Source organism: Cheilinus undulatus, linkage group 21 (genome assembly GCF_018320785.1).
Source record: "Cheilinus undulatus linkage group 21, ASM1832078v1, whole genome shotgun sequence".
Classification (NCBI taxonomy): domain Eukaryota; kingdom Metazoa; phylum Chordata; class Actinopteri; order Labriformes; family Labridae; genus Cheilinus; species Cheilinus undulatus.
This window is the reverse complement of record NC_054885.1, coordinates 11534559-11654621: the sequence shown is the minus strand read 5'-3', so window position 1 is coordinate 11654621 and position 120063 is coordinate 11534559. Positions and strand designations below refer to the sequence as shown.

The 120063-nt window shown below is 39.0% G+C and overlaps 4 protein-coding genes across 9 annotated transcripts; 2 read left to right on the top strand and 2 right to left on the bottom strand.

The window, feature by feature from the left end:
• The first annotated feature begins 29452 nt into the window (after window positions 1-29452).
• Window positions 29453-32014, top strand: LOC121529564. Its single transcript, XM_041817502.1, has 5 exons — window positions 29453-29520; window positions 29615-29693; window positions 31225-31536; window positions 31832-31950; window positions 32009-32014. Exons 1-5 carry the CDS (start codon window positions 29518-29520, stop codon window positions 32012-32014), a joined length of 519 nt encoding a protein of 172 aa, XP_041673436.1. The 5' UTR covers window positions 29453-29517.
• A 9906-nt stretch (window positions 32015-41920) lies between these two features.
• Window positions 41921-45842, bottom strand: LOC121503826 (E3 ubiquitin-protein ligase RBBP6-like). Its single transcript, XM_041778387.1, has 3 exons — window positions 45682-45842; window positions 42726-42831; window positions 41921-42315 (listed from the first exon to the last, which is right to left on the bottom strand). The coding sequence occupies exons 1-3, from the start codon at window positions 45839-45841 to the stop codon at window positions 42282-42284; spliced, it is 300 nt and encodes a 99-aa protein (XP_041634321.1). The 5' UTR covers window position 45842; the 3' UTR covers window positions 41921-42281.
• A 3209-nt stretch (window positions 45843-49051) lies between these two features.
• Window positions 49052-56469, bottom strand: dexi (Dexi homolog (mouse)). Of its 2 annotated transcripts, XM_041777908.1 has the most exons (3): window positions 56359-56467; window positions 55564-56074; window positions 49052-53227 (listed from the first exon to the last, which is right to left on the bottom strand). In XM_041777908.1, the coding sequence occupies exon 2, from the start codon at window positions 55944-55946 to the stop codon at window positions 55677-55679; it is 270 nt and encodes an 89-aa protein (XP_041633842.1). In that variant the 5' UTR covers window positions 55947-56074; window positions 56359-56467; the 3' UTR covers window positions 49052-53227; window positions 55564-55676. The 2 variants fall into 2 exon arrangements, with proteins under 2 accessions (XP_041633842.1, XP_041633841.1); XM_041777907.1 differs by having other exon boundaries at window positions 55564-56469.
• A 671-nt stretch (window positions 56470-57140) lies between these two features.
• Window positions 57141-118760, top strand: clec16a (C-type lectin domain containing 16A). Of its 5 annotated transcripts, none has more exons than XM_041817231.1 (24): window positions 57145-57375; window positions 58664-58792; window positions 60868-61001; window positions 62029-62177; window positions 65840-65945; window positions 69694-69699; window positions 73725-73848; window positions 74136-74310; window positions 75018-75068; window positions 76854-76970; window positions 84643-84949; window positions 87497-87608; window positions 87697-87797; window positions 89032-89151; window positions 90767-90876; window positions 95503-95547; window positions 98796-98846; window positions 99989-100117; window positions 100510-100630; window positions 108903-109054; window positions 110584-110788; window positions 110941-111111; window positions 111390-111527; window positions 114269-118760. In XM_041817231.1, the coding sequence occupies exons 1-24, from the start codon at window positions 57302-57304 to the stop codon at window positions 114820-114822; spliced, it is 3381 nt and encodes a 1126-aa protein (XP_041673165.1). In that variant the 5' UTR covers window positions 57145-57301; the 3' UTR covers window positions 114823-118760. The 5 variants fall into 5 exon arrangements, with proteins under 5 accessions (XP_041673168.1, XP_041673165.1, XP_041673167.1 ...); XM_041817233.1 differs by having other exon boundaries at window positions 57146-57375; window positions 84643-84877; XM_041817234.1 differs by lacking the exon at window positions 111390-111527 and having other exon boundaries at window positions 57141-57375; window positions 84643-84877.
• Window positions 118761-120063: the final 1303 nt, after the last annotated feature.

Below are 120063 nucleotides of genomic sequence, written 5' to 3'. Positions count from 1 at the left end.
TATGTAGAATTTCCCATTGTTAATTAAAGAAAAAGACTACTCCTATGTGATGTACTTTTTAGTTGAGTACTTGACAGCAGGGGCATAGCCAGGGAGGGAAAAGGGTACTAATTACCCAGGCCCACAGTAGGGAGGGGCCCTTGAGGAGCCTGCAATGAAAAGTGTGTTTTTATCTACTTTTTCTTAGTAATTAGTGTCATAATTAAATCAAAAGTGACAAAATGAATCGTCAACAGACTGAAATGTGTGTCAAATAGAGTAAAATAAATACAGGGGGGGGCCTCCGCTCCTCTCTTAAAAATGTCCAAATGGTGTAGTCCAGCACTGCAAAATAATGAAAGTAGATTCAGTTTAAAATAGTAAAAATATTGCTCATAAATGGGGAAATAATGCAACATTCGTTGCTTGGCTAGCCAGTTACGGAGAGGGGGGCGGGGCTGTGTAATATTCTTCCTGGGAGCCCAAAATCCCTAGCTATGCCCCTGCTTGACTGGGCATGATAATCCTTGCCTTTGAAGCTCTGGATGCTACATCAAAAACTAACCTTGCAGAGCCAGTAGATTGGCCAGATTTCATGTCTGTCATAAGGTGGATCCATCTCGCTAAGCTTCAAACCAAAACACTTGTCCCCGGTCAGAAGATGAACGGACCAATCACCATCATTTAAGGAGAACAAGGCAGTAGCTGCAGGCGTGGTTTAATCGAACTGCAAGCCTGTAAACAATGGAAACCAGTGAAGAGATTAGCAGGAGTGGTTTAATCAGACCTGGACAACATTTCTTTTTTAGAAGAGGAGCAAACAACCACTGAAAGCTCTTCTTGGTGGAAGACATGTTTTTGTTGTTCTCCTGACTATAGCTTCAATGAAAGTTTAATCTACCAACAGGTTCCACTGATAGTGAACGACAGCAGCTAAGTCATAATTTTTGTTGCCTGATTGCCCCCCCCCTACAGGCCCTGACCCCACTGTCAAAGATATACATATATATGACCTTATAGGCACATCTTTAATCATCATTTATTTTCAAGTCACACAGGGGGTGGATTTGTTTACATCAGCTCTCGCAGACAGTAGGTTAATATTTACACCTTGCGTCCACATATGTATCATACTGATGTCTATGTAACTGTAAATATACCAATGATGCCTCATTGTTTCCAATGCAATAAAGTGCACTTTTTTTTAAAGATGGATTAGAGGCTGAGAAACTACCTGTAGCCACTGGGAAGAGGATGATATGGTCACCATTAATCAGCTTAGAATATGTGTTTACTGGAGTTACTGAGACCCACTGAACCCATTTTTAATCTTATCACCCCTTCTGCACTTTTCATCTAAACGTTTAAATGTATCTGACACTACCAAAATGGTCCTACAACACTTTATATCGACAGATAAATCCTCACATTTTTTCACACCAAAGTGGTTAATCTGACGGCATATCATATCAAGCTGATAAATACAAGTTGTCGTAGCCTGTCAGCTAGTTAGCAGCATGGTCAGCTAGCACACTTTCATATAATTTCTCCGAAACTTACTGCAAAAATTTTTCAGTATACTAGCGGCACATTCCTGACAAAAAGATGGGAGGAGTTTTGCAGGTAAGTAGGACATCATGGAGATTCCCATAGGAATGAATGGACTTCTGGTTCACTTACTTCCATAACCATACATATGTTAAACAAGGGGTTCTCTATTGATGCCATACTATTACTGTCCTCATCAGGTGTTTCATTTACTGCATAATGGTTCAGTGTCCCTGTGTGCCAGAGAGTATGTATGGTGATGGGCCAACAACACAATAAGGGGAGCATTAAAGCTGTTCCCTGTTGACTCATTTAAAAGCTCACATAGTTTTCATTTAACAAGGTCCAGTTGTTTTCCGGTTTTGTCATTTACTCCTCCATCATTGTCACAAATAGAATGCCTTCAACCGGGGCGTGACAACACTCCAGCTAGGATCCAACTTTGGTGGTAAATGGAACGTAGCAGAAGTCCCTGAATGATGACTTGTTGTAATATTTTGGGATTTTATAGAAAATCTGTACATGTTTATACATTCTCCATGGCACCAGTTTCGAACCAGAACACCCAGGAAGTCCTCTGAGAGGATTCAAGGACAGTTGGAGCAATGGTGTGGCATGCAAATTGAGACAGACACACAGACAGACATACCACCAATTATAGTAGTACGATTGGCAGCTTGTGACTTGCTGGCACCAGTTTCACCCAGACTACCTTGCTTTTTAATGATATCAAATGCAAATAGTCAAAAATGAGCTCGTTTTGACATTGTTGCATGTACAAACTTACAGAAATTTGTAAATTTTATAACATTCACAATTTGTCTATGGATCCAAGACTGATCCATCCACTGGCTAAAAATATTCAAAAACAACACGTTTATTTTTTACCTATGTTAGGACATGTTTTGGCTTGATCAGATACCTTGGAGTTTTCATTGTTTTTCAAATGAACACATGAACCAGTGTTTATCTCTTAGGCTTTGTGGTCTCATTCAGTGCAAATATGCTTAAATGCAGGTACATAACAGATGTCTCTGTGGAAAAAAATATGCATTTCAGCAATGTAGAAGATTAAAAACTCTAATTCAGTTAAGCTGTTAATAGAGATAGGTAAGGAGGAAAAAGAAGATAAAGACTGGGTAGGGAAAGAAAGAAAATGAGGAATAAATTGAGACAGTGGAGACTGTAAAAGTGGGGGTGGATTTGAATGATGTGGCTGTGCAGAGCAGAGAAGGTAGGGAGGAGCAGGACAGTAAGTGAGATGAATAGACGAAGAAAAAAGGAGAGAAAAAGATCAGGTGAAAGCTGCAGAGCTAGAGGAAGTTCCACAGACATCATGGTGCTATTAGACGGATGTCCTCCATCAATCTGCTCCGTCCACTGCTTCATAAACTCAATTAAACTGCAGGCCTCCTGAGGAAGAACACCCCATCACCATCTATCTATCTAAATCTCACACTCAATTCCTCCATCTCTGATCTGGCGGGAAATCTACCGGTTTGCTCCTCTAATTCTCCACCTTTTCCCTTTTCAACAGCGCAACCTGGTTCTGCTGTCAGAGGCAATATAACAGAGGAAATTAAAAATACTGTCTATAGATCTTCTTCTCTACAGCTTTTGTTTACCTCATCTATCTTGAGTCAAAGTAAAAATAGATCCGTGTTTATGCAGTGCTTATATTTCTTTCCAATATTTCATTCACCAGCAAAGAATGAATGTCATTTAAGGCCAAATTTTATCGTTTTTATCAAGAGACATCCATTTTTTATTACTGCGATGACAAGTCAAATACCGGTTGTTTTGAGGGCCAGAACAAAAGGGACATAAAGGGAAGAAAAATAGAGACAGGCACTCCGGACTACTTCATAAAACGACGGCAAGTCCCGATCAATACTCCTACTTTAAAGGGGGAAATGATAGTAGATGGAGAGGTGGGCGGCAGACAGCACATAAAACCTGATGGATAGATCGAGTCAAGACCTACTGCACCAAATTAATTAAACTTAAGGTAATTCATGGTGATTGGACACATCCATAATTACTCAGGCTTGACTGAGAGAGTGTGTGTATTTGTGTGTGCAATGATGGAGGTCTTATCACGTATACAGAGTAAGGGAGGTTTTATAATTAAATGTAGGGTGTGTTTATGTGTGAATTAACTTTTCAGGAGTAAAGAGCCTCCGTATCCATCAGTAAAGCAGTCAGTCAACAGGCAGCAGAGCAGCGTCTGTCTCTGATAAGATCGGGGAAAAAACACAATTAATCAGTGAATGTCAGCCACAAACGCTTCTATCCATAAATTAACTTTTACTTCTCTGTTGAGGCTTTGTCTTTGTGCTACTTAAGCACTATTTGGACTGCACAAAACTGGGTTTTTGCAACGTCAGCAATGTGATATTAAGAATGGAGATGTCTCTCATTCTGTCAAATTAGATTCCCCATTTAAGCACTATCTGGATAAAATTGTCAAATAGGTTTCAGTGGTATTGACAATTAAATTGTTGCTTTAATTAATGTTTGCATAAATGGACACAGCAAAATCTGTGTAGTCAAATTCACCCTGGCAGAGTTATCATGTCTATATGGGTTGATTTGACTTTTTTTGAAGAGTTGGTACCTTTACACCAATTAAGTATAATACCTGATTCTCTTTGGAGTAAAAAGTTGACTCTTCTTAACACTTACCAGTGTTATTTTAGCTCAACCTTTCTTTGTAGTGTTATATATTCGTTCTCTATGTCAGGGCTATTCAATTAATTTGAAATGGGGGCCACTTCCTGAAAAAGCTAGTGTTGTACTCAAGACCACACGATCCGAGACCAAGGCTGTTTGCGAATTCGCCTACTATATTAGCAGTGCGCAGCCTACTGATTTGCCCAAAATGTAGTATGCAGTATGTGAACAAATGCAAAAGTTGCAGTATAAAAATACCCGGATGACGTACTGATTCGGGAAAATTTCACAGTATGCATCGGACCAGTCTGCTTTGCCTACTGTTACCAACAATGCAAAGCGCCAGGTCAGAGTTCATAATAGCAGAGAGTGGCAGAACTTTCACTGGAGCAGCTGATGGTTACAAAAAGTGCCATTACTTTTTATCATTACCTTTTTAACATGTACTATAGCAAAATAAGTTGTAATAGGGTCACTGTTGTTTTTGTTTTGCCGTTACGGTTCGTAACGGCCGGAAAGGTGCTGTCTTTCACCGCACTATACATGCTAAGCTGAAAACAACAGCAATAAAAATCCCCAAAAAACTAATAAAAACCCCTCCCAGATTTTTTTTCCGTACGGAAATGGATGGAAAACACTGTAGCGTCGTTTAATACACAGTAACATCCAACTGGCAGTCATGCTGCATACTACTGTTGAATGCAGTAAGCAGTGCTCAATACATACTGCATACTGCGTTTGGCAGGAGTATGCAGTAGGCCAATTCAAAAAACAGCCAAAGACTTGCCAGAGATCAGAGTACACCAAGATCAAGACTTTTAGGGGGGTTGAAACCAAGTCCAAGACAAGACCAGGGCCATAAAAATCAATTTTTAAAAACCATGACAAGGTTGAACAGTTAAAGAGCATTCTCTCTTTAATTTTAGTTTTCTTTTTAAGAAATTTGACAGGAAAAACAAAGTGTCTGCAACTCTTTCAAAGCACAACATGCAAAATTCTCAAATCTTGACACATTTTTCCAACTAACTTCTTGCAAAAAATAAATCCTTGTATGTATTTAAAAACCACTGACAAATAAGTAATTATTTTAAATATCTGAAAATGAGGTGTTTATCTGATTTGTCAGGTGAATGAGAGCTAAAGTAAGTGTTCAGAGGTATTTCTGACTAGAAATAAGATGGGCTGATGTCTGAAGTTTTACAGGTGTAGCCATTTGTTGTTTTAGCAAGTGTTTCTCCTTATTATCACATTAATAAAGTCGGAAAATAGCAGATCAGTCCAAGACAAGGCCCAGTAAAATGTTCTTGAGTCTGCATCAGGACTTAGACATCTAAAATGTGGTGACCAGTCTCAAAACCAAGACCGTTCTCAAGTACTACAACACTGGAAAAAGCATCCATATGAAGGGCCTGAGAGATATAGTATGATGCCGTGAATGTATCCGCCTCTTTCCTTATATATATGTGTGTATATACTATGGCATGAGTGTTTCACATAACTGTGGAGGAATTTTGGCCCACTCTTCTTTGCAGAATTGTTTAAATCCAGCCACACTGGAGGATTTTCCAGCAGGTTTTTGGCTACCAGGCTGGTAGCCACATTAATGTACATTAATTCTTGTGTTCCAGCGTTGCCGACTCTGCTTTTTAGTTTGGTAAATTAAGTGCGCCCCCCCCAAGAGAAAAATTCACCAGCTGCCACTAGTACCAGCCGCATCCTCTTGCACTGCAAAACAGTGACAAAAACACAGAGGCTGTCAAATTTTTGATTGTGCATAAATTTGAAGCAACATTGATTTGTGGCCCATTTTTTACCAAAAGAAGTTGCTAAATTCCAGAGTTAAACTGTACCCATCTGCTGCAATGTAAAGCCTAGCAAGCCTTTTTCAGAGTATTTCTCCCTCACTACAAGAAATGTATTTATGAAAACCAAACATTAGCTTCTGTTTAGTACCTCCGTCTTATGAGATGACGTTATAATGGAACAGTCCTCTAAATACTGAAATACTGTAAGAACTCAGTTAAAAAGATCTATACTATAGGAATGGCCACTTTTTAAAATCGATATGAATATTTATGTGCAGAAATTCTACATACTAGCTCTTCAAAGGGCCACTATAAATGACCTTGGGGGCCTGATCTGGTCCTAGGGCCTCCAATTGAAAAACATTGCTGCACAGAAACTTGTTTAAAGTGAAAATGCCAAAGATCAAATGAAAGTGTCATTTGCTGCAATGACTTTAATATCATCAAATGATAACACGTTTGGGTGAATTCACAAATAAAGCCTAAATTACACTTCCCAATGAGCACTTTCTGTAATCACCACCAAGAACAATGCCCACTGTTAAACATGCAGTGTAAAGCCTCACTCCTTAAAGGGGAAACTACTGCTAAATTATCTTTTTTATAAGTGATTATGATTGAATACTTTACCTCCGTAACTACATTCTCGGTGAACTGCACCACTACACTCTCTCACCATTGTAAGAGCTGCAATTTTCCACTCAATTACCAACATTAATCTGCACCATGTGAAGCTTTAATGTTCCCTCTCGACGATAACTAACCTGTCTCCCACAGAGATTCATTCAAGCAGCTCTTTTCTGCTAGAGAGCCGAAGAATCGGCAGGACGAATGAATGCACGGCATCCAAATGCACGGAAACAAACAGGGCTTTGTGCTGAATGATACATTGATTTAAAACCAGAGCTACCCCATGAAGATCCTTCAGTCTGTTCTGGAGAGATCCTATTCTCAGGACGAAGATGATCATGAGGCCTACTGACCTCTGACCCTAAGTCAAACTGGACATCATTGCAAAGTTTGAAGATGATTCCTCTTGGGATATCACATTCACAAGAATGCTTATATGCATGCAGGTGGATGAGCAGAAACATAATTCCTCATGCCTCAGGTATCGCTGGCATGGAGGCGTAATGAAATCCCTTGGTGTTTGTGTGGGTTGTGGATCAAAGATGTAATCAGCGCTAATTGAATCTGAATGTACTTTGTTTTTCTCATTTTCATTGGCTGACACCTGGAAGAAAGAACCGTTGAATCCATACAGTAGCCTCAGCTGAACAGATAAAAAGATGCATTAAAAACATAAAAACACTGCACATCTGACACAAAAATACAGCTGAACAGAATCTCATGGGAAATTAGAAAACACAGCTAAAAGATCAATAACTGAAGGCTCTCCTGCCAATAAAAAAACAACTTCTACATTTCTTCTCCCACTTTCCATTAAAAGTTGTCTCTTTTATTTAGCGCTATGTCTGATTAGATTTACATTTAGATTTACAAAGCACCGCTGCTCTAATTCCTCATGCAGGTCCTTGTTTTTAATCAGCCACACTTGGCTCTACATTTGGCACCTGTGAGCAGCTGAATGAATTTTATTACACTTAGCAATGCAGTTAGTCAGCTGCCTCTCCCCCTGCCCCACCAAGCACAATTTTTCGATCCCATTCACTCGAGTTTAAATCAATTCAGTCCGACTGTCTTTGTGATTGCTGAATGAGGAACGGCGATGCCAACGCTCTGGAGCACATAATCAGCATTGTTTTAAAGACTAAATGAATCCCGTCACCTCCCGCGAGGGGGGATTAGAGATTGAAGATTGTAACCATGCAGAACACTCGAGCACTTAAGCTCTCCTGTGTTGAAAACTAAAAATAGCGTGGTATCATTCAAGTGCATTTTACATTATAATTAAAGGCACTGTTGACTGAAACAAATGGATTTACAGAAGTTAATAAGAACCGTAATCAAATTTACAGAGCACATGAACTGGCATCATTTCCCAGGGATGAGTATTTACAGTGTTCTCTCTGATATTCAAGCCTGATATACATTTATCACAGGTTTTCCACAGGATATGAGAAGTATTACAAGCATTTCATGCACTCAGAATACAACAGATGGTGCTGAAAGATGCACAGTTTTGTTTGACTACATCTTCCATAAATGCCTCTTACTAAACACCCCAAAATTAGCACCAAATCCTTGTTAAAATGCATCAAAATGCAGTAAATAATATGTTTCTGTGCAAAATTTCCTGTGGGATGACCATAAAATTTCATTTTTAGTATGATACTGGTCAAATCAGATGACACTGATAACTTTTTTGAAACCACAGTGCAAAAATTAAAAGCCCTAGGCTAGAAATATTTGCTAATTTCCTGATTTTACTTAGCAAAAGCTGTTGGGAAATTTCTCTAAACTGTCTAAATTGCACCAAAAAACAACATATACTGTGATTGTTTTTGTGCAATCTTTATTTTGAGGCAGCTTTTGGTTAAATATTCAATCGAACTGAAAAGTTGTGTTTTAATTGACATCAAGGGATGGATAGGAAAAAACTATAGGAGAGTGGCGAAGAAAAAGCCACTGTTGAAAACATATTAAATCTCGCCTAGAGTTCACTAAGAGGCATGAGGGAGACTCTGTGGTCAAGTTGAAGAAAGTCCTCTTGTCTGATGAGACCAAAATGGAGCTTTATGGCTAGCAGACAAGGCGCTATTGGTGGGCACCAAACACTGCACATCACCACAAACACACCAACCCCACTGTGAAACACAGTGGTGGCAGCATCATGCTGTAGGGATGCTTCTCAGTAGCTGGCCCTTGAAGGCTTGTAAAGGTAGAGGGTAAAATGAGTACAGCAAAATATTGGAAAATCCTGGAGGTTAATCTCATTCAGTCAAGGGAACTACAACTTGGTAGAAGATTTATTTTCCAGCAAGACAATGACCTGAAGTATACAGCAACAACAACACAGAAATGGTTTGAAGACAACAAGGATAAACAAGTCAAAGCCCAGACCTCAATCCATTAGAGAATTTGTGTCTGGACTTGAAAAGGGCTGTTCATGCCTGATCCCAAAGAGGAATGGAGTTAAATAGCAGTGTCTAGATGTGCAGGCCTGATTGAGACCTATCCACACAGATTCAGTCCTGGGATTGCAGCCAAAGATTCATCTACTAAATACTGACTTGAAAGGCATGACTATTTTTGCACTTATTTTATATTACATATTTTTATTTAGCATAGACTTACACTATGGCCTGACAGCATGCAGTTGTCAGATATTGCATCACATCATCAGCATCACATGAAAGTAAAAAATGTAATGCTTTTAATTGACCTGCCATTAAATGGCTGTTTTAACATAACAAGCACTTATATGGATTTAATTGATGCACAATTATATCCACTCTTGTCAGACACTCCTGGTGCCTTGTCATTTCCATATTTTCTTGTTTCTTGTCCATGCAAGAGAAATAGACAAGAACAGCAACAGGGAGATGGGAGGAAAAGTTGCATTGCTTTGTGTTCTAGCAAGCCTTCAGGACATTTTACTAGAATCAAATAATCAAACTGATTTTTTGCCAACCTTGGCTCTGTATATTAAGCACACACTGTCAGGGTGCACTATAGTGTCAGAGCTACTATAGAGCACTATTGTCAGATTATTGAGAAGGTTTCTTGTGTTGTTAATCATACACAGCTACAGTAATGACACAGTGCAAACAGTGCTGGAAATGAGAATAATAGAGCTCCTTTAAAGCCCAGTCAGAGTGGCTCATTGTTATTCTCTGCCTTTTTTTATATCTTATTTACTATCCTGTTTATGTCTATCACTGTCTGCCTCCTTGTGTGTGTTTGTGTGGGTGTGAGGATGTCTGTTGTTTTGGGGTCAGGTTGGGAGGATCCGACTGCTGCGTTGAGTTGAGTTTGGCTCCAATTAAAACAACAACACTTGACAGCTGCGGCGCACAGAGTCAGACACACTGCAGCTCAGCGCCCTGCATATACTCTCTATACTATTCTCTCTCTCTCTCTCTCTGATATAAGATCAGTCCTTTACGATCTTCACTGGGGAGTTAAATAACACAATATTTCACGTAGTATCTGCAAGGATGGATTTCAAGGCTGTTGGAAAGTAATTCTAATGTGATAATTAGCAACAGCAGATGAAAAAAAATGTCAGAATAATTAAATAAATATGCACGAGAAATGCATGAGAGGTGGAGTAAAAGTGCATCCAGATGGAGTGAGCAGAGAGTTGGATATATGCTGACTGTGTATATGTATGTATGTATGTATCCCACCCTTAGGGTCATCCTTTGTGTGTCGCTATCTTATTCTCTTTGTGCCCTCCTCCTCATTCACATCAACCGGCTTCTTGGGTTGCTTCATATCTTATGCTAGCTGTGCTGTCACTTAGATGCTCTCGACTTGTTTCAACCTCTCAGTGGGGTTCAAGGAGCGTCTTGTAGCTCTGCAAGTTTTTACTCATGTGTGATAAAATAATTGTGAAACAAAGGTCCAGTATCTTTTAACATGTTCAAAGTTGGAGTGACTTTATATTTTTGTTATCTTAAATCTCCTGAGGATTTTGAACTGGTTATGAAACAGACTGAAATCAGGAATGAGTCTGTCACATTTCTGTGGAGGAATTGTAGCCCACTCTTCTTTGTAGAGTTGTTTTAATTCAGCCACATTGAGGGTTTTCAAGTATGAACAGCCTGTTTAAGGTCATGTCACAGCGTCTCTAACAGATTCAAGTCTGGACTTTAACTAGGCCACTCCAAAACCTTCATTTTGTTGTTTTAAGCCATTCAGAGGTGGACTTGCTGCTGCATTTTAGATCATTGTCTTCCTGCAGAATCAAAGTGCACTTAAGCCTAAGGTCACAAACTGCTGGCCGAACAGTCTCCTTCAAGATTTTCTGGTAGAGATTAGACAATTATGGCAAGTCTTCCAGGACAACTTATACTACACGCCAGATGTAACGGGAACCATAAAAAAAAGTCAACTTTTGTCTCACCTGTTAACTGAATATTTTCCAAAAAGTTATGGGTTCTAGTAGGAATTGTGTTGCCTTGGATGCTGCCATCAAATCTGCATCTGTGAACGGTGACAGTGTGGAAGTTTAAGAGTAGTTTACCTGCCTTGGCAGTATAATCCATCAATCCACTGACTGCAAGGCTGAGATCAACCATGGACTTGAACTCATACATGGGATGATGGGTATGCTGAGCAGTAAAGTGTGGTGTCCCCGGTAGCATGTGAACGACAATCAGAGTCTTTTGGCCTTTGGTCCTCCTGGTATCATTTTGGGTATCATTGGCAAGACCATAGCTGAGTCTCACTTTTACTTTCATATGGCTTGGGTCTCTGGCTTGAATCTTTTCCTTGAGTCCTATTCCATCCCACCAGAGAACCATGGAGACACTGGACGAATCGAAGTGGAGGGCTGAAGCCAAAAGACAGATGATTAACGGCCCATGAGATGTCCTTCCCTCTGCAGTGAAGCGATGTCAGATTATGATGGCCGTGCCGGCTGATCATCAATCAGCTGTCAGGAGGCATAGACAGCTTATTGTGTCTGCATAAATTTGTGCCGTATTTATTCTAATCAAATATCTACATCAACAGTGGACTAAATTTGGACCGAGTTTCATTGACATCCACTGTGTAGCAGCGTCCAATCAGAGAGTGATATCCAACAAGGGGGCGTGTCTTTGAGTAAAAGAGTTCCAGAAAGCCTGCTCTTATGTGTCTCTGCTCATCGGACATCATATCTCAGTCCTTGGTCTACGGTCGTCTGTCTTCAGACTGGCTAGGGATCTTTAGGATGGTCCTTAAGATGGTGGATCAGAAACTACTTCCGGATCAACTGAAAACCAAGGACCGAGGACTGATAAACAAGCAACATGAGATCCACCTTATATGTCTACAGCTGACATGTCAGGAGGGCAGGGATGGTAAGGGTTTCCCGCTTGATACTGGAGCAGCAGCTGTGCTTTTGCAAGTACCTGGCACGCTTTCCCAGGCCTGATCCAGCTTACTACATGCTGGATGCCCAGGACCTAATGGGCTGGTCCTGATGACGAGGGCAGCCAGTGGCTGCTGGGGGACGGGTCAGCTGGGAGGACACCTGGAGGGATGGGGCATGGGCCCGGCAAAGGCTTGGGTGATGGCCATCAGACCTGATCAGCACAGGACCAAGGTTGGCACGGTGAAGTGCTGAACTGGCATAATGTTCCCCTACCTTGACCTGGGTTCTTTTGTGATCTGCAGTATCAGTCTTTGATGTGCACTTGGAGTCATTTTGGTAGGCAGGCCATTCCAGGGAAGGTTTAACCACTGTTTCAAGTTGTCCTCATTTGTGGATAATGACTCTCACACGCTGGAGTCCCAAAGCCCTTTCCAGGCCGATAGATGTCAGTGACTTGGTTTCAATGTCAGTGTCTCTGTTCTTATTTGAAGGATTTGGCTGTAAATGAATTATCTAATGAAGGATAGGGTTGTTATTCGTGGAAAATAATTCGAGTAATCTTAATTCAAAATCGTCCTAGGCTGAATGAATCCACCTGCAGCAACAAATCTTAATGTAGACAACCCAAGGTTCAGCAAAGTGTCAACTCTCTGACTTGCAGAGTAAGGAAAACATGTTTTGGCTGCAAAACAAAATGTTTTTTTAGTTTATGTTGGTTTTAAAACTTTTCGAGTAAGAAAACATTTTTCTTAAGCAGAGAAGTGATTTTTTTTTTTCCTTGTGTCAGAGCGGCTGTGAGATCATCACTCATTCATGACTGCTGGAGGTCTTTTGGAGACTCTTTGATTACATATTCTTTGGATAAAATGTTGTGTGGTTTACTCTGGCAGGAGGATTGGGGCTGGCTCAGGAAGAAAACATTTTAGAGGATCAGTTAAGACTGTTCCTCTAAAATAACTTTTCACATCTAGCCACAGATTTGGAGTAGAAAATGTCCTCTGCCTACATGAAAGTAATTCAGAAGTTAAAAATATGAGGACTATCCAAAGGGGACAGAGAAGTTATTTAACTTTACAACTTGATTTTTTTTTTTTTTTTGCATTGCATTGCCCACCACATCACTGACTTTCAAGAACTAAATATTCTCCCCTTTTAAAGTGACAGACCTGATTTAACGGCGGCCCAGCCAATTGATGCTAGATGTCTCACAATAAGTGAAATGGGGATCCCCTGAGTAAAGTAAATGTGTCTCACGTGATTGCACTATAAAGACACCTGTGTCTGGAAGGTCCATTCACTTGTTAATCAGTATTCATGGCTAGCATTACACCACGAAGACAAAAGAACACGCCAAGAAACTCGAATAAAATGTTATTAAATGTTTAAGAAGGCACATGGGCACAAAAAAATATCCACGGTACTGAACAACACCCTCAATTCAGTTAAATCCATCAAATAGAAGGAATATGACACGTGTAAATCTGCCTAGATCAGGCCATCCTCATGAACTGATGACAACAAGGAGACTAGTGAGAGAGGCCACCAAACAGAAAGTGGAAAGCTACTTCGGCTTCTGAAGGTAAAATTCCTACAGGGGAATAACGCAAAACTAGGCAGAGCTTAACAGCAAGATAGCCATGAAACTAGACATATTCAAGACCCATTCACGCATCAAAACAAGACATAAAACCAGTTATTTTTGTTGTGTTAGGATGATGTAAAACTCTTTAATACTTCTATCACCCACACATACAACAGAGGGCTTTCACTCGTATCTGTGGAAGTTTTATTTACTGCTCAGAGCTGGAGGTTTGTTTTTGTGATTGTCTAACAGTTTTGACAGTTTGGTATGAGAGAAATATTTATTGTTACTGAGACAGCCGCTCCTACTCAAAGTACCTCTTGCAGAGGGAAGAAGAGGAGCCTCTAACAACAGCTCACAAACAGCCAGAAATGAGATACAGAGGGTGCCAAATGTTTTTATTAGCTGCTTTTCACTTTCTTATGTTCATGGCAGAGATTGTTACTTTAATACATAACAACAGCGTCAGGCCAAAACTGGAGTGATGAAATCTGTGTTCTGCATTTCAGAGTTTATTGACTCCATTCTGAGTGAATTGGCTGTCAGTGTTGGAGTTATTTGACAGTCTTAATCATCAGTGTTAGTCCAACTCTATACAGAGTCAATTGATTTAGGATCTGCCCACTGCCATTTCAAATCCCATAGACATGTTTATTTTCTGCATCTTGTGCAGTGATCACTGTATGACTGCTTCTGATGTTAGACCCTTCTGCACCATGAGTGAAGTTATCTATTGAGTTTGCCACATCCCACCTATAGTCTGATGTTTTCCCAACATGCTCTTGGGCAGAGTGTTTAGATGTGTTTAATTGTTATATGTCGTGCAGTGATTACTGTATGATTGTTTTTGACTGCAGACACTTCTGCACCATGAGTGAAGTTATCCACTGAGTTTGCTACTTCCTAGTTATAGTCTTATGTTTTCCCATCATGCACTTTGGCAGAGTGTTTAGATGTGTTTAATTGCGGCACCATGAGTGAAGTTATCCACTGAGTTAGGAAGGGTGACCAATAGCCCTTGTTTATAAAGAAAAAAAATGAAAAGCATGAAAAATGGAGATATGAGGTTTTGGCCTAACGCCAGGGATATGACGTTTTTTCTATGTAGCTGTGGCATGTAAATCTGGGAGTATATAATTAACACAAGCAGATGTTTCCTTTGTAAACTATTGAAAAACAAAGATTCAAACAATTGCTACAAGCAGCTTTTTCAGCATCCCACAAATGCAATAGTTCACCTTAAAGCTTTATTCATGTATATCATAAGGAGGGTAATAAAAAAAGTCAATCATTACACTAATATAGGCAATGAGCCGGGATCATTATAGAGAAAACAGCCAAATTTATGTGAAATTAGACATTCAGCAGCTCCATATGGCTGAGACAGAATGATTCTTGTTCTTGTTACATTTGCAGCCAGCCAAATGAGGCTCTTTCTAATGAATTGTCAAATATTGGACTATTTCAGGCCACCCTTGTGGTAATATTTGCATGTCTACTCACCTAACATGCAGGTAGCACTCTGGGTGGAACATATTTGCACACAGTGCATCTCTGGTTGGTCTAGCAGGGTAAAAGAGAAAAGCAAAAACCATTGTAGATATTATTTATTTTTCCCCCATTTTGACGGTTTTCTCCAGGAGAACATTTGTAGGATGCTGGGAATCGTTTTCACTAGGACTGCCAGCTGGCTGGATTTCCCATCTTTTTCTAAAATGCCCCAGAATCTGTTGTGCTGGTATCTCTGTCCTGTCAGCAGTGTGTTAGTCCACCAGCTGCTCTCTAAGATTGTCTGTAAAGTGTCAGTTCAGGGAACAGCCTTAATGCATGCTATCATGGAGACAGTTGCACTAACGATGACAGAGATGGCAGCAAGATAATCGATTTACAATGTCCACCTAAAGATATTTAAGCATTATAAAGCATGTGGCCAACTATGGGGCCCACAGCACAGATATGTTTCATTACAGTGACTTCCTGTGAAACGGTGTAATAATGAATTTCTCACCAATAAAGAAATGGCCTGATTGTGTCATTTCCTGTTGCCAGGAGGGGCGCTACATCAAACAATGAAAATAATCTTCAGATACGCAGAGGGGCAGACCTTGACCCCGCATGTGAAATTTGAAGCAATCAGATGTTTTGTACGGGTGTTGCACATACTTCCTGTCAAAGTGGCGGGATTAAAAGCTCACCATTGCAAGTGAGACATCCTTTAGTGAAACATACCTGTGTTGAAGCCAATTATTAAGGTCTTTCTGCCAAAATCAGTGCTCAACAGGAGGAATGATCCATTTGTGCCACTTCCTGTTGCCAGTAGGCTGCACTATAATGAGAAACTTGCATGTGGGTGTGTACAGTGGGATGCCTTTGTCTTGCAAGAAAGAGCTGATGATCATAGAATATTGTATACTCAACTTACAATTGGTTAAAGTCATTTGAAACCATCAAAATTGCCTTATTTTGAAGTTGAGACGAAGCTGGTGGACTTCCTGTTGGGATTTGGGCACGGTTCTATAAGGCTTTTTTTGTAGGTCTTATGATAACCCATATGCAGCCCAAAAATCATAAATCTAGGCTGAATGGTCTGCAGGGGCTGAATATTTCAAAGGAAAATTCAACAAATCAGAGATGGAAATGTTCAATTGCCAGAAGTCTGGGCTCTAGTTACGGCCCTGCCCTGTGGTAAAAACCCACAGTCTGCACAACTTAAGATCTCCAGGTTATCTAGTATAAGCAAACAAAACTCTGGGGTCAAACGGCTAAAATCTGTCAGAATAGTTCGTTGAAATAGTAAACTTGTTAATTGCAGCCAAAAATACCAACAATTGACACTTAGCAGTTGATAGTGCACTTCCTGTACATTTCAGAGGATGGTCCCAAGAGACTTTTTTTTTTCATCTAATCATGATACATATGTGTCCCAATTTTCATGCATGTAGCTGTTACCCTGTTGCCTATCTCAAATGTGAAGCCCCCGTGGGGCACCTGCTTGATGGGCTTTCATGATTCAGCCAGATACTAACATTTCCACAGGGGGACAATTTTTTTGTAAAGTTTGGTGAGTTTTTGAGCATGTTGAAGCCCCCAAATTAGAAATTCGTTTGCTCAGGGCTACAAGCAGTACTGAATGGGTCCTTACACCTTTGGGCATGTCAAGATTAAGTGTATGTCAGTGTCATGGTTCAGCCACACTGCAGTGATGTGGATGTGACTAAGAAAGGTTAAACATCAATGAACTATCATGTCGTTTAAGTACTACATGAAGTGTGAGTACACATTCTAAATGTCACTCTACCCAACTGAATCATATCATTCAGGTCTTAACAGGTCTTACCAGTAGGTAGTGCTATGACAGATATTTAATGTTGGCATATGTTAGGAACAAGTACAATTTGACACAGTTTTTACCAAGTAGGTATAAAAAGCAACTTCTTATTGCATGGCAAGACAACAAACTTTGGGAAACTGCCAGAGCCACGTCCCTTCAGTTTTGAATATGAGCTGAATAACTTTTTTTCCCACAAGGTCTAGTGCCACACAAAATTTTACATCAGTTTGGATTCATTTTGTGGTGTAGTTAATCCAAGAATGAGGCCTGGAATGGTTAGATTTACCAAGTCTGTTTAACATAAACTCGAAAATGATGGACTTCCTGTTATTATGGGTTCAAGAGGACTTTTGCCTGCAAAATTTGATAATCCTAGGTTTAATGTGCCCTGGGGGCTGATTTTTGAAATACCATGTGGGTGCGGCACTGAGTCATTAAGCCACACCCACCAACAAAATCCATATGATTAACCTCAGTTTATGCCTCTGACAAAGTCCTGTTTCATGGCAAACAGATGACCTCAAAGCAACAATCACATATCAAATGAAGGCCTCCTTCCTCCATTAAAGCACTGGATAGTCTTTTAAGCCCCCCCCCCACACACACACACTGATACCCATTTGTATATGCAATGCTGAAACACTGCAGTGTTGGTGGCTTTTTTTTTCCTAGATAAAACTCTAACATTTCCTCAAATTGGAGAAACATGAGCATGGCAGACAGAAATGAACACCCAAACAGCTTTAAATGAGCCCTGTCCAACGTCCTCTGAGCTGGTGCCATCAAGTGGAAATGGTGAGAAATGCAAAATAATAAACCAGACCAGAAGTGCTGTTGGTGAGGAGCTAAATCTTCAAGGCTTGTTCTAATTTTAGAGAGCTGTATCGCTGTCTGAATCAAAATAATCCTCTCTGAGCCTAGACGACAGAAACTGTCCTGTTATGACGTTTAAAGTGCCTTGTTGGGATTGTGCTCACGGTATTTATTTGGACAAATGTAAAAAGATTTTAATAAGACCAATTTCAAATTTCAGTGAGTCCCGTAACGACCGTTTAACCCTTTAGCTGTGAGGTAGTTATAGTTCTTGCTCTTTTCTCTCCCTCTACACCTCCGTCTCTCCTTTCCATCCCTCATCCTCCTCTCCCTCTCTGTCTTACAGGTCCACAGGCGCCACATCAGGTCCCTGCAGACTCAGACACTAAGGCAATGTGACTACACGCTCCTCTAATGAGGGACAAAATGGATCGGCAGTCCCAATTCAACTGTAACACCGACTCTATACCTGATACGACGTTTTATCGATTTAGATGTGTGTGTACCAATATGTGTGACTGTGTGCAGACAGACACACACCAGTAATTTGCTGTTCACTGATTGCATGGTTACGATGATTTTTTATATTTTAACCTGAACTGAATATTTTCAAAGGAAAAGGGAATGAATTGACCTTTCCTCCCCATTTTTCCAACTGTGTTTGAATGTACAGCATAAACACCTGTCTGGTACTGTAATGGTTTTGAAACATGTTGAGAAATGACGCTTTTTCTTGCTTTAAAGCCCCTATGAGAAGTTTTAAGCTGTTTATAAAATTGAGTAAAAGCAAATAAGGACATTAGCATTAGATTCAGTGATTTTACGATGTTATTTTTAGTGCCTGAAACAGCTGCTGCAGGGTAGGTGTCAGACAAAGTGATTAACATCCAGCTACACAAACACTTTTTTTTTTTTTACATATTTCACAGGAAATACTCTAGAGGAGATGCATATGGCTTACAAAAAAGAAGGAAGAAGGAGATGCTCTGCAGATGAACTGAAGGTACTTTGTCCAAAGAGGGGAGCAAAGTGAACATAGGCCAATACTATTGGTGACAAAAACAATGCAAAATGATGCTATTAGATTCTATACCATGCTATGTAATACAATGTGATATCATATGATATAGCATGGTACAGTATGACAGGATACAATATAATTAAAAAAACAGTATGATACGATACAGTGCCAGGTTGTGCACTACATCAGGATACAATCAGATAAGAAACGATGCAATATAATACCATATACAGCTACAGAAAATACAAAAAGACCAAATCTAAAAGGGTAAAATATGTCCCCTTCAAAAGTAAAAAGTAGACTTTTTATATTGTCTCCTGGGTGTGGTTTTTATATATAAGCCATTTGCAGGCTTCTGCCAGAATTCCATCCCTGTTTTTTGCAGATGACGTGGTTCTGTTGGCCTCTTCAGCCGGAGACCTCCAGCAGGCACTGGGTCAGTTTGTGGCTGAGTACAATGCGGTTGGGATGAGGGCCAGCACCTTTAAGTCTGAGGCCATGGTTCTCTGCCAGAAAACGGTGGGTTGCTCCCTCCAAGTGGGGAGGGTGTCTTTTCCCCAAGTGAAGGAGTTCAAGTACCTCGGGGTCTTGTTCACAAGTGAGGGTGGAAAGGACTGTGGGATTGACAGGCGGATTGGTGCAGCATCTGCGGTATTGCAGACGTTGTACTGCACCATCGTTGTGAAGAGGGAGCTGAGGCAGAGGCAAAACTCTCAATTTACCGGCCACTCTTTGTTCCAACCCTCACCTATAGGCATGAACTCTAGGTAATGACCAAGAACCAGATGGTGGATTCAAGTGATTGAAGTGAGATTCCTAAGGGGGGCGGCTGGGCTCAGCCTTTGCGATAGGGTGAGGAGTTCAGACATCCAGAAGGATCTCGAAGTAGAGCAGTTGCTCCTTCAGATTGGAAGGAGCCAGTTGAGGTGGTTTGGGCATCTGATTTGGGTGCTTCCTGGTCATCCCCCTGTGGAGGTCTTCCGGGCATATCCAACTGGAAGGAGACCTCGGGGTAGAACCAGAACTCCCTAGAAGGATTATACATCTCATCTAGCCTGGGAAAGCCTTGGCATCCCCCAGGAGGAGTTGGAAAATGTTGCTGGGGAGAGAGATGTCTGGGTTTGCTTGCTTAGCCTGCTGCCTCCACGACCTAACCCTGGATAAGCGGAAGGACATGGATGGATGGAATAATGACATTATGCTATATGTGCCCATTAAGTAAGATAAGATGCAATTCAATATGATCGGAGTATGATATGATACATTTTCTGTACTGCTTATCCTGGAGGGGCTGGAGCCTATCCCAGCTCTAAATATGGTACAGTATGGTATGTTACAATACAACTGCCACTTAATATTTGATTTTCTTGTTGGAGAAACTGATTGAAGACTAAGGGGTATTGTTTATTGTTTTTTTTTTTTTTTTTTTATAAAAATCTATAAAAGCAAGCCATAATCACCATGTTAACAGAGAACCCCAAACCAATGAAAAAAATGAACATATTTGTATGTGATTCCCTGTTTACATGTAGACAACCCTTTGTTTTTAAAGTTTGTGAAACTTTTTTACATCACACAGCCCTGTCTTCCTACTTGTTTATAGGACAGAACAGAAATGCAGAGAAACAGAATAGTTGTCACTAACACACACAATACTGATGCAGACAGCTACACATGAACAAACTGGCGCACACACACTTATCATCCAGATGGGACAGCCCAAGGGCATTCCAGGAAACGTGAACACAAATGGTGACTGATGTGGCAGAAGGTCTCGAGGACAGGTCGCATGTCGCTCTATGTATTTATGCATCTATGTATTTATGCAAGGGCATGGCAGTTATCCTGGACCTGGCTTTGACATAGACATGAAGCACACAGCAGCTGTTGACCCGGGTTATTCCAAACGTTGACCCAGCCAGCTGGTTGGACCCCTCCCCAGCTGGGTGCCTGTGGACAGGCTTGACAAGTACATGGGGGGGACACAAAGGAAGGAGAAAGAGGTGGTCCAAAGGGAGGTATAAGCGTACAGTATCACTACACAATCAGAGGAGGCGTATATGACTCAGTAATTAATCATCTGTGCAGCAAAACAAGAAATGTGACAAAAAAAAAACAGTGAAGAGTTTGTTTGAATGCTTTTCCTGTGCATGAGCTCTATTTTAAAGTTATCTTTAAAGAACTCAATGGCGGACTCCATAATAGCTGCAAAGTCAGAGCCCATTATGACTGAAAAGCAAAGTGGATGATGGAAAATGATAGAGGTTAAAGAAAAAGGTCACCAAAGTCGTGGGAGGCAGCAAGGAGAGAAATTAGAGGAGGCTTAGAAGGCGGAGGAGGAGCAGCCGAGCAAAAAAAAAACTCCCTGGGTAATTAAAGATCCTGAGAAAGAACAAATCAGCCAGGAGAGATGAAATGGTAGGAAATAGGGGTGAAACAGGTGAGAAATTAATCAATGGAAATAGAGAAGATAGGCAACGGGGTAGAGCGAGGACAAGGATATGAGGAATGAACAAGTGATGGATAAGCTGAGGGAAAAGAGGAGGGGGAAGAAGAGACGAGAGAGCGGAAGGGTGCAAAGGAGGATATCCTCTTTTTGTCCACGGCTGCTACAGCGAGTTGACACTGATTCAAAGTGGCACCTACAGCAGAGATGAAACCATGTCTGAGCAAGCATGACTGGACAAGAATAATCATCACACTTACTGATGTGGCTCCCAACATTTAGCCCCACTCCTATGAGACTGGACTTAATTAAACGTGGAGACAAGTGTCCTCACAACCCAAGAAAGTTACTGTCCCCGCAAGAAATCTATATTTAAAGAGGTTGTTACAGCACCACATAAGCCTTCCTTCAAAAAATCTGCTCAGTTTGGTATTTTATTCTGATTTTATAGATAGATACTGCGACCAGTTGTTGCTTGAATTTTATTTGACTGAGTGTCAAAACAGATTTAAGAATCAAGACTGTGCCATTTAGGAGTATTTGAAGCGCAAAGTGTTTTCAAGCGTGTAGATTTGTAAATGAGATTAAGGGGATGTCTTCCAGGAAAGCGCCAGATGCTGAAAACATGTGACAACCTAGTTTTTTTAGATTCCTAAAACCACAACATGAGACTGTGCTACCATGCAGTGCACACATTAGTTATTCCTCTTTATAAGAAGCTGGGACAACATCCAAAAGAGGGAACATGTATCTCTTAATTATGTATATCAGTGCTAAATGAAACATTGAACAGTAGGGATGTTGTTCTCCCAGCACTTTTAACACTCACCTGTTAAAAGCCTCATACATTTCACTACCTTGGACAGAACTACAGTGTCAGTATACAATTTGAGAGTGACTGATAGTTGAGTGCCTGAATGAATTTGAGTTTGGTTCCATATGTATGTGAAAATAAGCAAAAGAAAGTGTACTTCTATCTGTGTGAAACAATATGGCACTGATCATCAACTGGCGGCCTGGGGGCCAAATCAGGCCCCCCAAAGCTTCCTTTCCAGCTCGCAGAAGGTCATTAAATTCAGAAAAGCAGGAAAGAAGATGTGGTTTAAAGAGCATCTTTTGGCTTTGGATGTCTGCAGCTGTTACCACCCCAATAATTAATATTGAAATAGTTTTAGAATGACTAACATTTGTTCTGTTTTTACAGAAATTCACTTGTCAGCCATTATCAGTAAATATTATCAAAATGTGTTAAAAATGGCAAAAATGGCCAGATAAAGTGGTGAAAAGGGGTTGGAGAGTGGTAAAAAAGGGCAATAAGTGTCCAAATGGGTTGTGGAGTTGCTCAAAGGGACAATACCTGCAGAAAAAGTGGTGAAAAAAGGTTAAAATGTAAGTGCAAACCATTAATTTTAAAAGGAAAAAGGGGCAAAAAGTATGGCAAAAATGGGTTAGAAGTGGCAAAAATGGTAGAAAAAAGTAATAAAAAGTGGCAAAAATAGAAGAAAAGTGGCAGAAAATGATAAAGGAGGGACACAAGACAAGTGGTTTAAAGGGGTTAACTAGTGGCAACAATTGGGTTAAAGAGGCAACAAAAAAAGGGCAAGAAGTATCAAAAATGTGTTCAAACTGGCAAAATGGCCAGATAAAGTGGTGAAAAGGGGTTAGAAAGTGGCAAAAATGGGTGATAAGCATCCAAATGGGTTGTGGAGTGGCAGAAAGGGACAATACCTGCAGGAAAAGTGAAGATAAGAGGTTAAAATGTGTCAAACCATTAGTATAAAAGGAAAAAGGGGCAAAAATGGACAAAAAGTGGCAAAAATGGATGAAGGAGGGATAAGACATGCGAGTAAAATGGTTTAAAGGAGTTAAAGAATGGTAAATATGAGGTGAAAGAAGCAAACAGTACCAAAAATGTGTTAAAAGTGGATAAATGGTGTAAAAATAACCAATGGCAAAGCAGTAAAAAGGCAGGAAAGTGGGTTAAAGAGTGATAAATATAGCAAAAAGTATCAAAAATGGGTTAAAAGTGGCGCAAAATGTTGCAGAAATGGCAGATTGAAGCAGTAAAGTAGTGTAAAGAGTGAAACAAGAGTTCATATTGGTGCTAAATCATAATTGTTGAGGGACCATTCTTTCCGGCTATTTCTGTGGGCATGCCTGTCTCCTTATACGGCATTATAGATAAGGATAGATCTCACTGGTAATGCCTACAGATGTCCTGCATTTTGAAAGAAAATACAAATACTAATAAAATAATATGTTAATCAGAACAATATATTGATTTAATTTTTCTTTATTTGGAAGTCTGGCCCCCAGAGACTGTGTCAAGACTAAATCTGGCCCTTATGCAAATGTACATGATGACCCTTGCAATATGGTAATATCCTGTGCAATACAACACAATGCAATACGATATGATATGGCACATCACAGAATGGTACAATAGGATAAGATATCCATGAGTGCTGATATTAAATCAGCACTCATGGAGTTCCTTTTTTCCAATTAAATTACTTGGTTGAAACTCACGGTTTTAAAAGTGTAAATAACTGCTTCTATGATCACATGTTCAGTAAAACAAAAACATTTCAGCTCTTCTATTCAAACTTTTTAGTCATTAATAAGAGGGGCTGTGCTGGAGATGAAACAGAGCCTATAGGAGAAGGCGGCGAGTCACCCCTGTGTGTCATGGGAGGATTCATCACTACAGCAGGGGGGTTACCGTGACTCACTGGGTTTTGTCACAAAGGTACTGCCGTGCTTACAACTTTGGCAAGCCTGACAGTACCCTTGTAGTCGGGGAGAAGGTTAACGTTTGTCAAATGTCACATGGAAACTCATAATTGTGCTACTAACCGAGCTGATTCAGCGACTCAGCCGCGGGGAGCGAGGACAGGCTAGGTCTGTCCACATTTATTATCCATTCTCTCATAGGAGGGGGGCCCATCTGAAGGCCAGGGAGCGAGTCTGCTTCACATCTGTCTGAGCTACACTTTCTGTGCACGGTGTGATATCAGCCATCTGGAAAAGTCATACCTTCATAATTAATACCACGGAGTTTAGTTGACATGATGGTAGCATAATTGCACAATTTGTACTTATTTTTTGGATAGTGAACCTGGGATTACTTTGGGGGCCCTTTGTTGAATGTTTATGCCAATAGCACTTCATTTCAAAGAAGCAAAGACTTCAACTGAAATTCCTGATGGTCTGTATGGATAAAAGCTATCAAAGTCAATGTTTTCTTCACAAAATAATGGTAACTACCCATTTTTAGTACTGAACATCCATCGCTGTCCTAATGATGCATCTGTAGTTATAAAGAGAGCAACACTGCCTCTCTGTGGATGCTCAAAAAACTGCAGTCAGACTACAATGAAGCACAAAAGTGATACTGCTGAATCAGATGCTAGATTCTAGTTCTTAAAATATGTATAAGTATTATAATTATTGATGAAAAGCACAGTTAATCAAGATTCATAAATAAAAACAACCAAAAAGGAGAAAAAATCGGTCTCATAGCTAAATCTTGAATACTTATATTATTAAAGATGAATAAATACTTCTATTTAAATAAATTAAGTATGTGAAATCATACACTGACCTTCTCAACCAGAAGTTTTTATGATGTATATACACAGTAATCCCAAATAATTTCTTTTTACCTCCGCCAAGGGGGTTATGTGATCTGCAGGGTTTGTTAGTTTGTTAGTTAGTTAGTTAGATTGTTTGTTAGCAACATAACTCAAAAAGTTGTGGACGGATTTTCATAAAATTTTCAGGAAATGTCAGAAATGGCTTAAGGAAGAACTGATTCGATTTTGGGACTGATCCGGATCACCGTCTGGATTCAGGAATTTTTTAAAGGATTCTGTATTATTGGGAGATAGGGCTAATGGTGGAGGTCTGCGCTGTTACCACTTTACACCAGGAGATGGCGGACATGAGTAACTTCAATCCCAGCAGCATTTGTGGGTGTGTTTCTATTCAAAGTTTTTGAGTTTTTAGAGTTTGAAAGACGCACGCCTGGTCGAGGAGATGAGTCGGAGCGTAACAGAGAGAAAGATAGCGAATTGTAGGAAGACTACTCACAATGCTGGGAGGAATAGAGAAATATTCACCCTCTTCCATGACTTCCATTCATCCAGTGAGACCATGGGTGAGACTGTCGGTGCATCTGTTGGCACCGGCAGGCAATGCTTCCGCCATGACAGTCCACCCTTAGTGAAGCCAATGCTTTGGCTCACCATGTTTCCACCCCACTAAGGAGGGAATAGTCGGCGAATGGGCACATGGGGATGGATCTAGGAATTTTATCAAGGATTCTTCACTATTGGGAGATAGGGCTAAAGGCAGAGCTCTGCATTCTCCTAGTGCTTTTCTAGTTAAATATAATAGTATTTGTTACACAAATGTATCAGTTGTAATCAGTGACACAATCTCTGCAATATAGCTGAATCACATGTTGCTTCACATGTGATTTGAAAGATGGTGGACTGAGCCATGTAGCAAATAAATAAACTTTGACTTGCAGCAACAAACTCAGTATGGTAACTTCACAACACAGAAACCCAGTCACTGGTCTTTGAACCAACTCTAGTGTTTGTGTAGGTGAAGTTACCATACTGGATATAAATGGACACAGCAAAGTAAATCAATAACGCATAAGCAGACAACAAGACAACAAAGGCAGTTTTAGACAACTGACCATATTTTTTTTCTGCAGCTATTTCTACCCAGATAAAAGCCTCTTACTTGTGATCAAGCTGTGGGATCAAAGCCTGATGTCCCACTAGATCCAGGAGTGAGCAGAGGTGAGTCCATTTATGTTTCTTCCATGGTTTGGGTGTACCTGGAAGGCCTTTGGCAGCAGGAATCAGCTTTAGGATGAGAGCAGGTCTTGTACTGTATTTCTGGCAGCAGGAGACGAGTTACGTGCCCTTCTTCAGATACCAGTGGGCTTTCAACAGCATTCGTGTACCATGACATGCCATAAACACCATGTGGATATGCTTGTGGCACAACCCAGCTCATGGGCAATGACAGAAAGACACTTATAAGTAACACACTCAAACTATTCAGGGGCTATCACACTTGTATTCCACTTTAGCCACTTGGCTCAGGGCTTTTTCCTCCGTTTCAAGTTGACCTTTATAAAAACCATTGCTGCGTTTTTTCCTATCATTAGTCTCCCTCCTGAGTCTTTCCAGATAGTTCTGGATTCTTCCTTATTTGCCAGATGTTCCAAAGAAGGTGGATTATCTTTAAGGAGCAGGCTTTCGAAATCTGTTGTTCATATCTTGCTTGTTAGGGCAATGTGTCAAAAATGTTAGCAGAGATTTTCTTTTGGCTTTGTATAAACGACCGCTCTAAATCATGGATGTAGTGTTTAGATTTTGGAGGTCAAAGTCATTTAGCCTCATGTTCATCCTTTTAATTTTTATCTCACCAAGGCTTTAATATATTTTTTTGGAATTTTGCACAGTAGGATTCTGACAGTAGGATTCTGTATGGAGGTCAGAGGTCACACATCAAGAAAATTTTGGCTTGTCGTCATTCCTTGCTTACTCAAGGACGAACTAAAAAGATCTTGAGTTTCTGGTTAGACATCAAGGTCATGGGGCCTCAGGTCCATCCCTGGCTTGTGAACCTGATATCTCAAGAACGCCATAAGGGCTTTTTCAAACTTCGCACTAATGTCCAATCTGGCTCAAGGATGGGCTGACAAGATAATGGATGTCAGCGGTCAAAGGTCAAGCTCACTGGGCCTCATGTTAATCCCTTGCTTATGAACGAATGTTGAGAACACTTTTTGGGATTGTCTTCACACTTTGAACAAATCTCCACTCTGATTCAAGCGTACTGATTAGACTATGAAGTTCAAGGGTCAGGATCACTGGGCCTCATGTCCATCACTTGCTCATGAACATGATATCATAAGTATGCTTTGAGTTACTTTCTTCAAACACCACACAAATGTCCACTCTGACTCAAAGATGATCTCATTGGTTTTTGAGGCCATAGGTCAAATGTTAAAGCTATCGTGCCTCATGATCAGTCCTCCCATGTGGGCAAGATATCCCAGCAAGGATGTTAAAGAAACTTTCTTCAAACTTTAGACGAATGTCCGCTTTGACTCAAGTTGGAACTGAATAGATTTTAGAGGTCAAACCTACAGCTTATCTGACCTCACCAACCCCACTGTTCCTACTGCCCCACCACTGTGCTTCCAGCAGACTTCAGAGGCACAAAACCTCCAGTCAGTTGTTGCTACTTTTACTTAATACTGAAGATTGAGCAACATAGTCAATTGTGTTCTGCCTGAAAACACTGGTATAAATTATTTTTTTTAATTTTTCATCATCAATCATTTTGAGACATTATTTCCTGAAAAGTGCAAGAGAATAAACATCACTGACTCATCTACTTATTTTGGCATTACTTTCACATTCAAGGCTAAACTGCTCACAGCCCAACAATTGAGCAATACAGTGGAAAAAAACTGCTCAGTTTTATCATCTATCCCTTGAATAAAAAAACAGAGTCTTGAAAAACAACAGCCAGGGGCTTGATGGTGCAGAAGATTTATTGGGCTAATGAATCAAAGTCAACTCAAACTCCATGCTGGTTCTTTGCCAAAGCTATTAAAGTCAGTCTGAAAATGTTTTCCTGGCTTTACCTCAACGCAAGGTTACCCCTTTTTTGGCATGAACAGCCACAGATTATTGCGTGAGTTTAAGTGAGTTTAGTAAGAAAGAAGTGAGAAACAAATTGGTGTATGAGACTGTGTGTACTGTAAGGAAGAGGAATGTGATATCTGAAATATCACACTGAAATAAGTATTCAGACCCTTTACTCAGCACTTGGTTGAAGCACCTCTGGCAATAGTTACAGCCTCAAGTCTTTTGAGTATGATTCAACAAGCTGTGCACACCAGGATTGGGGGATTTTCTGCCATTCATCTTTGAAAATCCTCCCAAGCTGTGTCAGGTTAGATGGGGACCGTTGGTGGACAACCATTTACAGCTCTCCAGAGATGTCCAATAGGGTTCAAGTCAGGACTCTGGCTGGGCCACTCTAGGACATGTCCCAAAGTTGTCCCAAAGCCACTTCCGTGTGGTCTTAGCTGAGTGCTGAGGGTCACTGTCATGTTGGAAGGCAAACGTTAGGACCAGTCTGAGGTCCTGAGCTCTGCAGAACAGGCTTTCATTGGGGATATGTCTTTACTTTGCTCCATTCAGTTTCCCTAAACCTTTACCAGTCTCACAGACCCTGCTGCTGAGAAACACCCCGACAGCATGATGCTGCCAACACCATGCTTCACTGTTAGTAATGGGCAGGTGATAAGCGGTGCCTGGTTTCCTTCAGATAATACATTCAGAACTGAGGCAAAACTGCTAAATCTTCGCGTCATCAGACCAGAGACTGTTTCTTACAGTCTGAGAGTCTTTCAGGTGCTTTTTGCAAACTTCAAGCAGGCTTTCGAGTGTCTTGCACTGCGAAGAGGCTTCTGTCTAGCCATAAAACCCAGATCGGTGTGTAAAACAGCTAAATCAAAGTGACCATCAGGTTCTTGATCCCCTCTCTTACTAAGGTTGGCTGGGTGGTCCTCTTGGAAGAGCTCTGGTTGTGCCAGACTTCTTTTAGAGAACTATGGAGGCTAATGTGCTTGTGTAAATCTTCAGTGCAGAAGAAATGGTTTCACTGAATTCCCAACAATCCTGTCTCTGAGTTCTGCAGGCAGGTCCTTTGACCTCACAGCTTGGTTTTTGCTCTGATACACATTGTCAGCGGTGAGGCCTTCTATAGAAAGGTGTGTGCCTCTCCAAATCACGTCGAATCAATTTGATGTACCACAGGTGGACTCCAATGAAAGAGTAGAAACATCTCAGCCACAATCAAGAGAAATTGGAGGAACCTGAGCTAAATTTCAAATGATTTTGCAAAGGATCTTAAGAATTATGTCTGTGTGATACTTCTGGTGTTTTTCAGAGAAAATGGAGCGTTTGAAATTTGGTATTGTTTTTATTTCTTTTGTATTGCATTATAAAAGCAAGTAAAACAAGGCGAGACTGAGATTGAATTGAATATTCGGACTGTGAATTAGATCTAATGAGGATAGAAGGAAGTGAAACTTTGTCCTGTTTCAGCAGACTCTTTCATTCCAGAGCATGTCTGCTCACGCCGCAGTGAAAACCAGGCTGCACATGATCTTGGGTTTCCTGTAAACTGACAGTCAGTTCACTCTCTTCCTCCTTCAGCCTCACACACATAACATAAAGTGGATATTAACTTATTCTAAAGCATTTACAGGCAATGACCAGGACATCAGCATGGTGAGTAAAGAAAAAAACCTTGTTATACCATGTTATAACTGTGAGATGAGGTTCAATGCGTTTCTCTAATGGAGCAAAATTGATCTCAATACAGATCAGAGTGATGGGATTCACTGAGCATGTGTCCGTTTGGGTTTCCATCATTTCGCTCACTTCAGCTGTCTTCATATCTGGTGAGGATTTTGGTTTTACATCTTTTTAAAGACGCACTTAGTGTATGGTTTACTGGTTTAAAGATTTATCCACCCTTACATGTTCCAAAGAGAAAACAGTCAAAAATGTTTGATTTGCTCAAATCAGTGGCCCTTGTTTTTCCTATCTTTAAGGCAATATTATGAAGTTCTGCATTTGTGGAAGACACTTTTTTCCTAAATGGTTGACGGTTAAACATCTAGATAAAATATGCTTTGTAAAGCTATGAGTGTTGAGGCACAGAATGCAAGATCTAAAAAAAAAAAAAAAAAAGAAAAAAAACAGTAAAAATGGAAGGAAAATGTGATAGAAAGTGTGGTTGCATGTCCTTTTGGGATTTCTAAAGCTTTGAGAAAAGTGAACCAACTCTTTGAAATAGACTGATTATATGTAGACTGCATGGTAATGTTTCTAACAACAATAATACAAATATAATATCAACTAGAACTAGAAAAGCACTCGGAGAGCACAGACCTCCGCCATTCGCCCTATTTCCCACTAGTGAAAATAGAATCCTTTAAAACGATCCCTGGATCCGTCCCCATGTTTTGTTCTAATTTTGGATTACAACTGGCTTAACTAGTAAACTATATGGAAGTTAAATTGATGCAAAATTTGATCTCCAAAATTTCAACCTGTTTCTCTTTATGTCAGAGAGTAGGTTTGTGCCAAGTTTGGCACAAATCCCTCATTGAATCCTTGAAATATTACCCCTTGTTTCTACATATGTATGGTTATGCAGGTAAGTTAACCAGAAGTCCTTTCATTCCTATGGGCATCTCCACATTGCCTGACCTGTCCCCGAAACTCCTCCCCTTTGTAAAATTTTCATCTGGAATGTGTCACAAATACTCTGAAAAAAATGAACTTTTGCGGTAGATTTCAGAGTGACTGTATGGCAGTGTGCTAGTTGACAAAGGCAACATCCACATGGAAACGGATCAACAAGGGATCAACATGAGGCCAAATGACCATGACTAGACCTCTCAACTCAAATCAGTCTGAATGTTTTTGCAAAGTCTGAAGAAAATACCTCAAGGGTTCTTGAATTGTACAACCAAGGTGAGGATATGATACTTAAAAACCTTATCTTTGACTCTGACCTGCAAAGTAAGTTCATCCTTGAATCAGAGTGGCAATCTGTTAAACTGTTCTTGAGGTATTGCATTCATAAGAATGGCCTAAATTCATGTATAAACAGACTAAAAAACCCTTGCATATTATGCCTCTGGTGCGGGCAGTTGCCAACATGGAGGTATTTTTGCTATTATTTCATTTAGCTTGACTAAAGAATCTGCTGGTATTTGGCAGGGGTGTGTCCAAGACATTAAGGATGTGCACTAACATGTCCAACTTTCTGTTTCTCTCTCTTTCTATTGTCTCTATTACTACTATAAGAAAAGTTACACTAGTAGTACACCTCTGCTAATGAAAACATACAAATCAAGTTGTCAGACATTAGGCTGTTTTCTTCTCTGTGTTTTACCAGTTCATCTCTCTCTGATCATGCAGGCCATGATGCTTTGACGCTGACCACTGATCCCCAGGTGGAGGCAAAATGTGGAGGCGATGTGAATCTGTCCTGTGTGGCCAGTTCTACAAACAAGATGGATATTAAATCATTTTCATGGCTTTCAAAAAATAATCCCGAGTGCAAATACATGAATGGCCGTCCTGAGCTTAAGGGTCGGTGTGAAAACACTCCCCAGAACACACTCACTCTGACTCTCACCAACGTGATGCCAAGAGACGGGGGAGAGTACCTCTGCAAGATAGCCTCCACCACTGGAGTGGCACGGTCCACAACTAATGTGACAGTTCAAGGTGAGTTTGTTTTTCTTTGACAAGTTTCGGTCCATACAGGAAATCATGGTGGTATTGTTTCATCCCCAGTTAATGTTTTGTACGATTCCAATTCTGCATTCTGTTTTTATTTACATTTTACACAGCACCCCAACTTTTTTGGAATTGGGTTTGTACATAAAAAAGACTTTAAAACATCCCAATCTCTATTGCAATTAGAAAAAAGACACAAAATGACACAAGAAGCTTAAATTTAAACCAGGACTACTATTTTGCCCCTATCTTCTGTTTTCTTTCTCACATTTTAATTCTTCAGACTGTCCTGGAAGTTCCAACTCCTCCATCAACAGCACTCAGGCTAAGTGTTGGTTCACTGGAGTTTACCCCATGGGCTCTGTCCACTGGTCCCAAGGAGACGTTAACTTAACAGGCTCTGCCAGAACGGAGATTAAGATGGATGAGTATCAAAGGTACAAAGTCTGGAGCACAATAGATGTAGAGCAAAAGAAGTTCAACCAGTCTTACCAGTGCTGCCTGTGGAGACCTTCATCCAGGGACACTCCATCCTGTCGAACACTGGAGCTGGCTTCGGCAGGACAAACAGCCAAACTGCAGTGGATCTGTGCAGTGATGGAAATCCTTCTGGTGACATTTATCGTGTACAGAGAAATTCACAGTTAGGATGTGTGCTTTTGTTGATTGTTTAATGTGGAAAAGACAAATCTGAGCCAAAAATCAAAGCAAGAAATGTCAGAAAAGGCATTTAAACAAGCTGAGGTGGCAGCTTATTTTTACATGCTTTGTCATTTTTATACTGGAGCCTAATGGCAGCTGTTTTCACTGAATAGACAAGAGTCCTTTGACCTTTTTCTAACAGCACTTTCTTATTTGAAAGCATGTGTTGACTCCTCCTTCACTAGATGACAGAACAGCATTTGTAGTCTCATACTTTCTAATGCAGAAGCTCATTATTATGACTTAGAGAAAATGAATGTACACAACAGACTAATTAGACACTGTACAGCTTTCCTGGCAAATGCTTTAAATAAAAACTATTCTGCTGTTGCATTTAGGATTTCTTCAAATCTCCTCATCCATGTTTTGTTTACAGTTTTATTCTAATTATGGCCTGGGAATGGATTTTTGAAGCACTCACTTTCAACTAGTGGCCAGAAGATGGCAGTCTTTCCATTCAAGAGAAATAAAAACTGACTTTACAGATATTCTGCATGATGTCATTATTTATAGGACATTTTTATTTAGTATTATCATTTTTCATACCTTATCATGAGCCCTAATGCTATTGGAAGCGCTAAACTCGTTCATGTGTATGTGAATCAGCAATTGGAGTTCGTATTTAAGGGGCAAATATGGCTTCTGGTTAATCAGATTTTAACATTGTTTCTCTTGATTCTATGGTAACACAAATTTAAAAAAAAAAATCATCCACATTAAAGCTCCTGTGAGGGGTTGTGAGCCGGTTATGTGACGCTGATATTTATGAGACTCCTTATAAGCTAGTTAACTTATTTTTGCCCATAGCACTGGTGCTAAAAAGGTTGATGGCCTTGTAGCAAAGAAAGCAAAAAACTTGTAGCACAATATATGAAATGTCTGTTACATCTCTGAAACTGTTTCATACCCTAGCGATATGTAAATAGGCTTTACAAAACCCTCTACATTACAACTTTTAATTCATTGCCACAACACACAATGGGCCTGTCTGCCACTAGATCTGCCCCAAGTCAGGATGAGAATGACAACCCGGTGAAGCAGAAAGGAGAGACTGATTTGTATAGTGGACCTTGAGATTGTGCAGATAGTAGCTCAGTCCTTTAAGGTCTGAACTATATCTGTATTGATATCAGTATCAGCTGAAATTAATTTGCAAGTATCTGCACGTGGTGCATTCCTAGTGAAAACTAAGTCTAGAACAGTACAATACAGCACAGGTGCCATGTTCTTGTGTGGGCCTTATTGCATTTTACTTCATAAACTTACTTGGCCAAGTAAAACTGGAACACAGGCTGCAGTTTGGACACCCCTGGTGAAAAACAAAGAAACAAAAAAAGTAATGTTACTTTGGGAAACAGGAAAATATTTGTGGCACAATTAGACATTCAATAAAAACTTTATTTAGTATAATTACACTGGGTCCTGGTTAATATCAACAATGTAATGTAAAAAAACAGATCTCTGACCTCTCAAATACATAGTAGCCTAATGGTAAGTTAATAAGGTTGCACAACTGTCACCATCTCTACTTTATCCCTCTCTCCATCATACATTGCTGTCCATCTGTTTCATATGCGACAACTATGTTAAACGCAGACGCCTGTAGAAGTTATTGTGGAGGCTGACCACTCTGTCATTCACCACTTGTAATCTGTGATGGGCTTGCCTAAACAAGGGGTCGGTCGAGTGGGATGTAGAGAGAAAAAAAGGCGCTGGAGGGGGGAATAATACAAACTGATACTCATATTTAACACTGTCTAGCCCACAGAGCTTTATAAAAACACTGAGGTTGTTGAGGAAGTGCTCCTAAATGTGATGCCTACCTGCATCATGCACGCCTTGAGATAGCCCCGTCTATCACCTGCAACAGTCGACATCCTCGCCATTGTGTCAGCTATGGCTGTTACACTAGCTGTGTAATTAACATTATCGCATAAGCTAAGCTTAGTTAGATTTTGCAGTGTGAGCTTTAGCAAATGGAGCTTCAGCTACATAAGCCATGTAGCATATGTAACTGCTTTGTGAGCTTAGCTTTTGCCACTTTAGCTATGTAGCTACATAGCAAACAGAGCTATGTACACTACATTCATGGAGGGCTTTTTTCCTGTGGACTGTGTGGACTTTACGAAATAGTCAGGTGTTTAACTTTAAACTTTTGGTATCCTAATCCTTACCATAACCATAAATGGAAGTTTGATACAATTTTATTTTGAAAGTTTAAGCATCAGTTTTTGTTCATTGAATTGAGTGACTGTGAGATTGTGTAAATGTGTGGTTGGCAAAACAATTGTATTTATTTTTTATTTAATTTTATCAAACCAGGAAACCATCATTGAGATCAGTAATCTCATTTACAAGTGTCCTGGCCAAGACAGGCAGCAGCACAATTAACACAGTTACAGACCTGAAATACAATGTTGAAAACACAGATCAAACCATAAAAAAATATAAAATCAAACACTGCCTGTGTTTCAAAACTGTCTCTAACAATAAACACTCTATTAAGCTAACATACAATGGCAAAGTGTAACTCAAAATATCACCTATAATAACTAAATATACATTCAGAATGGCAATGTAACTAGGACAAAGGAGAGCACATTTAAAATCAATTTTAAGGACACCTACCAACAACACAACTGCCTGTACATGTTCAAGTTTGAGCTAGCATGCTAATCGTGAATGCTAATCGCTAACAGACTAATCGCTGACCCGCTAACTGTGATTGCTTATCGCCAGGGCTTGGCATTAACCCGCCAACTAGCCAAATGTGGGTGGATTTCGGCCGTGGCGGCTGTGGCGTAGCAGCGTGACTCTAACTAGCCACGATGGCAGGTTGAATTTATCAGTGTCACAACTTATGCTTCACTCTGAAAGTGCTTGTCAGTTAGCCCTTATGATTTAGGCTTGTTACAGAGAGGCTGTTCGGCAGATAAAAGCTCAAATTTCCCTCCAAAATAACTGAAAAGTGGCTGGTCTCTTCATCCATTCGTGCGTATTTTACGCAGCGCCAATGCTGATGCTGTATGACACACACAAACATGACACTCACAGACATATACGGACACACACTCGCACTGACGTGTTGGTAATTTAGACTGAAGGCTTCTATCTGTTTAGGGAAAATGTTTCAGAATTTGCAGGATAAACTCAGACCTGAACTTTCTCCTTCTGCTTTATGGCTTCTCTCTGTCCATGTGCGTCAGCGCCATTTATGTGTGTGTGTGCGCACCAGCTGTGTGTCTCTGTCGCCCGTGCGAGCCAGGGCAGGCGGTGTGTCTAAACATTGTTTAATTAATACTCCATCTATATTCTTTGTTTGTTGAGGGTGATCTAAATGATAAAAACCTCCGCAAAGGTGCGCTACTTTAAATGTTGTTGAAACTTTTAAACATTTGTTCTTCATCTTGAAGAAATGTTTTACGTAGGTAAAGCCCATATTTAACATGTTGCCTGTTATGAATCCCCAGGTGAAATACCTCACAAAGCTGTCCAAGCTGGACTCCGACAAATGTAACCTTGTCCAGTGGCACAGTCACTTCCTGTATGAGGAATACATTTGTCTGGAGGTGAGCACCTGGAGAAAAGCCTGTATGATTTTATGAAGGAAAGAGAATTCCAACCTTTCCTTCTTAAAGAGATCCGTCCGATCATCCAGCAGGTATGTTTTACTACATTTCGTGGCATTCATGAACACTTAAATGAAAAAATCCTCTGCCTTGTTGACCTTTTCAGATCGCCAACGCACTGGATCACCTGAGCTCTGTTGGTGTGATCCATGCAGATTTGAAGCTGGAGAATGTGATGCTGGTGGATCAAACTCGAAGCCCCTACAAAGTCAAAGTCATTGACTTTCACCTGCCGACTGATGTGTCAGAGGCCAGTCCAGGCGCTTACATACAGAGTCGTCCATACAGGTGAGTAACCAGGACCTTATTTGATCTCTGTTTGGTGACTCACACCCTTGTCAGATTTATGAGTCAAATAATGGAGATGTCCTAGTACCTAATGTGGTTGTTTGCCCTCACAGAGCTCTAGAGATCAAGTCAGTAGACATTTGGTCCTTGGGCTGCATGGCTGCTGAAATGTACCTCGGCACTCTGCTATACCCCGCCAGTAATGAATATGACATGGTACGTGAGGTTTAATACATAATTTAGCTTCAGGCCTTATTCATATATGAACAAAGCTCCTGAAAACTTTCAGAAGAGTTTGACCCCTGGTAAATGTTCTATGTGAAGTCAGGGTAGACTGATGTGGGAACACAGCAGGAAATATTTAGGAAAATTCACCAGGAGCAGGTGGGACGGGGTGATGACTACACTCTTTAAATGTTGTTACACATCTGTACTGAACTAATCATAGTAGGAATATGTCTCTTATTAAAAATAAAGATTAGACATATTGTCATGGTAAATACTGCTGATAATGTTGATTAAATGAATTTAAGATTCTACATTTTAAGTCATTGATCTGGCCTCCTTGTGTAACTTGTTTTTGTGTTTTACCTTCAGATTCGGTTTATAGTGGAGACTCAAGGTCAGCCACCTGACAGCCTGCTCAATCAGGGACTCAAAACGACTCGTTTCTTCAACCGAGTCAACAACCCTGGCGGCAGCGTCTGGGAACTAAAGGTACCTACTATTTCACCACTATGCTGATTTTACAATAGCAATGCTCAAGGGGGCTATGGGGTAAGGGGTAACGGCCAGGGCCCCAGCCAAAAACTAAAGTTAATCCATAATAACCTTATTTTATTAGTCCATGTTTAACCTGAAAAGCCACTCTCATCAAAGCAACAAAGAATAAATTTTACTTATTCTATGGTACAATACTGCCTTTTTCAAAAATTTCTTTAAGCATAAGTACCCTTTTTTTGTAACGTTAACAATGAGGTGGGCACATTGACTAAACCATTTGGAAAGTAATCTCAAACTTCATAATTAAAACATGATGTGCATCAGTGTAAAGATGCCAGAGAGTAAAGTAGAAATAACTGAAAAAAATATGGGAAATATAATTAATATTTGCAAAATAAAGGCAAAATTTATTTAAAAAAAAAAAAAAAAAGTAGACAGTGGCAAAAAAAATGACAGAAATAAGTTGGGAAAGTGCAAGGGGTAATGCTGCAAATATGGGTTAAGAAAGTAAAAAAAAGTGACAAAATGGGTGGTCAAATTAGTGAAAAACAGTTAAAAAGTGGCAAAAATTGCATAATACAGCAAAATTTGTCTAAAGATGGTTAAAACAATGTTTGAAGTGGACAAAACTTGGCTTAAAGGTGTTTAAATGAGCAGTAAAACCATGAAAAGTGGTTAAAAAGTGGCAAAATGGTTTTAGAGTGGCATAAATAATTGAGCAAATATGGATTACAAATTTTTTAAAAATACTGAAAGTGGGTGACAAAAGTGGTAAAGGGGGTTAAAAAGCGGCAAAATTGTTTAATACAGCAAAAATTGACCTAAGTGAAATATTTGCCAGCTTTTAAAGCTAGCTGTGCTCTGAATGTTGAGGCTAACATGAACTGTCTGTTCAGACACAGGAGCAGTTCTTTGGGGAGACGGGCATCAAGCCACTGGATCTGAGGGTGGTCAAATTAACATCTCTGGATCAACTTCTGCATGTATGTACCACGTCATGTAAAACTGCATTTTAAAAAGACTGATTTTGGGTTTTATTCACTCTCTTTTGTTGAATTTATCCCTGACTTTTGCTGTTGTTTCTCCTCCATGTTTCAGATCCCACCTGTCTCTGACCAAGGACAGATTGAAAGTGCAGAGTTGATGGACGGACTGATGTTTGTTAATTTGCTCAAAGGGATGCTTCGGTTTGACCCTGCCTGGAGACTGACTCCATGTCAGATGCTGGAGTGTCCCTTCATCACCATGAGCAACATCGATCGCATGGCCAGTTCCAGTTCTTAGTGAGTCAAAACTCTGATTTTACAGCATGATGAGTTAGGGCCTGTGTCCATAGATGATGATTTTTGCATGGCAGTGCTTAAAAGCTCAGTTTTAGAGGGTTTTTATCAGTGCTTATTATTGCTTAGTTATGAAAGTTTACTTCTACTTATTTCACTAGTTCCTGTAAGGTCATTTTGAAATAACAGTTTTCGGAGTCAATAGAGAAAATAAGAAGGTAGATCATGACAAACCTACTTCCTCACATATGACACAATGGTGTGTGCAGCATGGTAAACTGAGTCCAACATTTCACTGATGACAAAGTAGCACGGGCATAAATAATAACAGTAATCAATCACTGAAAAACACTAAACAAAACACACGTTCTGATAAATTAATGTTTGTTGATTCATTGTTTTGCAGCGTTCAGTCTTGCTATGAGACCATGGCCATGTGTCAGAGCCACTTTGACTCTGACACTGGGGGGTCTCCCTCTGAGGATCACCCTTCACCACAGAGCCCTCGCACTCCTCCTGCTGATCAGTCGCACCACATCAGCCCCGCTCCCTGCACTTCCACACAGTGTTAGAAGGTCAGGGAGGAAAAGAAAAGCTGGTGTAGATGAGGACACTGTGGACTCTTCTTGTGCCCAGAAGATGTCAAAACTTGAGCACAGGTATGACGATCTACATCATGTCAGGATCATCTCTGAGTTTACAGAGTACAAGAAGTTGCTGGGTCAGTTTGTTTCTTGTTTTTGTTGCAGAATTTTTCAATCAGTAAACCTTTTTCTATTATTACAGTGAAAGTGCCAGCAAGGCTGACGCTGTTTTGACTGATACTCTGGGCGGTGACAGCCCTCCACAGCAGGTCAGCCCACGCCCCTCCCAGAGCAGCCAGACCCTATCCAGAACCAGACTGAAAAGAAAGCAGGTGGATGACGACATATCGGATCTGCACGAACAAACGCTGACGGCACAAAGAAATTATGTTCAACCCCTTTTCCTCCAATCAAAAGAACCAGAAGCTGACCTTGAAGCAGCGCCTCTCCCACAGCTGCAACGAGGAAAAGGCCTCTTCAGGATGAAGACTCTGACAGTGATGAGAGACCTTCTCCTGTAAATAGGAGGACCAGATTTTGGTGGTTCTTCTAGCTACAGTTTAAATAAAGAATTTGCCCCCTTTCTGATTCCTGAGTTTTTTACATATCTATTATGCTTAAATGCTTTGGATCATCAAACCAATTTTTATGTTTCACATCCCTGTGGAGGAATTTTGGCCCACTCTCCTTTTCAGAATTGTTTTAGTTTAGCCATACTGGAGGGTTTTTGAGCATGAACTGCTTGTTTAACCCTTAAAGACCTAAACTGGGGCATGCCTGACTCATCTGCATTCATGTTGTTTTTTAAAAGATCTGCTAGTAGTCAACATCAAGTGCCATACATCATTTTAATCAGGACAACTTAGACTTTCAAAGTAACTATTTTTTTGGTTCCAATTTTACATGTACTTGGTCTCAGAATGGATGAATTTATCAGAAATTTTGAAAAAGGCCTGTAGAGATTTTGTGCTTTTTCACTTTGAACTGGGACATAACCCAAGGAAGTTTGCTTTTTTTTTTTTTTGTTTAGAAAGTTGTAATTCGATGTTTTGGACTTATCTGATATTTCCTTAGAAAGTTAGAGCCATTTCTAATCATATAATTCTAGGCGTTTTTTTCTCTGAAAAGTAGGTGTTTTCCTTTAATTTGCTGACCATTGCTGTTATGGCTGAAAACCGATATTTACCAATATCAATATTGTTAAAAAAAAAAAAAATCTGAGATGATCAAATTTTGTACATACTGAAAATTATGCAAACTGAATTTTTGAATATTTTCCTTTATTTTCAAACTTGTTTTACTTCCAAATAAGGAGGTGACAGGGCCACCATAACACAAAAGTAACAAACAGTGTTACTTTACAGTAACTTTTGCAACTTGTAGCAAGTGTGTAACTAAATCAAAGTATAGTTTAACTCCCTCAACTCACAAAACTCTTGCAAGAAAGTTTAGATCATAAATCACAATAAGGATCATAAATCAAAATAATACCCTGACTAAGTTAACTTATCAAACTTGCCAGTATTCCTGGCAACCAGGCATTATTAAATTGCAAAACATGTTTTTATCTCAAGTCCACTCCGTTTAAACTCAAATCTGTGAAAAAGTTAAAATCAAAAAGATCAAAACATGGCCTGACTGCCAGTGTACATTTTCCAACTTACACTGTAGTTTTCAAGTAAATATTAAAGTAAATGGCCCAAGACCAAAACATTTTTCCTTTAGGCAAACACAAAAATCACTACATAAGTGCATATCAGTGCAAATCAATTTCAACTCCCATCTATAAAATTTCTAAATCAAAATATTAGAACAGTGACATAACTATAGCTCAAAAGACATGGTAGTCTTTGTACATGTCCTCACTGAAAGCAGCCACAATGTACTCAAAGTAAATGTCCCACACTAAACTGTGTTTCCACCTATCTCTGTATTTTGTAGTCTAGGCCTGCTTCATCAGCAAAGGCAAGTTTTTTTTTTTTGACTAAGAGAAGCATTTCTGCTTTCTCACACTGGATCCTGTTGCTCTTTTCATCAACAATATGTGATGCAGCAGAGAAGAGACATCCGCTGTCCACACTTGTACATGGAGCCGAAAGGTGCATTACCACCACCTACTATGTTTCCGTGTGGGCCAGAGTTCCGACACACAAACAAACTGTAACTAGACGGAAATAAACATTGGTTGTTAATATCGGCCCACTTGGCTGATGCCAATATGTTAAAAAAATACTGATACCAATATATCATGCATCCCTATTTGTAACACATGATTTATATGAGAACAGTACATCCCCTTAAATCAAATGCAGAGTTCTGAGTGCTACTTCCTCTTTGCAGCACGATTTTAAACTGCACTGAAGGAAAAAAAAATCCTGAGATCAAGTGCTGATTTGTTCAAACTGATCATTCCCAAGAGGTGATAGTAGGAATAAGAGTGTAGCTGTGAGAGGTGTGGGTACGTACTGCTCTGTCAGCTCCAAGGCCATCCTGTAGGTCAGGGGTCATCAACTACATTTGCACAGGGGCCAGATTTAGTCTTGACAGAGACTCTGGGGGCTGGACTTTCAAATGAACAAAAATGAAATAAAAATTTTGGTCTGATAAGCATATTATTGTATTAGTATTTGTATTTCTTTTCAAAACACAGGAATTTTTTAAGTATTACCAGTGAGATCTGTCTCTATCAACTATACTGCAGCAGGCCACAAAGAGACAGGCCAGCCCACAGAATTGTCTGGGCCCCTGAAAATCCCAAAGATCATTTTTGCCTCTTTTAAAACAACTTTTGCCACTTGTCGCCCATTTTGCCACTCTTAAACCCGTTTTTGCAACTTTCCTGCCAAATTCCTGTTCCTATGTGCCACTCTTTAATCCCTTTTCACTACTTTGCCAGGCTATTTTTGCTTTATTCCTGCCACTTTTAACCCACTTTTGATACTTTTTGCTCTTTTAAAAACAGTTTTTCCATTCTCTAAACATGTTTAAACCACTTTTCCTGCACATTTTATCTCCTTTGTGCCACTCTTATATCCATTTTTGCCACCTTTTAACCCCTTTTCATTACTTTCTTGCCCCATTTTTGCCACTAATAACTCTTTTTTATACCTTTTGCCCCTTTTTTCCTCATTTACCAATTTTTGCAGTATCTTAACCTCTTTCCTGCACATTTTTACCCTTTTTTGCCATTCCACAACCCATTTTGCTACTCTAACTCCTATTCATCACTTACTCTAGCAATTTTTGCAACATTTCTGCCAGTCTTAACCCATTTTTAAAAAGATATTCACTAATAATGGCTGATGAGTGAACTTCTGTAAAAACAGATCAAAATCAGATCATTCTAAAACTATTTCAATAGTATTTGTTTTTGGGATATACTTAACATCTGCAGACATGTGAAGCCAAAAGTTACTTCTAAAACCAGAACATCTTCTTTTCCTCCTTTTATGAATTTAATAATCTTCTGGGGGCCGGACAGGGAGCTTTGGCAGGCCTGATTTGGCCCTCTGGCCGCCAGTTGATGATCAACGCTTTGGGTGGTTGAAGTCTGCTGGCTCCCTGAAACAAAAAAGTATCAGTATGATTAGGAAAAAACTCATGAAATGGAAAGCAACACCATGCAAACATACAATGCCCCCAATAGACAGAAAAACACAAGCAGCAATCTTGGGTGATGATCACCTTGACTCTTAAACTAGTTTCAGCTTTTGGTATGCATTCATGGTCAAGTCATGGCCATGTGATGCCTCCCTTTATCAGTACATGTTCCTTTGCTTAAGGCATCTTTTGCTTAAGGCATCTTTCAACCATGCAATACTGTAATGACTGTTTTTAAGCAGTCTTAAACAGGCAGAATTGTAGCTCTTTCAAGCAGGGTGGAGACTTTTAATGATATGGATATTAACACTGATAACAGTGCAGGAGTTCAGCCATTTCACCACCCCCAAGGTAAAATAAAGAACATTTACTTTCCACAGGATCCAGGGGAAGGCCTAACTTTGGCTCCAATGCGGGGGATTCTGCGAACGATGACGGAGGAACCTCTGGGAATCAGGGCATCATCATCTTTGTACTCTTAGAGAAACAGAGAGTTGAAATAAGGTCACACAAAATGATTTATTTGAGTAAGGATATTATGAGACTCAGGCAAACATTAACTACCACGAGCAAATCTCTGGTTCTCCCATGTTTGGATAAGTTATACAACCTTTTCTGGCAGTGGGTGACATTTAAACAAAGACTGTAGCAAATATGATCTTATTTTAAGGATGTTCTTGAGGAGTCTATGGCTGAGAATGAGCTGCTCTTTAAAAAAAGCCTTCAAATTAAATCTATAGCTTTCTACCACAGCTAGGTAGCTAATAGGGCCTCAAAATTTAAAATGACCACAACAATAGCTGTCAAGTTGTTTTAACCATCCTAGACTGTGGACTGTAAAGCAAGTGTCGGATTCAGTCATTAATCATTTGACATTAAAAATAATATGAACAGAAAGAATCCCAGGAGACACATTAGCTGGCTTTCTTCTCTGGTCATCTTTCAAATACCAGAATAGCTCTCTTTGCACGGGTTGAAATACAAAATACTGAGCCCCTAGAGGGAAGTGCACTTATAAAAAGCTTCTAGTAGAAACCAGAAACTAACCCCAGCTCACCAGAGAGCTTCCCCTGCTCTTGAGGTTCTACGAGATAGAATGACAGAAACTCTCTGTTGCACACTCAATACTTCCTAGTTATCACAAGAAAATTTCCCACACACTGAAAAAACTTACTTGGGATCATAGGTATTGTTCTTGAGCTCACAGGATGGTCAATGACAAGTTGTAAGTGAAGTTAACTTTATGCAACATGTTGAAAAAATATACATAATGGTGTAGAAAACAATGTCTTTTAGGATATTATTTGCAGGGAAATCTTGGTACCATATGCTTGGAAAACTTGATATTATCTGGTCTGGAGGAAGATTTTACATTATTTGCTATGAAATCTTGGTACTATGAGCTTAGAAAACTTGATATTTGGAAGGAAAATTTTATATAATTAATTTGCTTAGAAATCTTGGTAATTTGTGCAAGGATATCTTGATATTATTTGGAAGGAAAACTTGACATCATTCCTTTAGAAATCTTGGTACTAGGTTCTAAAACTTACTATTGCTTGATATGTTGTTGTTTAGAAGAAATACCTGGTATTATCTGCTGTGAAATATTGGTACAATGTGATTGGAAAGCTGTATTAATTGGGAGGAAATCCTAGTATTATATGCTAAGAAATCTTGGTACTACGAAATGAAAAACTTAGTATCATTTAGAAAGAAAACTTGGTATTATAAGCCTCGAAATCTTGGTATTTTGTGCAAGTAAAACATGATCATATTTGAAATTTAAAATGTGGTATTATGGCTTAGAAATTGTTGTACCATGTGCTAGATAAACCTGATAGAACTAGATTATAAGCTATTTGAAAGGAAAAGCTGATATGATTTGCTTAGAAATCTGGCTACTATGTGCTTGGAAAACTTTATTATATTTGGAAGGAAAACTTGATATCATTAGCTTAGATATATTGGTAATTTAAGCAAAAAAAACTTCTATTATTTTAAAAGAAAAACTTTATGTTAATGGCTTAGAAATATTGCACTATGTGCTTGGAAAAACTTTGGAATGAAATCTTGGGATTATTTGCTAAGAAACCTTGATACTATATGGTTAGAAAACTTGATGTTACTTGATATTATTTTGAAGGTAATCTTAGTATTGTATGCTAAGAAATCTTGGTACTATGAGTGAGGAAATCTTAATAGTTCTTGATAATATCTGGAGGGAAAACTTGACTTTATTTGCTTAAAAATCTTGGTACTTAGTGATAGGAAATTTTGATATTACTTGGATGGAAAACAGTATTATAAGCTTAGTAATCTTTGTACTTGTAAAAGTAAAACTTGGTAATATTCTAAGGAAAACTTGGTATTATTAGCTTAGAAATTAATAGTGCTGTACCCTCAACTATTCTCTTTTATGTTGGCATCAGAAGCCCACAGATGTTTTAAAAATTCCCCCTTTATTTTAAGTTGAGACGGCACAGTGATAACTGTGGCAATCAGTTGATTTTTTTTTTTAAATATGTGTATCAGTGATTTGGTTCCCTCTGTGGTGCCATAGAACCATCTATGAAGGGGATCCTCTCTATGTCAGAATGGCTTATTTTGAGTTGATTAAAAAATAACACCTTTTTACATTCCAGTGATCACACAACAATTTAGAAAGACCTACTTATGGATATTATATTTCATTTTTACCCAGTTTGTCCAGTTAAAAAGCACTAGCCTAAATATTAAACACTGTACCTTTAATAACTTCTAATAATTATTTTTTTTAAAACTTTGGTTTCGTTTAAAAGATGGATTCCTGGTTCTGCTGTTTGAAGAAAAACGCCCTGCAGTATATATTTGAGTCACATTGGTTTCTAGATAGTTTATATTCGTACTGATTTATAATTATATTGAAAGGAATGACCACACCCATGGTCATATTTAAGCATATCATGTTTGACCCCTGTGTGTCACTCCTCCTTGTTATTTATGTTGTGTTTATTACAGTAAACCTTTCCAATCGAATATTCCTTCGCTATTTTTATCCCACCTCTCTGGTGGCACTGACAGGGCTGATCCTGCACCATCAGGCCGTCTGATTAAGAGCATGAGGCGTGAAAGCAACAGGAATGTGGCCCATTCATCAGAGCCTTTGTTACGGCTTGACTTTTCTGGACCCCCCTCACCTCACTTCACCTCCCCTCCCTAACGTTGATGTTGACGTAACATTTTTACCAGACAGCTGTCAAACCTGGACCACGTGCTTTCCTCTAAAGTTCAAAACTGCCATGATAAACACACATACATTATAAATACACACAACTGTGTCGTTACCTTGTTTGGTCTGTGCGTCCGTGACCTGTAGGTCAGAGAAGCGGAGCTTCTCCCTGTCCATGATGTAGCTCTTCAGGTCCATTAGCGTGATGTTCGGCCAGTCAAAAAGCGCTGTGTAGTTGTTGACTGCTGAGAAGAATTTATAATGAACATGAGTCATGCTGAAATGAGCAAAAACTCCTTCTGAGCCGCTAGAAAACCGACAGATGACAGTTTTTCTGCAGTTAAAGGAACCCCGTATCCTGCCAGTTGTAGGGTTAGGGTTAGGGAACTACGAACTACGAAGTTAGCAGCTAGCTGCCGTTAGCCTCTAGCGTCAGTTGAGTACCGCTAACAAGCTAGGTTGTTAATTAACAAAAGTCTGATGAAGTGGCTTTTAAAGGATGACTTTTCCCGGCGTCAACTGGAACAGTAACTATGGGACAAATTAAACGCTCTCAGTAAATTAAGATTTCAACTTTTATCCCTGCCTAAAGCTGCCTACAAGCCGAAGTTTTCGCTGACAGAAGCTTCCTGCTGTTTCAAAAGCAACGGCTCATAAACAAAAACGGTTTGATTTATGACAACGTGTTAGTGTTAAGCCTGTTTTATATGGCAAGCGGTGTTATCCTTTAAAAGCTAAGTTTGACTTACTGGAATTAACATTGTAGATATCTGGAATTCAATTTTGCCCAGTCAAAAAGAACATTTCAGACGTAGGCCACCGCTCAAAGGCTTCGCGCTGCAACACAAATTGCACATGCCTTTGCACATGTCCTGTGCCGCGTTTTGATCTCGGTGTCACTCCATGGGTTAGTGCTATTGCTTCACAGCAAGAAGGTTTCTGGTTCACTTCCTGGTCAGTGTTGAGTTTGCACGTTCTCTGGTTACTCCGGATTCCTCCCACCCCCAAAAACATGCTTGTTAGGTTAACTGGTGACTCTAAATTGCCCGTAGATATGATAGTGAGCATGCCTGGGTGTCTGTCACTATATGTCAGCAGCCAGTCCAGGGTATTATCTGCCTCTCGCCCAGTGACAGCTGGGATAGGCTTCAGCACCCTCACGATCCCAAACAGGATCATGGGTTAAATCCATCAGGATGATTGGTTAAATCATGTCTTTATAGTCCTTGCTTTGTGCACTGGGTCACAGTCATGTTGGAATAGAAAAGGGCATTCCCCAAACTGTTCCCACAAAGTTGGAGGCATTGCATTGCCCAAAACGTCTAGGTACACTGAAACATTAAGGTTGCCTTTCATGAGGCCTGGTCCAAACCCTGAAAAACAGCCCCATACTATTACCCAGAGGTGTGGACTCGAGTCATGTGACTTGGACTGGAGTCAGACTCAAGTCACAATTTTGATGACTTTGAACTCGACCTGACAATATCATCAAGGACTTGCAACTTGACTTGGACTTTGACATCAGTGACTCGGGACTTGACTCGGACTTTAGTCTGATGACTTGAGAATACTTGAGGTTTTCAGTGAGTGTGTTGAGTAAATGTGCCCCCATTCAAAGTATTCAACTAAGGCAGTGATACTCAACCCGCGGTTTTCGAGCCGCATGTGGCTCTTTGGTGACCAGCTGCGGCTCTTTTAAGGCTTACTTTTTTAAAAAATCCTCCCGAAATCCTCTATAAATATAAGTCCACACAAAGAAGACAAATTTTAACTTCCAAATTCAAATGAAAACTTGTATAGTATCACCGTTGGATGTGCGCTGGACAGAGGAACGTGCATTAAAGTAAGTCCGCTGGTGGCACGTCTCTTCATTAAGTTCATTCATAGAGGTGTGCTGTCTTGTGTTCAAACTGAAGCTTCTAATGCCCTCGTTTCAACACATTTCTTCAGTCACTCCCTGCCGATGCTCTCCCATACTCGTATTTGATGATGACTTTTACAATGTGCATCATCAGCAACGAGTCAAACACACACAGATCACATTTTGAAATAATAATATAATATATAATAATAATATAACTTGAGGTTAAGAACTGGTTATAACACCTTAAACCTAATGTTGACCAGTCAAACATGTTCACTTACAAACACACACAAACCCTAGCCACTCACACACCTATACATACACACACACTCACCACACAGACACACACACACACATTAGATGAGTTAAAATATCTGTACAGTGTCTTCAGAAGTTCATTTGTTGTTGCACCGCTTGGCACTGATTATATCCTGAATGCTATGTCAGCACTCTTTTTCTGTGTGATTAAGTTCTGTCACACTGGTCTTATTTATTTAAAAAAATAAAACAATTCAAAATGCATTCATTGTATTTGTCGAATTTAATAGATTGTTTCATTGTTAAAATGGTATTTTATTTGGTAAGCAGTGCTTATGACTTGTAAGGACTCAAAAATTTCAAGCCTATGACTTCGGACTTGACTTGTCTTTACTTGAGACTTGACTTGGACTTGTATGTCTTTACCTGAGACTTGACTCGAGACTTGGGATTAAAGACTTGAGACTTACTTGAGACTTGCAAAACAATGACTTTCTCCCACCTCTGCTATTACCCCTCCCCTCCTCCACCAAACTTCAGTTTGCACAATGCAGTCAGGCACATAACGTTCTCCCGAAAACTGCCAAACCCAGACTTTGCCACTCGCCTTAGCAGTCATTGACACGCTCTATAATTTTACATGGTCTTCTTCTTTGTGGCTGAGTTGCTGTTGTTCCTAAACGCTTCCATTTTGTAATGATATCTCTTACAGCTGACTGGTATATCCAGCAGGGATGAAATTTCACAAACTGTCTTATTGCAAAGGTGGCATCAATCACAGTACCATGCCTGAAGTCACTGAGCTCATCAGAACGACCCATTTAGTATCACAAATGACTAGCTGCTTTATTTTATACACCTGTGACAACAGGTCTGATTGAAACGCCTGAATTCAGTAATTTACAGGTGCGGCCAAATACTTTTGTCCAAATAGTGTATGTTTTGGAAGTTTCAATCATCATGCAATCATGACTGAAAGCTCTCATCATGATGTGTAGGGACTATATTATAACTTTTTTTTTTTTAGTGAACAGCTGATGCTATTATGTTCAACACTATGAATGGATTGAACTAAAAACAACCCCATGCCTTTTGCTACAACTTTTTTTAAGTGAGCAGGTAACTTTCATATCCTGTAGGTTTAAATACATTTGAAAACCAACAAATCTCAAACTGATGTGTTGATCTCTGTCTGGCATGAGAGCCCTCCATTGAGCTGCTCCTGCTGCCTGACTGCTGCACCGACACCCTCTTGTGGAGAAACAGTAAAAGGACTTCAAACAAGCATTTGCTAGTGCAACTTTGACACATAATAAATTGTCTTAATCTATTTCAACTGAATCAAGAACAAAGACCCAGAAGGCTTGAGTTTGATCAAAGTTTATTGGAAAATAAACCTCTGTTGCTATCTGTAGCTTACTGGAGCATGTCTGCAGAGAAGCAGGCGTGGAGGGATGACACAAGCACAGTTCAGCAATGACTCATCTGTCACAGTCCTCGTGAAGTCTCATTAGTTTGTTCTAAACTAAGAAGCTGAACAGAAAGTGTGAAATCATGCCTGGGAAATGGCAATAAAAGTCTTTTAATAAACTAAGATCCTTCCCTCAAAGCGCTACATTCTGCATTGATTTTCATACATGGGAAGAAACTTCAATACTGGAGTTACACATCAGATAGCACCCTTGGTTGTGTAATGACTATGACTCTGTGACAAAGTTTTATACCAATATGTTTATAATATTTCATGACTATTAGTATCCTGAGCTTTAAGTGCCAGCTGATCTAAATACTTTTTTTTAACAATTTATTCTGCCAAAAATAGAATTATTATAATAAACACTGATTTACAGGATCAAAACATTGCAAGTGTCACCAGATCTTATTGCTCACTGGCACCCTTGTTTCAAAAATAATAAAATTTGGTTATCAGCCATCATTGCAGTCATCATCTGTAAGTCCTTTCCCATGAACCTCCTCCAATATTCGTGTATTTTTTAATGATTATTTCTGACATCCCTTGCCTTTGAGCAGCAGGGTGGCCTTTTCTACTGATTTCTATGGTTGTGGACATTTATCTGACTATATTTGGTGTAAAACTATGGCAGAAAAAGGCAGATATTCCCTTCAAACTGACACCTGTATGAAAAGTTATCAAGCTGGCTGTGATGCTCAAATAACGAAGAGTCAGGCAATGCAAGTCTGGACTATCGCTTGTCTGAAAACATGCAAAAATATTCAGAATGTTTTTGTTTTTTTAATGTCTACAGCTTCGGCTATTTCATGGCTAAAATGCTCAGTGTGAATTCTGCTCTCAGACCTGGAGTATGTACAGTACTTTGAAAGCTAACAGATACAAAGTAGATGAAATCTCTGATATGAGGTGGTTTTCTTCAAATGGAATAATTGCTCTGCCTTGTTTCATTTACATAACTTCACATTGTTGATTCATATTCGTTATTGCTGTCAAGGGTAAACATTTCACAATGTGAAATCAGAATCAGTTAAAATGTAAACAAATTAAAGTTCTATAATATGGAAGCCCAAAGTGAGCATGCATCCAGACATGTGTTTCACTCAATTTTACGTTTGATAAATTAATTTTGTTGTTTTTCTTAGGGTCTATTACATAGCCTCAGAGTTTTAAAAGCACAAAACAAACATAGATAGGCTGATAGAGAGACATTGTAAACAGAGTCAACAGGACTACATCAGCTGTTCTTGTGTACAACTCACTGTGCACAAAAAGCAGATAGATAATGGCAAATGCTGAATACTGGCCCAATAATTGGCCAATCAACCCCTATAACTTAAGGGAGAATGGGGTTGGTTGTCACACTCATATCTCGCCACTAAATTTTGGTACGGAAAATTCCAGGATTGGTACTAAAGCTCACCTAAATATGTTCCTCTGGAGTAGGACAGCTGAACTTGAGATGAGAGGACTTTGTTTTTTTTTTGTTTGTTTGTTTTTCATGTCAAATTGAAAATATTCAGCTCCTCAGTATTTTGGGTTTATAACAGAACAGTTGTTACCCATAAATGTGTGAAGGGAAAGCTATACTTTAGATTGTTGTTAGCTTGCTAAGAAATTGTCAGACAGTTAGCCTTGATGCTAGCAAGAAAATCCAGTTGAGGATGGCTGTCACAGTCTCTTTGGGGTTGGTTGTCACAGCTGTTCAGGGGAAGGAATGGGAGAATTATTGGATTTGCTTACTTGGAGTGCACAGACCCTACATTTGCATCACTGTAACTCAGATAGTGACTGCGTTGCAAAGGCTATTATTGTTCTTTATGTTGCTCTAAGCTGATAGACAGGCATAAAGATGTTCCTGGTCATGTTCCTTGCTCATTTTGTGTTAAGATGCATTAATTTATGTTATTCTGTCAACTTGTCAATGCAATCAAAGTTTCAATATTAGCTTGGTCATCTTGCTTTCTTTTTAAGATTTTTCCCATTAAAATTACATTGTGACAAACAACACCATAGTATGTGACAACCATCCCTGTGATGGGGTTGGTTGTCACAATGTGTCACAGTGTCTTTGATAGTTAATTATCTCTTTGTGACAGTAAGTTGGAAAATGAGAGGGATACACATTTCAAGCCAACATCTTAAGCTTGAATTTAATGTAGGAATGACTATTGGATGATTTGATGATGAGCCATTCACACTAGAGTAAAAAGTGTGACAATCAATCCCGTTCTTCCCTACTCATTATCATCTGGATAACAGTAGTCATCCAGATGATGAGCAAGATTATTTCTAAGACCATCTCTGTAAAACCAAGAAAAATAGAAAATTTGCAGAGATTTAAAACTCATCCAAGTGTTGTCATCTCAGGCTTACATGAGTCAAATTTTAAGTAAAAAGCTGAAAAGTCCCCATTATCAGAAATCTGTGAGAATAAAATGTATAGACGCATGTCCTCTTGGGGCTTCCTCACATAAAACTAAACTGATTTAAAAACCAACAGCCAACTCATGCACTGAGTTTTGTTTTGTCATAATAACATAAAAAACATGCTATGCAACAAAAAGAAAATCAAGTTGAGTATTTTATGCAGTACATGAGGTTTCATTCTTTGAAACTAAACACTCATAAGTTTGACCCCTGTTCTGTCATAACTTGAAAGCTCCTGTGAGGTGTTATGAAGAAGACTGGAATAAATATTTATGCCTCTTTATGAGCTACAAAAGCAAACAAGAACAAAGTCTGATGTTTTTTAGGTGATTTTTTTTAATGCTTGAAACAGCTGCTGTTGCAATGTAGGTGTCAAAGTGATGAAACTTACAACAGAGACGCCTTATTTGGCGAAGATTCTCGGTCTGTTACACTTTGGCTGCTGAAATAAAACAGGATGAGTCTTTTTGTTGAAAGCAAGATGATTTCAAGACTAGTTTTAGGCCAGATTTGCACGGATAGGAGTAGTGTAACACCATTTGAGGCTTGTCGCAACTGATTATTGGTCCAAAAAGTCTCTAGAGCAATGGTTCTCAACTGGTGGGTGAGGACCAAAAGGTGGGTTGCAACGCCACTTTCAGTGGGTCTCGAATTGGTGCCTGGAAAATATTGCAGCAAAGTAGCAAGAATGTATAAAAATCCTAGGTTAACATGTTTCCATTTATTCTTATTTCACTCCATTTTGCAGAGAAATAGGTAAATTCTGGTGGTTTTCTCAAGAGTTTGACTTATTATTCTGCTATTTTAGATAGAAATATTATCAAGAAAGCCGATTTTAAATGTTTCCATAACAAAAATACCTCTCAGGAGCTTTAAGTGGAAAAAATTCAATTTGCATTAAATCCAGCTACAAAATGGCTAATCTCATATTTATTACTCTCCCTTACATAGTGTAATGCTTTCCCCTCTACATAAGATTGGAGCACAGTGGTCCTGATTCATTCGGTAAGTTGTAAAGTTTAAAGCTGTCCTGCATCATACAGCTTCACCGCCTGCGTCCAGTGTTGGTGTGAAGTCTTCACTAGTGCACCCAGAGTTCCCGACTGTACTCCTGAGAGTGTGTGCATCCCTGAAGCAGACAAAAACTACGGCTGGCCTTAAAGGATACATTTTTTAACTAGGCCTGCTTTGATGAGTTAGCCTGCAAAGTAGCTAAATATTCAGACAGCTTAAAAAGTGTGACATTACTTTCCTGCCAGCTCTTCTGAGATGTCACACTGCATAGGACATCGGTGTGAAGTTTTGAGTCACTTCTGTAATCTTCAGTGTGAATGCCAGTCACTTCAGCTGCACTGTGTCCAACCTGGCTGTAGTGCCCACAGCCTGAATCATGCCCTTCATTTACTGCAGCATTTGCTTGTCATCCACAGGAAACAGCTGTCTACTTCCACCTCTCCTCGCTTTTGTCTTTCATCATGTCTGATGTTGTCAAGCACGAGTCGCCAGAGTCGATTGCTTTTGGAAGACTGACAGACAGCTGATCCAGTGCTGAGTGCTCTTCCCACTGGACAGTCGCTTATCATCTGGCTGGTGGTGCTGAATCTCAGCCTCGTGCTACCTTTTTTTGAGGCGAGACAACCTAGAGAGGTGAGACAAGTTTAATAATACATGAAACCAAAACATTTCATAGGTCCAGCAAAATATCCTTACAAAGAAATTATGTAACCATACCTTGTCTTGCCAGAGAATTTAAAATTGATAGTATTTAAATCCATTGGACAAATATATGTTTCAACATTTTTTCAACCAGCAGAGGCTACTATCTGCTTTGGCTCAACATCAGTAGCTAAAGGATATTTTGCAATTTTACAGTCTGAATATTGAAATAAAGGAATCATATTTGTTCATAAATTGACTTCATGTTCATTTTCCCTAGAGGTCAACAGATACCTGGTTGATAACTGATTTTCAAATTAAGTTTTAATTTTATTTTGTCAATTATTATTTGTTCTGTGAGAAAATATTGTAATATCTGGAAGAAAATATGCTACAGGGGAAGTCAAAAGACAACTGCAGTGGTTCAAGTGGGCAGGGCTACATAAGGTGAAAAACACACTGAGGTAAATCTGCCAAATGTATCAGCCACAGCAGCCTAATGATCATTAAAAGCATCATACCAGAGAGATTTGTGAATGAATTGCAATGTCAATCCAAGACTTCTGCCCCTCTGCTTGGGCACTGAGCCTGGCAGCTGCACTCTGGCCAGACTTCACCGTATGGTCAAGGTGCATGCTTATTGCTGGAGTTCTTGTCTATTTTTCACTTCAACCAGATGCAGCAGGAACAAACAACTTACCTGCTGAAGGTGTGTTTAAAACCATATTACACTTGTCGAATGTCCTGGATGATTAAAAGGAGCAGAATGTGGCTTTGTCTCTCTCAAAGCAAAAACAGTTCAATCCCTCCTGTCTGTTAGCAATGCAATGCTAAAGATCAATAAAGTATCCTGTGACAAGTTCTTTTACTGCCAAGTCTGTCACAATAAAAGCCTACAATACTAATCATCATTGAAGACTTTTATTTTGAAGAGTAACATCAGGAAACGTGTTTTCAGCAGCAACTTCACAAAAACAACTCAACAACATAATTTCACTTCAAATGAACTATTAGGAATACCTGAAGTGTGTTGAAAGCTAGTTGAGAAATTGAAACTGAGACTTTTTTGGTCCAAACTGTACGTCTGCCATGATATAAATGTTAATGTGAATGTAGCTGAGAATATTGAGATTTTTAAACGCAAGCTGAAAACACATTTATTCAGTCTGGCTTTTATGTCGTATTTTATAATTTTTATGACTATACAGATTATCACAATCATTGTTTTATTTTAATCTGTTTTTTTTTTTTTTACAGAAAATTTTAAATCTTAATTTTAGGGTTTTGGGGCTTTTATTCAACTTTTATTCAAATCTTTCATCATTGTTTTAACTTTTATTTTTTTTATGCAAATTTTAATGTTTATTATTTCATAAATTCTGCCCTTTTCAGCTTTGTCTTTTATCTCTGTCTCTTTTCTTATCATTTAACTTTTTAATTGTTTTAGTAAAGTACTTTTGTGTGCATTAGTCTCTAAACCTTTTTACCATTTTAACTTTTTGTCAATTACTTTTGTACAATCCTGGAAAGCACTTCGAACTGCAAATGAATTTGTTTGAAAGGTGCTATATAAATAAAGTTTGACTGATTGATTGAATGTTTCTCTGGTGGCTAATAAAGAGGATTGCCTTTCTCCAGTGGGCATTTTTGGTGAATTTACCTGGCACACCCACAGCATCCTAGATTAAATACTACTGCCTGATTTTCCATGATTTTGAAGCTTATTTTTATATCCTTAAAGATGCTTTTCATGAGTGAAACTTAACATGGTGGTTCATAACACAGCTGTCTGTCATACAACAAACCTAAATTATAGATTTTATGTTACTTTACAGGGACTTTAAGTATTTATGCTAATACCTGCCTGTAATGATATCATGCCAATTATATAGTGCATCACTAACAAATTACAACACCAGAACTTTAATTTTGTACAATTCTAGTAAAGCTCAAACTATGTTTGTATCTGTTTTGATTCCACAACAAAAAACAAAACAAAACAAAACAAAAGAAGTAATATGCAACAAATACTGCAAAAATCTTGGCAATAACATGTTGCCACTGCTCTGGTGCAGTTTGAATAGTGTCCTCTCCTGCATACCTGCCCCACAGAAAAGAAAGAGTGGTTTTAAAGCTCCAGTATGTTTGTTTACTATCAGTCATTAAATTAAAGTAGAATGCATGGTTTAAAATGCCTGGCATCAAAACGCATCACATTCTTGATCTTTTTGCCAGCTTGACAGAAAGTCATAATTTATTCATTCAATTTTGAATGACACTTAAATAGAAAGAATACAATAAACTTTGTGTTCTGCTTACTTTTTCACTGATATGTCTGTGTGACAGAAAGGCAACAGCAGCATTCCCAGTGAGTCCTTTTTCCTCCACATCACTGCCCTGGGAGGGCTCCCTTCTCCTCTAGGACCGCCTTGTCACTCGAGGTACCCCTCAAACACATCCAGCTCCGTGTCCGTGTCATAAGGGACAGAGGCCGGGTCGGACAGCACCCCGAGGTCCACCAGCGCCTGGTCCATGTCCTCAGGCAGAAATACTATCCCCACATTCAGGACGATGTACTCCATGAGAAAGGCATAGTAGAGGATGAGGACGTTCACAAAGAACAGGCCCAAATAAAACATATATGGTAGCTCGTCCAACAGCGATTCTACCGAATCCAGCTGGGCATAAATTGGGTGTGTCATAGAAAAGAAAGAAAGCCACTGTTTGGGTCCTTGCGTTGGTGCGGGGCCAGGATGTGGCGGAGTGGAGCTGCTAACAATCTGTCTGGGGTAATGGGGCAGATGGGGCGCCCATGTCGGCTCGTCCCGACCTGCAAACCGTGATTAAAAGGTGTTTAATTTATCTGTCCGGTCCAGTAGACAACGCCAGGGACACAGGTGGACCTGTTGGTGTAACTTTCATAGCTAAAAATAACCGCTACAGTATCAAAATACTGCGTTAGCAAGCTCGACGCATTCCTGACATTGGCTCTCTTTGGGATTGCGGAATTCACGCCATGCCATCTGGCTAGGGCTAAAAACAGTAGCATACAATGCTAGCTACAACGAATGATCATTTCAACAAAAACGACTTTAAAGATACTGTTATACATACGGTCGTAACGTGGATTACGAAACACTCAGGAAACAAGAATCAACCGATGTCTTTATCTAACTGCCACTGCTAACACTTTTACCAACTGCATCAAAACACTCCCGACATTTAAGCGATACTTAAAGCCTCGAAATTTAATTGGCTAAAAGCTTGACAGGCTCGTATATGATTGGTCTCTTTGATGTCGATCATAACAATGCCCCTCCCCCTTGCTCCAGGACGTGTCGCATGGTTTAAACATCACTTTGCACAGCGGAAGTGTAGTTTGTTGGTTTTTTTTTTTTTTTTGTCTTTTTTTATAAACCAAAAGCCCACATACAAACAGCATTGCGTGGTTAAGTGGTTATGTTAGAGTGTATATAAAAAGATAAATAAATAAGCAAATAGATAAAATTAATATCAAAAATAAATTACGGATAAATAACACGAGCTGTTATTGTAGTTTGTATTCTTCTCTAATAACAATAAAGAGAATAATAACAGTAACTTTATTTATATAGCACCTTAAAAAAAGAGGTGTACAAACTGCTTTGATAATCATCATAATCACAAATAAGACAAACCCCAGAACATACGCAGACATTATAAAATCCAAGTGATATATTATGCCGTTTCGTCCGACTGAGCAAACCATTTGTCCTGCCGTTTTTAACAGAAGTACTATTTTTTTCACCGATTCTACTGTGCGCCATTATTTTGAACATTTTTAAAGTCATAGTATTTACTTTTATTTAGTATGGCAAGATGCCCAGCACATGTCTGCAGCGTTTGTACATCTCTGTACTGTTCAATAAAGTTTCAAACAAAAAAAAAAGAAGCCATCACCTTCTGTTTGCTAAGTAGCTATCTGCACGGTAAAGTGGGTGTAATGGAAGGATGCGGACCCCCAACCTGTGCTGAATAACGTGCCCGGTTTATCTCGAACCCCCTTAAAACCGTAACGATGTTCGGCCGGTCACGGAGCTGGGTTGGAGGACAAGGAAAAACGAAAAACATCCACTCCCTGGACCATTTAAAGTGAGTAGCTGGTATTCGATATGCTACCGTTAGCGTATATGCTAACCGGCTAAGAACGACTGGCAGTGGAGTCATTAGCTTACTTAATAATAGCTAAAATGGTACAAGCTAACGAACTGTTGCTGCCTAGAAGCAAAAACAGCGAATAAAGTCAATACTCAATATGTTATTTTCTTTACTGGCCAGTAAGGTCGATATGTTAACCAACTGGTGCTAGCTATCAGGTGATAACACGTCCTAAAACGGAATTTGTGCTATTCTGATGTTTCTGGACTGTAAAATCGGAGTGTATTTGGCCGTTTAGACTGAAATCAGGACTGAAGAGACTTACAGAGTCTGCTCAGGTGATTTCACTTTATCTAATTAGCTGCCGGAGCAGCAGAGTACAAGAACCAATTAGGATGGTAAGTTGTCTCACAACAACAGGTGTAACTAATTAACACGCGTAAGCTTGTCATAACAACTGAACTGTGCATGTCGATATGATACTAAACAATACTATGTTGATGTCTTTTTCGACTTCATGGCAACAGAAACAATGTCACACACACCCAATATTGGGGACTTTGTGTTGCCAAGGTAAATTTGTGCGATCAGACAATGTGTAAGAGTTTAGTAGTAATTTTTGATGGCTTCATCTCTTTCTCAATCTCCTGTCTTCCAAGTAGATGCATGTGGTCTTTAAGCACAACATAAAGTCAGAAGAAAACGCAATACAAACTTTACTCAATTAAAATTTAAGTGTATAACTGAGATGTAAATAAAGTGTAATGTGAGCAGTGTAAATAAGAAGATACGTGCTGCAGCATTTGTGTCTACATCCCCTCAGTCGTAAAAATCAGCCTGATAACAGTAATGGCAGATACTAGCCTGAAAGACTGAGATATTGGTAACGGCAGATTTGAACATTTCTTCCCATATTTGTGACCGATATTTTGGCTGTAACAATCTGCTTATGCCAGCTGTAAGTATTGGCTGTATGAACAAGTACGTTTGTTTTAAGCTGGATCAGCAGACCTACTTCAGCTGAAATTTTTTCTATATTTATCATCATTCCTTATACTTTAAAATCTGTTTTAAGGACTAGAATATGTTGATACTGATCTTCAAACTTTAAACTGAGTATTTTAAGAGGAAAAGTTTTGGGTTGAACTACATTTGAATAGTGGTATCAATATTGGTATTGGCTAGAATTAATTTGTAAATATTGGATATCAGCAAAAATCTACTATTTTGCAAACCTACACACAACTCTTTGTGCCTGTCTCCATCTTTTTTTCTGTATCAGGTATATGTACCATGTCCTGACCAAAAACACCACAGTGACAGACCACAACAGAAACCTACTAGTGGAAACCATCCGCTCCATCACAGAGATCCTTATCTGGGGTGATCAGAATGACAGCTCTGTTTTTGAGTAAGTACCAGTCAGTGAGCTTATGCCATTTCCCGCAACTGTGGCCATAGATATGCAGTAGTGGCCTATAGTGACAATGTGTGTTTACTTGTATGTAAATCTCGACAACCAATGTTTGCAAAGGTGGGCACTAAATATAACTCTGTTAGCCATTCGTCCTTTCACAAAAACACTGACCTTGACTCAGGATAAACAGAAGTTAACAGTAATGTTAAAACCTCTTGAATGTCCAACAGTCTTCAGGGCCATTGGCTTGTTTTCTGCTCATTATCACAATTATCCACAAAGCTTCAGTGTGCAAGCATTTTGCCGTGCATTACTTGAAAGCTATGAGTCTTGTAATTCCAACCATTTCAAGCTCCAGCCACAATCTATACATCTGTCAGACCACTGACAAGCAAACCCATATTTGTAGAGCCATTTAACCTTGCTTATCTTTGGATCTCTCTTGTATTCTCCTGATCATGATGTTCCAACCCAAAATGGTCCTGCTGTACTAGAAAGGGTCTCCACAATCCAAACCCAACAAAAAGTTTAATCCAAACACATTACATTCATGAATAGCTTCGAATCAACACATAACAACTTTGGAAGTAAGTTACTTATTGCAAGTGAAGCAGCATTTTCCAATCAAAATGCCCGGGGCATTTTGATTCATTCAGTAAGTTCTCTAAAGTATAGAATGTTCTTTCTATCAAAATAACCACAATAGAAAATAAATGCAGTGAATATTAAAGGTTTCTGTAATCTTTTTTTAAATTAACATTATCCATGATAAAAACTGGTTTCAAGAGGTTACACTGATAGTTTAAGATTAACGTTCAATGAATGTTTCTCAGCTCATCCTCTTCCAAGGTTTCCCACTCTTTTAACTAATCACATATTCATGCTTTTTAGCAGTTACACTCTTGTGAACTGGACTGTGTGTATTCAGTGTGTCTTGAAGTCAGTTGCGTAAGATGACTTGTGTTTTTACTACTCATGTTTGGATATTTTGTCACAAGCAAACTTTAAACCCTTTTCTCCACGTTACAGCTATCTTAAAGAATAATCAAACTAAATTAAGCAACCTTCCACCAAATGTTCCTTTTTTTAAAAAGCATTAACCTCAGAGCACAATAGAAGCCCGATCTTTGCATCAGATCCATTCTTGCTCTTCTTCTAATGCTTTTTGCTTTTACAAAGTTGTTAACATTGTGGCCTGCAAGGAAATTAACATCCTTTTCTTGGAAGCATTTTAGTAATCTTAGTAGATTCAAGCTCCTGCTCATCCTCAAGAAACCAAAGTGCTGTCTGGTTTTCTTGTCTTTTTGTGTTTTACAATTACTGCAAATGTCATTGTTTCTGTCAACACATTTCATGACTTTCATTTTTTTACGTGCAACAGGAAATGGCTTTGAAAGCAAAGAAACCACAGAGTGCTGAAAGATTACTTGATGCCACCAGGAAACCCTCAGAATAGACACAGGCTTTAACCGTCTTGTTTGTAGGCTTTGAATATTTGCATTTTTTTCATAACAGTGGTTTAATCTAGATCAAGACTTAATGTTTTTTTTTTTTTTAATTTTGGGCTTGTTATGCCTGTTTTGGGGACTATGGCCTCCATAAATGGCATGCAAACTAACCACAAGGCCACTGGTGCCTTACATCATACTGGTCTTTTTATCAGATTTTGTATTTTAGTGACTTTGATGCAAAGTGCTGTGGTGCTCTTGTCGTACATTTATGTATTCACAGTAGAGAGATAGCCAGTCATGTTTTCATGCTACTGCCCATGAACAGTAGCATTAAAACTGCAAGGTTTTTCAAAGTCAAAAGGGCAGTGCATGAGTAAAGGGTATAATACTGTGCTGCAGGGAAATGATGATTAAATGTAAATTAAACTGTAAAGATTCAGACAGAAAGAGATTAGTTGTCCTTAACTGGAGTCCAGTCAGGGTGTTGTGTGTATGGCATGTGTCATAACCAGGACGCAGCAAATAAAGCACATTTATCTTTTAGATAATTGGATCTCAAGGTCGTGCCATCATGAATTAAATCCCTGTTGTTGGTTTTTACACTTACTTTGTGTTCAGCTTCTTCCTGGAGAAGAACATGTTTGCCTTCTTCCTGAACATCCTGCGCCAGAAATCGGGACGCTACGTGTGTGTTCAGCTCCTCCAGACCCTCAACATACTGTTTGAGAACATCAGCCATGAGACCTCCCTGTGTGAGTGTTTAAATCTTTATGTCTTATATGTCAATTTCATTTAATGGGTTGTTTTTTAAATGCATTTTTAGATTTAAATTAGTCAGAATCATGTTTTGCTCAAGTTTTAAGCCCCTGTAAAGTGATGAAAAAATATGTAATTTATGTTTCTTTTATGATAGGCCAGTGTGTTATGAACCTGTGTCATTAATGAGCTGTAGCCAGACCCACTCACAAGAAAAATACAAGTCTCTCAAACTTAGAATAATGCTACAACCTGAATGGTGGAATCATCTGTCTGCTATGCAGCTATGTTACAACTCTCTTTTTTTAAGCCACCAGAGAAACATCACATTTATGTCATGACAGGCAGACGGTTAAGAGTTTTCCCCATAGCAGATGATGATGCTGGGGCTGCCATATTGCCCTGCCCAAATTAAACCAAGCCTGGAAAGAGGTGAACAATGTTCTAACAGCTTGAATCCAAAAATTAGTCACACGTAGATCTCAGTGTTCATGTTTACAGAAACCTTACTGCAACGTATCCTGTGTGTTTAGACACAAATTTTGGATTTCCTTTTACAAGGACTTTAAGAGAGAGTCGTGAAAGATGCCCACATTATGTTGGGATGTTCTGTACAGTGTTTAGATGGTCATGTTTGTTAGCTGAAGAATGCACTGCCTGTCTTTGCTGGAATGTACATAGTGTAGCAGCCTGCTGCATTTTGTGTTGTTGCTAGGCAACTGTAAACTCAGCAGATGATGTAATGTCATTTTGGCAGATATCTTACATAAAGTAAGACAGAGTGTCTTGATTAAATGCTCTGGTCATTTTTCATCGCTGTCTGGTTGTCTTTTTGACTGGTGATTGTACACAGCTCTCAGAAGTCTAACACTGTTGATCAGATTACAGCAAAACTAAAATGAAAGAAATGGAGCAAAGCTATCCATGCCTATCTTGAGGCCCACAGTGTGTTTTTTTTTTAAGTCACTGGGAACTCTTTGAACAAGTCTGACTAGCTTCTCTTCTCTTCTCTTCTCTCCTCAGATTATCTCTTATCAAACAATCACGTGAACTCCATCATTGTCCACAAATTTGACTTCTCAGACGAGGAGATCATGGCCTACTACATCTCCTTCCTTAAGACCCTGTCCCTCAAACTCAACAACCACACGGTGCACTTTTTCTACAATGAGGTGAGGTCAAGGAAGGAGGAGAAATAGAGGATCTTCAATGCAGCAGCTTTTATTGATTGCCGTCTTTGTCAGACAGAGAGTAAGGAGGATGAGAAACTGAGATATAAGAGTGGGTGATAAACAGGATGAGTTAAACAAGTTAGACAACCTGTTGCTTAGATTCATCAGCTTTTTAAAGTGGAGCACCTAAGCACCTTATGTAAAAGGCAATGAAATCACAAAAATTAGGTGTTATTTTTACTAAGTTCAAGTCCAAATTTTGTCTTTACTATCCATAATGATCAGTGTCATTGGTGTGGCAAAAAGTGTCTTCTGTCCTTCTTTTTAGTAGCTTTTAAAAACACTTATGGGGCTTTCACACCTGGATTGTTTGGGGACATTGCTCTGAAACAAAGGGGCATTCCCACTTTGCCCCTTTTTTTGCACATATGTGAAAACGACAATTTCACCCTGTCTTGGAACAAAAACTAGGCCGAGATGACTTGAGAGAGGTGGTCTTGGCTTGCTTTCAATCCAGCCCTAGTGTGGGTCATTAGCAGTGGGAATGCTATCGAGCCAGCAAACAGAACAAATCATTGGCTGTCTCATCACACTGCAGTAGCAGTCCAAGCAGTAGCCAGGCTATGGGGAAATTCTGTTTACATTTGATGATAAAAGAATAGAATAGATAGAATTGGAATAATAACAATCATTCATGGGCCAATAGGTTCTTCCCAGTCGTTTCTGTGCTAATTAGCATGAAAAGAAAAACAGGCTAAAGTTAGTCACCATCTTATCAGCAGAGTGTCATATCACAATTTTGATCTATCTCATTTGAACCAGGGAATTTTGCCCAAGCTGCTCTCTACTTTTGAATCCTGCTGTCAGAGCATCTCTGTCAAAACAGACAGGTGTTTCAGTTTTAAGATTGACCGTGTTAGTTGGTGGCCTTTAGCAGCTTATCTGTGATGCTGTTGTTAGAACAACTGTTTAAAACGCCATGTATGCTCACTTTTTTGTTAATTTTTATCTTTGCTCATTAGACCTGTATTTAATGAAAACTAAACAAAGAAAGGTTCATTAGGAAGATCATTTGACACCAGTCATACAACATGGTCACAAATTAAACTGTAACACAGACAGAGCTTTGAAAGTCCCTCTTTTAAGTATGCTTATCTGCCCAAATGTAGATAAGACATTTAACCAATCCCATTGCTCCAAATCAACCCACGTAGCATCTTGAATAAGGATGCATGATAATGGATAATCCCAGATATCTGATATGGAGATAATTACGAACTACTTTTAGCCAATGCTGATACCAATACTGATATGCACATCTTTTTGTGTAAGAACACCAAGTGTCTGCAGTGCAAAAAGAGGCAAAATAGAACAGAACTCAGGGAGGAGTGGGAAAGCAGACAGCGTGGTAGTTGTTTTGCATTTGGGGCTTCATTAAAATGTTCATGGCTCACGGTGGATCTCCTTGAGTGTGTCGTCTGCTGGGCAACCACCTATTCTTGATTCTGCACTTTGATATTTTACTAATATTTAATGATGATACTCAATATATACTGCTGATATGTATGGCTGATGTATTGGTTGTAAATATCAGCAGATATTTTCTTATCAGCCTATATTTATATCTATATTTAACTTACTTGGGTAATATCTGCCTACACCTGTATCATGTGCATCCCTAGTCTTGAATGCAGTGTGACTAATAGGCTAGGCATGGTATTTGTTTACTAACACAGCAGGCTGTGATACAGTGACGTAAGGACAGCCTGTTGTTTGGCTAACTTTAGAATAATGCAGTGTGAACACAAAACAATGCAAAAGAAGAATGCAAGAATGATCCCTCTATCATCAGAATCAGAACAAACTAAAGGAGCTGTTGGTGTGAAAGCATCCTTAGTGTTTCCTTAATATAAGACTGTTTTATTTCTTATAGATTACAAGACTCACCAAAGTGTTTCACTCTTGTCTTGTAGTTTCAAATTTAAAATAGCTGTTCCTCTTTTGCAACATTCATGTTTTACCCTGTGTGTGTTATCCTTTGTGTTGTAATAATCTAGAGCAACTACTGATGATGATGCTAAACTTGACTTTTCTTCCAGCAGTATCTAGTCCTCTCATTGGCCTGTGTGTGCTGGGGAAAGTTATTGGTGTACTGTTGATGGAAGCTTTAGCCCTGAAGTCAAAACCAGACCCAGCATGTAGACCTCAGGACAAACATCATGTGAATCTGTGTTTTCTTTATTTGACGACAACATACCTTGAAAACCCCCTTTTTTAATATTGCCAATATATGTCGGTATCCAGAGTATCTACCGACCCATAAAATGTGAACTTTGTTCTATGTCTAAAAACATTGTGCCTCTTGTGGTGCCATAACAAGTGTCATTATGATAATACCTGGCATCTCCATCCACAACCATGGGGGCATACAGCTGTAGTTGTGCTGCCACTCCCCTGGATAGAGATGAGCTGGGCAGGAAAGAGCTCATTTGTCTTTCATAGAGACACACATCAAAACAGACTGTTCAGAGGAAGGCTTTTTGAGCTGGTTTATACAGGGTCAAAAACCTCCTGTGGTGCTCGATTTTATGTTATACTTGACCAAAGCGTAGGACAGATGGGTTTTCTTTAGACAACAGGAGGCTGTGTTAGAAGGTGGAAAAGTGATAAATCACCTTTACATCTTACTTAACTTAGCTTTAAAACAACTGTAAGTAAACATTTAAGAAATTTCAAGAGGTAAAAGCATGTGAGAGAGAAAAGATATTTCCCACTTCATAATGATTGACTCATGAGTTATTGTAGTATGGATTATTGTCCTCCAGGGGGTGCTATAAGACAGCTGATAACTCCTCTGATCCTGTCGGTTCAGCATTTCAAAGACCACAGAGGACCAGCTCCTGGTTTGGGTTTGGTGTCAGGGTCATGTTTCTTCATTCCCTGCGACCTCTTTGGGGCTATTGCTCTCTGGCCCTCGACTGTGATTGGCTGGAGGTCGCAGCGACTGAGGAATGTTTGGGAACAGGATCAGGCACTGGCATAGAGAGAGAAGGGAGTGAGATGAAGAGCAGCAGTTCACACTTCCTAAGTGTTATGTGCTGAAATGCTTCCAATCACGTATTTTTTCTAGTTTGGCTTTGCATGAGTGTCTGTCAAGTTCTAGACCAGGTTAAAACACCCATATCTAATAAAACGGTGTTTACCATTGCTTATTATTTTTATTTATTTAAACTTATTTATCAAGGAGAACCTCACTGAGATCAAAAATCTCATTTACAAGAGAAATATCCTGCTATAAATGCAACTTCTGCAAAACAAGTTTAAACATCTTTTCAATATTCGCAGGATTTTTAAACTGTTTCTATTGGTTTTGTAGCATTTGGTTGGGTGCAACTTGTAAAATTGTTGACTCAGTTTTAAGAGTTTCTTTCTCTAGAATCATGTTGTAGTACTGTAATAACCTTAAAAGCTGTTCATAGAATATTTTCTTAGATAGCAGAACTAAACACATTGTTACTCTCTTTACATCTTCTAGCATTCTAGAGTTTGTCTCTGCTAGCTGCTTTCTCTCTCTCTCTCTCTCTGGTCTCTCGTTGCCTTAGTGCAGTGGTGCAATGCCGTGCCTTGCTCACCTGCGCCCCCTTTCTGTCTCCCACACACAGCACACTAATGACTTTGCCCTGTACACCGAGGCCATTAAGTTTTTCAACCACCCAGAAAGCATGGTCCGCATCGCAGTCCGCACCATCACACTCAACGTCTACAAAGGTGAGTGCCAGTATCATGCATGTGCACATGCTTAACCACACGCAAACATGCACACACAGGCACAGCACACTGACGGGATGCTGGGACTGCCTACCTACCTACCTACCGCCTCTCTCTGTACTCCTGCCCTCTTCTCGCTGCTGCTTCTGGTGCATGAGCATGACTAACAGGTAACGCTGCTACAGACATGGAAACACTAATCCAGGCCCTGAATGTCTTCTTTCCTTCTGTATACTGTTTAAAAGAAGAATGCCTCTTTATTTAAAACATCATTTGATACAGTCTTTTAGAAAGAGCTTCAAAGGATCCAGCTGAAGATTCAACTGATGAAAAGAGGTTCTTTATTTGCGACATCTTGGTAGTGCTTAGAAGGTTTTTATGGCCATCTGGGCCGTAATTGCAAACATGATATCTCAAGTATCCTTTTAGGGAATTTTCTACAATTCTTCATGAATGCATTAGTTTTTCTAAGGTACATAGTCTAGGTCAAAAACCACCCAAGCCCTTCTCCTTGACCCACCATGGTACTTTCACCCTCAGACAACTGAAGACCTCACTGAGGCATGTAACTGCCAGGTGGTTATTCTAGTTCACAGTCAACCATATTTTCTTTTCTGTAATTATTCATAATCTCTTATAGCTCAATAGCAGATAAGCATTAATGGGCAGAATAACTACAGCTCAGAATAAACACATATTTGTATTTATTCTGCAGATGGCCATCTGAATGTCTTTTAGTTGTGCAAACATGCCTCTGAGGAATCTGAGGACAAATTAAAGGGTTTATTTCCAACTGTCTACTTATACTAGCCATCATGTTGTCATTTATCACTTAATTTTGCTGTTCCTAAGGTGAATTATTGTTTGTTTGTTTTTTTGTGAAAGCCAGCTTTGGTGTGACCCATGTGTTAACCAGACAGGTGTGTCCTTTAAAAAAGTGGGGGACCATGTTCAGCCAGTTTTTAACTTTATAATCCTCCCCAAGCTGCATTACACTATTCGGCTAGACCACACACACTTGCCATCTGTGGTGTCATCGTAACAGTGCCGATTTCATTGACATGAGATCTCACAGAAACTTGTGATTAAATGTGACTTCAGAGGAAAAAGAAAAGGAAGACAATTGACGTCATCAGCTGGCTGTCCTGATTAATGTGTTATAGCTAAAGTGAAAAAACAAGGACAGGAATATGGGTGAAATCCAGGCTGAGAGGACAGCGCGGTCATATTTATGTTTGTAAAAGTACATAACATCCAGTTGGTGCAGCTACCCACTTTGGCCGCTCCCATTGGTTATTATTGTGGGTATCCTGTTAGAGGAAGGCCGATCTGGGGTTGCAAATGTCAGACATCTTTCAAATCTAGTATCCCAGTTCAGGGAAGCTCAGACTCAAGCATGAGCACCAAAGTAATCATTTTAACACCACACATATGAGGATTATTTGGACAAATAATCAGCCCCTGATGTCCCTTCAATTGTGGTTGAGGAAGGGGGGATTGGGCCTACAATCATGCTTTAAATTGTCTAGTGTGGTAAAGTATAATACTTGATAGCCAGCCCACGATAAAATCATGACATAGCCATTTTATGACGATACGTTACAGGACAGTCATATAATAAAACATCTTTATATCTGATGAACTGAAAAAAGACCCTGATTCACTGTAATTTTGTCACCTCTTATCATGCTTCATCTCTTTACTTACTGCTGAATTTACTGTTTTTAATTGACCTATGAATGGCACTAGTGATTTGATAGTTGTATCAGACTACGTAGGATGATTATATATTGATATTTAACTGATTATATATTTTCCCATCTCTCATAAAAGGGATATAAGTATCCAAGTACTGAACCATACACTTTAACTAAGACAGCGGCTAACAGGGAGAAATTCCAAGGAAGTTGAACTGATTTTTGAACAACCAGTGCTCTCTATTCTCTAAGAAATAAACTTAATTACAGCCATGCAATTGACCAGTAATCCATCCATACAGCTCTTTCAAGGCAGGTTTGTTTAATTCTCTTTTTAAGTTATGAACCTTGGCCTAAACTCTAATTTGCATAAGAATGACAGTTCTTCAAAATAAGAGCACTAAGAGCACTCAAACATTGTAGCACAGATTTCCTTTTCAGTGAGGATGCTCCTAGCAGCTAATTTCTAGTAATATATTTCTAATTTCTAAACCAGTCTAACGGAACAGTACCCTCAGAAAACAGTCAAATTGAGCACTAATCTTGTAGTTACTTATCACAACTAAACACTTTCCAAAGTCATACAACATAGAGCCAATTCTGTTGCTGTTTAAAGCACTTATTTATATTCTTTAACAACAAAGTAGATCGTTATTTTCAAAGCTGTGGAAATCTTACCATTTGTGTCATATATATTGCTGTGTGGGTAAACAATTTGAAATTGGTCTGCCAAATGTGGCTGGTTGTTGCACCATCCTTCGGTACTCCTTGCTGGTAAACGTCATATGCCTGTGCTGAATGTGGTGACATGTTACTCTGGTTGAGTGCTTGTTTACTTCCAGGCAGTAGATGCTGAAGAAAGGCACATTAACCAGAGCTACAGCCCTGGTTAGTGGAGGGTAGCTGGCACTATAAGCCTAGATAAAAACAAAAATAATAATGATTAGTTTAACTGACTAGAAATTCTGCAGATGACTAGCGAGGCTGACGGTATTTATTCACATAGTGGTGTAACTGCACACATTCCCTGCGGTGAATAGATTCTTTTCTCCTAAGGCTGTTTTGCTTTCTGCACTGTGCTGCCTCAGCCTCTGCTTCACTTTCTTGCTGTTTCTCAGAGCCGCCTTATCCTGGGGAGGTGGTCAATGCATTTAGTGGGTTTGGCTTTTCTCCACGCACCGTGCTCCTTTTCACTGTTAATAACATTGCCTCACTGCAACATACAATAAACTTTGGCATTCTGTCTGTCTCTGTCAATGTTTGTCTGATACAGCATGTGCACTTTACAAAATACAACTTCAGTAGACTGATGTGCAACTCCCAACAGTGACGGTGTTGGTTAGGACAAGTGGCCATAACAACATTAATAAACAGAGCCATATATGAACCTGAAACTAGTGATGTGGGGAATTTATTCGTGGGCTGTGCTATAGTAAGGAATCAGTCAAAGAAGGAAGTATGAGCTCACTTCTGCAGCTATTTCTGCAGCTCTGACTTGAGAGCTTTTTTCCAAAGACTGCTTTTTAAGATAAGACATGACTCAGACACTTGCAGTGTCACAAACTGTCTCAGTATGTTGCAGTGAAAATCATCGTAATGCTGAATAAGTTGCTGTTTAATGCTTCCAACTGATTCCTTATGCCATGCGCTGCAACAGATGACAATCTGGGAAAAGATTTCACTACAGTTATGACTTATTATGCCAAAAACTAGATATTATACTCCAGCTTTCCTTTGATGTTGTAAAGCATATTGATTCATGTTTGTAGTGTTTACATATCTTGCAGTAAAGTACTCTGAAAACATGAAAAGTTTTGGTAACTCCTTTTCCAGATGTGCCAGTGTTTGCAGTGTGTTTTTAAGATACCAGCAGGGTTTTTCCCAGCCTCCACCCCTCCACAGCCGCCCTCTTACTCACATTAACCCTGTGTCTGTTTCCCCCTCTCCCTCCTCCTCCTCCTCCTCTTCAACAACCACTCTTCCTCTTCCTCTCTTTGTCTCTCTCCTCCTCTCCCTCCTCCCCTCTGCGCGCCCCATCTGCCTAACTCCAGTTTCATGTAAGTTGGTTCCATTCATTCAGTCTTTATCTTAGGGCTGGGTATCACTGACACATTTCATTGCCATTAAGAATTTGCCCACACACACTACAATGTGCATACAAGCTTATTAACATCTAACAGTAGGGCTTGACTTTTATGAATTTTAAAACCTCAGATTTGCTGTTAAATTGTGTTCATTACACATTAAATATGAGTTGTCATTGATACCCAGCCCTATCTGTTTCTAATGGTGTATGTGTTTAAATGTGTGGATGTAAATATCTTTGCAGTTCTTGTTCTTTTGATCCATTCTTTTCCCTCTCCTACACACATGCAGAAGAAAAACACATGCCTTTTTAACGTTTTCTTTCTTGGGTTAATTGTTCCACAGACTTAATTTGAGCTCAGCCCCACATGCTGGTTGTTATTTTGGTGATGGGTTGGACAGTTTTGCAACAATTGTTTATTATTATTGTCTTATTTTGCTTTAGTGATGAATTCATACAACAGTGGTTAAGGTGGAATGATACTTTAATTTTTGCAAGCGGCAGCTTGTCTTCTCCCTATTTGTTTTTCAGGTTAATGTAATTTATCAGTCTGTTTTGTTACTCATTCACTTCATGACTCAGTTTGACTCCTGAATAACTAAAACTTTCATTTGGACTACATAACAAGGTTTTATCTCATGATGGTTAAGCAGAGGAATCCCCAAAACCTTCACAGATAATGTGGATGTTTTTTCTTTAGCTCTGCTGCTTTTGGTGATGATAAACTCAAACATACTGATAGAAACATGAAGTAAAACTTGTCTCTTCTGATATGTGTTTACTATGATCTGTTAACAAAAACATAAAAATCAGACTTAGAGGAAAGCTTTGTACACTTTGGATATTGTCATGTCTGAAAAGTACTACACCCATTTTTCATTACACATTTTTAACAATGACTCATTCAGTAATTGATGCAGTAATCACAGAGAGAATTTCTGTAAAAAAAACAATCCCCTCCCTTTTCTTGTAAAACATGTTATTAACATTACCCATCATTCAACTTGGGTATTTCTACAGCTTGGTGATTTGATTGGGGTGTGTTCTTAGTCACAGCTAACTACTGTTAGACTAGAGGAAAGATAAACAGCTACAGAGGTGAGATGAGCTCAGTAAAATCGTATTCAAAATTCCCACATATTTGAATTTTTAACATAGAGCCTTTGGACTAGAGCTGACTTAGATTAAATAACTTAAATCGAAATCCCCTTGGAGCCAAAAAAGGTTTATTCCAACATGTTCCATCTTTTATGTGAAAAATTGTTGAGATCCTGTTCATTTTTATACACTCCTACAGGGTCAATCTTTGACATTTATTTCTACTTTTCAACTGGGCTAAATTACTTCACATCAGGATTAGGGTTGTCACAATTTCAGAATTTTTAACTTAGAGTACTATTAAAAGCCAAGATTAATCAATATTAGGGATGTGCATTTCAAGGTATCCTTCTCTTTAAAAGTCATATGCAATTATTTGAAACTTTATGCTACTCTTTAAAGGAATTTACCTATAATTGGCTAACACAGGGGTGTCCAAACTGTGACCTGGGGGCCAACTGCAGCCTGCAGACCACTTTAAGTGGCCCTCTGCAAATTCTAAAAATAAAGTGAAATATGACCCGCATTAGAACAGAAAGCTTGTGATTGACTACACAGGCAATGCTGTTATGTTACACTGTAAACAAACATTTTGACATTAATTTGTTTAAATGCTTTTTCAAGGAGTTGGATTTTTCCTGATAGCTGATGTGCTGAGATTTCTAAATAATTTTAGCCAATATACCCTGATATTGATACCGTTTAAATGTAGTTCAACCTAATGTTTGAGTATAAAAAAACATACAAATTTCGCACACTCGAAAGTGTCAGGAATGATGAGAAATAAAGAAATAGAATTCAGCTGATGCGGGTCTGTTGATCCAGCCTAAAACTCCACAAATGTATTTGTTTGTATGGCCAGTATTTACTGCTGATAAAAGCAGATTTTTTTAGCCATACATTGACATTCATTTCTGCCAATATTGATAATTCACTTTCAAGCTAATATTTGTCAATACAGTTATCAATACCAATAAAACCATGCATCCCTAGCCTTTTTTGATGACTAACTTGGGACAACAGTGTGAATGGTAAACTTGACAACAAAAATCATAATATTAGTCCGTAACACCCTGATGGATAATAAAACAAGGATTATGGCAGTAAATAACAGCACTAATTGGCACTTAATTCCTCTACTATCTTCTACATCTAAAGTTCAAGTTTACAAAGCATGTCATACTAATCATCTTTAAGCACAAACAAACCTGAAAGTTTAGAAGATTTGCGCAGCTTGCTCTTTTTTGTGTCTAAATGTCTAAATTAGCTGTCAGAATCTGGAGCCTCATTTTCGCTCTGACCTAGGCAGATCTTGGCATAGGCAGGGCCGGCCAGAGACCCTCTGATATCTGATTGGCCGCCTCAAAACGCTTAACATTGGATTTTTTTTTACTTATCAGCCTTTTCAGGAGAGTTGTGCTGTAGGGTTTTATTTATAGAGGTGAGGTGTATCGAAGTTGCCCAATCATCTTTTTATTTTCTGGTGTGTGGCCCTCAGTTAAAAACGTTTGGACACCCCTGGAATAACAGATTTGGCATTAACTCTGTGCTCTTTTTAGCCTTAGAAACTGTCTGTTTATTGACAATACTACGTCAAAAGGATTGTGTAAATGATCCGAAACAACAAAATCGACCAAATTGACTTTCCTTAAGTTATCAGAAGCAAGGTTAGGGTTCTTAGCATATTAGTTCTGTCCCCAAGAGAACAGAAATCTCCAGCAACACTTGTAGTTTAAAGAACAACTTTATTAGACATGTTTTGGCATATAGCCTTCATCAGGGTCATGACCCTCATTAAGGGCATGTAGCCTTCATCAGGGCCATGACCCTGATGAAGGGTTCATGCCGAAACACATTGGTCTAATAAAATTGTTCTTTAAATTACAAGTGTTGCTGGGGATTTCTGTTCTCTTCAAGACTCTCCTCATCCTCCATGCACCTTGGTGAAGTTGTGCCAGATTTACCCACTTCAGATCTCCTTAGCTCTATCCTCAGACATGACTGATGTCATATTTTTATTATTTATTTGTTATTTAAAGGCAGTTGACAAACAGCTTTCAGGTGCAGTAGGGCCACTGTCCGGTGGCCGTACTGCATTACAACCAGGCGCTGGTTTAAAAGCATAAATAAACAGAAGATATACATATTTTTAAATTGAGATGATTTCCACATTAAATCTTCAAATTTTTAGAATTTATTTGAAAATCACTAATAACTTGAATATCTGAAAATCATGCCCAAGCCTAAATCCCAGAATGCTAGATGTTCTAATAAAAACTAACAAAAATACAACTCCTTTGGCACCCAATATCAGGTTATCTCATCTTTTATCACCAGAGAATTTCTCCAGTATGTTTGAATTGTGTTATACTGATATGGTATTTGTGCAATTTTTGACTCTTTCTTTGGTTTGCAGCAGCTATAGGTCAAAATATGGTTGAAGAGCTGTGGTTTTTTTGGGGGTTTTTTTGTCAGTTATTGAAAAGATTCAGAAATTTTGGCTTTATGTAGCATCAAGTGTGTTAGACACAGTGTGTAGGCTCAGATCACAGACTTGGCTTAAATATTAAGAACTGTTTAAGAAATTTAAGATTTCCAATCACCCCAGTGTCACTGTTGCTCCAATCTCATAATCAGCTGTTTTCTTACTTTCACTCCACTAATATTCCCTCTATGTTATCATAACAACAGACTGACCGGACCAATTCATGTTCTTAATTTGACTTTATGTGGTTGGTTAATTTCCTTATTTGCCTCTTTCTTTCTTTCAGTAGTTTTTGAAATCATATTTGTTACATTTTGGTTATTGCTGGGATTAAAAGATGTGTATGAATCTGAGTTTGTGTCATTGTAGAACATCCTTAATCCAGCTCTTAACCCTGACCCTCTTCTCTGCAGTGGATAACCAGCACATGCTGCACTACATCCGAGATAAGACGGCAGTCCCTTACTTCAGCAACTTGGTCTGGTTCATCGGCAGCCATGTCATTGAACTGGACAAATGTGTGCAGACGGATGAAGAGTTAGTGTCATCAAATTTTCTCTGGTTTATACTCTCTGCTGCCACCAGAGGTCAGGCCTGTTTGCAGTCTATAATTCTGGTGTGCATAACATGATAGAATAAGTCAGGGACATAAATCCTATTTTACATTTAATCATCATATATTTTGACTTTCTGATGGGTCGTTGTCTTCAGTTTGGTCTTGGAATCCTGTACAATAAATGCATAACACTTTCTGTTTCTTGATAATGTTACAGTCTCCTCTATCTTAAAAACATCTCATCCTCTCTTTTTTCTGTTACTGCCAGACATAAAAATAGAGGGAAGTTGAGTGACCTGGTAGCCGAGCACCTCGACCACCTCCACTACCTGAACGACATCCTCATCATCAACTGTGAATTCCTTAATGATGTTTTGACTGACCACCTTCTCAACCGCCTTTTCCTGCCTCTCTACGTCTACTCTTTGGTCAGCCCAGAGACGGTACATTGCCCACACTTGCAGGTCGTAATAAAATCAAAATCCAAATATATAATATTATAAATATATTAACAGACAATAACAGTTGTCTTTTTGTTCAAGTACTCAAATAAGGTGGCATTCATTTTGAAGTTAAACAATTTAAGGTGGAGCTAATAAATGTCTAGCTTTATTATTGACCTGTAAGAACATACCAGTGGTTTTGCAGCTTGCAGTACTGACAATTAATAACACAACTATTAAACTTAGGCTCTACTTTTCAATTTTTCCTCCCTATGAGGAACCTACAGGTGTTAGTTTATCAACCCTAAGGGAATTAAACTTCATCAGCTTAGCTCAAACTTTACAATGAGACAAAACAGCACTGCTTGTCCTTCAAGTTTTTTATCTTTATATATTTGAGATTTCTGCCATGTTAGACCAGCACCTTTTAGGAATTCATATCAACTCTGATGCTTTGAAATTCAACAGGGAGAAACACAAGAATTACCTGACAAAAATGTTGCAAGATATTTTCATGACCCCAACACTTGTGTAGCATAATTTGGTCCGTACTTTTGAAAATCTCCGAAAGCAGGTATGGAAATAAGTAGAGGATATTTTGCCGAACTGAAAAAAAACATAAATGTGTTTGTTTGTAATTCATTAAATGATTGTGTGACTCTATTTAATCATTGAAGTACTTTTTTGTGTTTCCTTTTGTTCTTTAGTCTGACGACCGAAGGATCAACCCTCAGGTTTCTCTCTACCTGCTTTCTCAAGTAAGTATCCTGTAATTCTCACAGCTACGGATGCAGGATGTTGGATTTTTTTGCAGATATTTACAGATTAATTTAGCCGATACTGATATTCAAATATGTATTTTTAACCTAGAACTTCAGTCCTTTTGAACATATTTTAATGTATAAGGATGAACAAAGAAACAAACCTGGGAACTTTAAACACACTTAAAAGTTAAAAGATTGTAAATGAAGAAAGGAAAAGACCTCAACCGAGGTAGGTCTGTTGCTCCAGCCTAAAACGTTACAAACGTATTGCACAAATGGCAGAAATTTTGTCAACATATGCTAATATTCACAATGAAAAATGTTGATTTTAAATATTGGCAGACATCAGTTTGCCTTTTTGAGCTAATATCTGCCAGTACCGATAATATCATGCATCCCTACTCACAGCCTTAAATATCTTCACTGTGAGTTTTTTTGTCAGTCTGCAATCCTTTCTTATTATTTATCATAAACGTTAAAACCTAAGACCATGGGTCAATGATCAAAACACGACAATTCTTCAGGCTAAGGTCTGGAATATCATCTCATCTAACCTGTGATGTGATTCACTTCAGTTCATAATGAACATTTAATATCCACAGTTTATTTTGAGCTGGAGGGTTCAAACAAAACAATAATAATAAAATAATACCAATAAATTAAGTTTTTTTCTTGTTGCAAGTAAAAGAAACTTTATATTTGATAAAACAAACATTATCTCTGAGTCTACCCTGTTCTTAAAGTTTGTTTTTACCCTATTCTTGTTGATCTTTTTAAAGTTTCAAATCAGCTCTTTTTTAAATAATTAAAAACACAATCAAAAGTGGTCTTAATTTCGTCAACTAAAACTATGACTAAAAATGTTCGTCGACAGCCTTTTATTCCACGACAAAAAGTAGACTAAAACTAATAAAAATAGATCTTTGATGACTAAAACTGACAAAGTAGGTTTAGTTTTTGTCAAGATGACTAACTAGACTAAAATATAATGTAGTTTTCGTCAGATATTCATAATCTGTGATTTTTTTTTCCACTGTGGGTAAATCTGTCAAAAAACAATGCAGCTTTATCTATTCTGCCTCTCAGCTGTACAAAGCAGGGACCCCAGGTTTGGCAGGGTGCAGAGAACACACTACTATGATTTGGTACCTGATTTAGGCAAGAAAATAAATGCTTGGATTAAAAGTAAAGACTAAAATGTGAGGACTTCTTATGGACTAAAATTGAACTAAAACTAAAAAGGATAGAAATGACTAAAATGGGACTAAAACTAAAATGCATTGCAGACTAAAACTAAGACTAAAATGAGAAATAGCTGCCAAAATTAACACTGCTTAAACACATGCTTTTCTCTGTCTTTTCCTCTTCCCACTCTGTTACTTTTCTCACATTTAGTGAGAGAAACAATCATTACTCATCTTGTGAACATCCATTTCATGTTTACAGAACTGCTGTGAATAGCAGACATTTTAATAAATTTTACAGTAGTTTTGTTCAATTTTTAAACATACGGTTGCTTCTTTTGTTGGTTTTATTTCTAAAAAAAATGCCAGTTATGCAATTTGTAGATAAATTACCCAGGTAGATTGGCAGGGTAATTTAAAGTAAACTAGTTCAATTAGGCATAATAGTTACACAGAGCAGTTTAAAGAATAATAGAGAAGCTTTTTTTTTTTTTTTGTTTTTAAGATTTTAAATCTCCGATATCTCTGCTTTTCAGTGTATTTGTCACTTTTATTGGTTTATTTTCCCAACTGAGGATCTCTGCATGTTTTGCAGGTGTTTCTGATCATCCACTATCAGCCGATGGTCAATGCCCTGGCTGACGTCATCCTCAATGGAGACCTGTCTGTCTTCACCCCGCAGCCAGACACGCACAGCACACATAAGAACACGGTAACAAATGCACAGAGCACTAACATGATTTGTGTGCACACACAAACACAGACACTGGGGAAGTACAGTACAAACAGACCTACACAGGTGACCACATAGATGTTGCTCCATTAGTGTGTGTTAGTGGTTATGAGACTGCAGGGTCATGTTGTCTGTGTGATTCATGCACAGCAAGGCAACAAAACACAAATCAATGCTGTCGTTTTTCTTTAATTCTTTTTTTACAAACACCCTGTAATTCTTTATATTTCCTTTATTGTGATTTCCCGTTTTGTTTTTCTTTTGTTTCTCCCTTCTTGTCCCCACCTGACTTCCCTTTCCTCTAACTCTCTGTCATGTCTTCGGTTTCAGTCTGTCCTCCCCCGTGTCTTAACTTTGTGACCATCTGTTTATGTAGCCAGGTGGGTGTGCTGAAGTAGTGAGCGTTTCTAAGAACCCCTGTGGTTATTCTCTGTGCTGCATGCAAGTGTGTGCGCCAGACCTGTGGTTGTTGTTAGAATCAGCCTACCTTTTCAGTGAATGTGAGTTCAGGTGTGATGTCTTAACAACTTCGGTCTACCACAGCAAGAACCAAACTTTTACCTTTGAGATCCACATCATTTTTGTCTTTGACATTTTAGGACATTTTTAAAGCTCTTGTAAAGACTTTTTGGCTGCTTATGACACCGTCTCAAATTCAGGCTTAAGCCTCTCTGTATCAGTTTTTCCCAACCATTTTTCCTTGGAGCCCCCCATACATGTACCTAAGAAAGTGGAGCCCCCAGGACCCAAGAGAGAAGAAAACGTGGCATGCCGCCACGAAAAAAAAACAACATAGATTTTACTTGTTTTACTGATAAAACCCTATAAAGAGGCCTATGCATGCTTTTCTTATATAAAGATGTTTATAAACTGTTTATTAACTGCTTTATCATGGTTTTAGTCAATGTTTGCAGATCAAATTTGGCAGGCTTAAAGCAGACAAAGCCTTGCTCCCCCCATCCCCCTACCCCCCAGACCCCTGGTTGGGAACCAATGCTCCATATGACCCATGAAGATTGTTTTTTTTTTTGTTGTTTTGTTTTGTTTTGTTTTGTTTTTTAATCAGATTTTACTTAACCGTTATTTAACTATGAGGGAATAAACCTCATTGTGATTAAAATTTTTCTTTCATGAATATCCTGGTCGAGACCAGTAGCAGAACAGTTAAGTTTATTTAGGACCTTTTTGTGAAGAAACACACATGGTATGCGGCTTTAAGTAATTCTTGTGGCTGTTCTGGGATCCCCCTGCCCTTCCACAAGCCTATGGGGAAAGCATTAAACAGGTTCCTGGTCTTCATATGCTGATAAAGAAAGTTTAAGACAGGGAGAGAAGCAGCAAAAAAAACCCAGAAGCAGAGCAGGCATCAATGACAATAGAATGACATTGACTGAGTCAGAAGCAGAATGAAAGAGGAGCTGGGTTGGAGAAGGGTTGCAAGAGCAGCTTGCAGATGGAGCTGCAGAGCATAGCCAGGCAAGAGCATTTAAATAAGGCAGCATGAGAGCGCTTAGCCAATAGTTGGCTTAGAGCAAATCAGCTGGCCATCAGCTGATGAGGGTTTGCGTGAGAAGAGCTGATCTCAATTATGGCAGCAGTTGATTCCATGACCTGCCTGAATTTATGCTATATGCTCAGTTTATAAAGTTACACACAGATAATGAGCAATACAAATACAATTTCTAACACATGAGAAATACATTAAAAAACAATGAGACCTTCAAAAGGACTGAATGAATGATTCTCACCATTTGCAAAGTGTTTTCAAGAGTTTCTCCTTCCTAAATGGAGGTTTTAAATCCCACTGTGCTGAAAAAAATGGCTTTGTTTCTGCTGTTATCACTTGGCTGGTTAAACTGAAGCCATACCTTGTACATTCATTTATTCATATTAGTCTTAATACTTGTTAATATTTATAGAAGTTTTTTTTAAATAGTTTTCCCTCTCTCTATTGTGTTGATTCATGTTACTTCTACTTTGTAATTTGAGTTTCATGATGGATTTTCTTTCTCACTGGCTGCAAAAGAAATCTACCTACTGGTACAAATAAAGTAACCTGAACCTTGTCCATGAACATGGTCAGCTGAAATTCCCAAGTTAATATGATCACTAATTAAACCAGAACACCAGGACCAGTATGTCCATGTGCAGAGGAAAATGAAACAGAAAAAGTGCAGACAGTTTAATCTCATGTTGCTATTAAGTTAGTTCTGATCTCAGAATCAACATTATGATAACCTCAAGTGTCGCCATGTTTGTAGTTTACATCAAGTAGTTTTATACAGCCTGCATGCGTTATGTATAGGCATGCACATTTACAAGTATGCTCACGGTAGAGGAATAGTGCCAGTCTCATAACCTATGCCCATTCACAGTTTTTTTCTGTTTTTTTTGGCACTGGCAGCACCTACCTTTAATACAAAACCAAAGTATTTAAGCATTCTATGTCCAGTATCCCAAGCCCAAAAATACTTTCAATTTCAGCTGCTTTTTGTCACTGCACACGCAGCACTCTTGTTTGAAAGTACTTCAACTTTTTGGCAACCATTGAACTCATTAGTGTCACTTCTCCCTCATAAACATTTAAAGGAACAAGGCTTCTGATATCAGCTTTGTCAATAACATGGTGGAGGAGAAACTGATACAACTTGTGTTCTCAAGGGTAAAATAACAAGGTGTAGAGCTGCTGCTTTGCCAGGACAAGATTCCTCTATGCCAGGGGTTTTACGCTTTGTTTTACTGGGGCACACCTTAGATCAAGCCAAATTCTCAAAGCACAGCATATTCATATCCATGCAAAATAGCCTCTCTTACATTGATCTTTAGTTGTTGTGTAGTTGTAATAACATGCATGATATCAATATTTGCAGTTAATATCTCAAAAAGTCAAAAAGGCAGATATGAAAATATGTTTATGTACAAGTAAGTTTGTGCAGATTAAATCAGAATCGACTGACCTACCACAGCTGAGGTTTTTCTTTATTATCTGTGTTCCCTCAACTTTAGAGTTTGTTTTAAGGACTAACATTTGGGTCTGAACTTCAGCTAGTTTAATTTTCTACAATGAGAAATGTCATGTCAAGTACTTTATCAGGATTTCTTGAGGAACTGGCAAGAAATTCTGCTGTTCAGTGAGAATTTATTTGAATAATAGATCAGTTATAGTACGGGAATTCTGTTTCATGCATACCTTGTTATTGTTGCCTTTTCTTAGCCATATTTCCTTGAATAAAGGACACTTTTAAGCCACTAACATAGCTCTAATGGCCACTATTGAGCGAAGCAGAAGTAACAGGCTGGTAAGAAGCAAAGAAGCTGAGGTTGAAGGCGCTGCCAGCACATAAAATGCTTCCACTAAAACATAAGCGCTACTACAACATTTTAAAGCCTTTTTGTAAAACTGTTAAGAGAGTAAAGGAGAACTGTAGTGTAAGCATACTGTAAAAATATTTGTGATCTCAAGAGAGGTGGTTCAGTTCAGTTGAGCAGTCAGTCTTGAGATGGTTTCAGTGTTCTGTGACATTTGGAAAAGTATTCTCCTCCCTGCTGTTTTGGCACTCTTCAGCTCTTAAAGCTTTTATGGCTTGCCATGACCCAGTGCTAGTTAGAATACTTTTCTCTATATAAGAGTAAAACAATGTTTTCTTATTTTGAATAGAAAACAAAGTTAAGTGGTGTGACACCATTTATGAAAATGGAACCTAAAGTTATGTGTCTTAGTTCTAACCTTTTACATGTATGAATGCATGTAGGAAACATGCTTTTCCCCAGAACTTCCCTGAGGAGAACTCCTTATGGTGAATAGAAAACAGTGAAATGTTACTCAGAAGTATTCTTTTGCATGTGCATGCTGGATGGAGGATGTTAATAGTTTCCACCACATCAGATAGAACAGCTGCTGTGTTTGTGTTTGATTTATTATAGATGAAACACACACTGGCGGGGCATGGGATCAGTTTCTGCGCAGGTGGTCACATAGTACTTCCTGTTTGTCTGTGATGTGGCAGGAAAGAGGTCACATGATGGAACAGTGACAGAGCTCACCTAACCTAAATCTCTTTCCTGGAAGAGGAGAAAAAGTGCTTTTTTTTCTCTCACTTTTTTAAACACGTGTTTGCTTGCAAGTGCACCAGATTGGTACAAGGTGACAACATTTGCATGTCTGTACTGAAGTTTCTTTTCTTCCTTGAGCACATGCAGCTGCTTGTTAAGCCTGCCTGTAAATTGCATTGTTCTGTAATGTGATGCTTGGTGTTGTTGTGCAGGAGTTTGCATGTGTAGGTTTGTCTTATACGCTCCCTGGACTCCATTAATTTCTCAGCATCGGCTCAGAGTGTGAGCGGTTTACCAGAACATCGTCAGCTCACAGGTGCAACACACACATACACTGATACAAGTCTGTGGTTTGTGTCTGAAGGCGCACAGTGTGTTTTCATCAGATATGATCCTTAAAGCTCTTACCCATCAATGTTGATGCAGATAAGTATTTTTTAACCATCATATCAGCCCAAAGAAAGGATAAAACCATCTTTAATAGGCCTGTAGAAATTAATTAAGAAATTGTAAGCCTATTATACCTCTGTAAAAGTGGATAGAGAAGTATGCAGCTTTATTATGCTAGGTTTGTAGTTTGCAAATAAGGCTGACTTAATATAAAAGACATACTGTTATAAACTAGGGTTTGTCACAATACAAGACTTTTTAACTAAGACATGGTTCTAGTAAAAATCAGGCTGTACTGAGCTCATGAGTTTCAGTTTTATTGTTGTCACAATATGAGCTTTCGTGATAAATGTATGACGAAAGTCTGTATTTGTCAAAATGAAAAAAAACTTCAACTAATGCAATCAAGCATTGTTTTCTCACTCTGCATGTCAGCTGTTACAGCTGCAGTTTTCCTAAGTATTTTTCTTCCTTGTAAACTTAAAAAGTTAAAAAGTCAGGGCGCAAGTGGCCTAGTGGTTTGAGGCACACCCTATGTACACGGTCAGCCCAGGTTCAAATTTTGCCTGTGGCGCTTTTTGCTTCTCTCTCCCCAGCTCTCTCATCCCTGTTTCTGATTCCATCCATTGTCCTCTTCTGCCAGTAAAGGCCCAAAAAGCACAACAATAAACCTTAAAAAAAGTTTAAAAGTAAGGAAACTTAAAAGTAAGGACATTTCTGTCTGGTAAATGAGTTCCTAATAAATCTTACATCATTGAAAAGCCTGTTTATTTCCCTTTTAAATGATGCCAAATTTGTAAAGAACATGCATTTGTAGGTTGAGTATCAGAGCTGAGTATGTGGGTTGCGCCCATGGAAAACTTGCCAGATCTTCTCTGCCAGTGCCAAACACTTTATCTTGCTGTTGCATTTGACTCTTGTTTTGAGCTTATAGTACCCCCAGGTAAAATCGGGCGTCTGATGGCACCTGATTGCCTGTGCGGTTGGGCAACTTCAAGCTGGTGTTCTGCAAAACCAAGTTGTGGCATTACTTGGAGTGAGCCCTTGTACCATCTTCAAACTGAAGACCAAGTTTAACAGAGGGTGGGCGCCTTAAGGAGACGACACCCAAAGAAGACCGTTTCCTTAGCCTGTCAGCACTTAGGAACCGTCTTTTGAGCCGTCATGATCTTGAGATAGCTATGCATGCCTTAATAAGTTCCAGGCTGGACTACTGCAATGCACTTTAAGTTGGCATTGTGCAAAATGCATCTGCATGTCTTATAACAAACACAACCAGACGAGAGCACATTACTCCCATTCTCTTTTCCCTTTGTTGGCTTCCAGTCCATTTTAGAATTGTTTTTAAACTTTGTTTGCTTTTAAAGCTCTGAATGGCCTTGCTTACCCTATTTATCTGGGATTTTAATTGTTCGTGGACACGGCAGGACTTTGAGGTCATCCACCCAACTTTTGTTGGAAGTCCCCACTTGTAAATATAAACACTGGGTTGACCGAGCCTTTTCAGTTGCTGCACCCAGGCTCTGGAACAATCTCCACTCTCATATGTGTGTTATCTCTGACTTGGGCCTCTTCAGATCCTAACTTAAGACTTATTTATTCACAATGGCTTGTAATACCTTGTAGTGCTGTGAGTGTTTTATCCTTTTAGTCTGTATTTATAAATGCTGTTGTTTTTTGTCTTTATGGATTTGTCTTGTGCTCTTTTTTTAATGCTATTTGTTTTTTTGTAAAGCACTTTAGTCACCTGTGGGGTGTTGTAAAGAGCTATATAAATAAAGTACATTTACATTTACATTTCTACAGATTTGTAGTCAAGGTTTACAGGATGATATGGCTGACGGCATTGCCCAAACTATTCAGAACAGACTGCACATCTCCAATCTGTGGTCTCATAGGGCTGCCAGGACGCCTGTCATACTGCCTTTCACTGTCAGGCGCGTTTGTGCTGGTACTGGCACCACGTGCACTGGACCCTGAACATGTGGAGGAAGGTTATGTTTAGCGGGGAGTCCAGATTCTGCCTACAGATCGTCGGGGCTAAGTGTGGAGAAGAAGCCAAGAACGTTATGCAGACTGCTGCACCCATAGAGTCACATCTTTTGATGGAGACAGTGTGATGGTGTGGGGCAGCATCTCCCTCACTGGAAAAACAAGGCTTGCCATCATTGGAAGCAATCTCAATGCAGTAAGATATCAAGATTCTGCAATCCCATATCTCCACAGTCTGGGGCCATACTCTATCCTCCAAGAAAACAACCCTCGCCCCCACAGAGCGGGGTTTATCAGAGACTACCTCCAGAATTTGGAAGTGGTGAGGATGGAATGGCCTGCCAGCAGTCCTGACCTTACCCCATTGAACACTTGTAGGATCAGCTTGTGCTGTTCGTGCCAGGTTGACCAACACAACCACACCGACTGACTTGTAGTTGCAGCCTTAGACTCAATATCTGGAGTCTTATGACACAGATTTAGAATTTCTTGTAAATGTCAATATGATAACTTGGTTTTACTGTAAGTCAGTGTTGATATCCTGCTTAGCATCTTATCATCCACCAGCTGCTTCCTGTGTCTGTATGTGTTTGGTTTGAGATATTTCAGAAGGTGGTTTGTTATAGTTCCAGCACAGCCAAACAGAAGTGGCATCAAAACCATCACTCATGTGTGCATGTATGTGCATGGTCATTTTCTCCTCTGCTCTGAAGTTTATCAGGGAGGAAGTGGCTTGTGTGTTGAAACAGACTTGATTACAAATTAGTTCACCGAGGGTTTACTGTAAGACTTTGCATTTGTGTGTTAGTCTGAGCAAATAAAGGCACATGAGTTATGTAACTGGGTGTCTTTTTTGCATTGTAATGCATGCTATCAAGTGTCTTTTTTCTCACACATCTACCTGGAAAGGGTTGCAGCAAATTTGCTTTCCTGAAATAGAACAGTTGTTCTCAAGTTTTCTTGCATCTGTCTGTGTTTACGCAAAAGTATCAACGCCCAACTTTAACAAACACCTTTTTTTCTTATATGTTTTGAACCATTATATACTATTTTAGGCATTCAAATTTTCAAATAACAACTGCTTCAAACAAAAACAATCAAAAATTAGTCACAATTTTTCTTAAGAATCAGAAAGGAATGCTGTAGCTTAAAAGATCTCCCCTTCATGCTTCTTATGTCTAATCAAACCTTCTCAATCCTCTCCATCTCCCTCTAGGCTAGCTCAGGAGGTGTACGTCGGTTCGCAAAGCCCCCAGAGTCCCTGGAGCGCTCCCTGGAGCTGTCCCGCCACCGTGGCCGCAAGAGAACCCAGAAAAGGCCAAACTACAAGAACTTAGGCGAGGAGGAAGACGACGACAGGGCCGGGGGAGGAGGAGGAGGCGGCGGCGGTGGAGGAGGAGAGGAAGGCTGGGATGACGAAGGCCGAGGTGGAGAGAGGGAGAAGGGAAAAGGTACAGAGGGAGTAGGAGGAGGAGGAGGAGGGAGTTCTAAGGGAAGCAGAGCGAGTGGGGAGACGGCGGAAGGTGAGTGTGTGTCTCATTGGACACAGCAGTACAGGACTGTGTTTTTGAGTCTTTCTTTACTCCCATCAATCAGACACAGTCTGCCACGATGCACCCTGGGTGTTTAACAGCCACCACAGCAGTATGCCTCATCTCCAAACATTAAGAGAGAGACTAAAAAGTTAATATAATTCTTACTTCATTGTGTATTTTCTGTTTTGCTTGATTTTTAGATACCTGGGGGAAGTATTCCAACATGCATATGACTGTTCATGCATTTATTATTTATTATAAAATCCATTGATTTGTATGTAGCTTTATGATAAGGGATGGGAATTACTTGATAACTTACGAAATGACACAGTGCAATGAGAAGGGGTGCAGTATATCATATAATACAAGTCTATCTGACATTGCCCCCCTTTCAGCCTTTTCTATGGCTGGTTAACTTCGTTTACTGTAAGTCTTGGAATATAAGTCACCCCGCTGAAAATTTCTGGGATTTTTTTTGCTTTTTTTTTAATCTCTTAAGGTAAATTCTATACTACTGCAGGCCAATTTTCTATTCATTCAGTCCACCATGTTCCATTTATGTGAAGCTGTGTAGCCCTTGTAGTACCATCTGTTTTTCACTTTACAGAGTTTGTGCATCTTCTAGTTATATTACGGTGGTTGGGCTCTCAGCCTGCAGTGATTGTAGTGAGAAAGACTCACCCCATGAGTTGCCCTGCCTTCGCTGCTTGTCACTTGTTGAATTTACTGAGGAGAATTTCCAGTCAAACAGGCAATCCTTTTTTAATGCATGGTCATGCTCTAATGAGGAAGAAAAGCTGTTAAAAAGTGGCGTCACCTCCTGTTTGTTTGGTCTCTGGTCCACGTGCATTACAGAGGAAATGGGATAAATTTTCAGTCATGTCAGGCCTTGTGTAATGTGTGACAGTGTTTATTTAGTCGACTCAAACTGTGACTAAAAATGTTAGTCGCCTATGTTTATACGTAAGAAAGACAAGACTAAGACTGACTGAAAATAGATCTTTGATGACAAAAATTCTGAAGAAAAGTAGGTTTAGTTTTCATCAAGGACACTAAAATGAGACTACAATAAGTTTTCAGATTTAGGCAACGAGAATTATCATTGTGACTAAAACTATTGACTAAAATGTGAGGACTTTATATGGACTAAAATTAAGCTAAAATGTTGTAATGTTTTTGTTGACTAAAACTACACTTAAACTATAAGGGTAGAAATGACTAAAATGTGCAGAAAACCTATGAACATTTTATCCTTAAGACTAAGACTAAAATTTGAAATGGCTGTCAAAATTTAAACAAATGTGACAGTGGCAGCTACACACTTGTGGTAGCACTTTATGCATCATGAATTAGTAGTGTGATGCCTTAAATTTGCTTAAATCTATTCAGAAAACTTTTTTAAAATGAAAATGTAAGTTTTTGATTGTATCACACAGGTGAGAACAACGATCTTTTACGGTTTTGATATTGATATTGCATCCCACCCCTACTCATGAGCACGAGTAAGTTTTGTTTCAGGATGATGCATGATTCCTGAAAAAGGAACTTACAAGAATTAAGGTTACAAGAAGAGAGTTTAAGTTAAAACTTGCAGGAGAATAAACGGCAAAAGCAGAAATAATTCATAATCCCTCTTTTGTTGGTTTTGAGATGAGACCGCTCTGTTGTTGTTGCTTCCTCTGTTTTGGTACCTTTTTTTTTATTTCTCTGTGGTTCCCATGGCTACCACTGATCACATGTTCAACCCAATCTCCATGGCGACTGACTGTTCATATCCATGGTGACATGCCATCCATCCTGTGCTCCTCACCTCTCCGCCTGTCTCTCCGTCCTGCTGTGTGTGTGTTTAACATTAAAATGTGACTATTTCATTCACCTGAGATGATTCCTTCTCTACTTCAACCAATCAGACTCTTTTTTTTCACAGTGCTTCTGCAGCTGCACAGTCTTTAATGCATCTAAAGGCCATGATTCAAAGAATTTAAAGATTGTGTGAATTAATGGTGGGATGAAATATTGATATGGCAACATCCTGACTAGGGGGATGCAATGAATCCCTGAAGCCAAACATGCACATTATGTTAGAAAATAAAAACAGTGATGCTCTGAACAGGCATCTCTGCCAGTTTGAGTCATGCAGTGGAAGTAAATTTTCCAAAAAAAAGAAGTTGGCAGTGATGAAAGTTAAAGCATGATAAGAGGTTAAACTAACACCAAATTTCAGTTTACCTTTGTTAGTTTTGTGATATTATTATCCTGGGCCATGTGTGGCATATTTTACAAAATGAGACAATAAACTCATGGCTTGTTTCATCTTTTTTTTTTTTTTTTTTTTTAAGGTCTGCAGGGAGAAGGAAACACTTCAGTCTGTAAAATCATAACCACTGGTGACAGAATTTATTTTCTCCATGTTTAAATTTGTTTCCTCTTTGTCTTAAGTGTGTGATGTGATTACCATTAAACCCAAACATTCCCACTTCTGGGCATTTATGCATGTCCAAACAAAATGTGCGTGTTTGTGTCGCGTGCTCACAGAGATAGAGATGGTGGTGATGGAGAAGTGTAAGGTATCAGAGCTGACCGAGCAGAACATCACTGACGAGGAGAAGACAGCTGCAGCCACACGCACACACATGCAGAGGAGCAGGTATGTGAGCACGCTGAGCTGTGAGACTGCCTTTAGAGGTGAGAACTGTGAATAAAAGTGTTGATGAGATCTCTCTCTCTACTTGCAGACCATTCTTAGACATGGTGTACAGCGCTCTGGACTGCACTAATGATGACTACCACGCCTTGTTTGTTCTCTGCCTGCTGTACGCTGTGTCACACAGCAAAGGTTTGTATTTCTTTACACATGTAAAGTAATCGCTGTTCACATATTAAATGAGGTATGACTCTTTAAAAGCTAGACTAGTGCTTTAATAGAATGTTATTGAACATAAACATTCTTCATCGTTTTTCTCCGTCAATATACTCACCTTCAGCATTCAAGTCTTCCACTGATCAAGGCAGTGCAGCAGGTCTTCTTTGTGTCAGAGCCTCTATTGTTCTTTATTTAACTTCTGACACAGACTCAAAATGTGTTCCTTTCAGCACAGAGTTGATCTTAGGGAAAAGAGAAAGTCACACGGTGCTAGATTAGGGGATCAGGTGAATGTGATTTGTTTTTGGGCCAGAAAATGCTTCACCAAGAGAGCAGTGAGCTGGCACATTGTCTTGATGAAGGATAAAACCATTTTTCCACAACTGTGGTCTCTTTGTCTGGACTTTTTCTCACTTTTTTGTAGAACTTGTTCACCGATTATTTCTCTGAAAATTGTAATTTTAAAATCCATAATTGTTGCATTTTTTGGCAAATCTTGGGCTAGTTGAGTCTGTCAAATCACGAGAAAAGTGGCTTCTGCTGCTTTAAACCAGAATGAGGCCTGAGGGTTACTTAGTATCTAGTTTTAAACACAGACTCAGATCCAGTTGCCCAGAGTAGCATCACAGGACTTTATAACTGAATTCTTTAACAGTCCAATATTCAGCATTTACGGGCCCTGAAGAGGCCTTACCTATAACAAAGTGCATGTGGCGTCTTGTTCTATAGACGTGAAATATGCAGACATTCATTTATCTGCTTCTTCCTCTGCTGTTGGATAAACAGCCCTGCCCATTCTTCTCTGAATAACTGTGTGAAAGGATTATGCTGTTTGTTTAAACACTTCTCTGTCATGAAAAACATCTCAGCTATGTAAATAGCAGCATCCTTCATATTGGCAACACGAGAATCAGCAGAAAGGGACACGTTATCATGTGCAAGTCATTGTTTCTGTGAAGGTCTACAATGATGGTTGTGATAGCACAAACTGTCATAATAACCACATTTAAAGCTTTAAACCAGGTTTAAATGTACTGTAATTGCAGAGTCTTATTTCTTGCCAGTAAATCAAACTTAAGACACAAGCCTGAAGACAAGACTCTGTGCAGCCTGTTTTTTTTAACTTATCAGTTATATTTCAGATTTGGCATCAAATCTTAAATAGCTTCTTTCTGACATGGTCGGCCTCCTCACTGTCTGTCTGCAGGAATCAACCGAGATCTTCTGGAGCGTCTGCAGCTGCCTGTTCCTGACCAGGAGAGGAGCTCCTACAGCCTGGTGCTGGCAGAGAGACTCATCAGAATCATGAACCAAGCAGCACAGCCAGGTAGCACAGGCACTTAAAAGTTCACAGTGTGCACGTTTCATATTTTTAGTGTTTGATGTTTAAATTGTTTGTACAAGTTTGCTGCATTTGTGGCTTCAACTTAAATTCTCATTTCATGCTGTACACACTCACTGATCACTTTGTTAGGTACGGCTATTAAACTATATCTAATAGAATATAATATCAGACCAAGCAACATTTTTCCTCTCTTATATTATCAAATTTTAGTTGAGTCTGTGTGAATTGTAGCCTCAGGTTCCTCTTCTTAGCTTACAGGAGTGGCACATGCTGTGGTCTTCTGCTGCTGTGTCATTTTTGCCTTTCTTAGCCTGAACCAGTAAACTCATTCTCCTCTGACCTCTGCCAGTAACCAGGCACTTTTGGCCCAGAGATCTACCGCTCACTGGATCTTCTTCTTTTTTTGGACCATCTGTAAACATTAGAGATGGTTGTGTGTGAAAATCTTAGTAGATCAGCAGTTGTGAAATACTCAAACTAGTTTGGCCAACACCAATAACCATGATGTGTGAAAAGCTACTTAAATCACCTTTCTTACACGTTCTGAATTAACTCTAGTTCATCATCTAGGCCAGTGGTTCCCAACCTTTTTCCTTCGGGCCCCCCTACTCATATCTAAGAAAAGCTAAGCCCCCCCAGGACCAACTTGGAAAAAGTACGCATCAATTTTAGTTGTTTTCATTGCAAAAATCCCAGCATAATAGATCTACATATACTTGTTCTTGACAAAAGCTCTATTTATTAACTTTACATTATTATGAAGGTGTATTTGGGGCACTCTGGAAAAAAAATAATGTAGAGGATCCTGTAACTTTCAAGAAAAAAACTCAAAATCCTCAAGTTTAAATTGTTGTTAATTTGCAAGAAGAAAAGTTTTTTTTTTTTTTTTTTTAATTTAATGTTGTAAACATACATGAACCAGAATGTAGAATGTTTTAGGGTATTAATTTGAGAAATTTTCAGCTTGGTTTCTGAGAAATGATTGACTTTTCACTGTTATTAATTTACGTTTTTAAAATCTTGACATTTTTTAGTTTCTAGTGTCAAGGTATATATGACTTTTTAAATTTGGAAATTTCAATTTTTTTCTTGTATATTCCTGACTTCTAAACTCTGAAATACTGATTTTGGTTTCTTGTTTATATACAACTTTATAATCTCAATTTTTTTGTCTTCCTAAAAATGTGCCTTTTTTGCACAAAAATGAACGGATCTTCTTCATTTTTTTATCTTTTAGGTTGGCCCTTACACATTATGTTTCTAATCTTGTTTTTAAAAATCTATATGTACATCTAATTTTGACATCAGAGCAGACAGGGCTCCCGTGCCCCCTGAGATCTGTGGCATCCATTTAGGGGTGCCTAGACCCCAGGTTGGAAACCACTCATCTAGGCAGTGTCTTAAAAGCGATTAATGCAATATTAAATACTTAATGCACTAATTATGCACCTTAATTACATCACCATTAGTGTATTAAGCCTGACAACCCTAGTTTGCACAAGATAGTCAAAAACCAAATCCTCCCTTTTGCATGTTATAAATATTCAATAAAGGAATTTCCTTTCTATTCATTTCTGTTTCTGGTATGTGTGTGTAGATGGTAAAGTGCGTCTAGCTACCCTGGAGCTGAGCTGCCTTTTATTAAAGCAGTCGGTGCTGTCTGGAAACAACTGTATCATCAAAGATGTACATCTGGCCTGTCTGGAGGTAAAACACATGCAGGCACCTTTATGCTTCTTTCATTATATATACTGTCCCCTTGACAAATGTCACAAACACAGATGAAGCGTTTCAGGGATCAGAGCAGGCTTGTGGGAAGTTGAGTCATCCATGAGCGAAACGGGAATTTTTTTCTTTTACTCCGAATGTATGGCTTCAGTGTTTCTCAATCAGTTGTATCTGTGGTTTTGACCCAAGAATCATTAAGAGCAAGCTGAAGTTGTTTCTTTTTCTCTCCCCTCCCTCTTTAACATGACATCTCATGAACTCCTTCATGCCCTCAAACCATCCTCCCTCCTGCTCTCTGACCTGGCTTGTCTTTCTGGGAAATAGTTTTATTTCCTCATCCCTCCCTTTATAGTAATCCAGAAGTTTTTTTTTTAATTCCTCTTTTGTCTCATCCCTGGATTTACAGAAAGTCATAATGTTCCTACTTCTGTGGTTTGTCTTATGATTTAAAGCCGGTCTTGCAGCTTTCACTTGGCATTGCTATTATTTAGTTAAACATTTAACAGGTTATCTTCTTGTTTGATTTTTTACCTCTGATAAAGTCAAACATTAGGTAAGAGACACTTTCAGTTGTGGTAATTATAAGGGGTTTTCCGGGATCATTATAGTAATTAGAGTTATCTTCTACTTACCCAATGAAGACAAAGTGCAGAAAAACTAACCTCACAACTTTTCACAACTGCATCCGTTTTTGTTAAGTGTGCCCTGACCTGCTTGTTCTCTCTCCACCCTGCAGTGGAGGAAGCCACTGGCTCTTCATTACTAATCTCTGATAGGAAAGCAGGCCGGCATTTCCAGGTTCAGTTGATTCAGTATTAATCAGATAGGGCTTGAATTGTTGAAGGAATACTGTTTGCAAAAGCCCTTTCATTGTGGTGTCCCAGCAGGAAGAACATCCTTTCTTTCTCTCTCTCTCTCTCTCCGGCTCATGATGTGGTGAGGAAGCAGTCAGTGAATACACAGTTTAAGTAATTCACAGGACATGAGTGACAGATGGAACAAAGCATTGCATCCTGGTCCTTTGGTTGTGACGGTAAAAGTTGGTCATATAAATATCATGAACATGTGTCATTATTTCCTCATATCAGCTGTTAGACTTAATCCGACCATAGTAAGAGGTATTATTTTAAATGAAGCTCTGCAGCACATTTCAAACTTTTACTAATATGAGTAATACAACATCTGAATAAATTAACCCTTTGGTTTCTGATAAAGATGGTCCTAGGTGACTCATTTAGAAGTAGATTAAATGCAATCATATTCAGAGTAACTAACAAGTCTTAAGGTAGGAAAATTCTCAAAGAACACTAAAAAATTAGCAGTATTTTTGCCTGAATTTAAGTGATATAATTGCCAAGTGTGGCAAATATTAGCAGTGCTCCAGGTAATGGGCCAGTTTAACCAGACACCGTCTCTGCTCTGCTCCTGTGCTATGGTGCCTGTTTACCGTGCTTGTTAACATCTGGCTAGTAGAGCAAGGAGAGCAGGTCCACTAGCTGGAGCTGCAGCCCATCTGTAGTTGTAGCCTCAGCTAGGCCTGGGCAATATGACATAAATACCATATCAAGGTATCTTTTCTGCCCTTGATGAAAGGCAGTTAAACAACAGTTAGAATTAAAAACCAACACAGATAGTACAGATGTTTTATAGATTTTCACACATGAACCTCGGTGTTTGTAGTCCATCAAATTTCCCTTCCTTCGCCCTACTTTGCTCATCACCAACTTAAAAAATAAAGTCCACCAAGTTCCCTGATTTTTTTTCAAAAACTTTCAGTTTTCCTTTTATAATTTTGGTTTGTTTTACCATAGCATCATATGACAGTAGATATTTAAAATATAGGATTTTACCTGTAGCAGTTGTTCTTTTAGCTTACAAGCACATGCCTGTACATGCATTAGCTATGCACCAATCATGAAAGTCTATTTGAAGGCTAATTTTTAGAGCCTGTTTTAATTCTTACATATTTATTTGTCAGGAGTGGAAAGTAACTAATTGCATTTATTAAAAATTACAGAAATTGAGCAGGTTTTTGTGCAACTGTACTTTTTTAGTACATTTTTAAATCAGTACTTATACTTCGACTTAGGTAAGTTCTAACCAGTGTAACTGTACTTTTACTTGAGTATGACTCTCTTGTACTTTTGTCCTCTTCTGTTGACATCTTAAGCACATAGCTAGAGAATAATTCTGAGTTGATTTTAACTCCACCAGTGTTAGTTCAGCTCTGTAAGGGTCAATTGATATAAGTTTTTCTCAATGCAATTTCAAATCTTGTGGGATGATTGGGAATGGATTCCCCATCATGCTTTTGGGCAGAGTGTTTAGATGTGTTTTTTGCATGTGTAGTTGTATTTGGATGTTGTCTGTTGTACAGTGGTCCCTGCTGGGGTTCTTTTGGTTATATTTTCCTTTGATTGTTGCTGTTTTTGATGTGAGATACATTTGCACCATGAGTGAAGTTATCCACAGAGTAAGAGTTTAAAGTCTTTGCACCCTGGGTCTGTTTTTTTAGCATGAGTTTATTTCGGATCCGTAATCCAAAAACAAATGTCACGCACTCGAATCTTGCACACTGAGTCCGATGCATTTTTTTTATTTGCCTTCACTTCCAATATTTGTAGAATGTGGCAAATTGTTTCATACTGTGAGCTTCATACAGCACCTGCTTATGCTTCATAGCAGCCAAGCCAAGTTGAGGAGATGGAGAACAACTTTTTATCCAGTCTCCGTTATGAGTAGGCTACAAATGTTTGCCCTTATCTGTTATATTTCCATGGTTGATATCCGCATAATACACTGGCAAACAGTGTTTAAAGGGACTTTTTGGTGCAGGAGAGGAAGAGAGAGAAGGAAGGGGCCAGGCAGGGGTGAGTGAGAAAGAGAGAATGAAGCAGCAGCAGATGCTGATCTGAATCAACAATCACCCATTTAAATGACTTGGACTGATGTGAAATTTCACCTGTTCTGTAAAAAATAATGACTGATGAAAATTTCAGAGTAAACGTGCAAACATGATTAGAGCAATATGAGATCAATTTCCCCTTTTAACATGCAAAAGATTCGGACGAAAAGGCAAACGCAGTATGCAAAGGCCTTGAGTGATACTGCAGCTCTGTCATTTTTTAAATTATTTAAGACTTTCAAAAGTGGAATAGAACTGTATGTAGATAGGATCAATATTAACTTTTAAAGTGTTAGATTTAACAATGATCTCAATGTCCACCATCAATTGTGCTTAGAATTTTAATTTATTATAGAGGTGTCACTTTACCTCAACAACCTGATTGGAGATCTACTGTCTTGTTGTTCTTGCCAGTAAGGAAGGATTATTTTTTCATTTTTTACTTTTACTTCAGTAAATTTTAACCAGAGTAACTGTAATTTTACTTGAGTACAAGATTCTGGTACTTTTTCCATCTCTGGTATTTGCCCTGAAACAGATTTGATGTATTTCACTTGAAGTCATGACTTAGATTATAGCAGTGGTTCCTAACCATTTTCCTTGAAGCCTCCCAAGGGAGGCTTGGACCACCAGCGGCATTTATTAGCCTATGTGAAAATGTGCAAAAGTGTGGGAAAATACTTGTCTCTAGGGCTGCAACAAATGATTATTTTTTTATGTCGACTAATCTGGCGATTATTTTTACGGTTGGTCGACTAATGGTGGCTATTTGGCATACTGTTTTGGATCCCCGTTTTACCTTGCCTTCTTATGCATGCACACCTGTGAAAACTTAATGGTTTAGCAAATTGACATGACATGTCAAGTTGCTACATCGTCAAGGTTTGTTTTTCCTCTAATATAAAAGTACTGAACTGATAACTAAAGTAAATTGCACACTGAATAGCGTTACTGAAAAAAACGTTACCCTAACAAATATCAAAGATGGTTTTCCGACTGATTAACGTACGGCACCAATGTTATAAGTAGGCTACTGGAATTAATCCTCGTGCCTGAAGCACAAAGGGCTCAGTAACTAAATGCAAAAGATCTAAAAGATATTCATGCAACTTGCAAACTTGCCCACTCGCGGTATTTGAAGACGCGAAAGCTACAGTGTGTTTACATTTTCAGGTGTTCGTGCATTGCTGTAGTGCTGCCATGGTACGAGAGTTTTACTTGACACAGTTTGCAGTTGACTTGTTTCGCCAATTTGTTTTCTGTGAAATGTTCCCAAAGTTTAGAAGCTCTGGGTCGGCTTTTTGGTGCGTTCTCCGTGCTTTCCGCCATGCTTAACTTCTTCTTCCCAGTTTCTGTGAATAATGTAAACAGTGGGAGCGATACTGCACCCACCACTTCCTGTAGTGAACTGCAAGTACAGATGAGTCCTTACCGGCCGGTACTAGATTTTACCAATATAAAAAACAATAATACGACGCGTCGACACTTGAATTCCCGTGTCAACAAATTTTTATAGTTGACACAAACGATTATGTCGACGAATCGTTGCAGCCCTACTTGTCTCTAGGCTTCTCTGTGTTTTTTAATATATCACTGCTACAAAACATACATTTGATAAGGCTGAGGTTACATATAACTTTTGATATCAGAGGCTAGGCTGTGTGTTTGCAAATGTCTTATCTCGCTTGTTTGTTTTGCAGGGTGCCCGAGAAGAAAGTCTGCATCTACTGCGCAGATTCTACAAAGTAAGTGTGCACAGTTACACACCTCATAAAACAAACTTTAAAAATCTTAGATACATATGCACACACAGTTTTACACAACTGCACATTAGTAACCTACAAATTTAAGCACTGCTTTCCCAGCTACCTACACATAATCTAGACTATAAACAAACAGGCATACAAAACAAAAAGTTCAGATATATCTGGCTGCCTAATTTAAAGCTGATTCATTCTTTTTGAGAGTTAAACAAAAGATCCAGCATATTCAGAGTTTGTTTATCCCTGCTGCTGATTGCTGCTGCTCTGCAGGGTTTCAGTTGGCAGTCTTGCCATGGAAACATTGACTGTTCAGCCTTTTCAGGCAGTAACAGTATCTGATAGGGCCAAACAAACTGAAAAGCAATCATTTAGAGGGATAAACAAAAAATGAACAAACAGGCACACAGCCAAGCTAGAGCCATGACCAGTCATTCTAGAGAACTTAATCAAAATCTACCTGTTGGGTGTCTTTTTATCAGTATGAGTGCAAGTCTGAATCCTCTGACTATAAGTTGGCTGTTTCCCTGAAACTGTTAAAGGTAAAACTGAAAGGATTCCTGTGTGTACATCACATTCTTTATGTTTATACATGGGAGAAATATCCACTTTCTCTTTCACTTTGAGTACCTTTGGATATCAGTTTTGGAATCAGTCACAGCAGAGCAGTTTGGCAGATTGACAATAGCTCCACTATGTAAGACCTGGAAGCCCAGGATCGTGGAAAAGCACTTAATCAGCAGTGAGCAAAGAAACTCAATCCAAACTCTAAACAGAGAGGATTCTTAAAGAAAAAAAGGTCATCTCTATGTAATGATGGTTTCTCTATGATTGTCTAGTTTCTGATGTTTGTCTTTTTCCAGAAAAGCTGGCACGAAGACAGAATAGTAAAAGGATTGAGAGACTAATGCACAGCTATACGAGTGTAATAAAATAGCAATAAAAAGATGAGTGATTATTCACAAGGGGCCCCAACATTCACACAAAGTTCCTCTAAGGAGTTTGAAGTGAGTTTGAAACATGTTAAAAACTTTGTAGGAAATCACCAAAAAAACACATTCTCCAACAACCGAACTTTTGATTTTCTTTTTCAATTTACAGTTGCAGTTGTTTCATTTTATATGGAAAATTATAATATTTTTCCTACAGCCAGCTGTCGTTGTTTCTATTTTCACTTGAATGACATAGATACACAGTAAAAACTGGAGTGTTAATTTCTCAGTGTTAAGTCGATTTAACTCCCTAAGTGTAATTTTAACTCCACCCTGAGTTAAGTGGTCTTCAGTGTTAAGAGCTGTTTGACAGTGCTGATCCCATCAACACTGCAGAGAGTCAGTTGATGTAAGCTCTGCCTACTTTTAATTTTAAAATTTGAATAATTTTCCCATGATGTCCTCATGCAGAGTGTTCATGTGTGTATTAGATGTTTTGAATTGTGTTTGGATATGTTTAGATGATGTCTATTGTACAGTAATCATTGCTTGGAGTCTTTTGTTCATGTTTCTGGTGGATTGTTGAAGATTTTTAAATTTTTAAACTTTCCACCTTGAGTGAAATTGTTTTCTGAGTAAGTGACTACCTGCCATTGGCAGTAAAATGTAGTACACGTGTAAAGCAACAGGGTTGCATGAGTGAGTAAAGTGTAAGTGTTTATCACTTACCATAAGTTTCAATTATGTAACAGCCCTGTTAAATTGCCTAAGTATTACTATTTAGCAATTGATGGATTATGTTATTAATCAATCTGCTGAAACACATCAGAAAAGAATGATCTTACTACGGTGTTAAAAACCATCTTCATGTGTTGAAAAGTAATACTTAAATGCTATGATGAATCGCTATTGGAGAACTATATAAACTCATCTTAGGTGTTAAACACTATGGGAGTTGAATTAACACTGACATAGAGTTGATTTGTTATTACAGAAGAATAGATAACCAACACAACTGGGAGTAATTTTTACACTCCTCAGAGTTGATTAACCTGTAGTGTTAAGTTTTATTAACAGTGTACAGTGTTAGCCAGTGTTAATTTTTTGCTCAATTTTGAGTTAATTTTACTCAGAAATTTTAACACTGGGCAAAGAGTTAATTTAACACCAATTCTGATAAGTCCCAAATACACTCAGACACAGTGTTAAATTTAACTCTTTAAGTGTTGATTTAACACTGTAAAATTTGCTGTGTAATTAAGCGATGACGTGTCTGGTCCGTCAGATGGACATGATAAAGTGATGATGAGCATCTACATCACTACAAACATTGTCATCTGTACTACCAGCAACCCAGCTTGTCCACACAGCTTGTCGTATCAGTCCAGCATTTCCTGTTTTGGTTAGACAAGTATTTTTTGTTGAAACACTCTTGAGAATTCCCCTCCCACTCCTACATTCATTTATATGCATGACGTGCTGGAACACGCTGCAGCAGATGAGCAGAGTTTGGAATAAATTTAATGTTTAGAAGAAGAGAGTAAGCATCATTTTGATGTTAGCAGATAGGGGCCTCCAGTTTCTGTGTTGTACTGCTGTTTAATGTTCTAATGCATGCATGAGCAGAGGTATGTGGTTACACTGGGACAGTGAACATGTACATCACAAACCCTGCAGAGATGAGAAAGTGACGTGAGAGTTTGAGTGTGTCAGTACTGGTTTTTACTCTGCATGTATAGACCTGATCAGACTGATAAGTCAGCAGAGTTCACGGTAAAAAAAATATAAGATATGTCTCAGAGAAAAGGAAAATCTTTTGAGAACCCACCAGCAGCTTCAGACAACGTTATCAATCTCTTGAAGAGCTTTTTTTGCAGCTTGCATGTAAACTGCAGAAATAAAACAGTAATCATCAGACTGTAGATTATACATGACAGCAGTCAAAACAATTTTTTGGAAGTAAATGAAAGATACTCGTGCCATTCTGAAAGAATGAGCACTCTGAAGAAATTCCCAAAACTGGTTATGCGCTTAATATTTTGGAGTCTACATAATGCCAAAGCATTGGCAATTATGCAATAGAGAAATTTTGCCAATGTTTGGTGCAATTTAGACTGTCTTTAGTGGTTGCCAAAAACAGGGTGTGGATTGGTTTTGAATCATTTTAATGCAGCGGGTTTGGCTTGGATACCTTACAGTACTATCAATCAACAGTTATGGATACTCACTGTGAAACAGGTGGCTGAAACTTCTTTCATTCATTAGTATTAACTGTCATGTCATTTTCTTTTGTCCTCACAGGGCGAGGAGATCTTTCTGGACATGTTTGAAGATGAATACAGGAGCATGACGGTCGGTAAACCTGATAGATCAAGTCAATTTCACTGTAGAGCTGCACAGTTAATTCAATTTTAATCTTGAAACACAAGTTTTGGCGATTATTAGGGCCCGAGCATCAAGTGGTGCAAGGACCTAATTGTTTTTTGCTTGAGACGTGTTATTATTATTATTTGCCGTCATCGCATGGACTTCTGAGGCCCTTAACATATTCAAAAACACAAGAAACTTTGCAGGTGCTTCTGGTCTTGTGAAAAATTTGACATTTTTCTTGTCTTCAACATGCCAATTCAGAATTGCATCAATAGCGCCCCCTAACAGTTTTCAAAGTTAAAGCCTCCTCCTTTGACTTTGCTGTAGATTCATGAAATTTGTGCGCAGGTGCGGCTTGGGGGGGATCTACAAAACAGCCATGCGGGCCTACACTCTATCGCCAACAGGAAATCTGCCATTTTGAATAAATGAGCGAAAATTGGGGTATTTTTGCCCTGTTCCAGGGGCCATATCTGAATGAACTCCTTTGAGGGATTTGATTGGATTAACTTGTACTTCGGAACAGAGCTGTATGAGACATGGCTGATGAAAAGTTATTCAGAACAGCCTGGTCTTTCAGCAGCGACCTTCAGTGGCTTACCCTCCTTGTAGAGGGTGAGAATGATTGTCCTCTGGACACTTGTCAAGTCAGCAGTCTTCCCCATGATTGTGGTTGTGTGAACAGAACCAGAGTGAGAGAATGAAAGCTCAGTAAACCTCTGCAAACTGGACCTTTCCACAATATTCTAATATTTTTGAGATAGTAGATTTTAGATATTTGAAATTTAACTGTCTGAAGTAAAACCCAGGAAAAATGAACTTTTACATGATGTTCTAATTTTCTGACATGTGCCTGTATAAAGTATGTGTAAGGCATGTGTCACTTGTTTCAGTCTAGGCATTAAAAAAAAAGGTTAATAGCAGCATATAAGGGTTGCGTTGAATATTGTAGTAATGACCAGTTAATAATGATTGATTGTGATCTTAATATTGATCAAAATAATTGTGATTATCATTTCAACATACATCCCTAATTCATTGCTTTTTCTTGTACAAAAAAATGTGTAACACTTAAGCTCATACACACTTATTTGTTCCTCTGTGTTGTGTTCTCTATGCTGCAGAGTAAACCTCTAAATGTGGAGTATCTCATGATGGACGCTTCAATACTGCTGCCACCCACCGGGACTCCTCTGACGGGCATTGACTTTGTCAAGAGGCTGCCCTGTGGCGACGTAGAGAAGACACGCAGGGTGTGTTCTGAAACACACTCACACATGCTGGAGCTCAATCTATAAAATCATGATTTTAATCATGATTTGTATCTTTGGAGTTAGTGCACATGGAACCAACCACTAATGGTCTTTACCAAAGCAATCCATACTTTTTTGTATGAGAACACTCGTATTAGGTGTGTGCCACATTCTTTGGTGTGTGTTCTGCCAGAAACAACAACCTTGTGGCAAAGAAATGACAGCATACTGGCAAAACACCAGACTTCAGCTGATAGATTAAGAATAATTAGTGGATTCTGGCAGGGATAGAAGCAGCTATTGTTTTGGTTTGTGCTTTTACTGTTTTCTTAATGCAATTTTGTCAGCTCCAGACTGAAAAGTTTGTTTAACTTCTCCGTTTGTGTTTGCAGGCTATCCGTGTGTTCTTCATGCTGCGGTCCTTATCGCTTCAGCTTCAGGGAGAACCTGAGACACAGCTGCCTCTGACGAGACCCGAGGACCTTATCAAGACAGACGATGTGTTAGACCTCAGTAAGGCCACAGGCTCACAGTATACTGTACCAAAACAAGAGCATAGGCTAAAGGAGGCTTAATCTGCTTTTTAATGCATCAAGTTAACAATTTTTGAAAAACTGTAGGGTTGATAAGGACATTATCTAAACACAAATGGGGTCTAAGTACAGCAAAGAAGTATAATAGTGGAAGAAAATCCAGGAAAGAAATAAGTGATAACACCAAAACAGAAATGACAGCATAGTTGCTTGAAACACAAAAGTATTCCTCTCTTTTTCAAACACACACAACACTCTGAAAGTGATTTATGGACTTTCACATGCAAAAAAAAACGAGAGAAAGCATGCAGACTTGCGTCACCATTTTCACACAACCTCAACAGGCCACTGTACATAGGTGTGCTCATGATGTTTTAGAAACTTGCATGTGGTTATATCTGCCCTGCAGGATAGCACAGAAACACCGTAGAGTCTGTGAAATGAAAGAGGATTTTTCACACGCTGCAGTGTGCAGACTTTGCATAAAACTAAATGAGAGGTTGGCTGAAACTTGGCCAAAGCCGATCAATGTTTACAACCCCTCACTACCTGCATCAGAAACACATTGACCTCTGAGCACCCAAACTACATGACTCAGCCAGACTGAGTCCACGAACCTGCCGACCTGCCAGCGACCTCATGTGATCACATGACTTCAGAAGAATAACAAACATGTATGCCTGTTGATACCCTCAGCTTGCTGTCCCTTTACCACAGGCTGTCCAGGCATGTTTTACGATGCAGCAAAAATCATAAGACAAGGAAAAGTATCAGGATGAAACCCTGGCTGGAATGAACAGTTGTGTTTAGGTTTGTGAGCGGTGATCTGGCTGGTGATGCTACCCGGTCTGCTTGCTCTCACTGGTTGTTGTGAGTTTTCTGTTGGAAGCACTACGACATAGAATCGTAAATATCAAACATGTTTGTTATTCAGGGTCTGGGGGACTGCGACGTGATTTGGAGCAGTAAAATAATCTTGTTGAAACCACACAGTTGAGGATTATTCAGACAAACAATTGTGATGGGGGGGCAAATCTTGCCTCAAAAGGGGCTTAAAATCCTGTTGAGTGTGGCTAGCCCTAGCTAGTCAACTAACCAGAATGTAAGAATACCACAGACACCACCTTTGTTTCAGGCTTTCACTTAGAGCAGACAGGAAGGACAATTTTTTATATGTAATGAGCTCATCCCCTCACTTCTAAAGTTTTAAAAATTCCCAGAAAGGCATTGAGGTGCACTGAAAAAATTCCCCTTGGCCACTTTCTTATCTTAAATCTATTGGTAAGTATTTTATAATGAAAGCAAAAGCTAAGTTCCTCTGTCTGTTTCCTTTCTTCTTAATTCTTATTCATCTGTTTTGATTGGTGGAACGGCGTTGTCAAACCACAAAGATCAGTGTTTGATTTCTGTTCATCATTTGATTTTAGAGGATAAAAATGGTGCTAGTCTACCATTAAAATCCATTCTAAGAATTAAAGACTAATGATAATTCCATTCTAATTTTGCGTAGGCGTGATGACTGTGCTGTCTGTGGTAAATGTAGGTAGTCTTGGCCTTTTTAGAGTTTATCTTACCATCTTTGATGACACAGCTGCAGTTTCTGTACTTTTTGATGCTCGTTTGATTTGGTTTGACACGAATAATGACGTTAACTTCATAAATGTGGTCAGGAGATGTTTTATAGAGATGTGCCATGGTTGTGGAGACATTGGTTTCTGTATTGAATCATTGCCAATTTTAGTTTTTGTATAATTAGCCTTCAAAGCAAAAGAGAGTGATGGTTATTGTTTTACAATAACTGTCATAGTTTTGAGTCTTGGAAACTTTCTCCCTTTTCTGGTGGAGGTAAAAAAACAAATTCTAACATTTCCTTTGACTGCTATGTCGGAAGGGTTTGGTTTAAGATGAATCTTAGGTTTACCTGGAATTGGTTTGAATCTTATACCATTGGAAAGCCTGTTTATTTCCCTTCTAAATGGTGCCATGTTTGTAAGGAACATGCATTTGTGGGATGAGCAGCAGAGCTGAGTATGTGGGTTGGACCCATGAAATATCTACTAAATCTTCTCTGTCAATTCCAGTTTATTCTGCTTTTGGCTCTTGTTTTGTGTTATATACAAATTATTTCAATGGATTCTATCTCACAGGCAAATCTAAAGAAGAAACCAGAGCACGAGTCACTTCTTGCAATTTAATCAGGCGCTCTCCCAGAAGCAGAGTGTTACAGCTGAACCTCGATTTGCTTGTTTGTATTGTTGTGCTGTTGCTGTGTGTACTTTAAGGGGGCGTTTCATCTGACCAGTGTCAACCATAATTCAGGTACATTTGAGCACGGGATGGCGTGTGTGGTACTGCAGTTTATGAAAGACTTGAAGGGAATTTTTTTTACCACTCCTGGGGTGATAGAAGAGTTTGCTGTTTTAGCAGTGAGCGCAGTGACCACACCTGTAGAAGCCGGAGGGAAGAGGAGGCAGCCAGACACACCGAGCTCAACCTGTAGAGGGGCTAAAGCACAAGACACTACCTCATTCTCATTTGGTTTTATTTGCTGGGTTGAATGATTGAAATCTGAAGAAAAAATGGACATTTTAACAATTGCCAGTATGTATCAGCAGTGTGTGACCAGGCTGGTGACCAGCTTGAGGAGGAGATGCCAGGCTGTTGTGGCTGTGTTTGGCTCTTTCACACACTGCTGAGGCTCCTGTTTGTAAAATGAATAACATAATTGCATTGCCAATACATCACAAAACAAGAGTGAATGGGAGAATGAGCTGTTTGACACTGGCGGAGAGAATTTGGCACCTCTCACATACTTAGCTCTGCTGCTCATCCCACAAATGCATATTCCTGGCAACATGTTGCACCATTAAAGGGGGAATAAACAGGCTTTCCAACACTATAAGATTTATTACCAAGAAGCATTGTTACAACAAAGAAATAATCTACCAAACACAAATTTACCTACTTTTTGTGCTAAGTTTATTTCAAGACTACCAGCTTATTTATTTGTAGTTAAGATTTTTAAATCAGGCTTTTATCACATACCTGCTCAAAAAAAATCCTGTATTTGGTTTATTTGGCCTCAAACCATTTCCAGGTAAACCCAAGATTAATCTTTATAAGACTTAAAGATTTACAGCTTACCCAACAGTCAGAATAAACTATTTCTGGTACAGTGAAATGGAGCCTATTTCAACTAAGCCAAAGCCCTCCACATTTATATTTCCAGCCCACTTGGGCTCACATGACTGTTTTGTGAATGTAAAGATCAGCCTTGGCTTTACCCTTATATAGATGAAAAATATTCCCTTGTTGGGTTTCCTTTGGTTTCTCTTGTCGCTCTGTCACTGTCACTTTCATATAAACCAGGTGGCTGACTAAGAAAACACTCAACCAGTCACTGTGGGAAGAAGAAGGGTTTTTCCTTATGGTCTGGGGGATTTGAACCTGCAACCTTTCACCCAAAAGCCAATTTTCTGACCATAAGACTGTAGCATCCTCCATTTAACTTCATCCTGTGGTTTGAATTGAACAACTGAGCATTTGCAATATAATGTATCAGTTAAGCTGTTTGAAACAGTCGCATCAAGAGGTATTTGACTGATGTGTTAAACTGGCACTCAAAGAAGTCTGCTAAGATTGAAGTGCATGCATTAGAATTAAAGGAGCATCTCTAACAATTTGGTTCAGATATACAGTTTAACATTAAAGCTCTGCTTTCAACTTTCCAGCAGAGTAGTCAAAATAAAGATATACATTTTTTTATTAATAATAAGCCACACTGAGGTGGTATAAGGCTGTAGGGAGTATCCTAAAATTTGGCTCAAGAATGTTACAATTTTTCTTCTTCAATACTTTTAAAACCAGGTGTGTAAAATAAAACAATCTTTATTGTTTTAGATGATCGGTAGTATGAATGAGTACCCAAACCTTTACATTTTTCACAGCTTTAGTTACATATTTAGCCAAAAGCTGCTTTAAGGAAAGACAGAGAGCACAACTCGATTTGGCTGCAAGTTTTGTTAGTTAAAAACAAGAAATGGCCCGTAGTTTGGGGCCCAGGTGTTCTAATTAAGTGACTGATATCAAATCAGGTATTGCTATTGTAAATGGTAAACAGACTTGAGTTTGAGCAAGGAAAACAAAGCTTAAAAAGGCTTAACTGCTGTTTCTACAAAAGTCATTACTGACTGAGATGAAGTGGAGATGTCAGGCATAATAATGGCAGAAGCATCCAGCACCAAAGCAGGTCATTTATTCACATTTTTGAAGGAGTTGTACTTCAGTGTGACAGGATATCACCTGAAAATGAGCTGTCAGAAATATGAGACTTGAGACTAGAGTCACGTGGTTTGGTTTGGTTTGTCTCGTCTTCACACTGAGGAATACAATAGCTTCATTATGTCCCTTTGGTGCTCAGTAACTCAAGGGAAAGCTGAAAGGTACAAGGAGTGCTGAACAGTCAGCTGCTTATTAAAGGTGGTCTGATGTCCTTTAGTCAACAGAAACATATTTTGTTTGACTGTGTCACAGACGTATTATTTTGTGGTTAAAAAGGGAAATAGTGGATGTTTCAGTTAAGCTGGGTTATCATCCAGGTGTAAAAAAAAACAGAATTAAAGAAACACTATTAGAAACAGCAAAACATTTTTATGAGTAATGATGGCAAAACTGGGCTCATGAATGATAAAAGAGGAAACTAATGACACATCAGTGTACTTTCAGACACATAAATAATATCTGATTTTAATTCTATTTCAGTTTTTCATATATATTCAACTTCCTTTTAACTAGGGTGGAAGTGAATCTTTTAAAAAAGATTCCTTGACTGTTACGTATGAATGAAAGGAAACCAACGCTTTTACTGATAAGCACTTGTCTGTGTGGTGTGAGCTCTTTCAGAACCTAACTTAATCAAGGATTTTACTAAATTTCCCACATTTTTACCCCGCTTTGGCTTTGTCAATATCGATGACAAAGCAGGGACTTCCTCTTCAGCTGCACATACATTTCTCCCTTTGCTATTTCAGTGGGTGATGTCAAGTCTTGGGCAGCCCCACAAAGCGGTCAGTGCTATCTGACCCAAAAAGATACTTAAAATAAGTGAAAATAGTACCCCAGGGGTGACAGAGTCTCTTTAAAACACCAGCATTTGCTGATTTTCCAAAAGGAAAGTTGAAAAGGAATCAAGTTTACATACTTCATGATAAAACCTTATATAAGATTTTAGAGAAAGCATATCTCCATAGATAAATAACCCTTATCTAATAATGCTGCCCTTACTCCACAGAGGTCCATGGAAGCCCATCTTCACCAGAACAACAGTTTAGCTCAGCTGGTGGAGGAGACTACCCTTTTATAGAGCCTACAGCCATCATCACACTGGTCACAGGTTCAGCTCTTGATCCCAGGGCTGATTTGGCATGCAACCGCACCACTCTCTCTCCCAACATTTCTTGTCTCTTAAGCTGTCCTGTCCAATAATTTTTCCTCCAAACATACAAATTACTGTACAGTCTTGTCCCCTGTATCTCTCAGACCTCTTAAAGTCCATCCTTAAACTTCCACTCTTCTGATACCTGCAGAGGTGGAAAAGGACACCATTATTGCACTTAAGTAAAAGTACATCTATTTTGGTTAAAATTTGCTCAAGTAGAACTAAAAATGCTTATTCAGATTTGACTTTAAATACTGAGTAGCTACTGAGGAGTTGTACATTATAGTATGATGTTTCCTTATTGACAAGAACAACAAGAGTGTAGATCTCCAACCAGGTTCTTCAGGTAAAGTCACACCTTTAAAGTCAAATATACAGCAAAATTGACACTGTTTATTAAATTCATATAGAGTTACATTTAGCACTTTAAAGTGTCTATTTTGGTCCTCATAGCAAGACCGCGCATACTGCTGAACTATACAATGTGTCCTTTAGGAGCATCCAAAGGCAAACTAACCTAGTGAATAACTTCACTCATGGTGTAAATTCATCAAACTTACTTAAGTTGAAGTGAAAGTGCCAATTTCAAAATGTCCTCAGAAACTTACAGAGAACCCCAAAACACTACTCACTGACGGTAGTTTGAGTAAATGTGTTGAGTTGCTTTTCACCCCTTGATACTTGTTGACTTACGACAGCAAAGCTTTTATTGTGGCAGCCCACATCCACTGAAACATTCTCCTGGAAGAAATCTACAACCCTAAGACGCTGGTCACTCAGAAAAATACTGAAAAGTCACCACTTCAACTCAGCCTATGGATTTGTTTAAATCTTGTTATATCAAGGAAACTGTTTTTATTCTGCCCCTGTCGTTCATTCTGGGTTTTTTTTGTGTTACTCCCTCTGCCCTAACTAAGAGCATCCTTGAGTCCCTGAAAAGTCACTATAAAAATCCAAACTATTATCTTTTGTCATTGCAGTAATAAGAAAGTAATAATTTCCCAAAATTAATCTTACAAAAAACAAAAGTTCTACAATGGTGTTTCTCCTGGACAAAAGTATTGCTAATTAAAGCCTGCGGTGATTCAGGTTTTGTTGTTTCTAGTACTGGCAATGCAGTGGATCAATCACTGAGGCTGGCTACATGCTAGATGATTTTAGGCCTAATTTTGGCCCGATTGCCAAAACAGGACCTTCCTGGTCAGTCATCTTCCGCACTTGTTTTTGCGTGTAGCTGCCATTGAAAACCCTTATCACAAAGCTGCTAATGCAAAGTTCCAGACTGACCAACAGGACTATTATTAACTGAGTTTAATTGTTACTGAGCTAAACTGACTTCATAGTTTGATCAATGTAAAAAGTAAATATGCTAAAGATGCAGGAGCTGCTGGCTAACATGGATCAGACAAAATTGTATCTGTAGGTCAAGTTTTGATCAGCTTTGTGTGAATTCTTCACATAAGAGCTGCCAGCATTAAAGGTGGGATATGTCCATTCAGATACATCCCATGTTTGATCACTAGAGTTTCTGTGAGATATTGCTTTTATGGAATCACCACTGTTAAAATGATACTGTAGACAGCAGACGTGTGGTCTTGCTGCATTGTCTCTTGTATGCGGTAAAAGGATTATAATGTGAAACAAATGCTGAATCTGTCTTTGTGTTTGTGCTTTATCCATTCCTTTACATGTACAGGTGGACAAGAGCCAAAGGAAAGGGCTTCATGCTTGTGTATTTTTAATGTCTGACATAGTTTAAAAATGTTTTTAAGAGCTGTAATCCCTTTGTCTGAAACCTGTATAGAATTACTAAATCTCCTCTGATTTCTGGTTTGCTTTAAGCTCATACGGAGGTATCAGCATCATTTTCAGTCCATTTCACTAACAACTAGAACAGATGTGTACTTAAATAAAACTTTTAAATAAAAATTTGTCACAGTTCCTGGAAATAATAATCAAGGAACCAAACATTTCAAATGTTAAAGTGGAAAGGACAAAACCAGACAGTTAAAGAGAAGTGTGTCGGGGATTGTGCGTCAGTACAGTGTTAAAAGTTCACCCTCAGAGCCAGCAAGAGAGGGTGACATTTAAACCAACACCAGTGGTTTCACAGCCAGAAGTCAGTGGTTCAACTTGTTGCTTTCTATTAGTTGGTAAACTGAAGTGAAGCTGCCGAAATGTGGCCATCATCCTTCAAGTATAGGAGAACGTTTCTTCAACTCTGTCCTTTTACTCTGTTTCAATAATTATAATTGTGTGTATATAAAATAAAATAAAATATTTGTGCTTAATGAAGAATAGTTTAGAACTGAGATCTTTACTCAGTAGAAACTGGATAACCAGTTCCTAATTTTGTACAAAAGTTTCTTAAGAACATGAATCATTTTTCTCACAAGTGAGATAAAACAGAAGTAGGTTCAAGGCAACACTTCTCATTTTATGTTTGATCACTTTAGTGAAAATAATCATCGGTCCTGATGGAGATTTTCACTGTGTTTTGTCTAAATGATCGTTTTATTTATTCATTTGTTCTTATTTAGTTTAAGGAAAAAACTTAAGTATCAAATATGATGCGATTATTGTTTTGAAAGAATAAGTCGTTATGGCATGGGATGATGTATTTATAGATGAGCATGTGTGGCATGGTGGGAAGGTGATTACACACCACAGGGATCCAATTTGTTTGAGACCAAGAGCCTTTGAATAAACACTGGACTGTTTGATTTTGAGATGTGTGAGTTCAGGACACCTGCAAAGTGTAGCTTGACCTGAAAATATAAGCGCTTTCTCACCTATCTTGTGTTGTCTTTTGCAGATAACAGTGACCTCATAGCCTGTATGGTGGTTAGCAAAGATGGCGGCCAAGCCCAGAGGTTTCTCGCAGTGGATGTGTACCAAATGAGTCTGGTGGAACCAGAAACCAAACGTCTAGGGTGGGGGGTCGTCAAGTTCGCTGGGCTTCTGCAGGTACGATGTGCAAACAGAAACTGGTCCTTTTGTTGTGTTTTTATTTACAGCTTGTTTCTATGTCTATTCTTCCCAAATACTACAGTTCTCTTTTTTTCTCAGTAAATATGATTCAGATTACATTGGCTAGACCTGACTGTCTCTGAGACATTTGACTCAGACACTAGAATCATACATTGCAGCTTAGAGATTTTATGATACCAGATCCTGTCCTTTTGAAATGTAAGGCCAAAACACGTACAGACAGATAGACAGGAAGAGTGAGCATGCAAAAGAGTTTGAAAGATTTAAAAGTGGATCAGTTAAAAAAAAAAAAAAAAAAAAAAAACTTGCATCAAAAGTCTTTTTGCACAACATTAATAAGTTTATCCCCATATTTTGGTGACATCTGTAGTTTTTACTTTTTCATTTTTTGTCTTTAGGTAACGTTAGCTTTAGATATGCGTAGAAATAGAGACTACAGAAAGTGCAGGTCTTAGGAAAGATCTGGCTTCATGCTATCTGGAATCATGATGATGTAACTTTATGCATCAGAGTCTTAGGACTTCCCCAAGACTCATGAGGACTTAATCATGGAGGCGAGACTCCTGACGTGCTGTCTAAGCTGCTAAAATACAACCATTCCAGTTATGCATTATAACTGAGTGTCTTTTCTCAGCCACGACCCAATTAAACAGTGACCACTCATCAATTTCTTACTTAATGGCCTCCCTTCTAAACACAGTATCTTTATAATGCCATGAGGGATGTTCAAACTTTACACAAAAGTTCACTCTGACTCAAGGTTGATATTATTCTATTTTTAGGGTTAAAGGCCACGGCCAGGCTCATGTTTAGCCCTTGCTTATGAGTGCTATATCTCGAGAATTTTTTGAGGGATTTTTTTCAAACTTTGTGCATACATTTACGTCCACTGAAGGATGAACTGACTGGATTTTGGGGGTCGAAGGTTTGTTTATAATCTTTGTACCACAGAAAACACCCACCTTTTGTTCTTGATCCACCACTGTTCTTTCACCGCCCTGCCAATGGAAACTTCACAGAGGTGGCTAACTGCCAGGTAGTTGTTATAGTTTAGGCAAGTTTCTTAAACCAGAATTGCACAATCTTACATTTTCTCATCATCTAACCAGCAGATTGAGATGTTATCATGTGTTTTCCACATGTAATGAAACTAACTGTTTTAAAATCATGTTTCCTTCCTCATTGTTCCTTATGATTGTCAGCTGAGTTAATGTTTATTCATCTGATCTTGTAAATGTAACTTCCGTTCACAAAAACAGTCAAAATCTATTCACATAGCTCCTTTATAAATCCAGATAATACAAATCCAGATAACAAAGGGGCTTACGAAAAGAACAAGAAACAAAAACAGTGGTAAAATTAGGAGAATCTCTGTCTGGGTACAACCTCTCTCAAACTCAACTCTATTCTTTAGTATGTCTTTTGATCTTTCTACCAAAAAATAGGCGCCTTAGTTCATTTAGTTTATCCTGCTTCTTATTTTGTCTTTGTCCCCTCTCTAACAGGACATGCAGGTGTCTGGTGTTGAGGATGACAGCAGGGCGTTAAACATCGTCATCCACAAGCCCAGCTCCAACCCGCACGCCAAACCCCTCCCCATCCTGCAGGCCAACTTCATCTTCGCCGACCACATCCGCTGCATCATCGCCAAGCAGAGGCTGGCCAAGGGCCGCATCCAGGCCCGACGCATGAAGATGCAGAGGATCGCAGGTGAGAAAACAGGGAGACTTCTGAGGTACCTTCACATTAGTATTCATAGTAGCCCAGAAAAGACTAATGTGATTAATGGACTAATGGAGAAAGTATAATTTGATGTCCTCTGTGTGTTTGTGATTATTTTCTCTCTCTCTCTCTCTCTGCAGCTCTTCTGGATCTGCCAGTGCAGCCCAGTGCATCTGAGGTATTGGGTTTTGGCCAGACAGCCAACGCTTCTCCCAGTGCTCTGCCTTTCCGGTTCTATGAGCAGTCAAGACGAGCACCCAATGACCCCACAGCCAATAGATCCGTGTTCGCCTCCGTGGATAAAGTACCAGGTGACGCACAGATAAACAAGCTCCACAGCCTACACACTCTGCTGCAGCCTTGACACTACTTTAGAGAAGCAGACACTTCACTGTGTATGCTTTTATGCAGACACAGAAGTCATTATCTCTATAAACTGTCTCAGAATACATCCACGTCCACATTTCTCGCACATTGTGGGCTACAGGAAATAGTAGGCATCAGCCATCTTCCAAAATGTGCATTAACCATAGTTAACACCTGCGTCTGTGTCTGTTCGTGTGTCTATGTTCCTGTGCTCCTTCACCAGGATTTGCAGTGGCTCACTGTGTCTCTCAGCACAGCCCCTCCCCTCTCTCATCCCCTTCGCCCCCCTCCAGTGGGAGTGGGAGCACAGGAAGATGTGACTCTGTTACCACGAGCACGATATCAGCTCAGAGCCCCACAGGTAGCTCGCACAGAACACGTCTCAAACATTCAGGAGCACACAGACAGTGTAAACGCTAAACTCCCAAATGCAAATATTAAGGTAGCACTGTGATGTAGTCAGGCTGTTTATGGAGTAGAAATATGGTTGTCTTCACATGTGATACCATTGCGCATAGAGATGTCACAAAGAATGGATTGCGGCTGCTGATAGTATCATGGACTCGTGTCACCTGCAGGTGTTATCTGCCCCAAATCTAAGTAGCAGCCTCTGGGAACAAAAAAAAAAAAAAAAAGCATAGAGTTCTGACAGATGAAAAATATGTGATTCTTTTTTTGCCATACAGCCCAGCAAACTAAATGGCAACAAAAGCCTCAATTAAAATAACTTAATTTATAGCACTTTACACTCAAACATTACACTAGCATGCATACACAATGCTTCAGCAATTTATCAGAGCAGACACATGGAAATCCAGTTTTACTGTTGGTGATATGGTTCCTTCCATGCAACAGTCAGTACGTTTATATGCAATCAAGTGAAGCTCTTATAACTCAATGAGGAATTTATACAGGACTGCTGTCCTTGTGTTTCTATCCACAAGGCCATCCATAAGAGGGGAAAAAGGAGGAGAAACCTGAATAATAGCCACTCTTATCAAAGCAAGAAAACATTCATTTTATTTTATCTGTAGTACAAATATAGCCCTCTTTACAACAACAAACTTACCTTTTTATTGGTAAAGTTAACACTGTGGATGGGCAACCTGAACTTAACCCTTTGGAAGTAATGTTAGACTTCAAAGTTAATGTCAAACATCAGGTTGCCAGAAATAAAGAAGAACTGTGAAAACTTAAATGGGAAATAATTACATATTTGTAGAAAGAGGCAAAATAGTCAAGAAGAAGCAAAATGGGTTAAAAAAACTGTCATAAAAAAGTTGTCAACATGGGCAAAAAGCAGCAAAAATGGGATATAAATGTCAAAAAGAAGTGGTCAGAATGGGCCGAGAGTGGCAAAACAGCTAGAAATGGGCAAAAAGTGCAGAAAATGGGCAGTGACATTAAATGGCCAAAAAAAACAGCAAAAAGGGTTTAACAAAACCCAAGAATTGCCTAAAAGAAGCAAGCTATATGGGTAAAAAAATTGCTTAAATAAGTGATAAACATGGGCAAAAAGTGGCAAAAATGGGATAGTAATGTTAGAAAGAAGTGACAAAAATTGGCCTAAAGTGGCAAAACAGTTTAAAAATTGACAAAAGGTGGCAATAGTGGGCACAAACTGTAGAAAAAGTGTATTAGAGGGTAAAAAAAAGCAAAAAAGTGTGTTAAAAGTGGCAGTAGTGGGTGTAAAGTGGCAAAAGAGTAGAATTAAATGGCAAAGAACAGCATCAGTGGGTCAATAGGGGCAGAAAACATCAAAAATGGGTTACACATGGCAAAGAAAGTGGCAAAAAATGGTTAAATATGGTAAAAATGGGCCTCAAGTGGCAGAAGAACAGCATAAATGGTTAAAAAGGGGTGAAAAACATCGTAAATTGGGTTAAAGATTGCATAGAGGGGTGAAAGAGTGGAAATGAGATGCGAGAAAACAGCAAAAATGGGATAAGAGGGGCAAAAAACATCAAAAATGCGTTTCAAGTGGCAACAGGCAAATGGCATAAGCTGGAAAAAAGCGTTAAATGTGGCAAAAATGGGCCTAAAGTGGCAAAAGAGTGGCATTAATGGAAAAAGGTTGAAAAAGGGGTTGAAAATACCAGTAATTGCTTAAGTGAGACAAAAAAGTGGAAAATTATGGCGTAATGTGGCAAAAAAAATAGCCAATTTGGGTTAGAAATGGCAACAACAGTGGCAAAAATGGGCAGGGAAAGTGTTGAAAAAGGGCTAAAAAGTAGCATGAATAAATAATTCCAACACCAGAACCCAGTAATAGTTTGACACGCTTTTCAGGTCCAAAATGAAGCAACTGTAGCCAATTCTAAACATCCAACACACATGGAGAGGGCCCACTCTGTGGGTGTTTTTTTAGGAGCCCTTTCACATCTGTGGGCAGCCCTGACTATACGAGCACTGTCAGTATTCACTTATTCTTTGGCTGTTAGCATAAGTGTTTGTTAATGGAGCGTTTTCTCCAATGAGGCTCCTTTGAAAGCACCAGGGACCGGTTTAGCCTTAAATGTTGTTATAATGAAAGATTCAGTTTGCAAACAGGACACTGATAACCTTTTTGCTCTGCAGAGTAGTAATAAAGGCCCTGGTGTGTTTAAAAATCACGTGTGTTCTATCCATGTTGTTACGCAGCAGCAAAGCAGTCCAACCCTGTTGTATCTTTTACCATTACAGTATGGAGGGAAGCTAAGTGAAAGGTTTTATTTTAGCACTAAACCATAAAGAACAAGGGTGTCAGCAGAGTCACACAGGGACACAAAGAGCACAGTGTTTACCTGTGCTCTATGTATCACAGGGTGTGGTATAGTATTATAGTATTAGAGTGCCTGTCAGCTGTTTCCATACGTTGGTACATTTCCAAGAAAATAATTAAATGTCATGGTGCACATAGCTTTCCTTAGAGCACACAGTGTCCCCTAAATAAACTGAACACCACAGCAGATAAAAGTCGCTGGTTTGCACAGCACTGGCAGGAAAACCTCGGTTTTTAACCAACCTCAAAATTTAACAACAGGGCCTAACAGAAAATCTTCTAAAGCAGTCTTTCTCTAAGTTGATCTGCCTTAATCACCCCTCTCCTCTGCTCTCTTCTAGATGACAGCACATTTCTGGAGCAGACTCCTCCCTCCTCCTCGGTCGGAGAAGGTGACGGAGGAGGTGGAGAAGCAACAACAGTGTCTTCTACTCCAGTCACAGCTCCCACCCTGGCCCCCAGCCTCACCCCAGCCTCCCAGCCCACCATCTCCCTCCTGACCGACAGCACCACAGACACCCTCAGCGTGGAGTCACTGACACTGCTGCCCCCCACGGACCCTCCCCACCTGCACCCCATCGCCAGTCTCATTTCAGCAACGCTGCCCCTCCAGAGACCAGATGCCTCCATTGCAGAAGAAGAGGAGGAGGAGGAAGACGCAGGAACAAAAGGAGAAGAGGAGGAGGGGTCGCCGCTGGATGAGACGGAGACGGATGCAACAGTAAAGGAGGAAACCACAACGACGGAGTTGGCCACGCCCACTGAGGAGGCTCCAGAGGGTGAAGACATGCCGGCTGAAGAGAACAGAGAGCAAGAAGGAGGCGAGTCGACAGCTGCGGAGATAGAAGATGCAGAGAGAAACACTGAAACACCAGACTCACCTGAACTGGATTAAACAAACACGTTAATATTCATGCACTGAATCTGCTCCTTCACACACACAGAACAGAGAGGTTTGATAGTTAAACTTAATCCAGCTGAGCTGCAGGATATTTTCACACAGGGCTGTGTGTGTCAGAGTCCGAGGGTCTTTTGGAGGCATCTCATCTTTTGTGTTTGCACATGAAGAAAGACAACAGAGGACGACAAATGTCAGAGGAACTTAAAGTTGGCTTAAAGCACATTTATGTTTCTCTGCACTTCAGTTTAAGTGAGCGTGTGCGAGGACACGCAACCAGCAACGTTTTTTACTCATTCTGATCGATTGTTGACACAAACACACACATGCTGCTGCTGCTGTGAGCTTTTTCTCTGCTGGTAAGGTTTTAAAGACGGGTTCTTTTTCTGTGTCTTATGTTCAAAGAGCATTTCACCACTCCTGTAGGAATGCACATAGAAACACGGTGCACATAGAGACAGCTGCACTCGCCTTTCAGCACCTTGGTGAGACCTGCTAACAGTCCCTGCCATCAGTTGAATGTGTGCAGGGCTCAAATATCTGCTGCTTTGCTTGTGAGTGAGTTCTGCATTTTTTTCAGCTCTCATTGTTTCACATCTGAAGTCATGCTACATGCATTTCCCTTTTTCTTATATACACTACAAAAACTCAAATCTTAATTTTTTTGTCTAATTTCTGACAAAAATTCAGGTTAATTCAATAAAACCTTTATTTATTCTCAAAAGGACAGTGATGTTTCGCCCGTTTCCAACACTTATTCAGAGTGCAAGCGCATCATAAGAAGCAAAACTTAAGAATAATTGAATGCAATCACCAAAATAACAGAAATCAGAGCTCTTACAACTGAAAACAAAGAAGGTAGAAATTGAAGTCCTGAATCCTGCAAAAAGATCTTATTTCACTGTTTAAAAGCCTTATTTATTCGACATATTCAGACAAACAAATACAGTAAAATTCACATTATAGGTTGCACAATCCAGGTCAAACACTGCATTAACTAAACTCTATAAACCAACTTCAGACTGTTTACCATCCACCTCTGTGAACCATCCTAGATAAATAGTGCCCTTGTGGCAAGTTTAGATGTGCCGTGGGAATTTATACAACCAAATGCTATTTCTACAACAGCACAAAAACTAAAGATATTTGAATATGTTAAAGAAGCTATTTTGCATAAATATGAACATGGTGTGCCACAAGATTTTGGCTTGATCTTTGGTGCACCTTGGGCAAATTATGTGTGAAAACCACCAGAGTACACAGTGTCAGATGGCATGCAATCACCTCTGGCTGCTGCACATGAAGTCATGACAATGCATGACTCAGCACTTTCTACTGGTATACTGGTTACACCAGTCTATCACAACCACTGTTTTCAGTGGAAAAATAGGAATTGACAGTGTGTCTGATACACTGGATATATTTGTTTGCAGTTAGTTAAAATAGCTGTCAATGCAGAAAGCAAAATTTACATCTCAAACTCTTGAAATGAAGTGTCATGTTTGAAAAAAAAAGTAATGTGATATTTTTTGTAAGAAATTAGACAAATACACTTGCTAAGATTTGAGTTTTTGCTGGCTCTAAATTCAAATTATACATTAAACCCGAGGTTCTCAACTGGTCTGGCCTCAGGACCCTCACCAACCTCCTTAGTGAGAAATTACAGCAGTTTCTGAAAGTTTTCAACCCTATTTGATGAAAATGTTACTTTTTGGACCTTAAATGGAAAGAACAGGATTGAACAAAGAGACAAACATGTTCAAGACCTCTGTTTCCTGTGATAACGTGCATTTTGGTTGTTTTCAAAAATATATCAAGAAATTATATTATATTATAATTATATTATAATATTATCACATGAAACCAGCTTTATTTTGCCCAGATAAAAGATTAGAAATAATCCATTATCACAGCAAAGAAAAATCCAATAAAAATAGATTTTAAGTCCCAACCCACCAGTTGAGAACTACTACCCTGCTACTCTGTTATCTTGAACAGGTTTCATGCTGCAGTTGAGGCTTTTGTTATTGAAGTGATGCATGAAGCCGTCTGCTATAAACGTGTACATGAATTCATCCCCTCATGCAGAATGAGGTGTGAAAGCAGCTTCTTGATTGTTATATACAGTTTGGGCAGACAGTTTAGCACATGTTGCCTGAGTGAAGTGTTGACAGGCTTTTTTTTTTTTTTTTTTCTTTTTTTTTGCAGATATACAACAGCAGATAAACTCTGACCTGGTTGGATCAGCTTTTATGTTTGATATGAGTTTATTTATCAACCACCTAATTGACAGAATAAAGGAGATCTGGAAGGAGCGCAAAAGACGCCTGAATTCTCGGCACCTGAGTTATGCATAATGAATATCAGCTCACTGAGTAGTAGTAAATAATTCACTGCTTGTGCAGGCTTCATTCATTCTCTACAGATAGTGTTACTCTCTGTAGCAGCAGAGGTGAGCTGCTGTGTCACTGATTGGAAATTCTCTTATGTTTAGAAATATATTCCTGCTTGATGATTTAAGTATATGACGCAGCATAAGAATTAATTAGATGTAATTGAAATAACAGCCGTGTTATCAGGTCTGCACTTCCCAACAACACCTCTGGGTTGAATGTATCTGCCTTTTGCCCCTAAGATGCTGACCAGAGCTTCTTTTCTATTTGGAGTGATGGTAAAGAAATGATTTGTCTCAACTATTTAGAACCTAAAATCCTCATAGGTAAAATTCCACAACTATTTTCTGGAGAAAAAACATTTATAGGGATGCACAGAGTTAAATTTTTAGATTTAAGAATTTTTCTTCTCTTTCTGTCTCTGGGCACATCCGGCCAATGTCTGAATGATAAATATCATTAAGGTAAGGGAAATACAACAGTGATCAAACATAAACTTCACCTGGGTGTCACACATTAGTAGATTAAGAGATCGGTGCTATCCCTGATCAATTTAGTGCGCAGTGTTTGCTCACTTTGTCTCTCTCTCTCTCTCCCCTACTCACTGAAACGCACATAAACTCTCATTACATCTGTCCCGTAAATGCCTTCGTTGTTATGGAACCGCTCTTGTCAAATGTCAGCTCCTGCCATTGTTTAGTTTGTGATTTTATGTCAAAACTTTAAAGTTCCCACGGTGGCTCCAATCAGGAAGTAATAAATGTTAAACCTCCTCATGCGGATCAGCTGTTTTCAAATCAGATCGCAGGTGAAAAACAAAGAGACAATGTATGTTTTAAGGTGATTTAATAAAGGTTAGGCTACTGGTAGTAGCACTGAGGCAGGAACACTGTGAGAAGTGTAGGGGGGCCTCATACCAAAGTATGCCTAGGGCCTCACTTAGTCCAGAGGCGGCCCTGCTAGAGGCATTGAAAAGTATGATGTGGCGAGTGAATTTAAGTCTACAGTAAGTTTGAGATCTCTGGCTTTGCAACCTGAAAACAAATGCTCAGAATACGTGTTCATTTGCTGTGATTGCTTTGAGCTAAGTGGGGAAGGGGCCTTATGTTGGTCTTTGTCTGGGGCCTCCAAATTACCAAAACCATCCCTGGGTATGAGTTGACAACGCTAGTTAGCTAGCGCTGCAGAACAACAGCCTCAACATGACATTGTGCTAGCGTTACTAGCTATATAATGCTAGTGAATTTGCAGTTAAGTAACATATATAATGACACTGCACCATGCAGGGTCTGTAAGATATTTTATGGTCAAACGTGGAAACAAATTTTGGCGGTTTGGGTGTTATACATCATCCTGGGAAAGGTCAGCACTTTTTCAGGGACATCTCAAGAAGAGGGGCTACAAGCAACAACAAATGCGTCCATTTGAGAAAAAAAAAAAGTATGAAGAACCATTCAGTGTTAATTTTGTTGACTAAAACTCAGACTAAAAATGTTGGTCAACAGCCTTTTTTCCATGAAAAAAACTAGACTAAGACTAACAAAAATAGATCTGTGATGACTAAAACTGACAAAAACTAAGTCTAGTTTTTGTCAAGATGACTAAACTAGACTAAAATGTAATTTAGTTTTCATCGGACACTCAAAAGCCACGATATTTCTCTACTGTGGGTAAATCTGTCAAAACAAAACAATGCAGCTTTAGCTGTTCTGCCTCTTAGCAGTAGAAAGCAGGGACCCCAGGTTTAGCAGGGTGCAGAGAACACACTACAATGAGTTGGTACCTGATTTAGGCAAGAAAATAAATGCTTGGACTAAAAGTAAAGACTAAAATGTGAGGAATTTATATGGACCAAAACTAGACTAAAATGTTTTGAGTTTTTGTTGACTAAAACTAAAAAGTATAGAAATGACTAAAATGTGACTAAAACTAAAATGCATTTCATTTTAAGACTAATACTAAGACTAAAATTAATAATACCTGCCAAAATTAACGTTGGAACCATTTAGTTTTCTCATCTGTGCATCTCTACAAATCCTGCAGACAAATACACCAAGAGTCTTGGGTCACTGACTTATTCAGCTGCTGCTTTAAGGTCAGCGTCTAAGGGCAAACCTCCTCCTCCTCTTCAAATCATCAGAACAAAGGTTTACTATCGCAATAATCTTAAGAGCTAACCACTAAGGGGAGAGAGGAATGTAACAGACAACTTATCTCTCCAAAGCAGTGGTTAATTTGAATGGCATGAGTGTTTTTTAGTTTTTATTCAAAGCTGATTTGTTCCTCTTAGGAAAAAAAGCACAGTCACTGATTCTTTACTGAACTTTCTCCCTGTCCAGTCATCCTCTTAATCCTTTTATCATTCTCTGTGCTCTGCTGTCCAATTCATGCTATTTTTCTGTGCCATTACTGCACAGATTAAGTCTTAATTCTTATTTTCTAACACTGTACAGTCATCACATTTGTAACGGCGAAATTCAGAGCAATACTGATTTTTTTTTGACTCTGTCTCGTAGTATTTCCATCTTGCTGCTGTATGTAATCTGCAGAAGAATGATGGTGATGATCACTGAAGAGGCTTGGCCCATTTTGCAGAGCAGCTGCTGGTAGTTTGGAGGTGAAAATGCCACGTTTGACGAAAAAAAATGGCAGCTTTTTGCTTGAAACAATCAGCAGCTTCTCTCTAAACGTGCCACAACAGGCTTCGTTACTAAGTCTGCGATTGTAGTGTGTGTATGTAATGTAATATGTTTGTATGCTTTGTAAATGCTTTATGCTTTTAAACCTGTAATTATTGTTAATGAACAGAAACAGAGGCATAAAATAAAGAACTGCAATAAATTAT

Coding starts and splice junctions, on each gene's coding strand:
- dexi (XM_041777907.1), bottom strand. CDS start 55,946: ATGACACACCCAATTTATGCCCAGCTGGATTCGGTAGAATCGCTGTTG.
- clec16a (XM_041817231.1), top strand. CDS start 57,302: ATGTTCGGCCGGTCACGGAGCTGGGTTGGAGGACAAGGAAAAACGAAA. Junction 57,376..58,663: donor CACTCCCTGGACCATTTAAA/GTGAGTAGCTGG, acceptor TTTCTGTATCAG/GTATATGTACCATGTCCTGA. Junction 89,152..90,766: donor GAACCAAGCAGCACAGCCAG/GTAGCACAGGCA, acceptor ATGTGTGTGTAG/ATGGTAAAGTGCGTCTAGCT.
- LOC121529564 (XM_041817502.1), top strand. Junction 29,694..31,224: donor TTCAGCTGTCTTCATATCTG/GTGAGGATTTTG, acceptor CTGATCATGCAG/GCCATGATGCTTTGACGCTG. Junction 31,537..31,831: donor AACTAATGTGACAGTTCAAG/GTGAGTTTGTTT, acceptor TTAATTCTTCAG/ACTGTCCTGGAAGTTCCAAC.
- LOC121503826 (XM_041778387.1), bottom strand. CDS start 45,841: ATGACTCATGTTCATTATAAATTCTTCTCAGCAGTCAACAACTACACA. Junction 42,832..45,681: donor GGACGCACAGACCAAACAAG/GTAACGACACAG, acceptor TGTTTCTCTAAG/AGTACAAAGATGATGATGCC. Junction 42,316..42,725: donor TCCCCTGGATCCTGTGGAAA/GTAAATGTTCTT, acceptor TTTTTGTTTCAG/GGAGCCAGCAGACTTCAACC.